The sequence below is a fragment of the Anarrhichthys ocellatus genome, unplaced genomic scaffold, assembly GCF_004355925.1.
Source record: "Anarrhichthys ocellatus isolate YVR2014 unplaced genomic scaffold, GSC_Weel_1.0 scaffold2, whole genome shotgun sequence".
NCBI lineage: Eukaryota > Metazoa > Chordata > Actinopteri > Perciformes > Anarhichadidae > Anarrhichthys > Anarrhichthys ocellatus.
Window position 1 is genome coordinate 11316689 of NW_022280032.1, and position 144179 is coordinate 11460867.

General features: G+C 42.0%; 4 protein-coding genes across 8 annotated transcripts in view; 1 reads left to right on the forward strand and 3 right to left on the reverse strand.

The window, feature by feature from the left end:
- Nucleotides 1-12896: 12896 nt before the first annotated feature.
- Nucleotides 12897-44200, reverse strand: mctp2a (multiple C2 domains, transmembrane 2a). Its single transcript, XM_031862816.1, has 23 exons — nucleotides 44093-44200; nucleotides 42461-43474; nucleotides 41456-41512; nucleotides 41263-41368; nucleotides 38814-38956; nucleotides 38626-38702; nucleotides 38402-38516; nucleotides 38276-38299; nucleotides 35738-35914; nucleotides 34915-35045; nucleotides 34622-34808; nucleotides 34332-34425; nucleotides 34127-34229; nucleotides 33937-34039; nucleotides 33728-33829; nucleotides 33539-33613; nucleotides 33131-33250; nucleotides 23349-23468; nucleotides 22236-22277; nucleotides 17391-17500; nucleotides 17182-17291; nucleotides 15910-16007; nucleotides 12897-13763 (listed from the first exon to the last, which is right to left on the reverse strand). Exons 2-23 carry the CDS (start codon nucleotides 43460-43462, stop codon nucleotides 13704-13706), a joined length of 3156 nt encoding a protein of 1051 aa, XP_031718676.1. The 5' UTR covers nucleotides 43463-43474; nucleotides 44093-44200; the 3' UTR covers nucleotides 12897-13703.
- A 2515-nt stretch (nucleotides 44201-46715) lies between these two features.
- mef2aa (myocyte enhancer factor 2aa) lies at nucleotides 46716-106890 on the reverse strand. 5 transcript variants are annotated; one of them, XM_031856576.1, is made up of 10 exons: nucleotides 103469-103614; nucleotides 86160-86362; nucleotides 78658-78861; nucleotides 62657-62791; nucleotides 61080-61293; nucleotides 53819-54003; nucleotides 52397-52420; nucleotides 50837-50966; nucleotides 50567-50690; nucleotides 46716-50374 (listed from the first exon to the last, which is right to left on the reverse strand). In XM_031856576.1, exons 2-10 carry the CDS (start codon nucleotides 86211-86213, stop codon nucleotides 50038-50040), a joined length of 1407 nt encoding a protein of 468 aa, XP_031712436.1. In that variant the 5' UTR covers nucleotides 86214-86362; nucleotides 103469-103614; the 3' UTR covers nucleotides 46716-50037. The 5 variants fall into 5 exon arrangements, with proteins under 5 accessions (XP_031712436.1, XP_031712462.1, XP_031712470.1 ...); XM_031856585.1 differs by lacking the exon at nucleotides 103469-103614 and adding an exon at nucleotides 106713-106890 and having other exon boundaries at nucleotides 50038-50374; XM_031856593.1 differs by lacking the exon at nucleotides 62657-62791 and adding an exon at nucleotides 62860-62991 and having other exon boundaries at nucleotides 50038-50374.
- Nucleotides 106891-130571: 23681 nt separating this feature from the next.
- On the forward strand, nucleotides 130572-140525 carry ttc23 (tetratricopeptide repeat domain 23). Its single transcript, XM_031867741.1, has 11 exons — nucleotides 130572-130880; nucleotides 131130-131304; nucleotides 132321-132444; nucleotides 132747-132903; nucleotides 133002-133127; nucleotides 136653-136824; nucleotides 136975-137080; nucleotides 137388-137515; nucleotides 137780-137929; nucleotides 139589-139671; nucleotides 139844-140525. The coding sequence occupies exons 1-11, from the start codon at nucleotides 130822-130824 to the stop codon at nucleotides 139956-139958; spliced, it is 1395 nt and encodes a 464-aa protein (XP_031723601.1). The 5' UTR covers nucleotides 130572-130821; the 3' UTR covers nucleotides 139959-140525.
- The window catches only part of synm (synemin, intermediate filament protein), an 8414-nt gene continuing 3876 nt past the window's right edge, over nucleotides 139642-144179 (reverse strand). The window contains exons 3-4 of the mRNA XM_031867727.1: nucleotides 144163-144179; nucleotides 139642-143960 (exon numbers count right to left, since the gene is read on the reverse strand). The exon at nucleotides 144163-144179 is cut by the window's right edge and continues 63 nt beyond it. Of these exons, the coding sequence (XP_031723587.1) occupies nucleotides 141922-143960; nucleotides 144163-144179 (2056 nt within the window). The 3' untranslated portion in view covers nucleotides 139642-141921. The remainder of the gene's footprint in view (nucleotides 143961-144162) is intronic.

Genomic DNA, 144179 nt, shown 5'->3' on the forward strand with positions numbered 1-144179 from the left:
GTTATACTGAGTGAAACAAGACTGTCTTGTGTCTTGATATCATTATGACTTTATCAAATATGAGTATTTCTGTCTTTTTGAATAAATACTGTTTCTATCGGTCTTTGTTTGAGTAGCATGGGTCTTCAGCCAAGAGGACACCTCAAAACTTTTTCAAAAATACTTTCTCTATCCATGGAAAGAAAAGTCTCTGCCCTCTCTTTTGTGTATTTTAACAGTTGGCCTGTGATTCTGACAGCACTACCTGCTTTAATGGTTGCCTCTAGGAGGTGTGAAACAAGGCCTTAACACTTGGCTTTGCACTATGAATGTGTGGTTCTTTCTGTGCTCACAGTTAAAGTTACAATTGGACCATAAAGCGTTTTTCCCCAACAGACTGTAAAGAAATGGATGGGAGGCAGCTGAGAAATGAACATGTGAGTATCTGTTTCTGTCTAATTAAATCCGCAGAACAGCCTCAAGCCTTCCTCTGCCAAGACCGGATTCAGACAACTTGCAGATACTGTGGCCGCCTTCTGTGGTAGCACACTGCCACCTATTGTTCAAGGTCCTCACGTCTTCCTCTGAAACCTTTGTCTGTCTTCTCTCTTGATTGCTGAGAAGACAAGTTAGCTGGTAACAGATAACTGATGATGGTGACATCAGTCATATGCTGGGATAAAACACTCTTTTAAGATCACATATCTCTTTTGAAGGCTTCTTTATTACTATTTGTACAACACATAGGCTACCTCTAATGGCACAAATCATCTGAGCAGGAGAGTAATGTAACCCCAGCTCTTATGTGTTATCATTGTGAAATGTGTTTTCTTAGTGTGGTATTCTGCAAAGGCCCATTTGTTGTTGTTGCTCTTGAGAACAAAGCAAAAGAAGAAGTGGCAGCTGGAGGAGCAATTTTTGTCCATCAAGGGCTATTGAGGGTTCAATTATTTATCTTGTGAAGTGTTCCAAGGATGTGGTCAGCTCATCAGGGTTATAATGCATGTAGTGAGAGGACATGTGCATGGAACACAGGGAGGAGGATGTTGTTGTAGTCTGAAAAAAGTCAGCCAAAGCTTGTTTCCAGATACTAGCTCTCCCACGCTCTCTGCAGCTGATGAGGAGGTCTTTAGAAACGGACATTGTTCATATATCTGCTGGTGAGGAGGACAAAACTGTGAATGCTCAACACTCAATGAACTTAAACTGACAATAACAAGCAGAGTTGGGAGAGAACAAGTTCATTCCTCTTTTAAAAATATGTATTTGCTGCAAGTGTAAAAAGTGAAACTCAAGGTCAAGTCTGCTGGCCACTCACACAGAAACTTCCAAAAAATTCAGTGGGAGTCTTAATGGTAATACACAGTTCATAAAGTGTCCGGAGTTGACGTTTGAATGAAAGCGAATCAACAAAATTAACATAAATATGAAAATTATATTTTAGGATTCTAAATGGATTTTATGGCAAAAGAGACTGTGATGGTGTTTGAAATTGTATATTGTACATTTTTAAATAGTTATATTAGATCATGGATAGTGGACTCAAAGACAATGTCTTACGAAGTTTATGGACATACTGTGCTTAACATCATGCACTGTATTGACAGCCCTGCAGCCATGTAGTGTGATAACAAGTACAAAGTAACAAAATAAACTGGAAATTGTTTTGCACTGTTTTTTTTTTTATAATTTTGACAATTTATACACTATATAGTCTAAAGGGGAATACTGAATGAGTAGCACGAGAAGAAAATCCCTGCTAGCAGTCCCCAGAGATCATCTTCCTTACACACTACGTGACCAAAATGTTTGAAACCATCCAGCAAATGTTTCCATTGTTTGACATGCTTGATCTGACCGGCCGGACCAAAGCGAATATATTTTTATCCTGAGGTTACAACTACTGTATGCCAAATCTTCATTCAAACATTGGTTGAGTGGCGGAAGAAATGCTGAACTCATCACAGGAGATTTTATCATCTACGCTTAAAGCCAAGGACCCTTCGGCCATATCTTTTCTCGCAAAGATACATAACAACAGTTAATGGAGGAAGGTTGGCAGATGGAAACAAAAAATGCATTATGTCCATAAAGAACGTCAAAGTGCTGTATGACATCATTGACTGTTTTTGGTCTATCTGTAGCAATAACTAAAGAATAGCATAACAAGTATAGCATATATCATGAATATGATTTTTATTGTTTCTATGTGCGATCAATTATTGGTGAAAATGCCGCCACTATACTACACCTCCATCTTTCACAGAAAGACCTTCACTCTGAGTTCTGATTGAACGAACGGTCTCTCACAAAGCTTACAATTCACCAGCATTTCAAATGAAAGGTGCTCTAATGTTCATTGGCCAGGCTCATCGATGCACCAGATCTTCTGGCCCTTCACATCAAGGAAAGACAAAGGCAGCTTCAACCCGTTGAGCCCAACCCCCTGCTATATTCTTTTTCAACATATCGGACTTGCATAAATACTTTAAAAAGTGTACAAATCTGACGTTACCACAATGCATTTGACAAAAGACAGTAGAAGTGAGATCCAGTGAATTTCAAGCGACTGTTAAAACAGCACCTGAGGCAAAATCCATCACTAGTTTATCCTCTTAAAAAAATGGATCACTTTCAGAATTCCTGCTAATGTCCATCCATTTCTCCCAGTCAAATGGACTCTGGAGAAGTGACTGATTTTACACTGAACTCAATAATCCAAAGCCTGTGCAGCGTAAGTCATGGAGCTTCACTGTGCGTATGTTAACACCATTAAATCACCTCAAATGTCTACATGATTCAATCTTTTTCACAGTGGACGACAACTGAATTGAATTTCCCCAAAGTGGCTGTCCATTTCCTGTCTGTGTGTGACGAGTGGCTATGGTTGCTGGGGAATTCAGAAACACTCTCCCATTCACTTAACTTCCATATCACATTTAGCACAAAGCAAGAGGCTGCCCATTTTTCAAAAAACATTACATGAAAATCTAACAAAATCTACAAGGTAAACATATCCTGGTTTTCTTTGTTTTATTAAACATTTATTCATTTTCTACAGTGAGTAAATATTCGGGACGGATTAATTCTGTTTTATTTCTGCAAGGATATCTTTTCTATATACGTATGTCTCAACAGTGGACCATATTCAGTGCCTAAATTCTGGCATTGCAGCCAGATGAGGCCCTGGCCTTGTACGAGCCTGTCAGTGGGACTCTATAGCACAGCGGCTCTTAGTGGCCGTGACTCCATGACCTGCTTTCCCGCTTCGTTGTGAATAGCTGCTGGCACATCTCTCCAGCCTGTCTACAAGATGAGGAGCAAGTTTAAAGGGATACAGCGTGTTTTATTCACAACCATTACGTTTTTGCCTTGATTATGTTATTAAACTATATGCTATGTCTGAACGGTTCAGCACAGTTTGACAATGCCCTCCAGGTCAGGTATGAGAATAACAAAAAAAGGAGTCCCCTTCTGTGTTCCTCAAAGAATCTTTGTATAGTTGCACAACACTCCATGGAAATGCTCAGCAGCAATTAAGAAATACAGAGAAAATGTAGGGACAGTGTTTGGCATTAGAACCAAGGAGTTTATTTGGCGTTTCCCAACAAACCTAACTTAACAACCATTGTAGCTGGCAAACACACTAAATATGAAAGAAAAAAAATGAATTTGTACTACTATTTGACATCCATATTCCCAGTAGCTTTCATCAAAAGTCAGAGACGTTTTGCAATGTTTATATTTCCGTGTAACAATTGCGCTTCTGAAGTATGAGCTCTCTAATAAATTGTAAGATAAAACCTTCCACCGTGAGTGCCGCTGCATACGGGCTGAGACAGACGATGTACTCGTAGGCTGGGGAACACTGATTCCCTCAGACAGACTGGGCCTGTTTGCTACCTGCTTAATCCCCAGCATTTTAAAACTGTGTTTGGAATAAACGGACAAAAGGGAATAGAGCACCTAAGAGCTCAAGAAATGGAGAGCTCTGCCGGCTTGATTGGCAGGTCTTGTCAGTAAGTCTCTTCCAGTAAGAGGCACCTGCCTCAGCCCTAGTGGGATCCGCACTCCAAAGTGAAGCGCAAAGGCATTGTCTTAATTATCCCCCTCCCCAACCCGCCCCCCACCTCCCCCCACCACATCTCAAGAAGAAGAAGAGGAAGAAAAAAAAACACAATTAACGGTAAGCGTTTAGGGGAGAGAGATTATTTACTGGGGCCCATCCAGTGGAGACAGACGCTCACTGGTCCTGAGAGACAAGCATGTCCATCAGCTTGTGGAAGCCAAGCAATCCAATTAAAGTAGAGATCTTTCAGGCGGTCGGTGCTAACCAGTAGTGTTCATCCTCCAATAGTATTTCTTTCATTCCAGTCGTTTTTAATCTTTTAAGGGTAACACTGTAAAATATGCACGATCATCAGTTGTTTGTATCAAGAACATCCTTAAAATGGTCCAAATCACTTTGATTACACTTGTTAATTAATTAATTCATAGGTGGTATAGAAGAATAGCTGTGGTGATGTTACAGTATGCATGTAGCCAAACCAGTCGTCATGGAGGGTTGACCACTCCGCGATGAACAAGAGGATTCTTACTAAGACAACAGAAGACATGCGAGGATGTGACAGTAAGATTCCAGTACTTACTATAGTATGCAGACTTGACTACAGACCCTCCAGGCTGGGCAAAAAAAAAATAAGAAGAAAAAGATTGCTGTAATTCAAAGAAGAGGACTTTACTTTGAGAAAGGCAAACCAAATGAGAGTCTGGGCCTCAGGTCCCCGGGTCAGCTAGCAGGTGGGAATGAGATGAAGCAGAGCGGGTGGGGGTGGGGGGGACAGGATGGCGGAGTGGGGACGTCACATCTGGGCTGAATTAGGAAAGTAATACGGCGGGCCCAGGAAAGTGTTTGAGGATCTGGGAGGCAGATCTCCTTTCCTTAGGAACAGCAGGTTAGTATGTCAGCAGGGAGTCCAGATGTGAATGATTAGAGGTGGCCTTTGAGGAGCAGGTGCCTCTTCTACCTCTGCTGCTTATCGCACTGAATTGGCCGTCATTAATCTTACACTGTCATAAGGCATTTAAGCAGATGATACTTTATGAGCTTGTCAAAATCCACCTTGTATGTGGTTTGTTTCAAATGGAGAATTTTTTGCATATGGGCCATTATGGCGCAGCGCTTCATTGCGGTCAACAAGCCTTGAAGTTGGAACTGGAATCTGCTGGTACAGGAAGAAAAAAGAAAACGGGGCCTCTTAATCATTGTAAGTGGATTACCTCACCTTTACATTACATCACGGTGGAATTTGTGAACGCGTTATTTGACAATATCACAAAATAAAGTCATGTGGCCAGCAAATTTAACATCGCCCGACCAGTTGCTACCAACTATTAAACTGAAGATACATCCACTGACAAAATCCTGTAAGAAGCCGAGAGTAACAACAGTGTCTTCTTAATAGTCTCGTAATTCCCCCTATGGCTCTATCATCCTCACTGTCTCCCTCCGCTCCCCCAACCCGCCTGCTCTGTATAGCAGGGACAGACACATTTGAGAATTGATTCAGCGCTACATTAAGTAATCTAGTAATCATTTACACCAACTGTTTTCTTTTGGAGAAACAGAAGCATATTAAGCAGGCATTAATGTCACTATGAGGAGAATGGAGCGGTTTGGGTGCGATGTGAGTGCTATCTGACTTGGACGGCCCACGTTGGGGTTTCGCTCTCAGTTACCTCCTCGAGCGGCACAATGAAGTGGAAGATCTCCTTTTTCACGCCACCGTTTCCACCCAGTTTCTTTGGATTTCATTGTTATCCCTATCTCCAAAACAATTCAGTCAGTCATGAGACCGAAAAGAGCAAAGAATGCATCTGCTCGCAGGCGAGTGGGAAGAGCAGCTGTGGACACAGACCACTGCATGAGAACTACAGTGTAGGTGTTTGTCAACATAAAAGGCTCTAGACAGACAGAGATGCTCTTTTACAATTCCAGATCCGCAGTGGAGCACTCTTTTGTTATTCATTCCACCTCATGATTGTATGCATTTCCAGTACATTCTGCTCCACTTAAGCATTGCTGTACTGATACAAGTAGTGATGTAGGGGGCATAGATTATGTTTTCTTTCTTAGTTTGACGAGCTGTCCGTGAAATATCTTTTGTTAATTTTTGCAAAAAATGATTTTTAAAACACACCTTTCTGTTTTGTCTATGAAAGCTGAAGTGCTTTAATAAGACTTGTATGTTCTGTAGCTGTGAGCTATCTTAAACCTTAAACCTTGGACAAAGACAAGGAGATGGAAAAGAAATCTGAGCCAAAGGCAGTCTAGTTTGAACAGCTTTGCAGACTTGCCTCAAGTGCGTTGTGCAGATTTTGGGGTGCAAAAGAAGGAAAATGGTTATTCTCACCTGACAATGATCTTTGGTTAAAAGAGAAGAAGGGTTGTGTTTTTGTAGAATGCTTCGAGTAAAAGAGATTTGAGATGGTTGTTTTCATTCTATGAGAAAAAAGTGACGTCTGAGGAGACAAAATATCTACTATTGAATGTTAAAAGGTTCAAAAAATGTTTGCATGATTTACAAACATGAATAAAGCGAACATAACAAATATGTACGCTGAAATAATACATTTAAAATTTGGATACCTGCAAAACAATGGAGACAATTATGAACATTAGTCTATAAAGTTGACCACACACATTTTTTTTTTGGTTGATTTGGTGAGATGAGAAATAAACTTTTGAAATGATATTCATCTGCTTCAGCTGCTCAAAACTTTGGCCTGAGTGAAGTGCAGTCTCATCTTCTCGCCTCAGTTTAGGTGTGGGTGTGGGTGGCTGCAGATCAGTAATGATTTACAAATAATAAGTAGTGGAATGAACAAATCAATAAATCAGTAGATCTCTGGATATTTGTGAGGCAACCTTATTTCTTTATTTATCTGGTTGTTTTATTTGTTTTCAGCTCTCCAAGGCAGGAGCAGGAATCCCAAATTATCCAGGGGGTTAGGGGGCGCAGTGCCCCTGAGCCCCGAGCCCCATAGTGGAGGTAACGTATTCAATGGCCTGGGGCGAGTGGAGGAGAAGAGCGGCCCTGCTGCATACTGATGGCAGGGAGAGAAGCCAGTAATTGGAGCTGCAGAGGAGAGGGGAGAGGAGGGCAAGCACTGGGAGATGATGGCTTTGTTTTCTCTCTTCCTGTCTGTACCGCTCAAACTCCTCCCCCCAGACCTCTCTCTCCCTCACACTCACTAAGTAGAGATATGGAGAAATTGAATAGAGATACTTGCTAATTGGTCTCTTGCTGCTTGCTTAAAGGACCATAGACATTTCTTTTTCATTTGCCTATTGAAACTAATAAACTGTCTGTCCGTGTTTGTGTGTGTGTGTATGTGTGTGTGTGTGTGTGTGTGTGAGTGAGTGTGTGTATCGTAATTCAAGGATTACATGAAGCACTGCGTACTTCTAATGGAGAAAAGAAGAAGGTGTGAAGGACTGCTATGACAGTGGTTTTAAGAACAGTGGTTATTGTTATCAAGACTGAAAAAGAAGCTGCTTGCTAAAATGAGCATGTCCTCTAAAAGAGAGTATTTATAATACCATATCAAAGCTGGACTAGATCATTTAGTGCTTTACTTCTCTCTCTTGTGGTAAAACATATGCATTACGTCCATGGAAGCCAATATAAACCCAGTGCTACCTGATATGATGTAAATTGGTAAATACTATTCTAATCAGAGCACATCGAAGTTAATTAAGAAAATTACTTTGACAAACGGTTTGAAGCTGGCGTAAGAGCTCAAGCCAACATTGCAATCAGGCTCATTCCTTATGGTGGTGCTCCCTCATGTGGGTAAGGAATGCTGAATAGGCTGTTACATACATTACAGAGCATCACTATCAAATCAGCCAGGAGAAAGAGGCGTGGAACTGAATCTGTAGCCTAAACACTTCCAAAGCATGGCGCATTATCCCCGGTGTACTCTGTTGACACAGTTAAATGGTATGAAATATACTGGCAAATGGCCTGAAAGAAGGAGGGAGGTCGTGGTGGCATGTTGGAGTCGCCGCTGTTGGCCAGTCTGCCCTTCACAGGTTGAAGCCCACGGGTCACTCAAAGGACATAAGCAAGAGCAGCTTTCATTTCCTGTCAAAGAGGAGCAGCGAGAAGGTTTTCTAAGGCATCAGTCGCAGGCTAATTGGGCCCCGGTGGGTGACACTGCAGCAGCATAAATAAAACAAACACAGTTGTGGTGTTTCTGCCACTGGACTCTTTAAACCTTCATCATAGAGCAAGCGGTTCCGATGAAACACCCAGCCTAATTACTCTGGTACGGGGCTGTTATCTATTCTGCCTCGCAGTAATTGATCCTCTTTTTCTGCACGCATTTATGTTTTTAATCAGAAATGAGAGCATGCATTGCCTGGGAGCTTGAAGACCTTGTAGGAGCCGATAATTAGCCGCTCTGGTTAATGGGCCTAACTGTGCTCGTGTGCTACATGACTCTCTTGTGTCATAATGTGGCAGAGCTTGGAGGAGACGGTGCTCAGGGGTGAAACACATGTGATTAGTCTCCTCACTTCACCACAGCCCACTTCACACCTTAGCTTTGCAGTCAGCACCACAAACCTCTGGTGTAGAAAATGACATACCCTAAACCGCACTCACTAATCAGATCAGCTCTTTGTGAACCTCTGACTGATCCATGACCAGTGTTAGGGTTTAATCATTTTTTTTTCTTTTTCATTCTCTTGACAGAAACAGAGATGCTGGAACACACAAGTAGTGTCAATGTGTTTTCCAAGTATGAGGAGTAATGCTTCAAGTGTACCAGATGAAAGAAATGTGGCCTCTTTATGTGCTGCATTTGTCTGTTTGTATACCGGCATTTATGCTAATTTGGCTAAATATACAACTTGCCCTTGGCCATGAATTATAATAATAATAATAATACACATAAGAGTCTGCTGCTTCTTTTAAATTCACATTGGATCAAAATACCCCAATTGTCATGGCGTGCATTCTTTATTCACTTTGTTATGCAGCTAGTGGCTCCTTCCTTGGGAGCATATATCCATATTCATTCAGAACCTATAGAATGTGTCAAATAGAGGTGTCCTAATTGTGTCTTTGATGAAAGGCTATTAATATTGAACACTTTCACATTCACCCATGTGCCAGCACAGAGGAAATGTGTTTTCCCCTTCTTTCAGCGAGACAAAAAGCAGATCTGTTCATATCTCTAATGATACCTGATTCCCCAGGGGTTAGTGGCGAGACTTGCGGTGGCTTTAGCAGATTCATCAAACAAAATATGGTGCTCTTTCCTCAGGAGGCTGAGAGTCACATTGCGTTCTATCACTGTTAATTAGAATGCAATATGCAGTTCAATTATTCTTTGTATTGGTTCCTGACATATGTGCTTGTGCTAACTATAGAGCACTGATGTAACACCAAATGTTAGAAAGCTTAACACTTTATTTCCTCTCCTTTCTTCAAAGCCTCAGTGCAGTTATTTTCTCCAACAGTTTATCCGTCTTTTAACATAACAAAGTAAGCTCATACCATGCAGTGGCCATAGAAAATAAAGCATTTAAGAGTTTGAAGGTTCTTGTAGTTCTCATAAGTACTGAGTACTGTCTCAGTACTGTCATGATTGTGGCAGTAGCTGACCTGATTGGCTGGGTGGCCGGGTGTCTGTTCCCATGTGACATTGTTTTTCAGTCAGGCAGTAGCTGTCCTGTTGCCGGTGTCAGCATCCAACAACCTCTGATCCGGGAACAGCAACTGTCAGGCCTGCACCTGTAACACTGAGACCTTCTGCCCCCCCCCCATCCACAACGCTGGGTTGAGCTCAGACATGCTTTGCATCTCAGAGGCACTCATTGGCCCAAGCAATACTCACGAGACTGGGCATGATCCCAGCTGTTGTCTTCATTTTAATGCACTCTGAATAATATTAAAGCAGAATCAGTTGAATTTATTAATGCAACTTGGCCCTTGGAGAGATGCTTTTAAAGGCCAATGATTTAATTTCAGCTCTTAAAGGCCATCTTCTATTCTTGATGCTATAAAGAATTATGGCTTTTGCCATGTCTTAACACCAGTGTGTACTGTGGGCCACAAAATAAATTATTAGTAAACTGGAGCTCCTGTAAACAGCTGCTATTAGCGACCATTTTTCTCTCGGTTGTTATAGCAGTCATATTCCCTCCCTTATTCCCAGAGACAACATCCATCCTGGTTACCATGATTTATACATTCTATCATCGGGAGAGACTAAAGCAATGTGCCGAATGGTTAAGTTACAATCTGGAACGAACAGCAAATGCAGGCAACCGCATCATTTTAAAAGCTCCCCATGCAGCCTCCTCAGGTAGCTGTGCTCATATAGGCAGAACAATCTAACTGTAGCAAACTCAGTCTGTTCTGCCATTTGGACTGCGTTTTCCACCAAGATGATGCCCTGGCAGATCCTGCTCTTTATTGGTGTCAGAGTTCTGTCTAGAGGCAGACCGTAACCTCTGCACCTTTAATTTAGGCCAGTTGGGACTTGGAGTGCAGCCACTGATCTCCATGACCTGCTTCTCAGGTGGTACAAGCAGACCAAATAACACAAGCATAAGAGCTTTAACACATGTAAGTCAACGATGAGTCGTGCTTTTCTTACTTTGTCCTACTGTGCACATTATGTCCCTCAGAGAGGAGGTCAGAGAACCTTAACAGCATTGCACATGTAACAATTACTAAGGAGGTGCTGAGAATAGTGGCTTATTCAAATGAGGTTTCTTTTTTTTTTTTTTTTTTTTTTTGCTATGCATCTCCTTCTAAAGCAGCGCAGAACTGCGACAGAGAGAAAGGGTGCAGTGTTCTCTCTCTCTCTCTCTCTCTCTCTGCACTTGGTAGTTTGACGCCCGCTCCGGGGCTGAACATCAGAGGAGCGGCTGCTGAAAAAACAGGTTGTATGGGTCCTTGCACACAGCCAGCCTGTGGTGCCGCCTGAAGGACTGCCATGGAAACAAGGAGTGTGACAGGCTCTGGGGGGATCCGCCACAGCTGCAGGCACTTCCTTTTTGACAGCCTGATGAAGACATCACTGCCACACCATGCACAACAACAACAACTAGTCGGGGGGAAAAAAATGCGATCAGACAATGTTAACTGCCGTGTGGCTCAAATGTTCATTAGCAAGCTTGTAGAACAACCAGGGATTTTCCCCACTGCATTCGGGGACCATATTGCACAGTGACTTCCTCTGCTGAGATTCGTACCCTCTCCCAGGAGAAAAAGCATTGACGAATAATTCCTTAAATATGATTACGCCTCTTTGAAGAGGAGCGTGTGTGCGCACCATATGTGTGTATGAGTAGGTAGCATGAGTGCGCATTGTTGCATGCAGAGCCGAATCAACAATTGTTGTAACCCTGTCACACTCTTCTGTATGATCCATTGAATATGAATGATACAGAGAACATCCAAGTCCATGACCCCAGTGCCACAGATCCAACGATTTGACAGCTTGGAGGCAGGCAACCGTACTCCCATACGACTTCTCGTAATGTCACTGGCAGCATTTGCCTCAATGATATATCTGCCACATCCGACACACTTATTTCAACTTAAAAATCGCTTTTCATCAAAGTCAGTATTTTTTCAAAGTTAAATTTGGCTCCATGTGGCCAGTAAATCTCAGGCCCTCCTTTTTATGGGTTCTGTCGGAGATTTAGATGTCCCGGTGCTGCAATTTGAATGTTTGCTGAAATGTCGATTAGAAGTGGACCCTGGGAATATTGCTTAATTGGTTTCACCTCTTGGGGACATTTCGTCGGGTCTTCCCAGTGATCTCCTTGTACACTCCACACCTCCCTCCCTGGCTCTGCCCTCCTCCCAGCACAGCTAAAGCCAGCCCCCCAGCCCCAATGGAGCCAAAAATGTAGGAGGGTTTCAGCCAGTGTGTGGGATTTAGCTCGTCAGAAGCTCAGGGTCACCTCCACACCCTCTCACTTTGAAATGGACCCCTGGTGGCAGATCCTGGGAGAGCCCAGTGATGTCTCTATCAGCCTGTCAAAAGAGATAGCCCGGGGCTCCACCAGGTCCCCCTGAGCCAATCAAACTCTTCACAAAGCACAGATGGATGCTCTTTCACCAGCGTGCTACTGCTGAAGAGGGGGGAACCCGGCCGCGATGCTCAGTCCCCCAATCAGTTAGAACAAACTCCCAGTGGTGGGGTCCAAGGCTCAGTTCAGCCCAACTTCGGTTCTTACTCTGAATACTTTAAAAGAGTGTTTGCCATTTGTCTACTATCAGAGAGACAGAGAGAAGGTAAAGGAGGAAACACATGGTGAACTGCCTCTTATGTAGACTACTGCAGCTAATATAAATAAATTTTCCCCTTTCTCAGTAGGGCACTCATGTGACAAACAGAAATGGCCAGAAGTGTCTATAATATATGTTTTGTATGTAAACTAAATATGGATGAGAACATTTATAGAGGATATACTACACCCTCTTCTTGGAAATCGTATTGTGTGGAGACGGATGGAAAAAAAAAAACAGTATGTGTGTGTGTGTGTAACCATTAGATAGACCAGGTGATTTTAGTGGAAATGTAAAGCACTAAGTGCTGAGGATGGAGAGAGTACTCTCTGTGAGATGAGCTCTTTCTCTCTCTCATCTGGACCCTGTTATTGTGAGAAGGCAACAAAGCAATGCATTAGGAAGCACACTGGAGCTACACAGCTTTGATGTGAGCTCGGTAACCAAGGCACAGCGGTGGCCGGTGTGTGAGCTCTGTTCCAATGGCTGTGTTGTGTAATCAGATGTGTTTACTGTGTATTCAAGTAAAGAAGTGGTGTAATCCATCCTCACTAGAGTGCAGTTATTGAAAAAACACGGGCAAAAAACAAGAGCTCAAACTGATCAAGATTCTTTACTCAGGACTCCTGCAAATTCTCCATTTGATGAAGCAGACAAGATACCGAGTAAAAATAAAACTCAAATTAATACAGTGACATAAAAAGTCAGCTGGAAATAAAGCACATGCAGTACATAAATATATATTTGTTGCCGACATAAAACTAAGAAAGCTGAGAGAATTATATTATATACATTAAATCCTTACCACAAAAACAATAGCATTCAGTACTCTGTCCTAATATGTTAAATGTGCGAGAAAACATATTTTGATTGGAACATAAAAATCTATTGCGAGATATATGACCTTTTGATCTTTAATTATATTAACACATGAATAAAGAAAAACATTTCCATGTTCGGTTGAAGTTGTATTAACTTGACCGGAAGGCAAATTTCTTAGTTTCAAAGTAAATAAAAGAGAATTTAAAAAGAAGCAAAACATTAGAGGTCTAAGGTAAGCCAAACCCGACGATTTTCATTCCTTTTCTAAATGATATCCAAAGATGAAGGCTGAGCCTTGCAGCGCTCTCTTTTCTTTACCTCCAGGCTTGTGATTGACAGCGCCATGTGCTGCCCTTCTAGCTGCTACAGTTCACAGCCTCTGTCTGGGGGGGGGTGGCACATACGCACAAGCCAGAGAGCGGCTGGCTGCCCCTCAGCAGCAGGGGGCAGAGTTAGGATGGTATGGTGGGGGGGGGGGGGGGGCACATGGGTCAGGGGCCTCTGCTGGCACTGGAGCATTGTTGTCAGGTGGACTGCATCGTAGCGTATTCAAAAGGAGACCAGCCTTTCATCCAGCAACGCTTACCTCTTCTTCCGCGGCTGGTTCTGGCTGGTGGGCGCTCTCAGCGCGCTGTGCTGCACCTGTAAAAACAAACAGGAGTTTGGTCAGAGGCAGGTAATCCGAGCTCAGTGGAGCGCACGGTAATGGCTCCCCTGAGGAGAGCTGGTGCAGGGGAAAGCGAGGCGGGCTCGCCTGTAATGAATCATTTTTTAAACACAGGAGCAGAGGGGATTAATCACAGGGAGGAAGGATTTGAAGAGTCAAGGGTTCCGTACCAGTGTACGCCCCCCTCATTCTGCACCACAATCACAATATTAGAAACAGAAATCAACTGTTGGGATGACCTGCCAGGCCAGTGAGGGAGTTGCAAACTGCATAATCACTGAAAGTTATGTCCCCTCAAGGAAACTTTGTTGATGCCTGAGACTGTAGAACTGTATGAAGCGAGTGTTGTTTGAGTAATCAGTTGATGTGTAACTTTCTTCGTGGCTTTACAGCCCCTTGGTGTGACTTTGATTTCTTCACAGAAAAACAACACCTGCACTGTGACATTTAGACTTTTTTTTTCAGCTAGTTACATGTATGGAATTAAGCTGTAGATAGATTGGCGAATGTCTTAGTATTTATTTTTCCAGAAATGCCTTGATGTTCAAATGGATTTGCAAAATAAATGTATGTTGTAGAATCATGTTCTCTTTGACATTAAAAAATGTGATTCAATTGTCCATTTTCCTTTAAAACTGCCTACATAATCCAAAGAGGACTGATGATAGGTTAAACTGAAAAGGAGAAGAGCTGGAATTTGAAAAGTTGCTTTTGAAGCATGCTTGCTGAGCTCCAACAACACGGTAAATCTGTTGAATAAAGGTAAGAGCTATATGCTAATTAGCTGCTCTCCATTATTAGAATGGGAGATGGAATGTGGGAACAAAGTGACTGCCTCCTGCATCAGAACATGAAACTGTCCTCAGAACTGACAGATGCTTCTTATTTCAGGACAGACACAGTGTTGTCAGAAGTCCCCGTTTGAGGCAGACTTTGTAGATGTGCACAGGCACTAATTGCCAAGTCACATTTGCAAGAAAGACAGGAGTCAATTTTCAGCCTTTGTGGTGTTTTTGTGTCCACACCTATCAGAGGTTTGAAGTTCCAAGTCAACAACAACAAAATATGTGGTCTATTGTTTTGGGTCTCCTGTGTATATGATGTTAAGGTTATTTTTCACAGGACATAATGAAACGTACTTATGATGAATCTTAAGGGTGTTTTGTTTTTTATGATTGGAGCTATTTTCAAGATGTACTTTCTCATTTAAACCAGGCTAAAAAGTATTGTTTCCATGAGATTTGAAAGTGAGTCACTTTCAAAGCTCAAACATTGTATCCCAATGGGGAAGAAGACATACAAAGGATTCCGAATCAAAATGTATTCACCACCTTGTTTTGCCAACTCAGTCAGCCAAATCTCAAACAACACAGGCTCCCTCCAACATCACAGAGGAGTCAGCAATGGCTTGCTGCAGGAGGACATCAAGGGTGCCGCAGAGAAACAGACTGGGGTGAGAGTGTCTTTCCAGATCCAGACTGTCAGGCTTTCTCGCTGAATTCAGTCTGGCGAGTTACCTGGGAGATGAAGGCACTGTGTGGCACTTCATTTCCTGGCTGAGCAAAATTCTAAGTCAGAGAACGGCGAGCACCCAGCACCACTTACAAGACCCTGACAGCTCTCCTCAGCTCTGTGATGTAAATGCAAATGACATATCAGCCATGGCTAATATGTAATCACATATGGCACCCAGCAAGACGACTGGGGCTCACGACTACATTAATTGACTCTGCCGCCCTGAAGTGACTGAGGCCACATCAGAGTTTCTGCGCTGACACAACAGTCGGCGACGTCAGGAGCCCTCTGCCAGCCCTCGGCCAATCACCAACTTTAATGTCACAGCGCTTCAATCAGACGGACAAAATTGCTAATAACGGACGAGGCTGCAGCAATATGGCTGAGGACAGATCTGAGCATCTCCTCACGCAGGCAATACGGCGAGTACATGGAGCTGCGCTGAGGAATAATTGGGCCAGGGCTGCTTTAAAGGCGAGAGTCCATTAATAATCAAACAAAGCCAGAGGATATATTTCCGCAACACTTGGGAATTCTGGTACAGCAAATAATGCAGACGTCTTCAGGGAATTCCTTCCCTATCTGTATGCAAAATTGGACCCTTACCTTTTGAACATCAGAAGGCACCCTCTTGAGGAAATCCAGTATATCATTATTGTCAACAGTATATGGGTTGCGCAGCTTCTTGGTAAATTTGTTAACACCTGTGAAAACAAGAACACATTAATAAATAAAGGTGTCACACCAACCAGCATTCTTTACAGTGTCCAAAATAAATAAAAAGAGTTGTGTAACTCTATCTATGTTCTCTATAGAGTTCCCACCGGTGTGTCAGCAACTGCGTTATATGATGCGGTTTCAATTGATTCATTTTAGACAAACTGAATTCAAGACGGACCAATACAATGAAGACGAGGTAACGCAATACGTAATCAATTAAAGCAGATGAATAATGATAACAGCGATTTCAAAATAAGACGCAGGCATTTATGAAAACTTTTCCTCACTTCTGTTTGCTTCAACATAATCATTTCTAGCATATCTATATTTACTTTGCACATAGCTGCATACCAGAGAGAGAGAAAAAACACTATCTTCAGGGTCCTGTAATGGGACCATTATATTCTCAGCTTGGTACCGCCTGTACCTCAACATGCAGACAAAGAACCTAAGGACTTAAATATGTGCAAGCAACTTGAAAGGCTTGCCTTGCAACCACAGAGATGGGGGTTAACTGGGGAGGCAGAGGAGTGTCTCAGGCTGTGTGTTTTTTGTTTGATATGATGGTTTTTTGGTATTGATTGTGTTGAAGGCAGTGTGGAAGTACAGTGGTTGTGGGCTTTCAGCTGGAGGAGGAGAGCCCGTTAAGGGCAGCATATCTCCCTGACCACTGAGATGACTGTCTATTCTGTATGACTACAGCGGATAATGAGAGGCTAGACCAGGAGCCTACAGACTGCCCAAGGACATCATGTATTATATGCAGCTTGCTACTCTATCTCTGCTTTGTTTCCACACAAACCTTAGGCCTCGCCTCTGCTGCATCAGCCCACACTGAGCGGAACAAACCTCTGCAGCTGTCTGATCTCTGTGCATCTGCAGAGGTGTAGGCATGGCAGAGTTCTTAAATTACTGTACTTTATTAAATCATGGATTTGCAGTTAGGAAGCTTGAATAAGAGTTTTGTTTTACAACAATGGCATGGGCATTGATTTATATGCTTGTCAGTGTGTTTTGGTCACAGTAATGATGGATCTAAATAGTGGGAGTTTGTCAGCTTTAGGTATTCACAGAATAAAGTTTTGATTGCACAAATGTTTTTTTTTTTTTTTTTACAATTTTACGAATTAAACAGTGTTTGTTAGATGTAGAACTTACCCCATATCAGCACAATATATCGCAGAGGGATGAAATACAACAGCGCAGTTGCCACAAACAGCATCATGCAGGCCAGGCATGACAAGAAGGGGACAGACCAGTTGAATATGCTATAAAAGAAATAGTGTGTCAGATTCATTTGAAGATCTATTAAAACATTTTTTTACATAAAGATATTTTGTAGGATAAATATAAAACGGTCAAATTACTTCTTGATTCGCTCTCCGATGTTTGCGATTTCCTCCAAAACGTTCTGGACAGCCAGCACTACTTCCTGCACCATATGTATCTTCTCCATCAAACCCTTTTTTCCGGATTCCTAAAAAGGAAACAAACAAAAAAGAAAATGCAGAGAGACTGATGAGGTACACTGTATGTCAGTTGTTGGGCAGGGTAGACAAAGAGCAGTTTATCTCTGCTGTGCTATTATGTGTGATTTATCTATTGAATGGCCCATAATGAGCAAACACTGTACATCTTCAGACTATGCTTTAGAAGACGAGACAGACTCAGTGCTCTGAAGCGGTTATGTGGATGGCTGAGAGATTTCAGCTTTTGTCCGCCACACACAATAGAGCCGTTGCACAAGTGCAGCACAATCAAGACTCTCTGCTAGATGAAAAGTACACAAAATGGCCATCCGCAATCAGCCAGACGAGACGACTAGAAGAGCAGGGGCTTCACAACTTAGGAAAGATTCCTTTCCAGCAGCCTGCACGGGACAAGTTTGAACATGTTTTTAGAAATCTGTCAGGCTTTCTAACCTACCCGAACACTTTCTACGCGTGAGGAAAACACTTCACCATGCTTAAAACACCAGTTGGATGTTTTCACTGGCATGATTCTTGTCTACGTGTCAACTAACACTGCCCATAAAGTACTATGCGCTTTTAATGCACTGATAGAATAATGACTGAGCCAGGCAAAGAAATAAATCAACACGTAAGGGGGGGTTGGAGTGGTCTCAAAATAAAAAAATAAATGTGATCCCATCAAGGCTAGAAATAACAACGGGTGTGAAGCCTTCCAGAGGCAGAGGACTGACTAGAGATAACACAAGTAACACAAGCTAAAGAGAGCTGAGAAGCCTCACATCAAAAGGAGGAAATAATGACAGGAATGATGACAGAGGGCGGGAGAGGAAGAATGAGAGGGAATAAGGGGAATGAGAGTGATGGGGGAGGGCGCTCTGATGAACCCTAGCAGGAGGCTTGGGGATGTCTATATGTTTATGTTACAAGTCAGCCGGAGCTGCGGCCTGTGTGCATTGACAGGGTCCAGACAGAATGCCTTTATCAGCGCTTCATGAGGCAGCCCCTGGGAACACACGGCCTGCCAGCACATAGAGACTCCCCACCGTCAGGCCCACTCTTCTCAACGAAAGGCGCAGGAAGAGAGCAATTCCCACACTAGCAGAGCCTCCCCCCCACTAGGCTGGAGTCTGGACCGACACTGGAGGCTCAGCACTGTCCAAAAAAGGGAAAACTATCACAAATATGCTTTCTTTGAGATCAACATCTCATGGTCTCATCATGGGGAAAGAGGACTGTCTGTGTTCATGCGTCATCTTACTCCATTCCACTGCGTTGGGTGGGGTGGGGGGGGGGGGGGGGGCTGAGCAAACCTTCCTGCGTGTCCTTTACTTCACATCAGGTGTTAATTGAGCTCTCTGTCCTCGGTTTATTTTAAAAGCGGAGAGCACTGTTAGAGTCTGCTGAAAGCCATTACAATCTGTGCCGTGAGCAGCTGATGGACGCAGAGAGCCTAGCATTGACAAATGATAGCTCTCTGGATATTAAGCCTCATCAGTTCGTCTCACATTCCTTTTCATTTTCCCATTTACATTTGTTTAAGCGACCCAATTACGCAATTTAGAATTCCTACCTAATAAGAGATATGAAGCATTATTTAACTGCACTTCAGACACTTGCAAGGTAAATTCAGCCAGAAATACAGCTCCGGCAAGAAAAAAAAAGAGACACCATATTGTCTTTCATTTCTTAAAGGAAAAACAGACAAATAGACTCTGAAGTATGCATCGACAGGCAAAGCTCTCGTGATTATCATTATTCATGCGCTTTAAGATTCTTTAAGTCCTCCATCTCCTTAGCGACCAAAACTGAAGTCCTTCCTACGTTAATCATTTGGATAATATTCTTTATCTTTGTTCATTTTTCTTTCAGCGTGTACACGAGTGCAGAGAAAACAAAAAATAGTAAAAAGATCTCCTTCTGAAATGGAAAAGGATGGGTAAACTGGGGATGGTCTAAATGAATCCTAAATGTCTACTGATTGGAAAACCTGTGTGAAATCATAATCTCATTTCAGATAAAATTGTAAAAGCTTGCTTTTAAGGTGCGGTAATGGAGAACCAATTTGATCTCCTGCACAAAGGTAAACATACTCTCACAGACATGTGGGGTGTTATCAAAGGCTGGAAAAAGCTCATTTAGCATCATTCTAATTCGAATAAACTGTGCCAAATTTGAATTCTGAGACCGAATATCATTCTAGTGACTTTTTTTTGACAAAGATAAGAAGTGCATCTAAATGAAAAACACCTGTTCCAGGAAAATGATCTCACATGGAGATGAGATATGCTAACAAACAATTTGCCAGGATAAAACAGAAAAAAAAGCTCTCAGAGGCTCTAATGTGTTGGTGGGTCCGTGTGCGGTAGCTCTAGTAATGGACGCCACAGATCGTGACACCAGCAGTCTGTCTGACTGGTGTGCTCAAGGAGACCCAGCGGTGACTGTGGACTATCGGGTGAGCGATGGAGTAACCCCATAGTCCAGTCTAGCACCCCCACAATCACCTCCTCCCCCTCCCCCCAAACTCCCCCGGGCAAGGCACTGGGAGCAAGTCAACCCCAGACCAGCACTGCCAGCCGGGGGGCAATGAAAGGGCCGTTTCATCTTCCCTTTTCATTTCTATTGGAGATCTATGGACTTGTTTTGCCTCTCTGTTTCTTTATGTTATGATTAAATATGGTCTATCTGCACAATTGATACCTAAGGCCAAAGGGAAGTCACTTTGCCCACACATAATTTGTAAGCTGTCTCTTTCCCTGAGGACAGATTTGTTCACAGTCAGAGAATCTGTTCTGTATTATCCTGCTGTAACACTGCCGTGCCTTTCGTTTCTCTTTAACGTCATGCCTTCACATTCTTGCTGCTCTGTCTGAGGTTTAAATATTTCCTTCCTCAAGGGGGAAAAAGGGGGATAAAAAACATATTTGAGTGGTAATCATAACCTTCTCAGAGGGAAAAGCCTTTATTCGCATGTGAGAGGAAAGACTAGGGGGGGGGGAAAGCAAAGGCTTTGAAGTCATCAAATTTAACACTGATCACTCTTTAACCCCAAATATTTTTAAAGAAGACTTTGATAGGAGGTGTAAAGCTACACTGCTTGATCTAACTGCATGATATCACATTCAAGTGACAGCAAGACCATAACAAGACTTTCAAAAAAGCCACTTTAAATTAAAGCTGACAGCTTAAAACAAACATGGGTGACTGCTTAATTAGTAAATGAAAGGAGATATTTCATTTCCTCTGAGTGTGAAAGGGCTTAGGGAGGCTCATGGAAAACCTTTCAAAAAGCTTTAAGAGTTCGCAAACACATGCAGCTTATTGAGAGAATCTTTAACCTGTCTGAAGACACTGCTTTTTTTAATAAAATAAATGGTCAACATTCCTCTATTATATATTGAGGTTTCAAGGTAAAGATAAATGTAATAATCATTCTATATAGCTATTAAATTCAGTGTGTAACGGTAATCCTGTCCGATTCAATATTCATAAATACACAGAATTTCCGGTGTCACTGCTGTTTGTTTAAGCACCAGTTTGCCTGTTCCTAGCAATGAAAGCAAGTGCGGCTTCCCACTTTGTGTGTGCAGACATATCATGCGAGTTTCATCTGGGAATTAGCCCATCCTTTCAGACAGGATTTGGTGGATGTGCCTGCGTTTTTAAAAGAAGCTGGCTTTTTTCATAGCCTCAGGTCATCACAGCAGAATATATTGAGCGCATTATGGATATGAATCCTGGGCCTAGACACGCAGCACAAGGGTCATTGCTTGGAGGCTTTGCGTTAGCTCCACACTTCATTGCCATAAAGCAATAATACACATCCCTGTTAACTCTCCTTTCTTTACAGAAAACAGTGGGATGAGTGTAATTGAATATTATGTGCTGTGGGGAAGTATAATTTTCAGGCTACTTAAAGATTTCCTGTTTTGTTTTTCAAGAGACACGAGAGAGACACATTAATAAAAATTATCATTCATGATTTCTCACAAATGAAGAAGTGAAAATGACTGATAACCTTCAGGGCAAAGTAAAGTTTACTGCTGTGTTATTCTACTTTGTTCATTTGTTCTGGTTGTAAAAGGTCATTCTCAACACTACTAACCCATTAAGAAAATGATGGTACAAAAAAAAAATAAAAAAATCGACCGACTGAACCCCAACAGCTGTGAAAAATCTATTGACGGTACTGTTTAAATTTGATTTATAGATTTTCAAAGGGCTGCAGTATCTCGGCGGAGTGCATTTGTAGAGTGACACTGAATTACCAGAGGAACAGAATAAAGATCTACATGCTGCAACTGTTTCAGAGATGTTGTCCTCATTTGGGGATGCATGAAAATATTTCTATTTATAGTCAGAAAATACATAGTAGAACCTGTATGGCTCTTTGGTCAAATATGATCCATTTTCTAAGAAGCAAGTGTTTATTTGTATAAGAATAACAGCCATTTGCTGTATCGGGAATTTGTACCCAGCCGAGGCAATGCAGACATTGTCATGCGTTTGATTTAACCTTGGTTATTCAGAAAGAAATATTAGCAGGGTTCACGCTTTCTGATGAGTTCCAAAATGATTTTTACACAAGCCATTGAGCAATGTCACTGTGTAATGTTAAAACTGTTTGTTTTCATGGTTTATCCTAAAAGATGTATTTATGTTTATTCTGCAAAATGAAAAGCTACAACATTCCACCAAAACATATTATCCCGTAAAATGTTAGGAGACAAGATAAAATACCTTCTCGTCTTCCTCTTCGTCGTCACCCATGCTCGTGTTCACCTAAGAGAAAATAAAGGGTAGAGGGTGATTTCAAACGAACGGGACATGTGGGCACTGGAGCATTTTTAACAAACACCTAGTAATGAAATTTTCTTTGAGTACATTCACCCCTATTGGGAGAGGCTTGTTTCCATAGAGACTGCATCACAGGGGTGACCTCACACAAAAGGAGAGGTGAAAGAGGGCCTTCCTCACAAGAGCACTGTCACACCAAAGCAATCTCATTTCTCCACAACATAAGCACACAGAAAAACAGAAAGAGAAAAAAAAAAAAAAACACATTTAATTTGGATGCTGTTGCCTAGATCACTTTATATCAAGTCATCCCTGACCCCAATGTGTTGCACACTGTGACATTGCCTCGGAACAGAGTTGTGTCATTGCCGGCCAGAGGGTCACAGAGGGGTGGCAGTGTCTCAACACTGGATATGAGGGTGAGCCTGGACTTTAACATTGCCCAGGGACAGCATCTTTGCCAGCAGCCATAAACACAATCACCGGGCCGGGGATGTGGCTTTGGGGAGGGTGTGTGAGCAGGCCAGGCCTTCGGCTGGCCGGTGAGAAGGCTTACAACACAGTGAAATTGGGGGGCAGTCGGAAGTGTGAACAGCATTAACCTTCACAGACATGTGTAGGGCAAACATCATTTCCATAACAGTAGAAAGAGAGGAGATATTGGCGTGTTGTGGAGAGAACTATAGTCCTGCATTTACAGATGGGACAATACGAAATCAACAGACTATAGGCAATACACACATTTACAGTGATTTGATTCCTACTGCTTGGTGTTTCATTGGGCCTCTTGAGAAAATGTAGAAACTAATTCAAGCAGCTATAAATGGGGAATGCTGCTACAACTGGCTGTACTGTGAGGTGCATTTTATAGATCATGTCTTGTACTATACAGTCTACATGCAAGTGCAAGAGTTGTTAATTGACACTACTTTAAAACTGCAATCTGTCCACTGTGTGCCAAAAGGATTTCATTCCAACAGGGTTTGACCAGAGTTGACATGCATCTACAGCTGTGTATGGATGAGCGCTGGAGAGTTGGGAGTCCACGTCACTCACCGGGTCCTGGTTGGAGCTGGCCTTCCCTGTAGAGAGCTGGAAGTAGTGCCAGCCAATGAGCAGAAGCAGGAAGAGGGGCAGCATGAAGAGTTCCCAGTGCCACACCGTCACAAGGAAGATCTGAGAAGACAGGACATGACAGTGGAACGCAAATCCCATCACACTGTAGCAGGGACCTAGCTTTCAAATCTCAGCAAGCCTGTTCCCAAAACAAAATATATAATGGATTTAACCACGTCCTAAATCTCATGAAAAGCACTACAGCCCGTAAAGCCTCTGAGATTTACAGCCGATGGCAACAGATTTTACTCTTAGTGGTTTGAAAGTAACAGACATTCAGGGACAACTTTTAATATCTTGAAATCCTATTTATATACACCAATAACACTGTACTGGCAGAGTGCCTAACTGCGGAACAGAAAGTATGACATGGATAGGCATGGTATGCTGTCTTTTAACTAGCACATCAAATCCTCTTAGATTCGGAAGCAGCGAGGCTCTCTGACGAGGCGCATATGGCAACTGGAGAAGTATTTGCAACATTTACCCCCTCCATGGCGATGATACTGAGAAAAGCCAAGACCCCTGGTAGAAATAAGATGGATCACACTGAATGAGTAATCCCTCATAATTCTGTAAAGGAGTGGTGCTAAGCACGTTGCACAACACCCACTGCATTTCACAGCAGAGCACTAATTGGACGGCTGCATTTAAACCCATTTAGTGACAGCCTAATTAGTCTGTCTCCAACTGAAATTATCAGGAATGTGTGAGGAGGATCACACCAGCCGGTTGACTGGGATGAAATAAAAATGTCCCCCACAGTAAGTTGAATCTTAAAATCTATTAGAGTGTGATTATGTGCCAATACATCCAACATATGGTCCACATATTTGCCGCAGACATCTTTCACAATGTAAATTTTTCCTCATGCTTTATATACAACGTTTTCTATAATTAATGCATCCTTTTGCAGTTATATTACTTCTACTTTCTTTTTTTACAAAGTTTATTTCAAAACAGTAGAACTGCTAAGCTGAACCCACACGATGATAGCACTGTGCGGTCTAGGCTCCAAGTGCTTGAGGGTGCTTAGACTATGAACAATATGTTCGAGTTAAGCCCGAGACAGGATGTGAACCACTGGGGCCTTCAGGCCTCAATAGCAGGTCTGTAAACAGCAGACTGCTCCTGTCATAGCAACAGCACAGAGTCTGTGTATGGTGCTCTGGGGGCCGGTCTACCTACTGCCACACCAGGCCTAGGTTCAAACAGCCACCAGGGAAACGTGAACCGTGAGTAATGCAGACAACACTGTGGCCCAACTGCCCTAGGCGTCACCACTGTACTGCTTATTATCCCTCAATACAACCTGGGAGATAGTGGGTGAGTCAAAGCATAATGCAGAAACACAGCAGGATGACCAAGGTATAAATAAATGAACATTAGGAACAATATGTTATTCTTAGAGCTCATTTAAATTACGTATGCAGCAACTAACCAGAGCTTGTGGCGGATAAAAAAAAGGTAAACAATGAATATGCATGATGTGCAGAGGTAGCTGCAGCACATCTCATCTCTGTTATGAATAACCTACGTCCTGTGTTGTCACCTCAGTTCCCATGAGGCGACTCTAAAGCGACACTCCCCTCACCCCAGAGGAATTCAGCTGGCTGGTGGACAGGTAGCTTGTCATATTCACAGTATTCTCATAAAAAAGGAGAAAGAGAAGGGGGGGAAATGTGCCTGGAAACTGACATGAGCCCAGCAGGAATGTTGAACCTCCTTGCCCTCCCTGCAAAAGCTGCTACATTAACCACTAAAGTCTAATTGCTTGGTCTCTGTCTTCCTGTGCAAGTCAACAGAGGGAGCCAATTCATTTCCGCCCAGGGAGCCGGCAGAGAGAATCTGTCACAGGTATTCATAATCGCCCACTAATGCAAATTTCTGCTCACCGCGTTCTGGCTCAGTGGACAAGATAAAAGCCTACAGAAATACAATGCCTAGTGTCTAAACTGAGTGCTTAAATTAGGGTATAAACCAAAACTGTCAGAAATATCTTCTCAATTCCTCCCTCATGGTATGTCAGCCCATGTGTTCAGAATTTACATGCTTTTTTTTTTTTTTTAACACTAATAAAAACGATGGAGAGAAACATCTGGGAAAAGCTCTTGGATTCCTTCACTCAGGTGCACAGACTGAGACTTTGCCGTCAGACATCCCGCAGTAATGAGCAGAGGCAGGACTAAACCTTTCCCTTGTCTCCCCACATTCTCCAGAGTTTCTGTGAAACGGAGACAGAACTAATTCCCCACTAAGTGGTTTATGTTTTATTAGCAAGCAGCTGAGTGATTAAAGGACATGTTGGACAAAGTGCAACCTCTCAGGCGTAAGTGTAAATTCATATAAAAAAAGAATCCACATTTTAATTGCCATCAAAGAGGCTCCATTTCAGTCTTAAGGGCCTGACTGCGTATTTTTTTCGTCCGTCAACAAATTACGCATGACAAGTAAAACCTTGAACTTTATAAACACGACAATGCTAATATGCTGCGGTATGAGTGGTGAAAAAGAATAATTATTTAACCAAAAAGGCCATAAAGCAACAAACAAAAGCAAGGGAGGTAATAATTAATGACACACCTGAGCATTTAGGTTTACACACAGCAGAATTGGATAACAAACGACTTGTAATTGAACAAGTGTTAGTATGTATGTCTGGGAGAAGTGTCTCTAATGTAGGAAAACTCCCTTGACAAACACCATTTAGCTGAAAAATGTCTGTATGATTATGCACAGGGTGCCTAGGGAGGGAAAAAAAGAATGAATTAATAAAACTATTAGCACACGGTGGAGTAGATGATGGAGATGCACTCTCCTTAGCCACCTGTAAGCGCTTGGAGAAGGGGGCAACCCTGGGCAGAGCAATTCTGCCAGCAGGGTTAAGAACAGCCTGACAGATTTGTTTTATAGTGCCATTAATATGATTCCTCTAAATGCATTCTGCGCCTTCTCATGCAGATCCCCTGGCCAGCAGAATCCAGTACCTAATAATAAAGCACTCAGCGATTAAAAGTGTGAATAAAATAACTTAAAGCTGAGCAGGCATGGCAGGTCCCACCACCCACACTCTCCCAGGAGAGGGAGAAGAGATCGCAGCAGGAACAAAGGGACAAAGACACCCTCTACAAGAGTTTCTACCATCCTGTAAATTGATTAACAGTGGAGGGGGTTGCCCAGTCTACCAACCCAAACTACTGACTGGCAGACGTACCACCAGACTGCAAGGCTGCCAAATGCTCTCCTTATACACTACAGCAGATAACGGGCTATAAATATAGGCGTCACATCAGTGTATTACACACATAATACTGTTGAAAAGACAATTCAGTGTAATGTCACAGCATGAGGCTACACAATATCATTATGAAAACAGCCAACTAAAAACAACCGTTTGTTTAACGTGGTACATTCCAAAATACCCTTATTCTTAAGACCACGTACTATCCAAAAGCACGGAAGATTTAATCGTGGCTGTATCTTCATTACTCTCTTCAGTTTCACTCCACTTGGAAAGCTAAACAAAGCGAGGAGAGCGCCAGCCAGCATTATGAGGGTCAGTCATGGAGGCTGTGGCCGGATGCCAGATTACGTGAACATATACTGAAAGAGTTTTACAAGACTGACTAACAGGCTGCAGGGTTTGTGTACGTATGTGTATGGTTGCTTCTGCATTTTTTGTGTGTATGTAATGGACAGAGAAAAGCGAATATCTGTGTGTGTGTGTGTGTGTGTGTGTGTGTGTGTGTGTGTGTGTGACAATGTGCAAATATGGTATATAGAATGTATTACAATGATTATTATTTTAAAAAACAAATAAATAGGAACCTCTAAAAAACCTTGAATAGTCTTTACTCTGATAGAGATGGGGTTTTTTCTGGGTGAAATCAAGGGCAGTACAATTAATCTGCATTACTTCCTCAATTAAAATACAAAAAAGAGATTAATAATGAATCAAAGGCACAAGTAGCAGCTCAGCTCACGCAGGTCTTTTTTTTTCCAGCCCAGCTGAAACAGAGTCTGGCTGAGGGCTTATGTTGGGGACAGGAGCGGCAGGCTTTAAAGTAGCTGTAAACGCAGAGCAATGAGACATGTAATTTGTGTTGAGCTCGGGCCAGTGTGGGGACAGGCTTTCAGGGGGTGTCGTAGGCAGAGGAAGCACAGATAAGATTTCTCTTCGGGGCAGGTAGAGTGTGTGGGCAGCCATGGTGCTCTGAGCTAACGCTGAATAAATATTTCACATACGCTCAGCTCATGTCTTATCGACTGGGGAGAGAGAGATAGAGAGGAAGAGAGAGAGAGAAAAAGAGAGGCTACATACGAGTAAGAGCAATACAATGGGGAATCTCGTGTCCCTCTTCAGCGGGGTGAAATCCGCTCTAACAGTCCTGGAGAGGATTACATTTCACAATTCAGTTTTTATATAAAATATGGTATCATATAACATTTATATTTACTGTAATACATTTTGCTCAATAAAAGCTGAACAAAAAACAAAAACATATTTTAGTAATAACACCATAGTTAAATAGCAAACTATTCCTTATCCTAAAAATAAATTGTAAAAAAAAAAGTGTTATATAGGCTAGTCTATTTTCCCTTGATTCAATGTTCACTATATTTTTTACAATTTGAAAACAAAAGGCAAGCTAATGATAAACAAATGCCGGTTTATGAGGACGCGTGCACGGTGCAGTGCAAACGTGATAGCAGCTCTTTATCAAAGCACTGAGGAAGAGCAGCCGTGCGAGGTGAAGCATTAGCGCTTGCTCACAGGGCCAGCTCCGGCCGTTGTCTCCCCGCCTGTCTGACACATGCCAGGGCCAGAGTAGCGCCGGTGCGAGGCTGGAGCAGGGCAGTCGGCGGGGGCCCCGTGGTGCCTGTCAGTGGTGGCTACGCTGACCCTGCACTCCAGCACTGGCCACTAGTGTTTAATCCGTGTCGGGAGCGTTAACACTGAGCGACCTCCTGGGTGACAGATCTGCCATGCGAGCCGTTTCCCCCTGAGGAGGTGGGGAGGGAGTGGCATTGACTCTCGCTCCCTGTCAGCTCGGCTCACGCGCACGTTAACGCGTCGGGGCCAAGACCGGCCCCGAAACACCCACACTCAGGGGCGGACAGGTCACCGCCTCAGCCGCCTGGGGAGAAGTGTCCTCTGTGACCAGGAAGGTGGCGAGTATGCTAAAGGCAGTCATTATTATATGGCACACACAATGGGGTTAAACACAAAGCATACATAAAGATTGCGTAATAGAAAGCGAAGTACAAGCGATGCACAGAAAATACCTGTTGTATTCAGTATGCAGCCAGCTATTATAAATCTGAGCACTACTTGTTTGTACTGTCTGATAATACAAAATAATAATGAAGAATTTGGTCAGTTTGAATTGAATCAAATGTGTTCTCAAAACTGAAATGCATGTTTTAAAACATATGAAAATAGAAACAATTTCACAGCTCTAATGAAGTGAATATTAACAGAGAAAGCTTATTAAACCCACTAATAAGGGGACATGTTTCAAGGTTACACGCTGCATTCAGCCAGAGCTGTCAACTGACACATAGCCAGGGCAGCTAAATAATAACACTGTTAAATCGGGAGGCACTGCTGAGCAGTTTGCAAGTAGTCATAGCCTATCATTTAATAATTAATAGATCTCAGACTCAAAAGCGTGAATACACACCATCGCCATCACTGTCATCTTTTCTCGACTAGACACATTCCCACTACACAGTCTGTGAGAACTCCCACAGCCGTGGAGATGGAGAGCATAACCCCATGAGACTGAAGAAACCCACTCCTGAAGGGCCTCCAACTTTTTCAAACAGAGAGAAAACAGATGCAGAGCAGAAACAAGGAGACAACTCACAGGCGTGCACGGTCTTGCTGTTCTCACAAGCGCTCGGCCACACTGCAATGCAGTAAACCACAAACAGGCAGATCCTAGACTCACAGAGCATCTCACTTTCAGGGACAGCGTTAACAAGAACAATTACCAAAAGTCTGATTAGGGCTTTGATCATAGCCAGGCTGGTGTTCTGGTTAACGGCCCCGACTGCTGTGGCTCTACACAGGTGGTCTCCTGGGACCTCTGGAGCCAGATCTGACCCAGTCCTGCCCTCATCTGGGGGAAGACGATGATTCTATCAAACCCCCAAAAAAGTCCCAGTTGCAGCTGCCAAGTGTGTTTACAGCTGCATCGCATCAAACATTCATCAAATGCCATCTTTACAGTGTGTGATGTGAAGCAATCAGCATTTCACAGGCTGTCAAATGATGTCTAAAGCGGTTGCTACCTGGCAATGACAGAAAGAAAACGGTTCAAATACTCACATAAGGTGTACAGGTTTCTTTCTAGTCTAACTCCTGACAGATGAGGTACCTCATATGTTAAAATATTAATTCTACTTAAATACTTAAAGCGCTCTAATGACAGCAAAGCTCAAAATCAGCTTTCAAATGTAAATTATCCTTTTTCTTTCATCCATTTCATCTAAATCAAAATTGTTCTCAACTTTAAACTTCTGAAACAGATTAATTTGGCTGTCTAATACGCGCTCCTTTAGCTTCTCTTTTTTTCTTCTTTTTTGGTGTGGACGAAACTTGTGCTTCTTGGTGTAATGCACAGAGTGGAGGATTTCACTCCCAAGTTGTTCCCACGAATGTTGAGCAAAGTAACCGATCTCCTCAGTGCCTCCGTTCAGGTTTCCAGCAGTGCTGTAGCTCCATCTACAGGTCCTGTTCTTGTGTGCAGCGAAGAACTCTGGGTGACCCCTCTGCAGTCACTGCTGATGTATAGCACATTCATCTCGCTCGGTCTTAGTGAAAAGCACATCTAAAGGCCGTTATTTTATGAAGATTTTTAGCTGTCACATTTCTTCTCTCTCAGAAAAGGAACATGCTGTTGTCAAACTTATGAAAAGCGCAGATCCTAGGCTCATTACTGTAGCATAAACAAGAGGGGGAAAAAAATCCAAATTTCTTGTTTGTATTTCCGTTCACTGATGAAAATGTTTATGAGGATTTGCCAGAACTTTGTTTAAATGAGTAAGAGATGTATTTCTTTTCTTGTTTCTTTTTTTTTTTGTTACATTACCTAATTAGAGAGATTCTGTTTTAAAACTGCTACACATTGGTGGGAAATCGAAGGCGATTTCAAACAGTATGGACATTCAAAACAAGCAACCTCCTGCACTCACAAACAGTGACACTACTGCAAGTATTTCCATTCCTCACACGATAGCACGGAAACGAAATAAACAATAAATCTGTAAATGTAGACGTTCCTGAATCTGCAGCTTTCTGCCACTCATGAGAGAAAAGTTATCTTGATTTCAACAAAGAAGACTATTCCCCCGCCAACCCCCCTCCCCCCCAAAAAAAGAACTTCACATTCCCATTCACTTAGTTAACATGAACCAGAGCAGTGATCCCTCATGCAAAATTTGAATACCACCAACAACCACCTCATAATGCATACAAGAATCTACATAAACAGGATACAAATGTAGACTGCATGCTGTGTGGAGGTCAGAGAATTGGCCTGTGGGACTGAGTGATATAATGGCTGAGTATTCCTGGTAAAGCACTACGCGAGCATCCCGCAGTCCCAGTAGAAACCACAGCAGCGGTAATGCATTACAGGATGTATATGGTGTAAAAGGGTACCGGTCTGCCTGCTTGATAAATAATGTATTGTAATGTATATTAAAGCTAGACCCACCACTGCAGTGTTTCCTACCAGCACACCCTGAGAAGCCCTGCGCTGCCTGCCGCTGTGGAAAAGAGCAGACACTAGTGGGATAATTATGCACATCTGAGATGCAAGCAGAGGCCATCTGTCAATGTCTGAATCAGTTACCTTATTACCACTGCCTAAAGATATAAAGATAGGAGTGGGAGCTGCTTTCATTAAGGCACATGGTGGCATGCTGCTTTAGACAGCTCCCAACACTAACTTAATTGCAAATGATGACTTGGAGGAGGAGGAGGAGGAGGAGTGGCTGCACAGTAGCTACTCTTGGAGTGGGCAGAGGCACTTGTGTGGAAGGCGGCATGGGACTAGGCGTGTAATGACAGTCGGTCAAGACCTTGTCGTTGCTCTCACTGAAAGAAGTTCTGAATTTGTTTCTCCCGGTTACTATCAATTGCGTTTAATATTTACATGTGATTTGCATGTTTCCCTGTGCTTGTTACTTGATGAGAATATAACTTACTGCAAAAAAAAAGAACTTTTCCCTCGCTGAACTCTCAGCATGCTGATGAGTGGGTGATGAAAACACCGTGGCAGATTCACTCGGTTTGGGCAATTCTCGCCATTACCCCTTTGACACTTATCATTTTTGAATCGCAGACAAAGGCGTACTCTGACTACACTGTTACTGTCTGCTTTTACAAATAGCATGTGTTTGAGTCTTAAAAGAGCAATTGTTTCATTTAAAAAAAAGGACAAAGCAGCTACAGTCAATTTCACAAGAATTATCGTACTCACTGACGGGGAGCAGATGACACACAGCTGACAAATATTACATTGGGAAGCACCCCACTACAATAGCAATGATGATCCTGATGAAAGTAGTGAGCATGCGAGTCTTTTTTCCTTCATTCTAAGATCTCTATTTGTGTGCTGCACTCCTAAACAGCAGGTGGAGTAGAAGTGGAAATGAAAGATTAGAGTGTGCCACCACACACTCCCATTGCCTGCGGAGGATCTAATTATAGGTGGAGGAAGATGGCCCCATCCCGCTGACCTGTCACCTGTCAGCCTGCCTATCCTCCTGCTCTCCTGCCTCCAAGTCTCTCGCTATCTGGTAGACCGCACCCTTACTCTTTCTGTTCTCCAACTTTCTTTCCCAGATAGTAGCCTGCCTCCCACTCTACCCTTATACAATCGCCTGCATTGTTCTCCGTCTTCCTGTCTGTGTGTCCGCCTGCCTGCCTGTCTGTGTGCCTTGCTGTTCTAAGGGCTGTGATACATTGAGCCTGGCCATTGCCTGGGGGGATTTGCACCTCAGGATCAGTGAGAAGGGCTTACAGAATACACCAGGTATGAATTGCATGTCATTCTGAGACAGAGCAGACAGAAGAAAGGCAGTGAAAGGAGAGTTCTTCACACACCCTGTCTGTGACCGCTTCCTCACCCTGACACGGTGCTGGCAGGGCTTTCATGGCAAGTGTACACTCTTAATCATGACATTACATGTGCTGTACTGAGGGGGATTCACGGGGTGATTTAAGATTATTTAAGCTTAGGACCTTAGATCATATACCCTCATTAAAAACAGCTAAACAGAGACATTTAAACAAGGTTCAAATCTCGGAGGCAGACTGTCACTCCTCCACCCAAAGAAGCTGAGACTGTGATCCTCCTTACACCGTCCCCCGGGCTAGGAGGCTTTGCTAAGAAGTCAGATGTACAAACGCACAAACCCCACCCCTTCAAATGCACTCTAATGTCATCAGAACTGAAGGAAAGCCAAGTGGGGTTTGATTTAAAGGATAGAGCACATCCATCACATACGCATGGGATAGAAACAGAAGGCAGCCATTGTTTTTCATGGGAAAAAGACTAGCGAGAGAGAAAACGACTAAACCAAAGATTCTCCCCAACATCTAATTCACATCAAATGAAAGAGTTAAAATCTGGGCTGCAGTGAAATGGGACAAAACTTGTTCGCCCCAAGGCTTAAAGAGAGTTCATTAACGTGAGGCAATGACTTACCAGAAAGGCTATTAGACTCCGTTGCGTGCTCTCCCATTGAAAACAGCTTTTAATGTACTGTAACGTGTACAGAACTGCTGTGCTGATTTTTCGAACCCGACATATATTCCGGGCAAGAACCTAATGGGAAATAATTGGAACAAAACAACAGTTAGTATCATTTGATACTGGACATAATGTTTATGACTTTGCAATGAGGTTCAATGAGCTTTACAATCCCTTATTTGCTACTTGTGAAGTCAGATGTTTAAAGCCAATTAAACAAATGAGTTTGACTATGTCCAATCCAAACTGCGACTGTGTGTTGCTTTGTAGTGGATACTTTACTATTGGGATGTGAGGAGAACATACTGGCAAGCCTTTTTGTTCCATCTGCTAAATTCTGCTAAAAACATCAATAGAGATGACCTTTTTGGAGAACTTCAGGTTTTCCTCCGTTAATTTGGTCTCCTTTGGTTTGAAGGTCCTGATGCCAGCTCTGACCTGGGACAAACGAAGGAAGCAATAAACACTGCAGTTTAACACACTTCCCGCTATATGATATGAAATATAATAACCTTTCTAAAGGGGTTTGAACATATTTAGTTAGATCCTTACTTTGTTGTAGATCACATCCAGCACCAGTGTGATGGTTCCTTTTGATGCATTTCCCATGTCTTCTTTCTTCAAGAACAGGCATATCTCCTGTCCATTCTGAACCTTTTAGAAATTAAAAAATGTGTATTTTGTAAATCAGATATTAATATGTAAGACCAACTTAATCCTGTCACAGTAGTAATGTGGTGGCTGGTCATAAACAAACTTACTGTCAGTAATGGAATGGCCACTTTCCCTAAAAAGTCTGGGGCTTTTTCTCCATTTTCATCAAGGAGAGTCAACTGTATCACATCATGAATGTCCTTTATTGGGCTGTAACATGAGAGTTAAGAAACACTTTATTCATGTAAAATATACAACACAAAATAAGGACGTTTTATTTCCAGATGTCCTACTTACAATGTAAAGGCTTTGTTCCACTCCGGATTGAGGGTCTTGTAGATTGTGTGAGTTTGAAGTTTGCTGTTGCCGAGCTCCACAACACAAAAAGCGTTGCTTTTCCCTGCAAATGACAAAGAGCAGTTGTTATTTATTGTTTAATTAAAAAAAAAAAAAGCCATGACCATGATGATAGAAAACAAAAGTGAGTAGTTCTAACAATTACCTTTGAGGTCTGTGGCAGGAACATCATTTGCCTTTACAACTTTGACCTGAAGGATGCCAACCTCCCCCACACACTTGTGTGAGTTCTTTAAGCTCTGGAAAAAATATATATATATATTAAAAACGTGTTATTCTAAACTCTTTTTATGAGCATGATTAATAAAAGTACCACATCAAATTTCACTCTAAACAGAATTAGATTAATGTCAATGAAACACCAGCACTCTGGACTAGGATCGTATCCCAATAATGTCACAGAAAACTAAAAACTAAAACTAGAATAGAACTTACAAATTTCTCCAATACCACTTCTCTCTCATCAGGCTTCTCCAAGGCAGCTGTTTCGATGTCAGAGATGGAGACTCCCCAGCAGGGTCTAAGGGTGACCAGAAACACCAGCTTGCCCTTTCCTGGGTCCAGCACATGAGTGTAGAGCTGCCTCTCATTAAGTGGAAGTCTCAATAGGTCAATCTCAAACCTGAGACACAAAAGGAAAATAGTTCCATTGAAACACACGAGGCAAACTGGTTCTGTGGAGGAGCAAATGTGAGCAAAACTTGCACTTCCCACCAGGAAATACTCACATCCCCCATGATTCCTCACCCTTCCTCCCTCTCTTGCAGTACACCTCCACCTGCAGAGGTTCCTGGTTATCTTCAAACTGATTGAAGTCAAACTGCTCTCTCCACTGTGGATTGGCCTGGACGCAAATGTTCTGAGGGCAGTTCAGACACAGATTCAGCACATACAGTAACATGGAAACACATACACACTTTGACACAACATCAGGTTTAATGCATTATCAGACTGAGCAGCTCCTGCATGACAGGTGAATTAAGTCTTCATTCAGTCCAGCCAGAACAAGGCAGGAGAGGAGAAGGAGAGGTGTGTTGTGTGTATGCGCCTCTATTTGTGTGTGCTTGTATGTGTACACCTCAGTATCCACTCTGGGATTGTAAACACTGACAGCTTCCAATTAGAATCAGCTTTGTCCAACAAACAAACAAGCAGAGAGGAAAGCAGAGAGGTTTACAAAGAAATGACACGACAACACAAGACAAGTGCACCATAGAATCATCAGGGGGGAGGCCAACAAGTACAGGTAGATGAACAGGGCATGCTGGGTATGCAAATGAAGGCAATGAAGCCCAGCACCCGAGGCACAGGGAGAAGTGAGTGGCAGCCTTGCCCAGTCTAATGAGCTGCCTCTGCCATGGCCCAGTGAGCCAAGGTGGAGGTGAGTCACTGACAGGCACCTGCTGAGCGAGAGAAGCGGGGAAGTAAGAGATAGGGGCAGGGAAGAAAGACGTGAAGTATAAAGAGCAGACATTAAAAAGACACGGGAGCATGAGAAAAGGGAGTGTAGGAGAAGTAGGAAAAGAGAAAGACTTAAGAAAAAAATCCAACCTTGCTCTTGTACTTCTGATCACCGTGGCGAAAGCGGACGTAAATGTCCCCGTCGCCATGCTGAGGCAGGTCCTGTCCCTCCACCAAGGTGATACCAAGCATCCCAGTCCACATCTGGTTCTTCAGCTGATTTCTTTGCGTCTCAGCTGGTCGCGGGGATACTGCGGCCTGGTTCTGCTGCAGGTCAAAGGGTACACAGTAGAAGTTTTTGTTTTTTTAAAGCTCAATGTGTGTGCAAGCTCTGCGCTTTCCCCTAGGTTTACTTGCTCCTGCCTCAGCCTGGCACCTCATCATGTTCACAGAGTGTATGAAAGTAGGACAAAAGGTCCACACTATGCAGCACATCTCTGTTGGAGCACATTACCACATCTCTACTGACAGGTAAGCCACACCATGGAGGCTCCTGGAGAGCAAGGAAGAGAGGAACGTCAGTGAGCAGCCAGATGTCTCTGGCTGTGACAGTCCCACTCATCACTGGCTCCCAGACTGAGTGTGGGGAGGCAGGACACTTGGCATACTGCACAAGAGACAGCAGGCAGCAGTGAGTAATGATGCAAACCGCACAGCTCTCTCATCAGCAAATTATGCATACATGCAGTATGTATGGCCAGCATCACAGTTTACTGCGTGTTGGCAAATTCATCCAATATTTATCTAACCGGGAAAATAACAAATCGTTTCAACTAAATCTGTCGTGAATCTACAAAACTAAAAGAAGATGTTGGGCATTTGAGGATTTTTTTTGGAAATCAAGGACAAGCCCAGCAAAAAATCCACTTCTCCTGCCGTGTGTCACAGAGGGAGTGAGAGAGAGAGGCCTTGATATGTTTCCATGTTAGAGTTCCCGTGAGGCCATGCGGTGATAGGCCAGGGCTGTAAAAACAAACAGCAGAGAGGTTGTGTCGGGCTGACTGTAATTAAAGAGCAGGACCGTAATCTGCTCCAGCCTCTTTGATTGCCCAGCTCCTTCGACTGCCCCAGCGACGCCGCTTCAAACAGCCCCACTACAACTCCCCTGCCACTCCGGCCCCTCCTCCTCACTGCGGGGTCACAACCCACATTGCCACCCAATCCGGAGGGGATCAAAGCACATCTCAGGGACCTGAATTAACATGGAATACCACAGGCACAGCCCTATAAATATCAGCCCCCTTCAAAAGAAGAGGAACAGAGGGAGTGGAGGAGCGATATAAAACAGGCCTCAGCCAAGTCATCCCAAGTGTTTATCTTGGACACATTTCTATCTCAGCGGCCAATAAAACAATTCCACTTAACTGTAAGTGGCCCCTAAAGAGAATCTATTCCTGGTCCTAAAAGGGCTGTGCGATTGCTTCCATATGGTGGGACAGCATGGGGACAAGCACGATGAGCTCAGACCCAGGTCCATTTGGCGAGCACCTCAGCACTGTCCATCCACAGCTGTGATATTACATCCTAACATCTGGGTTATTGCCCGCTATGCCTGGGAATTATCAGCAGTGCCGATCTTAGGCATCCCACACTGGCAACATGCCTCGAACAGCAGAGCCCCCCCCACACACACACACACACTTCTCCCATACGCCCCCCTCCTGTTTGAAACACTATCACACAGCAGAGTTTTACTTAGGCACTTGCCATTCCCTGTCTCTGTGGTGGTAACACAGAGGGAGAAAACGATGTTCACAAAGAGGGGGAGTGGAGCTGTAAGAGCTGGGTATTCAGCACTTCCAGGATAGGTGTTAAATGCAATAAGATATTGTACATTTGTCAAAAATGAAATGGGAAAAAAAATGGCATTGTTACATTGTTAAATTAGCACTGTGATTTAGGCAGCCGAACATTGTGAAGAGTCCCATCACACATTTCTGTCTCCCTTTGAGTATCTTTAACCATCTGTAGTGGATAACCTACAATGTGGATGAAAATGGCTTCATTCCTTTGTCATCTAATTTCAAATTGAGATTGTCTTCTGGACCATCAAGAGACTGAACAGTGGCAGATGTAGTGACTACATAGGTGTGAATATAAACCCACTCGCTGCAGTGTGAGTCCCAAACAGCAACCATCCTATTTCACTCTGAATCTAATTACAGCTGCAATATATTGAAAACCACTTGAGAGGATACGGAACTTTGTTTACTGCAAAACCAAATACTGCTTCATAAGATCCATCTAAGGGCTCTTTCACGACAACATATTCAGTCAATATTATTATTTCGGTTTTGATCAGAATGTAATATTGCATCACTTTTTTTTTTTCCACAGCATATGATACCACTGAAAATAATATGCATTGCAAAAAAGGTTCACTATGAAACCACAAAAGAAATAGGCTGTGCTGAAACCAAGGTTACACACAAAAGCCTGAGTCCTGAGCGTACGCCTCATTCTTTGTTGCTCCATAGTACAGTGAGCTACTGCCCCCTAGTGCTTTAGATCAGGGGAACCGGGAGCGCGGCCGTGCAAACTGTAACACTGGAAACAGGGTGGCATTCTGGATACGACTTGGAAATGATTAAAGTTAAGTTCAAAAAGTAATGATATACAAATCCATACCTTATTCTTCCTTACTGGCCATCTCTATGGGAAAATAAAATACATGAATCAGAACAAACAATTCAGGTAATACTGGGGACAGAGAACTGCATCAACAAATACTGCCTTTATGAGAAACACTCTTACTGGGCTTCTTTTGATGGTGGCGTCTCTAAACATTAAGCAGACTTCCACAGCGATCAGTCCCATGTCATCTTCTTTACTTTTTGGATCATCAAGCTGCAACTCCATTTCGTAGGTTCTGTGAAGAGACAGAAAGGATGCGAAGATTGAAAATGATGACCACTTATGGATATCCTTACAATGAGCGTATTCCTTATTAAAATAGAATATTAGGATAAATTCCTCACTTGTAAAATTCAAGATTGTTCAGAACAATAGTGCTGGAGCCCATGAACTCATCAGTGGTCCGCTTTTTATTGTAGACCTGCAACAATATTACAAATATCATGAAGTAAATCAACAGAAATTGTATGCGCTGGTACAAGATCACTCTTGAATTGTTAGATGCACTTCCATTCAAACAAACAACGCCTACCCGAACGTCCACGGCATGGTCTCTGTCTCGAAGAGGATGGGAGAAGGACTCGTTCCACCGTGGGTTCAGGGTTTTATAAACCACTTTGCTTTTATAGAACTGCTTTCCTTCAAGTTTGAACTTCACATAAGGATCACTGGTCCCTTAGAATTAAACACAAAAAAAATGGCAAATTAGCCAGATAATGTTGTGTGACACAAGTGGTGATTACCTCAACCACAGTGCACAAACACTGATTTACATACAAATATATGGCAACAGTGAATTATTAAAAGCAAACTATCTTTACTTCGTGTGGAACATATTGTCACTTTAAAAATGTACACTGTATATGAACACACACACACACACACACACCCTTCCCCCATAATGGTTGTGTGAGAGACTGAAATATGTGAGGAGGGGGTGCACCCCACACATGGCAAAAGCATAGGGATGTAACTGTTTAATTGTGAAAGAGTAGAAACACTCGCCAGCATGAGGCAACCAGAAACCAAAATCTAGAAGCAACCAGTGTTAATCTCCCAAGCCTGTTAAGAAAGTCTGTCTGCGAGTGGGGTGGGGGTATGGGACTTCTTTGTTTCTGCAATTGCATGCAGATTGGCCAAAAAATGAAAGCCAGTCCCATGCCTTCATTTGTATAGGGGAATAAAGGGGGTGCTTGAGAGAGCCTGCAGGGAGGCTTGAATCACATGACAAAGGCCCTGTGGGGATGGGCTGTCAGGCCTGTCAGCTCCCCACTCCAAATGAACATCTCGCAAAGGCAGGCAGGACCCACAGCAGCTCCACCCTGCCAGCCTGTGACAGGGAAACCTCCAGGCAACTTGACAGGAGGAGAATGTGGCAGCTAGCAAGGAGAAAAGCTCTGGCATGACTGAGAACGGTGACGATGGAAATTAATGGGAAAAAAAGGGGAGAACAAAAACCGAGGAGGGGGGGGGGCTGGTGGCGTGGTTCCTTTCAGAATATGTAATGACAGTGTATGCCACTGGTGAGCCTTTGGCACGGTGTTGATTGTTGGGCAAACAGTGGAGAGACAGGGGGCGTGTGGGGATTGCATCATCATGGTGCCATCTTGTCAGGGAAAGTAAGGTCTCAACTAGCAGGGAGGAGGGCACTGGGCTGGGAGGGTCCTCTGCCACCAAGCGGGGGAAACAACGTTAAGCATCATTCCAAGAAGGAAGTCCTTTCACCGGGTGGCTGTACAGTGATATCCCAAAGCTATTCTTTTTTACATGATGTGACACTAATTATGCAAGTCTCAAAAATAGCCACTCTTACAGTTTTTAAGATCAACCATGAACACCTTCTAAAACACCTCACTTCTATCCAACAGACAACTGTCAGCTTTAAAGGTTTCTGTCTAAACCTTACTTCACTCCGTTTTGCTCTTTGATAACCTGCACATGATGAATTTGCACAACATTATAGTCCAATGCTAACCTCATTTTATTCAATTTCAAACAAAACAATGTGCACACTTATGTCTTATGTATATAGTATGCTTTCCTATATTTAAAATGAATTCTTGTCATGTAGTTTGGTATATTTATAGTTTATTCTACTATATTCTGTATGATGTACATCTCTAGTGCTGCTATGTATATTCACTGTGTATTTACTGTTGTTGTGGATAACCTGCTACTGTAACACAACATTTCCTATTTTTGGATTAATAGAGTACATGTATCCATCTATGAATTTTCTCCTGTTGTCGTTCAGCTTCTGACCACCTGAGGTCGCTGCTTTCCCAAAGTAAACTCTCCTGAGCCTCAGAGAGGTCAAGATTAGCTAATATTTGAAGATCACACTTTGTTTCTCCGTCTCTCTCTCACTGATCAAAATCACGTACATGGATAATCAATTCCCAACAAATCATCCAGTTATTAAAATCAATATATTAATAAAATAAGTTGCAAAAGTTGTTGTTCCATGTACAGATCATGACACAACGTAATTATGCTTTAGTTCAGTGTGTCTTTTGTCATACTGGTCTGACTGCATACCTCGTGTTTTTGTTTTTCTTTGTACACACACACACACACACACACACACACACACACACACACACCACCTGAGAAGTCATCCTCACAAGTTGCAACACGTGCGTTAACTGAACACAGTCCGTCTCCTTTATGCACAATAACACATTTCCCATATACAACTGTCCGGTTGGCTCATAAACACAAGATTAACGAGGTGTATGTACCAGCTGCGTTTCATCCAACGCTCCCCCCTTTAGCTGTAGCCACAAGCCAACCAACAAATAACTGCACAGGAAGTAAAATAAACCTGATCTGGTATCTCTTGATCTGTAATGATCCACCCAACAGTTTGATGTTAGCTTGTAAAGGGTTAGTAATTATCTTCTCAAGATCTAAGCGAGGCAGCTTCTTAGTAGGTTGTGAGACACCAGGACTTATGGACCACCTGTATGGTTTTGACCTACCGGAGCGCTTGTCCCGGATGACCAGGTTCTTTCCCTGCTTCAGGTTGATGTTCAGGAGGTATCTCTGACTCGGGGGTGCTTGGACGTCAGGCCCTGGTGAGGGAGCCTGCGTCGGAGAACAATTCACACTTATACAGTTTCTTATACTTGAATGCTTGGTTCACTTCAAAGGGGCAGTCCAGTAATTACTCACAGGGTTGTCCAGAGGATCTTGATTTTCATCAAAGAAATCAAACGGCTCACTGGACATCTACATGGAAAAATGATGTAAAGACATTTTATAAATCATGAGGACACAAACACTTAATAAAAGTAGTCGAGCTGAGATGTCTATAGTAGGTGTGTGTGTACATCTTCAATCTTAATCAGAATCAGAATCAGCTTTATTGGCCATGTATGCGTACTCATGACTATGGAGAATGTATTTTAGGGAGACAACCAATGTTACTACAGAATGTACTGCCAACAGCAGTAGGAAGTAAGATATTATCAGACCCTTTGAGTACTTTTAGTAGACCACTCCCTGCCCATTGTGTCTCTAACTAGTACTACAGGTTTTCAACTGGTATCTAAGAGGCATCTAGATAAAAGAGGACACAAAAGTCAGCTATACCCAATGGCTGTACAAAGTCAAATCCCATGTGGTCCCTTTACATTTAACACCAACCATCTGCGGAGGATGTAGCACCAGCAGACTGAATAGTTACTGTCACAACAGGTTTATAAAGGGTGTCTCTGTGTCAGTGCTACAGGGATAAAGTGTAATAAAAGTCTAAGCTTAGGTTTGGAAAAGGAATGTGGCATTCATGCCATTCGTCATGTTAGAGGCTGAGTCCCGCTCTTATAACATAACAGCTGAAGTGGGTGAAAAACCAAACCACACTATTTGAAAGTGAAATAAAAGTCTGCCGCTATAACGACTTTGAGAATACATTACATGCTGTTGACTAGAGCACTAGAGCTTGCATACTTGTATCTAATTCCTATGAGATTATCACTTCCACGTACATTTCTACAAGAGTAGGGGCTCTAAAGGTTAGTGTACATGCACAGGACCGGATTACCATTCGTTTGATTTATCACTGTAAAAAGGAAATCACAAGTTTGACATGACTGGATACAAATTATAAATAGCAGTCTACATTACATGCAGACTTCATCTGAGATGTAATGTAAATACACTGGAAATAAAACTGACCTCTGCCGTTTCTTCCAGGGCCTCCTCAGCCTGGGCTTGTTCCAGCAGAGCCTCTTCGGCAGTAAACTCTCTCATGGAAAAGGGAGAGTAGAGTTCTCGGTCCTGTTCCTCCGAGTCCGTCGTCCAGGGCATGTTGACTCGCTCCTCGGTGGGACTGCCACCGGCAGAGTCCAAAGAGGTGCCGTCTGCACTCTCCGCAGGAGTACACAGGGTGTCTAACATCTGAGACGTAGCTGCGCGAGCATTTACTCGGATTGCTGGCGGAGTTCCCTTTTCAGACGATGACTTTCTAGGCTCAAATGATGTGGTCTTCTTGTCTGTGTACGGGTTAACTTGGTCGCCCATTGAGCTTGCTCTGGCTAATGATGCAGCGACAGCACCTGAACACACTCTGTCTACTGGGGCGTCTTCCCCAAAGAGACTCTGTCTCTCTACGTGGTCTGGTCTTGGTGAAGATGCTTGGGGAAAAACAGATCTTGGTGCAGCAATAGGGTCAAAACGAAATCTAGGTGCATTCTCCTTGGGTCTTTTGTCTACTTGTGCATACAGACCTTCTTGAGTAAAGGCCACCTTGTTCTGTGAGCGTGAATTAATCACACCATCAATTTCCTCGTAACTGCTTAATCCCACTGGTGCACTTATTCTATTCAAAGCAGCATTTGTGCGACCTGTGGGAACTCTGAGTCTATAGTCTGGGACTGGATTGTTCGGTTTGTCTGTGTAAAGTGGTTCATCAGCGATGGAGCCACTCGCCACAGAATCAGTATCACTCCGACTAGGGGAGTTGCCGAAGAAGATGGCATCAGAGGGAATGGGCGCCAAGTAGCTGTCTGAAGGAAATGCTTCACCTGGAATAAACCGTAGGTCTGGTACAGAAATGCTGCGCCGATGGGCCAGCTTCCTGCCCTGCTTGGGGATGGCCTTCTTCCCCGGCTTCTTCAGGTTCACAAACTTAGTTTTCAGACGAAGGTTCTCCAAGAAGGTCTTTTTCTTGACTTCCATCTTGAATGATAACTTTCAGAAGAAAAAAAAAAGAACAGTGAGATCAAGATCCCTTGTTTTATACAGGCCTAAGGAAAATGCAGCAAGGTGTCCTGTGAGCACTTAGTTAAAGTGATATTTGTCTGAACAGTCAAATGTATGTGTGTGACCACTGATTAAGGTGGTAAACACATCTTCAAAAATATATTTTCCTATTATGTCCTACGTTACATTTCCTGCCTGACTCATTAAATAGCATTTGATAAAAGGCACTGTACGTGGTGTACAGTAGTTAAATAAGTAGCAACACAGGATTCGCCACTATACACAGACAATAGCAAAGACGTCTCGGTTGTTTGTCTGCCATCTGAATCTGTACTGAGGCCAATGATCTCAATGATCTGCTGTCACCTATTGTAATAAAACACAAACAATGCCTACGCATAACTTCATTAACTCAGCTAAACCAAAAGTAGGTGGCAGGCTACATCAAATAGAATAATCCTGGAATAATCTTACCATTAGCGGGACAGGCAAATATCTGATCTCACAAACATTTCGGAATAAACTACTTCACCTAAATCATTCTACATGGCATTACCTCCTGGATTATTCCAGTAGAATTCAGATAACGAAAGCACGATACTATACCTGTCAAGTCGACCTCGGCCAAACGCCTGACGAAGCCACACACTGAGTCAGTCTCCACCGAGAGGCAGCTCAACCATCCTAACTATGAAGTCAAAGAAAACTCAGTTTAGCACAACATGCAGTTTCCTGCTTCCTGGCGGCGAGACTGGGTGAAACTGGCCATTCCAGTCTCACAAGGTGTGTTTCAACGACTCTAAGAATGCCACAGATAAGTGTTGGGTCCAACCCAAGTTATTTTTTGTGATGGGTTGAGCTACATACAGTCTGACTTCAGTTGTGAATCCGACGACAAATATTGAATATATATATAAAAGACACAGTGGCTGGAGATTAAATGCACAGTGAGGCACCAACACCGTGATGAAACAGTTCAGCCCACAGTTTGCTTATCGCCTGCAGTCTGTTTATTGTTGATTTGAATATTTATTTGCATTTGTGAGGCTATTTGTCTGTTTTAAGACTCGCATGCACGACACTTCCTCTAATATGTGTTCTCTTATAGCTCCAAGTATTTGAGAAAAATACTTAATTCCATAATCTACCCTAATTCTACAATACAACTGTCCTTCTTATCTGTCCAAAACGGTCCCAGAATACGACTGATGGATTCTACAACATGACTGAGGCATATGAAATGTTGGCTATCTGTTCGTCTTATCTCATCTCTGATCTTCAGCACGAATCTGGCAGTCGGCGGTTGCCTTGTCGTACCAAAACTCCATTTCTCTCACACAGCCCCATGTTTGTTTACAGAGGAACATGGTTTAGCCTAAGCTCTTCAAAAGTGAGCATTGGTGTTTGCAAAGTATAAACTATAGCTTTCTGTCCACACATCGAAGCTAATGCAACAGACCCACTGGTGTTCACTCTCTCTCTTTCTCCTTGCCTGTGCCCAACAGTGGAGACTATATGACAACAGATGTGTTTGAGTCTGGACTGAGTCTTGTTCAATATTTGCTGGTGTCTTAAGGAGATCAGGCCCACATGAAAGAACCCCAACTTGGCTCCCAGTTGAAAGGCAGAGCTGGAGGATCTGAACAGGGCAAGCCCCTGTGGCAGGTGGCCTGTCACCCTCCTCCTCACACAACTCAAACAGCCCCAAAACCCAGCTTGGTTACTCTACACATGCACACTGGACCTGATCCAGACTGCAGCACAGCTGGTTTGATGGACAGGAAGCCAAGTACATGCACTTGGGGACAAATCTACTGAGTGATGCACATGCAAGGCCTTCACACTGAAAGCAGCCGTGAAAGATTGAGGTTGTCAATTACACAGCTGACCCCTGATTGTCTGGCAGGGTTTTTCTACTCAAATTATTTTAGTAAAAATGCTAATTAAGTAGTGAAATGAACTTTTACACCTAAAGTAAAAGTGCTTTAACTGCTTTGGATACCTTTAACTCGGCAAAGTTACTGTTTGGGAGTTTTCAGTTAGCGATGCATGATATTTCATGAGGGTTCACGATGTTTCTCACCTTTGAATTAAAGCACATTTTACAGTTGAAAGTCCCCTTGAATTGTGAAATGGTTGTTCTTGAAATGCTGAAACTTTCCCTTATCTTTTCTTTTTGTAAAGACGGGTTCAACCAAAAACAAGCTAGGTTAACACCAGCTACCTGTAGTTTTGGCTCGTGTTCCAGTAACTCCAGCTGTTTGAACTTACCTTTAGTTAACTCAGTTTAGCACGATGTATCCATCCACCTGCAGCTCTGTGTCATGCATTGTACTACAGTGCCTCCTGCTGGCGATACTGTAGAAATACACGAGGTCGTCTTGCAAAACTGTTCTAAAATGAAATATCACTAGATGTCACCTGCGAAAACACTTTAGTTTCACTTGTATGTTTCTCGCATTTAATCTGGACCAGTCTCTTTATTATGTGCAATACAAAAATAAGCTAAATAAACAAACAAATAAGCTAATTTCACTAACTTCAAATTAACAAAGTAGGTGTATTTGTAACTTTGAAGTTAATGAATGTTTTAGTGCTGCTGTCGGCATGGGTGGAAAGTAACTACGTACATGTATTCAAACATTGTAGTTAAGTGGAATTTTAAGGTATTCTACAAAAATAAAAGTAAAATGTTATGGTATTAATATTCAAAACATCTGAAACTACCCACCCATATAGGCTCTTGTATAAATCAATTAAAATTAGCTCTATCAAATCCAGTTTGAACATCAGCACGCTGCTTACATGTGAAACCATAGTATAATAATCCAATAATATCATTGTTGTGACAATATATTACATTTATAATTAGAACTCTTTCTTTTTTACATTTTGATAATACAATTTTACTTTAGCTTGTAATGAAATATTCAACACTGTAGCAGTGTTACTTGAGCACTTCTCCCACCACTGGCTGCCACACTGCATGGAGCCATAAATCCAGCATGTGTAAAATTACAATTACAGTAAGTTAAGCAGCACTATTTTAATAAATAAACATGATTTGATTATTTCATTGAAAGAGTATGTCAAAGAATGTTCTTACATAAAGTCATTAAGATGAAGATCTTCACTGTCACAATGGCAGTGGCCTCAGTGCACTAGCTGATGCAGGCAATGAAGAGAAATGCAATTTCAAGGCAACATTCAAAGATGAACAGACATTGAGTTCAGATTGAGCATACACTGAGGTGTTTAATAAAGTTGACAGTTTCTACTGTTTGGGACTTCACAGGAGAACAAATTCTATGCAAGAGTTGTTTACTTCATTTTATACAGAATAAGAGAGATAACCTAAATTACACATTAAAAGCCAATATTTGTACTTTTGTGAAGAATACAAATTTTGTACAACAATATCTAGCATAGTATCTTAATTGTTTAATAAAAAGTTCACTTGAATATTTATTGTATGATGAAAATAAAACAACACATTCAAGGGAAAGAAAATGTTAACTTAAAATTTCTTTCAATTTTGAAACAAATAATTTCAATATTGGCAACAAAGTCCAGCTTGTGCCGCCAAACGGTCTGAGCAATCAAACCGAAAACAGCTTCTTTAGTTTAAGTGAACTATCAACTACAAACACTTACCAAACACATAGTTCTGTTTATAAAAGCCAATAAGCAAAGCGGTGTACTTTTACACAGCAAAGTGAAGAAAGTCCTCTACAGGTGCATTGATTACCCTTTCCTTTCACATTCATCAGTTGTGCACAAATTTGGACATGGACCAAAAGAGCAAAGTGAACTGTATCGCCGTGCATTCACCGTGCATTTCCTTATGTGGCTCTTTTCTGAGAAGAGGCAGGTCTGGTTAAGTTTGAGTGATATCTGCATTGTTTTGTTTTTTTAAACAAGAGAAAATTAAATATAAATGGTAAATGTAATTTTTCTTTGGGATAAGGCATTTCCTAACTGTGCATATAGATCGACAAACTACAAAACTCCCTGATATGTTATCAAGTGCTAAAGTATGTGCTCAACTATGAGGTGGAGCTGCCAAAACAGGCAGACTATTTTTGTTGTAGTCATTTATTATTGCTATTTTCACCTGCTTCGTTAAACTGGATTGCATTATGGATTACTACATATTATGTAAAGTATGTCTACCAATGTATATGAACATGAAGAGATTGCCCCGGGGGTATCCAAATCAATCATTTGATAAAATGCATTATATGTAACTTGTAGTCCAGCAACCTCCAGATGTGGCACTTCAGGATAAGAGGCTAACAGTCAATCCTCAGATGCTCTTCTTCCTGATGCTTTGTGGCCTAAACGTGACCTGTAATGACATCATGTTCTGCATATGTGCTGTGAATTGGGGCTAAAACTGCATAGATCCTTACGGTTGTATATTGAGAACTACCATGGAGCTGACGATGGGGCGGAAAAACCTCAGAAGCACACACAAGATATGTCCCGGTGAATGCAGAGCGATACCTTTCGCGTACAGCAAACTTCTCATACAAATGTGTGCAATCCAGCAGTGAGATTGGAGTCGATGACATTGGGTTTCTGATTTAGCTGCTGAATTATTTGCTCCTGTGGTGATGAAGAAGAAAACAAGTCACAGCACCTTTCTTCCCTCTCTGTCTCTGCACGGTGTGATAAAAGCGTCGCGACACCTTCTGCGTACATGACTTCAAAGCCTTCAGATTTTCACGTTTCCGGCTCCTAAAGCCTATAGTAGTCTTACTAGTAATAGGGCATTGATATAAGATACAATTTCTGGGGCCAATTAAGGAAACACATGAGTATTTCTGTACATAATTATGACTGACTGTGATATTTACAACCACATAAGTGTATTAGCACAGGCGTGATCAGTTTTGTGTGAAGGTCAGCGGCCACTTCTGCCACGTTTTGTCTTTTGCTTTAATTCAGTGAACCAATACCAGGATAGTGGAACGGGCTTGAGAGATGACATGTCTTTCAGTTGAGCTACATGCAATAACAATCTATTATTCTTCAGTGTGGGGCTGGGACCTTGGGTTTGAATGTTGGCAGTGCATTCAGCAGCTGCTGGTATACAACTACACTAGGAGGGAAGAAACCCTATTTCCCCTATGAGCCTTGTGATCATCCTTCACAAGTTAGAAAATAGTGGAACTTCAACCTCACAGCATTGCTTTTACAATGTATTCAGGACAAACAGTCATCACTAATAAAGAGAGGGAAAAAACTAATTGACCATCTGGAACTAAAAACACATGGGAGTTTATGTTGATAATCCAATTTAGAAGAGATTACAGTAAAATGAACAAAATAGCAAATATTGACCAGTGAAAGATCTACTTTTTAAGGGTCTACTCTTGTAAACTTGGCTGAAATCCACAAAAATATACTTTTCTTGAAAACGGTGTTGGTACAGTACATTCAGTATGTACTCACACCCTGGTGATATATATTAAAGTCGCTATATACACAACAAAAGAAAATGTTTGGCTCAAATGATCAATTATACAAACAGAACAGCAAATGTTCATGGCTTTAGATATCGATTCAAGATCTGTTTTATACGACTTTACACTGTTTGCAATAAAGCACAAAAACCCCTAAAACTGATGACAGAAATGGTGCTTTGAGTAACATGTTAGGAAACGGTAGCAACTGTACAAAACAACACAAAAGAACAGCTTTGGCTTATATTACTGATGAACTGTTACACAAATGTGAACATGTTGATTTTTCTCACCAGCTCAACTGGACAGGTTCGCATTATCTTAATTGCACATTTATATATCCTACTCTTTTAAATTATAAAATGAATAGTATGTCATTATTGCAATAAATTCGGTTGCTATTTTGTTTTTTACCTCGAGTAAAAACTGTATTTGTTTTCATTTGTTCACTAAAGTAGTCTCAACTGTTATTATTTACTGTGTGATCCAAATTCCCGTATAGTCTTAATTAACTCGGCGTCCTCTGTATCTGAATCAATAACTTACAAGAGGCCACTTGAGATAAAGGTCTTGTGTGGTTACAGCATGATTTTAAAAGATAGTTCTTGCAGTGAACATCATATGTAAGGGTCCTCAGCCTGAAAGCAACACAACTCTCTCTGATTGATTGCAACTTGCGAGCACAACAGCAATACAGCAACTACATGTAAGTGTCTGACTAGACCAGTGACTACAATAATCTACCGCCTATCGTTTAACAATTTCCTTTGAACATCTCTCTTCAGCAAATGTCATCTGAATTGCACCAAGTACCTGATACCACCTGCTTGTGTATATCATTCAGTCCAGCTAACTGAGATTTTATTTTTTTTATCTTACCGTATCAGTTTGAGAATTTACTTTAGATATGTTCTGACACGTCTTGTAACATTTGCCACTCAAGTCATCTTACAAATTGAAATGGAGTTGAATAATAGTATCATAATGATAGCTTTAAGGACCCTTGCTCTTTCTTTTATCTCCATGTCTAACCCCTCCCCCTCTCTCCGACTGGCTGGTGACTGGAGGCTTCAGCGGGGCTCTTTATGTCACCCATGTGTCCATGCGCAAGCGCTTGACCGAGGGGCTCTCCCTGTCCTCAGAGCCAGCAGGGGGCCTGCCCAGCCCCAGCGGGGAGTGGAAGTCTGGCCGGTGGTCCTCGCGATCGCTGCCATCGTAAGAGCTACAGGAGGAGCTGAGGCTGTCAGCAGGTGACCGTCCCAGGACTTCCTGTCGGCCGGACCCTTGCTGCAGATGCTGATGGGGGAAGCCAGATGGGGTGACACGCTCCCGTGGCGGCGAAATGGGCTCGGACTTGATGTTTATGCTCTGGCTGGTGTTGATGGAGAGGTTGGAGCCCTGAGGTAGGTGACCTCCACCACTGCAGAGAAGATAAGCATGACATTTTGTGCTCAGTCTGATAAAATGAGACATCAAATGTGAAGCGCAGCAACGTGAGAAGCCAGGAATATGTAGATGTGTGATTCAGCATGATATCACAGAGCACAGTGGGTGTTGCATTTATGCGAGGGCGTCTGGAGAGTGTGCCTTTGTTTGGAAGTGTGTTACTCACACCAAAGAATTAAGAGCTGCCTGGCCCAGTTGATGCTGTTGCCATGCCGACATGGAGCCCAGTGAGAGCCCGGGAGAGCTGAAGCCCTGTAGGGAAGAGATCTCTGCACTGCTCAGGGAGAACTCTGTAAAAACAAAAACAGCCAAACACAGTGGGAACTTATTTCAGCTACAGCACCATGTGTCACTGAGAAAAGAGCAAGAAACAACAGTGTGTAGTACGGCTGAGGCGGTTGTTTTCAGTGTGAGGGGAGAGGAAGGCCAGACTCACCAGCTGGGTTGTAGGAGGTGGGCATGCCTGAGTAGACCAGGCCCTGTGGGGGTAGGCTGGGGGTGGTGACAGACACTACTGGAGTGCCCAGTGGCTGGCTGGACTGGGAGATGCTTATCCTCTGGGTGTTCTGCAAAACACAAAAAAACAACAAAGAAAAGGCATAAACACAAAATATAACACACTCTAATCCTCAGCGATGGTCACATTGACATTTCATTTAGAGGCACGTTTTGAATTTGCATATACTATGCAGTATATATTGTGGTAATCCGGGTTATCAATGTAATAATGAAGGCTGCCACTAGGTGGTGGTGGAGCTTCATGGAAGTCAATATTCTGATCGCCACGTTTGTGTTTCTACAAATATGTCAAAACGAAGATAACAACACTGGAAGAGACATGAAATAACTGATGTGCTTTTTATGGGATTTTATGAAATCATCCAGATATATTTTACTAAATACATGTGTATGTATAAAACAAACTGCAGACATACTTGTGAATTCATCCCAAAAAAGAATTACCACGGGCTTTAAAAGATTTCAGTCATCACAATAACTATATATTTTAAGTAGACAACAGACAGATGTAGTCATCACAAAACCGACATGCAGCAACAGGCACAACAAATTATTAATCAGATTCACTACACTCTGCTTAATGAGTTTTAATTTGTTAGACATAAAAAAGAACGCAGTTATCGGGATAGTGTGGGCGAGGAACCCACAGGATCAGAGTGAGTCCAGTGATCACTTTTACAATCAAATCAACAACTCTTTGGTGCAAAGGGTGCAAAGGGATAATCCCAGAGTGACGCAGATTAAAGCGCCAGTGGTCTTTAGTGCAGTGGCCGGCATGCAGTCCACACAAACGCACACCTACACGGCATGTGGTGTGGTCATGCCGCAAACTGCGGTGTGAGCTACAAACGCACACACTCCCAACTCCACTAACCAAATGCAGTCATAGTTCAGAACAATACTGTAACAAATCCTCAGAATACAATGTAATAAACGTATGTGCAGCTGCCAGCGGTTACATTTGAAGCAGCATTGCATCATGATCTAGCTGATGGCTTCCTTGCATTGTTCTCCAGCCAGATGACTTCACCAAACCCCAAGTATCTCACAGCATGATGTCATTTAGGATGATGTAATGTTCTCTTCCTAAGAAAAAACTATGAATAATTTCGATTTTTACCCAACACTTTTTAAATTCAGATTGTGACTACAATAGTTAAAAAAATGTAAATTTTTCTATTTAGCACGTAGCTTTCTCGCTCTCTAACTCTCTCTTACACACACACACACACACACTCCTATTGGTATATGACTAATGTGGACGTGTTGGGAACGGAGGAGCCAATTTAGCAGGCTGAGTCAATTTTCACAGGCCAAACCCAAAACATGCAGTGACAAAACATTTGTTTTAATGTATTATTGCTGGCAGTTCTGAGAGCCAATCTCCGGTTCGAGCCCTGCCTTTAGTCTTGCATGTGTGATTACCGGAAGCATGTTCACATTTCAGCCATTTGCCCAGGCATTTATCAAAACTCACCAAATCCATTTCCTCCTCCTCCGACTGCCCTCAACAGAAGAGAAGAAGAGAGGCAGAGTTACAGAAAAGAAGCAGAGCGACTGTAAATCGCTCTGGAAAATCGTGCCAGCTGTCTGGATTTTACAGTAAAAGGGGCGTTAAGGAATATAAAAGTGTGGATGACTTCTCCAGTCATTTTGAAATCGAACATTGTATGTCTATAGTCCGTTGACATCGTGAACAATTTTGTCCAAAGCATAGGCACCCGATTAACTTGTCTTTATCATGTAAATGATGAAGAAGAAGAAGCAGTGGATATTGATAACACTGATCTGATCCTGGATGTGAGATTGCACTCATCTCCTAGCCAAAAATTACATATGAATTTTCTCCGCTGGTACCAACAATGGCCGCAGGGTACTTAGTAGAGGAGAGTATTTCAAATCCTCCCTGTGCTGAAAGAGGACCCACAGCCCATCTTCCATCTTCCCTGTGCTGTGGGACATACTGCGACCAGGCCAGGGCTGTCTTAATACCCACACTCAATCAATAGCGGCAGGAAGACACGACAAGGGCGACAAGATATTATCTGGCTCACACCCTGGGCCCCTGATTAAGTCTTCATCTACACTCTGTCACACTGAGATGTGATTAATTTAATACCATTATGGCCTAATGACAGGCTGTCTGCAGACCTGCCACAGCCAGCGCCCTCCACAGCCTCTACCACTCCAAAAGTACCCACAGTACCTCTCTGCCTAACCTGTTTCAGACCTCTTACAACACAACTCTACTGATTCCACATGCCGCCATGCTAATACACAATGTTTAGAAATGGCTCCAGGCTACTTGAAGCTCTGCAAAGGAGGGGCACCCACAGTAACCTGGGGTTTATTTACCAAACACAATCATTTTCCTGGAGTGGCTCCTGTTGCTGACAACACCAGGAACATGCAAAGTTGGAAATGGTTTATTTGCTGGCCGCTTTTTTCCCCCCGAATGCTGATTTATGACCAAGAGAGTCTAGTTCAGCCTCAGTGGTTCGCTGTGGTCAGAGTGCTCTGCACCTTCATTATTATAGTTGGAGAAAGCCTCTCATTTAAATGTGAGTAATTGAGTGTGACTTATGACACCCGGGCTGCAGATTCTTGGCTCTGCCCACATGTTAATGGAGGTGATAGAAGAAGAATGCAGCACAAGAAGAACGCTGCTCAGGTGTGGCCTGCACACCCTGTGAGTGAGTCCCACTTGGCAGACAAACAGTCCTTCGCATGCTACGTCGATGTGATAATATCAAAAAACGGTTGTGGCAAAATGTTGGAAAACATTCTGCTATGAAAGTCTAGATGACACTGAACAAAGCTCTGGTCCGCCCTGCAGCAGAGGTACTTAAAGGTCCTTTAGCTGGGGATACTTGTGTGCAGTGGAGTGCTCTGTACTCACCAGTGGGGGCATCATCCCTTTGCTAGATGGAGGGATAACAACCCTTAGGTCTGGCTTGCGGCCTCCCATTCCCATGTTCCCTCCAGGTGGTGGTGGAGACTTGGTGGGCATGACTTTACCCAGGCCGTTGCCACTGGGTGAGCTGAGGACGCCTGGAGAGCCCCTGGGGTTAACAAAACCGTTTCCTGCAGAGGTACACAGCGACAGAAACACATCATCAAACTACGGACTGTGACTGACAACACTCACAGTCATCAAGCAAACCTCTCACACAGCATTGTTTTCCAGCTTGCTGCAGCACGCAGCGTTAAGTGTTTCCAACCCTCTGGGAAGTTTTAATAGACTTGGATAATTATCCTGCACATTTACAAAAATAAAATGTCCATTTCAAAATTGATGAGCCTTTTATTTTTATTGTGAATGATTACATCAAAGTCAATTCTTTGCATCTTGGGATGAGGAGCAGTTCACTGACAAATGTACTGTGACTGCTTAAAAGAAATAGCTGCCATTACAGTTGAATAAAAAAAACAATAAAAGATCTCTTGGTGTTGTTTTTACACTGTGCACGCAAACAATGGCAAAGTGCAAGACACTTCCTTACACATTCACACCATAATGTTCATGTCATCGTCATCAGTCATTTCCTTTCTTAGCAAAGCGATGAGTCCCCTCTAATTTATTTTAGGAACTCCCATCCACCTCACTCCCACTCTATCGCTGGACAACTATCTCTTGCAAAGGGTGAATATTATCCGTGGGTGTGGACAGAGAATGATTTTCTTTGAGACATACTTCAAGAAATGATCATTTTCACAGTGAAACATATAGATGTTTGTCTGTAACACTTACAGTACATGTCTGCATAGATTCATGTAGCAGTTTTTAGATACTGTACCATATTGTATAAAATACTGTAATATGTTATGTACCTTAAAATAATTAATACAAATAATACATTATACTAGCACCAAGAAATGCAAGTGCTCCTGTATTAATGGGGGATCCCTTACAGATTGTTAGATCGCTGGAAACTCTTCACTTAGTATTTTGATTGATTTTTTTAAAACACAGGATTCAGGAAAATATGACTTCTTCATGTTGTTGTCGACCTACAGTAGCTGTTTTTTTAATTGAAAGATACTGTGAGTCCGTCTGAACAAGGCGGGATGCTGCGGATTCCACAAAAATCCACCGTAATAAAAATGGAGCTGTGAATTGTTATGAAAAAGATAAGCAAACAAAAGCAATTTTTTCAAGTGCGGATGAATTTAGAATTGAATTCAAGTTATGTAAGTCTAAGTAAAAACTATACTGTTGCAATATATAAGTACATGTTGAAATCTTGAAAATAAAGGGTAAAAAAGTATGAATTGCGTCTAGCGCTGCATCAACAGATCAGTAACACTTCAACAAGTTGCCGACTTCTCCATTGTGTTCAGTGTATACCAGTGAAACACAAAGTGTGTGCACAATGAGTAGGCTCTTGCATAGGAACATAATGGAACAATAGCCGCTCTGACTACAGATAAGGACACCAACAATTCACGGTCAAATAAACAGTTATGAAGCAGACAATAGTATCTCACAGCTGAATCAACAGTATATACAAGCAGATATCGCCGTCAGTTCTAGCTTTGATCGTACGAGACTTGGCTGCTGCAAGAATAAAATGTTTACAGAATTAGCAGAGTAAATGTCCAAGGCCCTAAAAATAGCAAACCTGATTAAAAGCAGTGAAGATGTCATTCAGTGGGAATGAGATGTTAGTGCAAATAGACTGTCATGTAAAGGAATTGTCTGAAGCTTCGCAATACGGCAAGTTAAGACTTTCCGATAACAAATCAGTGAGCGCTGATATTGTACTTTAACAGAGACTTAGCTTCACTGAGAAACTGAGAAACAGAGCTTCACAAGCAGTGATCAACAGCTGCAATAGAGACTCCTGGGCTCTGATTGGTTGTTTTCCTTCGGCACGGTGGAATCTTTAAAATGCCATTAGGAGCACTAAGAGGAGGCAGAGGAACATGATTTATTTTTCACAGATTATCTGTCTCATGCACTACTGTCAGGATAAAGTAACAGTTTGACGTTTGTTTCTTTTAAAAAAAGTTACCAACTGAACCTTTAGAGGGTTATTTTCCAAACCTTGACCCTGGTTTCCCCCTGTTTAAGCGTCTCAGCGACTAATGGGGACAACAGTTTTTGAAACTGGTCCAGTATTGAGCCAGAGTGCTGCAGGCTGTAATGGCTCGGGGTAAATGCTCTCCGTCATTTTACGTCCACTAAGAGGGCTTATTTTGGCCACTGACAGGCTCATATTGTCCATATACCATTATGGAAAGGAGCCAACAGAGAAATAAAAAGGTTTTCTTACCCTTCGCGTTCTGTTTGTGAATGTGTCATGTGATTTGTTGCCAGAAGACAACGGTGACAACGTGAGTGAAAGTTGAAGAGATGTGTGTCGATGTTGAGGGTTTGTTGTGTTGGAGCACAGAAAGAATAGCTTAGCATTATCTAAAAGATTTTCAATATCATGTCTGAATAGTTAGCTGATTTCGACAATAATGTGGATGCTACGTTCAGAGCGAGACTAAGAAAGCTAAGAAAAACGTGTTATTTCTCTGTCCTTTCCATGATGTTGTCAGACACTTATAATAACCACCTGAGTCTTGTCAGTAGCACAAACAAGCACTTTTTGTGGACGTTCACTGACGGTGAGGAAACGCCCCGAGCGATTACATTGCAGCCCGTTTAGCGGCTGCCACCTGCAGTGCTCTGGCTCAATACTGTACCAATTGAAAAGATTGCTGTCCCCATTAGTCACTAAAACACAAGTTGAAGGTTGAAAAATACCAAAGTCACGCTTGAAGTTGGTTAGTTTCAGTCACTCTGTGTCACAAGACACATCTGTTTATCAAACATCAAAAATACAACACATAAATGATTACATTATATGTATATATACCTTCATGTAATATATATTTTAATGCAAAAGAATAGCTGTAGGCCTGAAGTTTATCCTGAAAAAGAGCTTTTTCTCTCATCGCTGTTTTTGAGCACCATGTACACAATCTTCTTTCTGGCTATTTAATTATTCTATTAAATACTACTGTGTCCATAGCCGACCTTCATTGTTCACTGTTCTTTATAGAGATTTTGACAAAAAGAAAATGTAACTTTAACAGAGCCTAAACATCTAATTGTCCTTTTTTTTGCATTATACAACATGACTGAAAACAGAATGTATATGTGTATATGTTTCTATAAACATTTCAGTAATTTTCCTTGTTCACTTCTGAACCAACATACATTGGGCTGATAACCAGTGCTAGTGCTTCACAGGGTGATGACAGACAGAAATCAGTGCTGTATGCACTAGCTAATTTAGACTGGGATTAACCCACCTGACTCACATATCTTTGGAATCTGCCTCTGATTATGTCTTCAGATGTCTGACGATACATAAATCCCACTTCTTTCAAATACTTGCCAAGAAGGGAATACATGTCTGAACAAATACTCGGACCACAAAGTTAATTTTGAGCCAAGGTAACAGCCACAAGTTAAGACCCAGACTTTCAGCGGGAACGTTTCAGTGGACTGTTCTGATGTCTGCCCTCATTCCATATTCAGACTTCACTAACGGCTCGGTAGTGCCAATAAATCCTCTCTGACTGAAACCAGCCCGTGTTGAAAGCTGTTTGGTTTCTGTTCATTGTCCTGAATTATTAACACGGTCTGGGAAGGGGCATTACATAAGGGCTGTGTTTACAACTGAAATGTTTAGTTTTCATTTTAAGGTTGAGGGAAAGAATATCCCACGTGCGTCATGTTCAGGCAAAAAGAGAAAATGCCTTGATGAATGACAAGAAATAATAGATATACGAATCAAGGCCTCCAAAACAGTTTTCTAATAATAGATGCCATGCACAGTCCTATTGTTGTGTCTCAGAAAACTACAACCAGACAGGATGTGCAGAAGGTGATTTGTTAAGACTAAAGGCACATGGCAAAAGGTTAATAATTGTTCTTGTTGTTTTTGTATTCAGCAAGGGTGTAATCACCATCATCATCACCCTCCAACTTTGAATACATGTTTCACATTCAATCCACCTACAATAAAAGAGGACAATTTTCTGAAAGTCAAAATTTGCACAAACTATTTATTTCATTACCTGATCTGCAGAACATACAAACATGCTTTGTGTTTCAAAAGCCCATAATGCCCATAATATTGTTGAAAGAGATATCACGCTCTTCAATCCTACAAGTCCACCACAACGTTATTTCTGAATGCATACCAGTCAAGGACCAGCATGCAATTAGGTGTAGTTGTATAAGCTGTTGAAAGAAAAGATCTATAATAGAACTGCTCACCAGAGTAACAGTATGAAATCAGACACAAAGAGATTTCTTTTTATATATTTTAAATAGAAGATGTGGAAAATAATCCACTTCTTCTATTTAAAATAAATAAATTAAAAAAAATAATAATATATATATATATATATATATATATATACACAACTTGGTGACACCAATGAACAGTAAATATGTCACACGGCACATCTTCCATCTGGCCACTTTGAAAAGTTTCTCTGTGGTCAAAGCTGCAACTTGTGAAAAATCAGAGCTATGTCAGGAATGGTCATCTGACAGCAGTGCTGGAGAGGTTCCTCCTCCCTCTCTGCTGTTCTACACACTTGGAACAAACAACAGCTGCAGCATGCTCACACTGTGCCAAATGTTGACGCCCCCTGGCAGAGGATCCTAAATCTACCCCGACCCGGTACCACACCCTAAACTTAAAACGTATCCAGCACTCTCTTTAAATGTTGTAAACCGCTCCGAGGTGCTCTTTATACTTTCTAATGCCTAACCAAATATCTCATTGTAAGCCTACATTCTTGTGGTCGTCCACAAGCTATGCACATTTAATATCGTACCATTTTGTAACACCATACTGCATTTTGTCGGAAATGCTATATGGAGTGCAGCGGGCTAAGTGACAAGGAAAGAGTTAAAGTCCACCTGCCTTCGCCTCTCTCACAGCACATTGCAGCCATGACAGGCTGTCCGGTCATTGTGTACTGAGGACTTAGTGGGATGTCATGGCCCGAATACCTAAAGGGTTATGCTGGTCTAGGCATCTTACAGACCTTCTCCAGCCTTATAAGGGCTGCCAGAGTAGTGGGGGGGAAAACAGATGCACCTGTCAATAGTGGGAAGGAAACAGGATGAGGGAGGGCTACATAGAGGTGACAAGTTGAAAGGAAACGCTGTGTTTATTTATCCGTTAAAGTCAGTTGGACAGCTAATTGCCACGCCTGGTTATACTCGAGTTGGTTTCAAGCATAAACACCACACTTTGTGAATGCTGCTGATCCATTCCCAATCTCTCACACATGCATTTAACAAGCATATAATACATTTCCTCTGTGGAGAGAAGCAACACTTGTATTCCCTACGCATGCAGTGGAAATATAGTCAGGCATAGATAGTGACAACTGTCTTGGACCAATCACAGATGGGTACGCAACTATCCAGCTCGCATGCTAAGCAGGAGGCCTATTGGGCAGAGCTACAGAGAGCTAATAAATCTCTCCGGGAGGACTTACCCGCTGGGCTGGAGCCCATACCACTTGGCACTGAAAGGTCTGTGTTATCCAGCATGCCACCTAATGAGATGCACAGAGTGATACGATTAACCATCTGCATCCTTCTGCAAGCTAGCAGAGCATGTGATGGAGATGCCAGACAAGACATGGAAATGTCATGTCGATCTAACTTCACATCGCACGAAAGGGAGGCATGTGCTCTCGCCAGTGTCCCCATGATGGGAACATTTTCAATACACTGTATGACTAAAGAGAGCTACATCAAGCTGTGTTCAGAATGGTGTTTTGTCGGAGATGGTGACTGCAGAATTCCATTATGAGGACGCACCTGCAACAAACAATTATTCTCCACTTAGAAATCATCTACTGTATCCTCTCTTAACAGTCAAATGAAAACCCTACCAAGTAGAGATACACTTAAATCAAGCACAATGCAAGTTTGCCGCATGAGCCCGGGCATGTTGTTAGCTTTAGAAATACGCTGATCCAGTAAGAACCGATACAGATACAGCAGTGAATAATCAAGAGAGAGGCGTTATTGTGAAAAACAGCCATGAAGTAAACCCCCCTGCATTTTGGGAGGTGTTAGACAATTTTTTTTTACATGTGTTTAATTTTGAATGAAGCATTTCACAACTTGTTGCCTGTACTTCCATCATATGCAGTGTAGCTGAATCTCCAAAAGCCATGTGGACTGACTGAGTCAGAACAGTCCAAACAAGTACTACCGTAGACTGACATTATCTTTCCACAATGCAGGTACAGTAAACAGTGGGATGATAAGGTGTGAAAAAAGATATCACACAAACATGAACTCAAATGTGTTATGACATGACTGCTTGACCGTAGGCCGTTTACATCCAAAGCCACCTAGAATTTTTTTTATAAATCTCTATAAGCATCAGAGACAACCAAAAAACCCTTGAAGTTACCATAGCAAAACTTTAAACATATGCTTGTTTACTTACTTGCAGATAGTTAGATAATGAGATTGATATCAAACCCATGTCTATGCGCTAAGTATGAAGCTAGAGCCAAGAAACAATTAGCCTAGCTTAGCATAACAAATGTAAGCTTTAGGAAACAGCTAGCCGAGCAACACTGCTAAAGCATTGTAGTTTTACGGGGGTTATGTGCCACAACTATATCATGGTTGGATGGAGTAAGTGTTTTTTTCGTCAATGTGAAGTAGCCAAGCAACCAGCGTAGACTCTGAGAGAAATGCTAGGCAAACATTAGTTCATCCAAAAAAATAGTTAAGAGTAATACAGCTTGTAACTCCCTAAAAGCCACACATTATTCAGTTCTGTTATTAAACAAAGAAGATATAATGTGGTAATGAGCGTCAGAGGAGTAAGTTAGTTTAAGTATTGGAGAGAACCAGGCTAGCTTTACCCCCCTGCTTCTATGCTATGCTAAGCTAATGTCTTCCTGGATGACAACCATCGGTTCTCACCAGAATTGTCAAATTATTCCACAAAAAAAACAGTTTATGCTGTCAGAATTACTAGAAAGACGATATAATCACATATGAAAACACAGAAAGGGTGTTTAATCAATTACGTAAATAAATCCTGCTGAGTGGTTTGGAGCGTCCTCTGTACACCACTTTGACAAAACAGGGGTTGTTGTCTACTAACCTGCACTGGTGGGCCTCTGGGGTCCTCCACTTGAGCCCACATTCCTGTGCAGAGAGGCCTGTGGAGGGGACAGCATCCCAATGTCACTAAGGGAGGCCGCGGCTGCTGCCAGGGCCTGGCTGCCCAGAGTCCCTCCTGGCTGGTACATGGCGTTAGGATTGGATACAGGCACTGCCACATGCATGGAGAAGTTCTGCTGAGGCAATGCTGTGGGCTACAAGAGGGAGACAAACACACACAGAGGTTTACACACAAACCCACTCAAAACCCAAGGTCTAATGATGAATCTGACGGGTCAGTGGTTGTCATGGCATCATTAACAGAGAGCTTCCCTTGAGGGTTTGCTTTATTAAACAAGGACACACTGCACTGCACATTTAAAACTCGGCTGTTGCTTTATAACAAAACATTTTAAGAAACATTTCTGCCACCTTCAAAACAGTTTATTAACATCTCGTTAACATCAGACACAAAGAATACACACAAATCCTCGGTGTTACAGCAACACACAGAAAACTAAAAAACATGCATTCAGGTGATCACTTTGGCATTGCAGCAGTCAGCACTACAAATGTACTTTTTGCCTTTTGAAACACCTTTGTGTTTCTGAGTGCAGCAGAGAGGGGTGGTGGGGATTCGCAACTACAAGAATCTTGACTCACTTGCATTTACCTACAAAGTACTGACTGTGCAAAGCATAAGTGAGAATGACAGGTGGCAGTGAGAACGTTTCATCATAGCATTATCCAGTGAGCCAGTCAGGTGTTATCATTAGTTTGTTAATGGCAAAGTGATGCTCTTCATGTCAGGAACATAGAGAAAACGACTGCTTAGTAAGCACTACGTTCTTGCAAAATTCTAATATTGTCACGCATGATAAGATCACAAAAGATTTGTGGTATTTTAGAGGGTGAGCCATTGTGGTACTTGATGAAGGAGAGTGAAGATGCTAAATGATAGTGTAGTGTTAGTGTGCTCTGGGAACACTTCAATGCTGGAGCTGTTCAGGAGTAAGAGATATTTTATGCTAGAATGCATTGAGAGAGAGGTAACAGAAAGATTCAAAAAGGAGAATTTTTACATTTTACATTACCAAGGAACTGTGTTTTTTTTATGTTAAGAGATGAAAATCAGGTTTGAGATGGAAAAAAAAAAAAAAACAGAATCACAGAACCTGCAGATCTTTAGGATAAACTATCACGATATGTGAGTAAGTATTTACTGCACATTCCTGATGTGTTTAAATAGCGACTGCTGTTTGATTTATGATAACATGACCATGACACTAGGGTGTAATCCTTCCAGCAGAAGCATGCAACATTTCACCTGTTCACATGAAATGTGATCTTATCAGGGTGTGCCAAAATATCAGTTGCAGAACAAATCAACATAAGAAACAAATGCACACCCAGTGAAGGGAGCATTAATCTTAAGCTAGAGAAGCTCTGAAAGAAGTTGACAGAGGCTCTGAGGGGGGGGGGGGGGAACAAAAAGAGGAAAAAGTTAAATGAAAAAAAAAGAGTGAAAATCCTTTGTGCCACAAAGCCAAGCAAAAACGTTGCATTGACAGTACTTACGATTTTATGATTTCTCATCATATTATCAAACTCCTCATTAATTTTTTTATACTTTTCTTCTGTGTGAGGAGTGAGGACATATGAGGCATCGGGGTCCGGGCTATCACAACCTCTGTGTTCTTTCTTGTTTAGCGCCTGTAGTGAACATCAACATAAAGACAGGAATCAACACAAAACAGCAGGAGACAAAAGGAAGTACTTACACCACAGCGCTTGTACATTAAATCACTCTCTTCGTTTAGTTTGCCGAAATGGTCGTCCATGAGGGGGCTGTGCCCAAAACAGTCTTCAGGATCAGGACTAGCACAGTCATTATGGCCTTTGTTTCTCAATTTCTGAAAGGAAATTGCACAATTGAAGAGAAACAATATAGCAGTATCCCAGTACCCAATATATAAAATATAAATCAAACATGTTTTCAAATCATTATCTGTCCTCCAATTTCTTTATTTTGTTGCAGTACAACATGAACAGCTGCTACACCAATGCTAGGCTGAACTGAATTTCAAAACAAGGCTCTGCACCAACTGACATGTCACTCTATATCCTTTCACCCTTCAGAAGTGTTCAGAGAAACTAAATATTGTCCTCCTCCCTTTTCCTCTTTTTCTTCTCCCCCCCTTCCCTTACACCATCCCTCTGTGTTCTTCCTACTCTTGCTGCAAGTGTGTCTTTGCATTTTTCATTATGTTTCAGTTGTCGTAAGGCAACCAGCTGGAAGAAACCGCTGCATATGAAGATCCTACAGTAGAGCCCTTTAAAACAGTCCCAGTATGTAATTCAGTATAGTTGGCACTTGTCAAATCATCAATGTTAATGCATGTGGAGGGAAAAAAATGGATAATCAAATGTGGTCAAAGATGCTTATTTGAGCATGAAATTGAGCAATTATTGTAAAAGCAAAGCACTCATAAGTACATACGGTGGTTTGACGTAATAAATGGCCTATTCTAACTTCAAGAAAAAAAAAAAGAGAAAGAAAAGATGTCATACAAGTTAAATGCAACGCAGTGCTCTTTTGCTCACTTTCTTACAGGCTGTTCTCTGCTCCTCATTACAGCTCTGAATAGCGGTGTTAACAAGACTTGCTGACAGCATGTGACAGCATGTGATATCAAGGCAGTGTACATCAAAACATGATTTATGTGTGGCTCTCAAGGTTCCTCTATCAGACTACTGCAGGTCCACAGCAGCGCCCTGCCCTGTCTGTGGGCTGCCTCGGAGGCCTCGCGTCTACAGGAAGGTCACTGACTCCTGTGGATGCAGGGGTCAGAGTGTGAGCCAGACGAGAGGAACCTACATGCACTAATGAGACCGCACTCTCTGTTTCTGGTCTTCATCACCCAAGAAAGTGGAAAATGTGTGTGTGTGTGTGTGTGTGTGTGTGTGTGTGTGTGTGTGTGTGTGTGTGTGTGTGTGAAAGAGGGAGAAAGAGAAACTATATGAGTAGGAGTGTGTGCGGCAAGTGTGTGTGTGTGTGTTTGTGTGTGTTTGTGTGTGTGGGGGGGGGGGGGTTTCTACAGCTGCTACATCCTCTGACAGCGATATGACAGTACGTTTAGGCCTGTGCAGACAATGCGGCTAACCCAGCGCTACTCACCACAACCTCAGTTACATTTCCTAAAACCTGTGCCATGGCTTTATGAGAGTCCCGCATAATATCGTTGCTCATTAAACCCAGATGATTCTAAATCCCTCGCTGCTCACTTCGTCCCCGTGCATTCACATGCAGACATTTTCGAAGCGATGTACGTTTTGGGGCCACAGGAATGTTAATCTACAGAACCGTGACGCTGTGCACATAAATACAGAAGTTCAGTCAGACACCCACATCTCTTCAAACATAGGAAGTGTTGACAATGCCCAGAGGAGAGAGAGAGAGAGAGAGAGACAGAGAGATAGAGAGACAGAGAGACAGAGAGAGGGAGACGTCCTCTAGATAATGAATGGCCAGCATTGTAACACAGATGCATTACTGTTTGGTGCGGTACAGAGCAGTGGCATTCTTCTCATTCTAAGAAAACGCCTTGCTGGTTCATTTCCTGTTTACTGAATGAACCCTCTTTAGTTAGGGTCCTGAAAGGCCTGTGTTTACTGTGGTTAAACTATGCACTTTCTCCACCAGTGAGCCACAGATCTGATCTCAACCTGCAAATTTAGGTTCCAACCTACTCATTATGGGAACATGTTGGTCGGACTGGTCGGGCACGGCTGTGTGAGATGGGCAGGGCTGCTCTACTTTCACAACAAGCCTGGCCAGCCTTCGGTTCGCCGCACCCACCAGCCCAAGCCATTTAGGGAGGGGTTGCAGCAGCACAGTGGGTGAGCGGGAACCAGATAGCAGCAGACAAGGGCAGGCAGCAACCAGATCTGTTCCATGAAACATTACAGGAATCACCAATACATATTCTCCTCACAAAGATGCATTGAAGGTGCTGTGTATGGATAACATTCGGTGTGCAAGAGTTAATCGTCGCTGTGGCGTTCTGAGGCATAAAACATTGAAGGCCTGGCAGAGCATGGCCGTAATTCTTTGTTAAATGACTTGGCATGTTTTGGGCGTCCCACAGACACCACCCATAGCTGCTAGTGAATGGATCACTGGACCAGCACATGGCCAAACAGGTGTCCCTTTTCCAAACACCTGTCAAGACGTGGATCCCCACGCTGGCCAATCAGAGGCAGCGGCGCAGAGATATGGCCGTAGAAGGGACCACATGGAGCCCTGAAGGCCACCCGACCCCAGATCAGCTTTGCTCTTACATGTCAATGCTGCAGACTGCTCAAGACACTACAGTGGTCCGACCTAAAAAGGAGTCAAACTTACCGAACAGTTAGATAGGTAACCTCTTTTTGCATAATGAATCGTTGGATAAAAAGCCATTTCAAAATGCCTCTCAAATGTTGAATCAAGTTGTGGCGTTTCAGCTTTGGAAAGTAAAGTTGGCTGGATGTGAATACAGCAGAGGTTGGGATTTTCACAGCAGAGATATGGGCTGTTTGTTGCGGGAGGGGGGCTGGAGAGAGTATGGACAAGGGAACTTGTGTAATCTATTCACAAGGTCCTGAGAGGCTCACAAAGATGAGTGGGAACAAGGCCAGCTGCTATTTTCTCACAGCAGTCCAAACCTGTATTGATAGAAATGTGGCTCTTCAAATAAAAATGAGACTCTGTGTGGATGACGTTAAACCAACTGGGCACCATTGTCTTTGCGTGCATGTATGTGTGTCCATCCGTTTGCTTGTGTGATACTTGAACTTCTCTTAAAAAAAAACATGTTCCATTGCAGGAGGCTTTGAGGCTTCCTTATCCTGAAGGAAACATCTATTCGTCATCTCCTCCTGAGCCCTGACTGTCAACCTACAGTAGCTGTAACCATAGGGAACATTCAGCACAGTAAGTGCCTCTGCAGATTTGCAGTATATGTTCAGCACAAAAGGCTATAGAGCAGCGAAGCCCAACCTTGCAAACCACTTTGATTTTATATATAAATGTGATTCTTTTTTCCAGAAATCTAATCTGTCCAATGAGTACTTTAAGAACTGCTATGCATATACAGTATATATATATATATATATATATATATATATATATAAACATTCCTTAGACAGGTCAATTCAAGACCTTAGATTTACTTTTAAGCCTTGTATTCACATTTTTTTATGGCAAAATTGAAGCAAACACTATCCCATGGATTAAAAATAAAACTCAAACCATTGCATAAGCCACCTACATCACCTGTTTCTTGAGGAGTACACTCAGTGAAATGGGCCCGAGCAACGTGCAATGCTGCTGTGAGTCTTGGAAAACAATTTCACTCTGATGTTCTCCCTCTCTTGTGTCAAGAGAGCTTTCTGCATTTAACTTATTCATGTACTGTACAAACTGTACGTGAACAGAAGGCAGGGTGAAAGGAGATAGATAGTGGTTTGGTATAAAAGCTGAACTTCAAAATGGTGGGGGAGATGGCTGAAAGGAAGGCACGAAGAGGCTGTTTCTTCCATTGTGCCTGAATCACATCGGCTTTTACTGACAGTAGCTTCCACTGTTGGTAGAGCACCACCTGACCTTTGACTGGTGCACCACTGCTCTGATTCCAGGACCCTCAACAGCAAGATGGCGAACCAACTGGAAATTACACAGAATGTTCCAAAAGTGGAATGTTTAATGCATTATTCCCGCCTTCCCTAAAGTACATAAAAGCTATATTTTAACCGATTGTTGTGCTGCGGCCTCCCCTCACCTCATTTCAGCCGGGTCTCCTCGCACTGCAGTTGCTGCGAATTAGCCCTTGTGCCTGCCGCTACACTAAGCGAGGTAGCGTGCTAATCCTCATGACATCACCATTGTGTCCAGGCCGTTCCATCTAATGTGCTTATCAAAGGGCTTCTTTGAGTGTGAACGCACTAGGAAATCAGCGCGGGGAGGCGGCTGATAGGAAAGCTTTTATCTGCGAAGGAATATTTCTGCTCTTATATAACATCTTAAGAGACTTTCACTACCATCATGTTCTCTTTCCCCTGTGGTGCTGTAGTCTTCACTTGAGGGGAATAAAAGCCTCTTTTGGTTGGTCTTTGGTGGGCACTGTATGCCTTGGCCCAGCTATAGGTTACTGTAGTCTCTCTCTCTCTCTCTCTCTCTCTCTCTCTCTCTCTCTCTCTCTCTCACACCACATATTGTGAGTTGAAAGTGAGGGGCAATTAGATAAGGAGACCTCTGTAATTCCCAGACATATCTTGTTTAATCTCATGAACATTGCACATTACTGACTGATATGAGGATATGAGGCTGGATTCATGTCCTTCCTGTGGCTCATGCCATTGTCTAGTTACACAGTGGACAGGAAGAGCAGTGGGACGGGGCAACTCGACCGTCTGCATTTTATTTTGATATTATTTTCTTGTAGCTGTATATGCATAGTGAGATTCAATCCCACCAGACAGAATGGCAACGGACAGACCACAATGAACTCGGATTGTAGTGAGATATTAATCCGAAGTGAGTCATGCTCATACAATCTAAACCAGCGATAGATAAATACATGGACAAACTAATCATATTCTATATTGTATACTGCAAAGGATTACCTGCATTTGACCAACTAAATTGCCAATTAAAAATAGCTCATCCATCTTACTGAATAAAAGGAAATTGCTGTGCAGTGAGCAGTCCCTTTGGAGCGTTCTGCTCTGAGACTGTGGTGAATGACTGATGTGACAAAGCTATTAGCCGCCATAGTCAGAGGGAACAGTCTCAATCAGCAGACTGCATATTTTCAGTATAGACAAGAGGGAATTCAACTACAAATTGAGGATAAAGGCAAACCAATGTCATCATTATCTACAGATTAAAAAGAATGAGAACACACTCACTGTTCCCACTCCACATAAAGAAAAGGTGGCACACATTAAAAACTGATCAGACTGAATTACACTCCAGCAAAAAAACATTAACATATAGATTATTGAAAATCTTTCTAACTGTTTCTACTCCCTGTCTCTCTGTCTCCCGCTCTCTCTCTGTCTGGTCATCGAGTCGATCATTAGCTGTCAGGGCCCTTGAAACTATACCCCCAACCCTGAACTCCCATTCCTGCTCGCCTCTAAAATATTCATAAGGACAATTAGGAGTTCCGATAAGGCGAGTACGGAGGGCTGGGGGGCGAGCGGCAGAGACGGCAGGATGTGCCAGCAGGACGTCTGTTCTGCAACACTCTATACCCAGACCACAGACCTGTCCTCATCAATCTGAGACACAGCAGCCTCCCTCTTTGCCCCCAGTCAGGCCAGGCAGTCAGAGGAAGGTGGCACAGTGCCAGCTAACCCCCCCCCCCCCCCCCCATCTCCAATCCCAGCAGGCTTTGCTCCGTCCTCGCCCCTGGGGAGGAGGGGTTGGCCGCACAGCACGCAGAGTGGGAGGAGGGGGGCACAAGGGCAAGCTGATTGTTGCACAAGCTAACTCACAGAAGCCGCTGTCCACGAAAGCAAGGTCTCATTTCAGACGCTCAGCCCGCAAGGTCATTGAAGAACGCAGAGGGTGGACTCGTGGCTTGTGGGTCTGGTGATCTCTAACGTAGCTAGCATCACTGTTGCTCTGTAACTAGATCAAACTAAATTAGGCAAGGTCAATGTCTGACCTATTTCATGTTCTTACCACAGTTTATGACAGGTAAGTGGTTTGAGCTCAGTTTGAGGAACTAATGCATTGTTGCATGCCATCCAAAATATTGTCACTGCAGAAGGGCAACAAATCATGTTTCCATTACTTTTCTTACTAGCAATAAGTGAATTAGCAGTTACAGTACCCATTACAGTGCATTACTTTTGTGCACCCTGTCTATCAGAGAAATACTGAAGAGTAAACCTAAGTAAACACTATTTGTGAGAATAATGAAAAAAATCGTCATTTCAGAAATTTTAAGAAGTTTTGAATTTGATGCCATTGTTTGACAAATTTGACAAGTATTATGACTATGAAGAAATTAAATAAATTAAAGAAAACATTTTTATAAAGTATTTCAACATACTTGTCAGCAAAAATAACAACATACAATGTAAACTAGATAGTGTATAATTAGGTTGCACAAGCCTAAAATGTCAAAACAAAGAAAAATATATCAACAACAATTGGATAACATAGAGAATAATCATGTCTAATTTATGTAAAAGTCAATATAAAATGAATGCCAACATTAACATAACAGCTTGCAAAGTATTAACTACAAAATACTGAAAAGATGCTTTAATCTGTTCTATCTGTTAACATAACTGCAGACGAGTGATGCATCCGACTTTCATTTCTGTGGAAGCTGAAATAAAGGAGAAGAAGTCCATTCTATTCTGACTGAAGCGCCTGTGCATACAGAAGCAGACATTTCTTTGGGGCATTTAAACAGATAAAATAATAAGTAAAAACTGAGAACAGGATAAAACTCTATCCAACTTAACAACTCCTACATCTTTTTCTCTTTGCTGAATAAACTGTACTGTTGTTAAGCTCCAGATTTTAGCATAGTAAATGTTTGACCTTCACGTATTAACTCATTAGCGTCAATGGAAACTAGTAATTAGAAGGCAGCAGCATGGCTTGTGGTCTTTTGTTGTTTGTGTCTTCTTCTATTATATGCTCTCTAAGAGACCTTCGATTTGAAAAGACACATACGTAGTTGAGAGGGTGGAAAGTAAGCTCTGACGTCGGTGAAGTGACACATGCTAAAAGCTCAAATCTCTTTGCTGTAACCTGGTAACAAGCATCACACACCGGAGACAATATAAAACAGTGAGATGTAATACATGATGGGTTTGAAATGCACAATTCAAAGGATAACTGTTGAATAGCCACACATTACAAAATCCCATATAAAGAGCAGGGCTAGTGCTGATTATGGCACGTTTAGTTCCAATAATCAAGCTACATTTTCACAAATCAAAGGCCATTAGTCTGCCATCAGGTGGCAATTACTTTGTATCTGTTCCAGCAGAGGACACCTATTACAGAACAGCATGTGATATACTCGCATGAACATTACCACAACTGTTTCATTACACTCAGAAAACTACAAAAGAGGACTGGTGACCCTTTTTCACTGAAAGCCCAGAGGAAAAGGAGTCCTTGTCCTACAAAAAGGGGCACTTTGAAACCCAGCGTGTTGCTCGAAACAGAACCATTAATACTGCTCCACTCACTGTGGCAAGAGGAGACTTTTCAGACTCACCAGAGTCAGATTACTCCATAAGAGATATCAATGTAGATGCAATGTTGTACATCAAGAGGAGAGTGGTAATAAATTGAAGGAACTGGAGAATTTACAACACGTTCCTAACTTTATAAAAGATGACGTAATAAAGTATTACATATACAGAATGAATAAAACCCAGAGGGTGCATTTTGCTCACAGGTGCAAATTGAAACCGCATACTATAACTGTAAGTAACCCATCGCTCTTGTTTTCTTGATAATATTTGAGAGATATTTATTTTCAACTTGTCCTACTGCACTAGTCTGGAAATAGATGCTGGTGTTGTATGGAAAACCGGTGTGTTTGTTTTGACTATAGCAACACAAGTTAACTCTGGAGCTGGCCCCGAGGTGAAATGACTGCTCTGAGGTATACAAAACCCTCTGTGCGCACGGGAAATAGAAAGTCAATCATGTGTTTATATGAGCCCCAAATGAAGAGGCGGTAATAGAATTTCAGAAACACTCGTTAATGACTGCCCATGCTGTTAATGTACCATCCCCTCCAGAGACAACAGATTGACTGACAGGTTTAGAATTTATGTGGCAACATACAGAAGATGCTTGAGAAAAAACCTCATCACGGAGAATGTACATATCTATTTATTAAAATAAAATACCCATACTTAAGGTACAGTAATACCATCATACTTAATATAATCTGCAATACTCTGTGTGACCTACAGTCAAAATAAAAATATAGAAAATCATTTTAATATCACTCCAATAAATCACCGGAGACCAAAAGTGCACATACTTTTTTTTTTCTGTAATATTAAAAATGGGCTGGCGGAAAATTTCACATATATTGAAAAGTCCTGAAAAATCAACATCAACCCAATAAGTCTATGTCAACAGCAATGACATTTGATTTAGCTTAAAAAGGATTTCTCATCAGTGCTGCTGTGAGCCCGAAGGTGAAATATCAAAAAGAGGAATAAAGTAATATGATGATGGCCTAGTGGTGACTGAGGACTGAAGTAGATAAATAATGACCAACAGCTGGATATGAAGTGTAATCAAGACTTAAATCATTGAACAATACATTAAATTGATAAAACTTCTGTCCGTCTGTATGTTCTTCGCATATCTTGTGAACTGTTCATCTGATCTACTTCACACTTGGCGGGGGGGTATTGCTGGAAACCAAAAGGGAAGTGCCTTTGGACTTGAGCATGTTGCGCGGCGTCCGCAGCGGGCAGACCGAGGCTTATTAACTGCAGTTCACCTAACAACCAAACTCTTCTTCACTTCCCTAGAGTCAAAAAACGAGTGAACAGCCAACTGGAAGCAGATGCCATTCAAAATGTATTTCACCGGTGAGACAATGAGTAAGCCGCAACTTGGCTGTGTTTTTTCCCCTGTGAGTAAGACAGTATTCCCAGGTGTGAGACACAATACTAACTCATAACACTAATACCATTATCGCCAGCAAAACACCTCTGCTGATTAAACCCATGCTCTTATTTATAACATCAGTGGTTTTGTCAAAACAAGCGACTAATACACCCGATTGGAAATGACATCCGCTCAGTGTATTTCAGCGATGTTTCTGATGGCAAGTAACCACGACTTGGGTGAGTTTTTCAAGGGTGGATTTAAGGCAAACACTATCTTGCTTTACTTTTCATGCTTTCTCCAACTGGAATGTTGGTAATGGCAGTGGCAGAATAAGAAGGCAACTCAAAACTTTCCTGATGTAAAACTATTGAGTACCAATAGTACTTGAAGTATGGTATGGTATAAGCACAATGTACATACATTTACTTAACATCCATTCTCAAAAAATATGATGCTGGATGATTTAATGAATAATAATGCATTGTATATTAATTGATTCATTTTGTGAGCCAAATTGTTTGTATGAGCGTTTCTTGAGAAGGCTGCAAGCAGCAACACCACAGGCCAAGCGTTTGTTTTGAACAGGCATGTTTTCAACGGACACTGCACTAGTTTGATCAAAATAAAAACAATTAAAAAAGATCTAAAATCATACTTTGTTGTTTCATTAAAACAGCTGCTTTCCCTTTCTGTGCCACTGGTAATAGACCGGCAATGATAGATAATGATGTAGATAATTATATGCAAAGATCGAGCACCAGTCAGACAACAAGAAATTATGGATTTTTCGAACCAGAAGTGCAATCATCTCAAGATATAAAATGTCTAATTTGACTTTGTATTCTGTTTCTATAAATGGTAGCTCACACATTTATCACCACAAAGAAAGGTGGCACCAACAGCAGGTACTGAGTTTGGTCTTTCCAGAGAAAAAGGCACTGATGCAAAGGAAGTGATGTGGTTTACGTTTTGGTCAACAGCAACATCAGTTCCTTCAGAATAACCAGATGAAGACATCAGAAAATAGCATCAGATGCAGCAGAGATGAAAATACAAAAAAACAAAAACCAGTGTCTGCACAGATGGAACCAAGATAAAAGATCTTCTGAAATACATGAAACCACATTAACACTTCCAACGTATAATTATGCAAACTACGGCTCAAACCCAACAACAATAGTAGGAGTGTAATGCCGATATTTATTCAGTCAATATTATGGACATAGACACCAAATTGTGAAAATGTAAAATGTGTACTGGTGACCTCATCCAATCTAATATTATTTAAACAAGCTTTAAAATCGAAAAACGGATACTATTTTATGATATCTCTTTCAAATAAAATATTTATGTGTTTTAGCCCACCAACTACATATTACTGTATGTATACTACTGCCAACTATTTTCCAAAGCATGCTGTAGGATTTTAGTTTTATGAAGAAAATGTGTAAATAATATGACTACACTTACTTTCATCAGTTGCATTATTTTGTGTGCTTTTTTTGGGGGACTTTTGTTTTTTTAAGATCAATCTTTAAAACAGTACATGAAAAGATAAATGAGTCACCTATATAAGTTACAGAATACATTTGATGTAGAACTGAGTATCATTTTGAATAAGCACTGGCAGGTATAGTGGAGGTTCTACTCTGCTCCAGTCTAATAGTTTACAAAAATGGAAAGAAAACTAAAATCAGGTGCACAGACGCACCTGATTATTTTTGCAAATCTTGATATCTTTGGTGTCCTTGGCAGGTTTGCTAGTATGAAACTGGACATAGGACGTGCATTTACTTTGTTGTTTGAAGTTGACTGAATAATTTATTATCTTCAGTTATTACGTCTCATTACCAACAGCTACAATATACGATGTGTTAGTATAAAAAACAGCTTCATGTGTCTATTATGATCAATTAACTAAATAAATAAACCTTTTACTAGTTGACTTAAACGTCCAAATCAGTTTTGACAGATATTGTTATTTTATTATTTATATACCATAATACAAAACTACAAAAAGACTCATTATTATAGTTTACTATCATAGAAAGTTTTACACAAAAAATTCTCTGCTGCCTTCACGGCTACACTAGCTATAAGGCTGCTGTAATACTCTCTATTGCATTAGAGAACATGGTGGTAGCGAGCGACAGTTTCCCTGTAAGAGCCTCATTTGACCGTCCTGTTATGTTTCTGTGCCACAATTATAAATACACACAGAAGACAGTATGCCTCTGCTACTCAGATAAGTCTCACCAGTGTGCTTTGATATTCAAGGATTTGTGCTTACTGTTAAAACAAACACAAACAAGCTGCGCACCACACTATCCTCGACAGACTTCAGAGTTGAAAGAGTACCGATCTACTGAATATTTGCATGGCTGAAGCTCATTTCTCACAGGAATATTTGATCAGGAAATCTGCTGATGGAGAATCAGACGCATTATTTAAAATGCAAATTGAGTTTTTGCTCATGTAAAGTTGATGTATCACAATGGAAATGCAATACAAAAAAACAACAAATGAAGTAGAAAAAAAGTCATGATTACACATTCAGAGCCACATGACCTATTAAAAACTTTGTTGCAATAATACACTGAATGTATTTCTCTGTTTTAATCTGAGGAATATCGCCTTCTGATTTCTAACCTGCCCGCTTTTATGTGCCAAACTGGATTCGTGTCTTTGTCAAAAGAGTAAAAAAAACAACGATAAAATTACGTCTTTTTCAATTTTACTCATCTCGTCTATTTTCAAGAACTGTGTGTTAAAGAGAGAGGCCTCTTTGAGTAAAATTAAATTCCATTATTCTTGACTCTAATCAAATAAAGCATCTGATTCATTCATTTTTGGACAGTTTTCTGTTCATTTTTTCTTCTCATGCTCTTTTATCTCTCTTCCTACCCCCACCTCTCTCGTTCCCCAGCCTCCATTTCCAGTGAGCCACCAGCAGGAGGATAATTGATCAATCATGCTAATTGACGAGTCTGGACAGCTAGCCCACCATAGCAGATGTGCCAATTTGCATTCATTAAGATAGAAATGAGTCTTAATCACCGCTCAGCCTTTGATTGACAACATAAACACCCCCTGTCGGAAACTCATGTTGCACGTTCAGCCCAAAGCACTGTATAGGGTTCATTCCATAACTGGCAATAAAATCTGTCTTTTTAAGCTGTACGTCGCTGAAAATGCACTTTGAAGCACAGCGGAATAATCCATTGATTGTCTTCATTGGTCAAAGTAAATCAACTACAGAATATGGCACACGATGACAAATTGAACTCTTAGTTGTGATGATTGTGTTGCTTTAGTCGATGTAAAATCGGCAAAGGGCAGTCTTGAAAACAAAATAGATTCAGTTGAAAACACAGGGCTTGACATTCAGTAATGGTCAAAATTTACATATCTTACTGAATGATTAATACAGCTCCCTTCATAACAACAGCTGATAGAGATCATGAGATAAAACCTAATGGAAATTAGCTGATCATTTTTGTCTCATTTCCTCTCACTGTAGTGGTCTTGTGAGAGGGGGCGTTCCTTCATAAATAGAGAGAGGATTGTCTGTTTTTTCCCAAGTCACATTAACAATGGCCGCCCCTCTTTATTATGCGGAAGATAAGCAGAATTTCCCTATGAATGTTGTTTACTCTCACAAATCATCAGGGTAAAAGACATAAAAAGAGCAGTGAAAAGTCAATGCTTTGCATATGGTGCTGCCCAGTTATTTACAATTACGCGGCATTGGTATTTCACTAAAACTGCATTCTCAAACTGGGTTAAAGCCTATTCACAGCCCTGATGTTATAAGATTACAATTAAGTGTTGACTTAATGCCTGCAAACCTGATTATTATATGCCATATACCTTAATTGTGTTGAATTGCTCAAAGAAACGACAGATAAATGCCAAACGATGCATGTGAAGTAAAAATCTGATCTCAAGGGTTCTTCCACAGACACAGTGATCGCTCTGTGTGCTGGAGAACGGTGTGAGGTTAGGCAGAGCATGAGCAAAATCTCATTAGCTCCACTAGCGGAGAGTGGAGGAAGAGTAAATATTATTAGATTAATCTAATGACCAACGGCAGCATTTGGATTTGTGGCACAGAATTCAATAAGAAACACAATAGGAACAACACCATCAAACCTTCTGGCATGAATAGCCTACTCTCCTTGGTTCACAACAACACAACCATAATAAATACCACATTTATTTCCAGAGAAATTATAGTATGTTGATAAGTATGATCTTGAGACAGGAGTGTGTTGCTCTTCTGCATTACAAACGAATAAAGATACAGAAATGTGTATTTTTTACAAAGTACATTCGAACATGTATTGGTGTTATACCTTGTCTGTACATGTGTGCGTCTATCTGTGTTGAGGGGTTTGTATGTACTGTTCAATATGATGAAAAGACAACGAATACAGTCACAAAAACTCAAACAATAATATTTCACCTTCATACTGTTAAGAAGTACACACAGGTGAATGCATAAGAGGAGAGATTTCATACAACAGTTCACCTGTCGCCTGGAGTGTTGGTAAGGTTAACGCTGTCAACACATGCGGACGCAGACAAACGCACACACCAACATACACATAGAAGAGAAACCTGGGCCGACTGCTCTGCTTTGGACTACGAGCCAAGTTTGAGACAAAGTCCATAGCCCTCCACTGAGTTATCAAACTGTGGCCCAGGCATGCATCCATCTGTGGAAAACATGGAGACTGTTCTCCCACACTGCACAGATCAGCCTTTATCTACAGATGGTACTACTGAGCAGGAATGTGACCTTTGATTTAGTTTCTCACACCGAACGAGCTTCCCAATGAAAAGCGGGAGAGGGTTTTTCTGGCCTCCCGTACCGGACAAATGAGCACATGATTGTTTGCATGGCATAGGATGGGTTTAACACAATTAAAACATTTAGATAAGTGTCCAGTGTAAGTGTCCTCATGTGAGACCCATTTCAGGAGATAAATGGAGGAGGGCTGGATTCTTGCCATAAATAAGGCATCAGCTCCTCCGTGTAGTGCACAAGGATCTGTGCAGCTGTAGAGAAGCTCAAAGGCTGAAAAGAAGTCTTTGCCAAAAGAGGCAGTCGGGGAAAACAGTTCAGATCAGAATTTCTCTTAAATTATGTTAAAATCTCTTAGATTACGAACCCCCACCGACAACGGCTATGTGAGGGTTGTGTGGTGATGCTGCGAGTTGGACTGGGTTGGTTACTTCTGCTCTGCTTCCTCACTTCTGAACCTTGACCACATAGCCAGCAGGCAGAGGGACATTTGTGCATATGTGCAAAGATGCTGGCCGAGCGAGCGGGGACAAAAGCGGCTTGATCTCGCCTTTTGTGCACCGGGGCAGCTTCCTTGAGAGTAGCCAGAAGGGCTAAGTGGGAGATCAGCATGGGACCACTGGTGCTACTTTATGTACAATGTACATTCCAATTACACCACACTGTCAACATAAACATACATTGGTAGACCACAGATTCATGTTACATATGTGAAATAAGTGGAAAGACCAAACTGATAGGCAGTGACAAACCCCTATGAAGACTCAAGAGTATAAGATGCTGTTGCGTTTGCTTCTTTAAAGTAAGACAGCTTTCAGAGCCACGGCAAAAAGACGAAAATGTGTGGTCACTGTTACGTAAGTAAGGAATGTATCCATGTATTTTTTATGCAGGTGAGCCCCTGCTCTGCTCCGAGGGCCCCTGATGGAGGAGTGACTGCATGAGTCTACTGGATGCCAAAGCACTCTTCTGCAGCTCTGCCAAGCAGGTAATTCACAAGCAGCAGCAGCATGAATAAAAGATAATGGGCCACAGCTGACTCCTTTATGCCGCATGTAATTTCACTAATTCCTCCAAGTGAAAGTCTTTTCCAAAGCTAGGATTCTTGAAATGTTTCAATCTCACCCATCTTAATCCTTTAACGTCTCTTAATTGAGTATCAGTAAAAAAAAAAATGCAGTTTGTTTTAGGTGGCAGTAAAGACACCGGAGAATTGCGATGCAGCAGGCTGCATTGTCTAATAAAACGTATCCTAGTGCAGAGAAAGCTAATCTTATTTTAAATAAGTGCTATTAAAATGAATGGGCAACTACATATTAGCAGTATCAGGCTTTTATCAATAGGCATTAACATACATTGTATATGCTTCCATTTAGTCAGAATGGAGATACCAGCCTCTTAAAGCACATCTTGAATAAGCCGAGAAACCACACAAGTGTGTGCCAATGAAAGATGTTTGGAACAGGATGCATCCCTAATCATTCTCATTTACTTTGGCTTCTACACTTTTGGCTGACAGTTTTGTATGCTGGCATAACAAGTGGTTTACTCTTCCGCTAGTCGCCGGGCACGCAGGAGCTGCCAGAAAACCCAAGTGCTTGTTGAGTTTTACAGAGCAGTATGGAATGTACTAAACACTGTATTTTCACTGCAGCTATAGCCAAGCTGACGGTCTGTGATGAGGAGTAGCCAGAGAACTGAGCCCTACAGGTACAATATCTATGGGAAACAGTGGTGGTCAGCAGCTACTGTGGCATGCATGCGCAGAGATAGGTTCTCCACATCAGTTGATGGCCACACGAGAGCAGCTGAACTTATCAGAGACTGCAGACCTCCTGTGCCCTATCTGAATGGTGACTAAGAGGGAAACTGTTACTTGTTCCTCACTCTTGTTTGTCTAAAACATTACACCCGTGGAGCATTTACAGAGCTGTACAGTCACAGAAGAAATATATCTTATAGTCTTAATCCAGCACTAAAATAATTAATTTAGTCTAAATCTGTTAAATCTGAATGTAAGTTTTGTATGTCAAATCGTAATGAAGAGAAAAATAGGAAAAGGAATGATGTGAAAGAGGTTTTTCCCCACAAAGCAAGAAGGCGACGCTCACTCACCTCTACAATGTCAGAGTTGGTTCGGCTCTCATGGGGCTCGTTGTACTCTGTGTATTTCAGCAACACTTTGTCCATGTCTGTGCTGGCATACTGGAACAGTTTGTTAGTGCTGTTGAAAATGATGAGGGCTATCTCACAGTCACATAGTACGCTCAGCTCATAGGCCTTTTTCATCAGGCCAAACTTCCTCTTTGTGAAGGTAACCTGAGGAGCACACAGAAAACACAAGCATCCATTACAGAGGGAAACTGTTTCTCAAAATTAAAAAGGAGATCAAAGTCAAGTGAACAAAACATACATTTGTTAACGCAATTTTCACAAGTGTAAATGTTAATCTAGGATTCTTATTGCAACAGAAGGAAGTAGTTTATTCATTTCCAAATCCATGTTCATTGCACAATTATCAGTAGTGGAAGAAGCATTCACATATTTTACTTTACTGTAAGTGACAATACCATAGATTAACAATACTCCCGCAAAAAAATGTAGTACTTCACTCAAAGTTAGTGGAGTAGAAGTAAGTAAAAAATACCATAAAATGGAAATACTGCAATTACAGGTACTTAAAAATTGTACTATGTGCAGTAAATGTACATACACAGCTGATACTTGTGGTGGCAACTTGCTCTAAGAAAAAATGTGGAGCTGCTTTAGGCTGAAATTTAACTTTTTAAAATTAGCATAAGTTAAGACGCTTAACTTAAGTCCTAAATAACAATATTAACAGTGTCATTATACTACAACAATTATGCTAACCAAGGTGACAGATACCAAGATCATTCCTCCTTTAGGAATGATTGCAATGACATAGTACAAGTCTGAAATGTCTAGTTATCAGAACAGAGGTCAGGGTTAGAGGCACGAGTCAGCGAGCTGAGTCAGAGCTTTGGCAACAACAGGGGTCCATACATTACTGTAGCCCCTGACTCCATATACGGAAAGCTATCTCTGTAGTGCAGCATAAGCCTTGTAACATGAGCCCTCAGATGGGACTTTGGGTCATACATCACTCCAGTGGTAACGCAACCCTCTCTGCATAGTGACTTTATGTCCTGTATCTCTGCAGCTCTGTCTCTGTGGTCGCTTCAGACCCACACACACACACACACACGTCATCATGTGACACCACCTCTTTACAGTATGCTACAGTCGTTTCTCAAGCTAAAAATGCATGTATCTTGTCAAATGTGTACTATACAGTGTGGCTTGTGAATGTGAAAAGCTGTGCTCGGAGCCACAGAGGAGTGCATGTGTCTGTATTCTCCATCAGTTTCACTGACCTACTAAGAGAGGAGTTGAGCAGATGAGCTGGCTTTGTTCAACTTTAATTGGACACAGCTTGCGGCTATACCCTCATTTTAACTGGTATAATGCAGTATAATCCTATGTGTTGCATAGTGTCTATGTAACGCTCAGACAGTGGGGTCATTCCAACTGTGATAAATGAATTTCAAATCGTACACACTACAGGTAATTACACAGGACTATTATCCCCACTCTAGACATGGAGGAGCCTGTCCTCGTGTCATTTTCTATTCGATGCACCGATGTTAGCCGAGCTCGTATGACAAACCAGATTCTGAAATGACATTTCGTAAAATGACGAGGTTTAAATACGAGCTCAATCAAGTGACATGTTTCCTTGCAAATGGCAGACACATAAAGCCTTTGAGTGAGTTCGGTGGAACAGAAAAAACATGGGAGGGTTTTGTCTTTCTGATGATTTCCTCAAGGTGGTTCACTGCATGGAGGAAGATAAGGGGATATGATGTGACCAGAATCAGGGCCGTTTCTACCCACCTAGAGCACCTGCAGTTCTAACCAGCTGACACTAGTTTCCCCTGACTAAACACCAGGGCTGCCCACCCGCTCATTTGCCTGCTTGCATATTTGTTTTGTCCGCCTAACCAACTGGAAAGCAGGGACTGTCATGTGGGAAAATGATTAACAAATTGTATGCTCTTTAGTAGATGAATGTGGCTGTTAAGCCATGGAGATGTCACCTTTCAGCAGGAAGCCCAGGATGAGACGCTGAGCGAGGACTTTGTTCCACCTGGATGCGTGGCAGAGTGCTGAGTGCAGCGCTGCTGACCCAGGCACCGCTTCATTTCAACCTCAGCAGCAGCATGGAGACTTGGTCCTTGCCCCAGCCCCAAACACAGTACCTCTACAAAAGCCAGCTACTGCTCACACCGCCATTAAAGGTGGCGACCACATTGCTCTTCTGTACTCATACAGTTACCTTTAACAGTGAACGAAGGAGGCTATTTTATACAGTTTTGCCTCCTTTTGTTAGAGTATGGCCAGTCATGACACAAAACAGCTCTAAACATAAAGACCAACGTACACAAATATAACCTCCATCCACCCACATCTTCTCTGGGGTGACTGGTGAGACGGTGGAAAACCACAGAGATCCTTGAGGTCAAGTGGGAGGTTCACTGGCGGAGCTATCCTATGGTTCACCAAGTCAAAGACACCCACAAAGACACTCAATGTGGTTTTAAAAATTTGAGTTGCTTCTATAGTAAGATGTGGTACACGGGCCGTCAGAGTGGCAAGAGGCTAGCTCCCTGACTAATTCATGTAATTCACAAAGACAGGATTAGCCTGAGTGTTGTAAAGCTGTGTTGTATCGCTGTACCGGTGCATCTTACACATGTTCTGAGAAATCAAATGTCAAGGCAAAAGAGAAGGGAGGCCACATTTAAACTTCCAATAAACTGGAGTGATTCCAACTTTCTCTGCTTTTAATAAGGTCGTTACAACAGCTCACTCAATACCAGACAGATCAGTGACTATGCTAGCATTTCATTTAGACTGTGCAAGACTCAAAGCCCTGACCTTTAAGAAGCTCTCACAATGTCAAGATGAGGTGGTAATTCTGCTCTCAATTCACACTTTCTGCTTTTCCAACTTCTTCCCAAGTGCCCTACCACCATGACCTGTTTTACTGAGCTTTAATTGAGCTTGGTAATTCATTTCTCATATGTATATTTTATATACTTTGGGTAGCAGTTTTTCATGTTTTACATTCAAGACTCTAAAAAAAAATATGTTATGGTGCACGATGCAAATGTTTGTGTAGAAATCTGCAATCATATCAGTAAATATCACAGAGCGGTGCTACAGCAGAGAAAAGCATACCATAAGAGACTCGCCCTATTTGCCTAAATACAAGTTTGGAATGTTTACTGATGGAAATTCTACTGTGATTTACAGGAATTGACGAAATGAAGATCAAGGGGAAAACTACAAAAAATTGCCAATTTGCAAATTTGCCTTCTGGAGAAACTGTGCTTACTAGTTTTAGTTGCTTTTTGAAATAAAATGATTACATTTTGTTTCCGACAGCTGGGCATGCCATATTTAACCATCTATGTGTAATATTCTTGAGACAAATGCATCTAAAATCTAAAGCACGAGCATACAGTATGTGCCTGCCACACGTGCTTTTACTTCTACATTTATTGTTTCCATCCTCCACAAGACAGTCTGCCACATGAAACGGTATGGTATATAAGAACATATGCTACAACAAACCTCAACACACATGTTCAAACACAGTTGATGTGTCAATCAAAAGGTCTATCAATGTCTGTCTTCAGGCAGAGGTGCCAAGATGACAAACAAGACATCTGGGACTCAGAGTGCAGCTGTGACTGGGGTACGGCAGGAGATGCCTGACTCACTAACACCTTCAGAGGGGTGACGAGCTAGCGGCCTTATAAGAACCTCATGTCACCTCTGACGGCGCCCATGGCAGACATGAGAGCGGGCTTGAGAGTCAGAGAGGTCTGGCACCAGCTGGCAGAGTGACCCGGGCCCTGTGGCTGCTGCCCTGGCTACGCGATGCCAGAGTGTGCGGGCCTGGGAGACAGGCCAGGGCCACCACGACTGTCTGCATGGATCAGCTCTGGCTGGGAGAGAGGACAGCCCCAGGATCCCCATGTGGACAAATGAGACCGCAAAGGCCTCCTCTACTTGGGTGGGCCTGACCTTGAAACCTAGAGTAGCCGTGACTGATCCTGTTTAGTGGAGAGGATGACATGCTGGTTAAGTAAACGTAAGTAGGTTTCTTAGAAATATCATAATCAATAACCAGAATGATCCAGTTTAAAGACAATTGGCTTGTTTAATTTGTTGAAAACTGAAATTGTAATAAGAGGCCATGTGCTATTTTGATAAAATTGCAAATAATTCCGCATCATCCGTGAGCATTGTAGTGATACAAGGTGCACCCTCGGCAGTCAAATTACAAGCACCTGACTTCATGTTTTGCTGCTTCAGCGCAGTTTTATGGAAACTACACATCATCTTGAACAATGATAATATATACGGTGGCTGTCACATTTAACAGTGTTCCTCTGTTCTGTCCATGGTCTATTAACAAGCTCTTTACCTGTCAAAATAATAATGATGAGCGCTCAGAACCACAGGAATGGGTGAAGGCTGAAAAGTGGGAGGTATGCGCTGTGTTGCTCCCTGGGGAGAAAGTGAGAGAGATAGAGCTGCTCGGCGCCTACAGGCATCTGAAGTGCCAGAGCACAATCCAAAATGAGCCACAGCAAGGGCAGGCAACCCTCCACCCAGCAGCAAATCATCAAACTTTTAATGACTTGGGCAATTACCCCCAGCCTGCTTAATGACATCCATAAGACGTCACTCGACACTGCTCACACCAGCCTCTTCCCTACACTAACTTTCAAGACTAATGTGTGCCCTCCCTTCTCCACCATCGTCCCCCCCTGCAGATCCAGGGGAAGTAGGTGAAAGACACGAAAAAATGCTCATTAAGTGCCACTGTTATGATGTGCGGTTTATGAGTTCCCAACCTGCCATGTCAAAACACAATACTTTTCTCTTTTTGAGGGGCCACATTTCACTGGTCCATATTATTCCACTGTTAGGCATTGTTTGTGCGGGAATGATAGTAAAACAGAGAGTGAAGATGAAAACATGAATGTTAGATAATAGTGTATAATAAATGCGTGCAAGTCTGTGAGTCAAACTGTATTAATTGCTGTGACTACTGTAAATGAGGAGAACCAACCAGGGTGGTGCTGTTGAATGGTTGTTATCTATAGCATTTATTTACAATCAGCGTGTCAGTCTGGCTGATGGACTGTGTCGCTGTGTTGTAGAACCATCACTTATGAAGGAAATGGCTCAGTATTTGGGTCTTTACCGTCCTACGGTATGCATGAAAGGACCTCTGCTGCCTTCATGTTTCATTTTATTCAACGCTGCAGGGCTACACAGCAGTGTGTCAACACAAAGCTGCACAAAAAGGTCTCACTTACACATGACTAAATGTAATTATCTTATCTTACTTGTCATTTGTGCACAATACACTTCATTACTCTGAATTATGAAAACGTGTTGTCATTATACAGCGTAGGTAATGACTTGAAGCAAAATATCAGCTAAGTTCACTGCCTGTCTCCACTCTGCGCTCACAATTCCTGATAGATTGTGCAATTACAGACCTTCTCAGCCTTTGCCACAGTCCGTGTTATAAATCCTGAAAGGTTAACAGCCCTCCGAAAGCACTTGCAGTGATAATGCAAGGGGGCCCCCGTTGTCCCCACATAACATCCTGTGTATGGCAATACTATCTAATTAGCCCACTTAGGGACTTCTTTCATTTTAACGCTAAGAGTATGGATAGCTAGCAGCAGAGCGGCGTAGATAAAGATTCAAATTGTCTCACGACAATGGGGACCGTATGCTAATGAGTATTCCCCCTTGTTTAGGAGCACGCCCCAGGGATATGGCATTCGCTTCATGGCCCATGGGAAAAAAAAAAAAAAGAGAGAAAGACACACACGCATACATCACTTTATACCGAAGCTGTATTTTGCAGGGCAGCCTATTGTTACAGCAATTTCTCTGCTGAGCCAGCTAAAACAAACTAAATGCAAGCTGAAATGCCTGCGTTCTGCTGATAAACTTTCTCACAAATTATACAGTGAGACATTTAAAATCTGATGCAAACACTCGAGTTTGGGAGACACTTTAATAATAAGCAACGTTTCTCTCTGTAGGTGCACTTCTCTGTGAAACAATACAGCTAAATGTCTTCCCTCACTCCCTTCATACGTGCATGCTCTCGCGAACAGTTGACAACCGTTCTTCATGTAATTTCCTCTCTTTTTTCCCCCTGATGTCACAGGTCATTGCATACAGTGTAGATACCAGCAATGAATCCTTCCAACTGTCCTGCTTGGGTCCAACCCAGAGCCAGGTGTTATACTGATAATTGGCCCACAGTATGGATTGTTCGTCTGCACTTGGCTGACCTGCTAGTCTCACAGTAACAGACACAGACACGGTCAGGGTACCGATTGGCTAGTACCGTATCATGTTACTGTAATACCCTCAGGAGAGGTAGCACCACTGTAGCTCTGTAATATTTCTGTGTGCACAGCAAAATAGTTGTTCCACCTGTGAAGAATGCAAATTATATTTTGAGGGGGTGTTAACAAGATGTGTTCTATTTGGCTATGGGAAACCTACGCATCTTCAATAATTGGTGTAATTTGTCAAAAAGTGCGCTCACGCTTCCTCAACTTAGCTCTTAAATCAAAGAGAGCGTAGCTAAAAAAGAAATGGACCCAGCCTTCTTGCTATAGATATCAAAGCCTGTTATTCTTGATTCAAACAGGCCTCGGCTGTTTTGTACAGTGTTTTGCTGTTTGGGAGTTTATATTTAACATGAGCAGACAGACTGAATTCCAGCTCTCTCCCTCTCTGCGGCTAGCTGGGACCAGTGTAGCCGAGGCAGAGAAGGGTGCTGTGTGTCCTGCTGACCCACCCTGCAAATGAGAGGGTGCTGTGGTGCAGTGGCTGCTTCTAATTGCTACCAAACAGCTGCAAACACATAGTGTTACAGCAAAGGGGCCCAGCCATACTGCCGGGCCAGGGTACAAGCCCTACAGTGTGGGGAGGCCACAGGCGGCCCGCTGTGCTCCTCGCTGCCCTCAGTTCACTCCCACGCCACGAGGCCCCCGCTGCAGCCCAGTGCTCCTGCTGCCTCATCAACTTCTCGGGCTGAAATTGCAGGGTGGCAGGGGAATCATGTCTGTAAATATGACCACACTGACAAAGAAATGTCATGGTCCCTGTTCAGCTGGCTGGGACTTTGGGGAGGGAGGTATGTCTTTTTAGATCCATGCACACCATGACAGCTGCTGAACTCTGGTCCAAGGCAGAAAGGGAAATAGAAGACGACTGTAACCTTCAAACAGGTACAAAGCAGACGGTTTTCTGAGACACAAAAGGAAGGACATGGTAGCATTTTGTCAGATAAACTAAGAAAGAAGTTATTAACATTAAAATATTTATATTATTCATACGTAAACCATATTTGAACCTTTAAAAAAGTGCCCCAGATAAGATATATATATATATATATATACAGTATATAGATCGATGGATAGATTGATAGAGTGATGATGTCGATAGATGGATTGATGTAGGTAGAAAATTCTGACACTCACCTGCCTGTTCCTCTCATCCATGATCCTGGTGATCTGTATCTTCTTCCGCCCCATGGCTGCGTCCTTTCTGGTCTCTCTGACGCCTCAACAATATCAGAAAAACAACACGATTTCTTCCCGCACTCTCCTAGCACATTGTGCAACAGTCTCTCTTCTTGTATACACTCTTTTCTTCTTCGCAATATGCTTTTCAACACCACAATCTGCAAGAGGACAGAAAGAGAAAGAGAGGGAGGGGGGGGGGCAGAAAGTTAACTTGACACTCAACAATGTCTCCTTAAGCACTTCAAAGCAGCGGAGGGCTCTGCTTTCTGTTCTCAAGCACATTCAGAAAGTATGACACCCACATGGTGTACCCTTATCTGCTCTGCTGCTGCACTTGAACCACAGCTGAAGTCAATGAAAGACGGCTTTACACTGACAGGGCAGCAGCTACACCAGGCTCACTGAACAGGTGTTTTGCACCGTTCGATGAAAAGATTGATACCACTATCTGTCAGTTAAATACCAGGCTAAAGAAAGCAGCAAGTTAGCTTAGCAGAAAGGGAAACCAGCTAGCCTGGCTCTCTCCAACAGTAACAAAATATGTTTTCCTTTTGTTTCCCGTCTTTGCGCTAAGACAAGCTAACGGGCTGCTGGCTGTAGCTTCATTTTCCCCATAGAGATGTTTCTCTTTATGCACTGCATATAGATTAACGTCTATATTTTCTTTATAGCATTTTACAAAGCGATGTTCACCTTAATTGAAATAATTTGTCTACATTTCCCTTCCTGCAGAAAAAGAAGAGCAACATTTCATTGCTCTTCTCGAGCAGACCCGCCCTGATGCCAGCTTTGCTCTTAAGATGATTAAGAGAGCACCCAGTCTGGGTTTGACAGTAGTTGAAATCTCCTGGCTGGAGGAAAAGCCAGCGGGGATAAGGAGGGTGGGGTTTATATTCCCACATGAGCTTGTAACCTGGCCAGTGGTTCAGATCGCACTGTTCCCCAGGGAACATCTTACTCTGTCCTGTCTCTGCTTCTCTGCAGGAAGAGATATAGTCCCCTCCCTGGAGGCGCATCCATCACTTACACCCAGCGAATAAAAAATGTCTAAACAACTACATTTCCCATATGAGTACAAATGTAGAAAGGTTAACAACTCAGGCCATTAGATGCAGTCAGCAGTTGTGAGGCGAGGACGCCAGGGGCCGAATTGGCAGCGAAAACGAAAATGACCGGTTCCAGTGGCACACAGTCATTATGGGTTACAGATGGACTGGCATTATGGTGTCTGGCTGTCTGAATCGGGGCTCCACTGTAGGCAAACTTGACTGAGATCACCTCGCTAACTACCCACGCACGGCTGTCTGCGCCAGGAAAGTCTCCGCCTGAACCCTCACTAAGAATTTCCCAAACCACATCACAACAGGCCAGGGCCAGAATGACGACGTTCTTGTTCATTCCCCATTTCATTCACACACACACACACACACACGCACACACGCACACACACACACGCACACACGCACACACACACACACACACACACACACACAGAAACATTGACAGAGTGGTGTTTGAAGAAGAGGGAAATCGGGGGTGTTCAGCTCCCCCAAAGAGATACCTGAGCCACCCTGAAAGCAATAGCAGCGCAAGTTGCAGAAAGTGATGAGTTCATAATATTTCATTGTGTTTGTATAATATTTAAACCTTCAGTGATTTAACTGGAAATAACAGGTTTGCTGGTGAATTCTTTGTGTATTTAAAAAGTAAATGCAATGACAGGAAACAACATTTCTCAAGGAATCTTGATTCTCTCTTTTCTTTTAGGTAATGGAGATTCACTACTTCAGATCACATGACAGTGCCAAGACACTTTTTGTTCACTGCTTTTTGCCGAGCAGCAATGGATGAACTCGACAGACAACTGACCACTGTGGTGATTATACTCTGCAAGAGATAATCTCTTTCTCTGTTTGTATGCAGTAGTATGTGATCTGTGGTAATAGGGGTTTGTACCGTTTGCTTTTTATAGGTGGTTGTAAATAAAGTTGTATTTGTTATCTTTGAATTTTGATGCACTACTTGACAGTTTTCTTCAGTTTTGTCCTTGCGCGCAAGTGTGAACTTGGTGTTGGGTTAGAGGAGCTTATCTGAGGTGGACTAATCTGTAATCATCTGCTGAGACTGGTCTGAATATACAGTACCTACCGCAAGCTGCGTTTGTGAATGTGTTCATCAATGTTACCTGAGCATGAAACTGTACTTCAGAAAGAATCAAGACACTCTCACACATCCTTTCCTCTCTTTATGCAAACGAGCTGTCACAGCAGGACAGTTCAAGTCTAGAGGCATAATAGACTGTGTCATTACATTTCTCAAACACAGATACGAAATGACAAGCTGAGAGGGCCTTCAGACTGCAGGTGTGCCGCACTCCTAGTGTTGTGACTTAGTGTTAGTTGAAAGCTAAAACATTTAGCTGAGAAAACCTAATTTTCAGGATTTTAATTATCACTCCATCTAATGCTGCCATTGCTCATATCCCAACATACTTCATATTACTTTAAATAACGCAATTTTGATCTCCAGAACTAATTGGGAAATGTTCAGCTGGCACCGGTACCCATGATAGACATGTCAGAAGATGGTCAGATTACAAAGGAGAACAATGTCCGCACTGTAGCAGAGTACATGTTTGTGTGTGACACTCTGACTTCTCTTGAGTGTTAGGAGGGGACAGAGTATCTGTTTGTGGCCTAAATCATGTGCTCTGTGTGTGTGTGTGTGTGTGTGTGTCTGTGTGTGTGTGTGAGTGAGAGAGAGAAACGGAGACAAAGAGATAAACATAACTAGAATTACCGCCCTGTGGTTTTATGCCTCTGCCAACCAGTCAAGTTGCAGTTTACATCCATGTCTGTCCAGACTGATATAGTTTATGTAGACTTGGAAAGTAATTTATTAAAAGGAATTAAAGGAGCAGGGTGTAAGATTTTGTGGCATCTAGTGGTGAGGTTGCAGATTGTATCCAACTGAATACCCTTCTGTCACTCCTCCCTTTCCATAGGGAGAACTACGCAGGCCTTCAGAGTTTGTCTGTTCTGGGCTACCGTAGAAACATGGCGGTGCAAAATGGCGGACTCAGTGAAGAGAACCCGCTTCATATATAGATATAAAAAGATCATGCTGAGCTAGCAAAAAAAGATACTTAGTTTTAGGTCATTATACACCAATGAAAAGATAATTATGAATATCACAATCAATCGTTTCCAATAAATCCTGCTAAATCCTTTACACTGTAACTTTAAGTGTATTTTTTGGCAAATTTGAAGTTATCACTACATTGACAGAGAGGAACATGCCGTCTTCACATAGGGACTATTTTTAGAGGAGAGTACAGAGGACCGATAGAGAGCTTCATCACATGTGCAACGACAATCACCTGAAGCTCAATATCAGCGAAAGCATTCGAGCTACCAAAGGAACAGCCTGTCCTGGTTGTCATCCAGGGAGAGTAAGTGAAGAGGGTGATCTCATACTAGTACCTTGGCTCCAAATGTGTTAACATGCTTGGCCAATAAAGCCGATTCTAATTGAACACAAAGTTGTAGCCATGATAGCGGACAATGCTTCAAATATGGATGGTGCTGCAAAGAAGCTTTAAATTCTAAAACGTGGATCCTTCTCTCACATCTTCAACCCAACAGCACTGAAGCTCTATACATTCCCCACAGTTTTAAGCTTAGTGTCATCAATTCAGTATCCAGCCAAATGCGAAATATGGCCACAATCGCTCCTTCTGTTCCTGAGTTATGGCGTTGAATAATGACCATAAAGGTATTTAGCTTCATGTAGCTTTATGATGTCACATTGAATTTGATCTTTGACCTTTTGGATAGAAAATGCCATCCCTTCACCATTGTATCCGATTAGACTATTTGTGTGAAATGTTGTCATGATTAGCATACTCATTCTTGAGTGATGGCCAAAAACCCCCAAAATGTCATCAATTCCCCCTCGAGTTCCAGGTGAATGTTTGAAGAGATGGCCGAAGCATTCTTGAGATATCGCGTACACGACAATGGGACGGACAACCCAAAATCGTAATGCCTCTGGCCACTGCTGTTGGTCATTAAAAGTATAGCCTACAGTGTTCTGTTTCACTCCATTGATTTACAGCAGTAAGCTAACTTGCTCTTTTGTTGTTTTTAACTCTGTGCTGTTTTGTTTTAAGTTTGTGGTTTGCACTTTTATGTGAAACTTCTTTTGCTACCGTTTTGGCCAGGACGCTCTCGAGAAAGAGATATTAAATCTTAACGGTAATAACCTGGTGAAATAAATAAAAACAATTTAGGCATTAGAGCTACTGCTGATACTTCGCTACTTTCTGTCTGTGCTGAACTACAGATGTACTTTAAAGTGAAGGCAGCTGTCAGCCCTTTCTGTGAAACTAGAAGTTTACATGGTTTGCTAACGTTTGAAAATATTTACTCCACAGTTTTTCTAACGGTAGATTTAGACATTTTCTGGCCTTTTCGTTTGGGAGGTCATTTTGCATCTTTGCATGGATGATTTACTTTTTTGTTTACATGTTTACTGAAGCTCGAAAAGCTCAAAAAACATGGACTGACCTTACAGCGAACGTTTAGAAACTGAAATTAAAAAACGGATGAGCTACATTGTCTGACAGGTCAGTTTTGGTCAGGTAAACCAGACGGAGCACCATGTAATCATACCAAGAGGGGCCCTTTCAATGTGGACGCACAGAGGACAACAAGTGCAGCATCAGGTGTGAACATCTCTGCTCACAGCAGCTCAGAGCTATTTGTAATGTCTGTATTCACAACACCAGCAATCCTAAAGCACAAACTGTGTGTACAACATCCATAGACACAACTTGATGGTCTGTCTGTTGTTTTGAGGTTGATAAATTGTATGTGGATCCCTAATTTGTACACACAAAGCAGCACATTGTATAACCGCATCTCCTCACATACTCTTTTAAAAGCCCTTGATATATTACACCTGGTCTGCTTTGATATAAACCAGTCCAGCACTTCTGAAAGTTGCTTATCAGACATTTTTAAGTAACACATATATCGATGTGCAGAGAATATGTCGCCAAAGGAACGACGACATCAGCTTGACAGAGAGCCAATATGACGTGTCCGCACTGGGAGTCCGCGTTGTACTGTACCTTCTGTTAAATAGACTGTCACGCTGTATCCATGGAAGTACCTAAGCATTACAATCATTTCTGACCAGAGCCGATTTGATTCTCCATGACGAGGTGTGAGACTGGTCAAGTGACAGGTGGGTCAGTCCGCCTGCTTCTCCCTTAAGACAGGCCATGGAGAGAGACTGGGAGGCTTGGTGACAGGCCTGGCCCTTTCACAATCAATAAAACATGCTCAATTCCCAGTGTAATTACTGGATCCGGCACATCCTCCTCCCTCTCTGCGTTCAAGCCTGTGCTCACTCCACACAAAGTTGAGGCATTTCTCCCTCAACCGTTGTCCTATATAAATGGCAACGTAAAATGACAGAGTAGATTTATGTTTTCCTAACGAACAAAAACAATGAGGCCTGTGTTATTCCGTATGTTCGTAACAACACTGCATCAACTACACCACACCAGCTCTTTTCCAGTCTACTCATCTCATATAAATATATTAAAAGGTTATCCGAGAATTCATTCTATCTGACTTGTGTCAAAGAAGCAAGCGAGCCGTCACTTCTCTGAAGGTGATGGACAGCAGCCAAAGTCTTGAGCATAGCCGTGACAGTTGCTCTTCCTGTGTGAGGCACTGTTGGCCTCAGTATCCTACCGCAGGCCGTGGGCAGACAAGACTCAACTTCCTGCCCCTCCACTTCCTGTTATTCACGACCCTTTTACTTACCCCTCTGCGGGGGAGTCAGTGGGAGCCTGGTAGGAGATGGAGAGGAGGAAGAAAGGGAGGGACCACCTTGGGGACACCCTTCCCCTCTGATCCTTCCCCTTATTATCGTCCCGACTGAGTCCGAGACTAAACAACAACAGAGGCTCATCTCCTGTGGCTTCACTCTGTGTGCTTATTATGTTTACTGGAAGGATCATTATGCAGGCTGGACGACGTGCACATGCTGCTCTCAGCCGCTCACTTTACAATTAGTAGGCAGAGACCTTTCCTTGTTATTTAAACACTCCACCGGTTGCATAAGAATGAATCACAGCTCTCACAATACTAGTAAATATGCATTGAAACAACACGATTATGAGAGAAGTACATTTCTGATAGGAAGCTGTAATCCGACGTGCATTGATATGGGGATTCTGTGAAGTAATCCATGAAAACGTATTTAAGTGTATCGAACTCAAAGTGTCAACACTGTGGCTCAGTTTCTGATTAGCTTCTGGCAGACTGGAGACATAAAGCGGAGCAGCCTAAATCCACAGTTTTACCGATTTGTTTCAATGGAGCCTTGACACCAGCGCGGTCGGAAATGAAGATCCCCCTCTTTGTTCTCGCTTTCATCAGGAGGTGCTGTACCTGTAAATGGGGCTGTTGGCCTGAGGGGAGTGGAGGCAAGCCAGCCCTCTCACGCTTTCTCTCTCTCGTCTCCTTTTGTGAGAGCGCGCTTATCTCCCTCTCCAGCAGTGAAAAGCAGGATTGTGGCCCCGGCAGCATCACTAGTGTTAATGTCTCCTGATGTTAATCTGACACAAGGCTGATCCCTCAACAACCACTTTCTCCATCCCCTCTTTTCAACCCCCCCCCCCCCCCCCTTCTTTCTTTCTTGCGTTTTCTCATGATTTCTCGCTTTCTTCTTCTTTCTCTCCTTCTTTGAACTCATGTTATACATTCCCTCACCTCAGTTTCCACGGCAACTAATGAGATATAATTAATAAGAGCTATCGCAAGGGCATGCGAACAAAAAAGTGAAAAAAAAGGAGGCTTTGAGAAATGTAAAGAGCGAGGTGGGGCGGTCTGCAAGACATGGACTTGCAGCACTTCCCCTTCCTCTGCAAAGCGTTGCTTGGGGTGACATTTCTCGCACTGGAGAATGATTTTAATAACATTTAAAGGAGAGGGTGAAATGATATGACATGAGTTCCCTGAAGGTGTCGAAAGAAAATCAAAACACATATACCTGGTTTATGGTCAAATTGAAGACAATCGTTTCATAAATTGCTTACAGATTTAAAGCCAATCCATGTCAGAAGGTCGTCAAACATCTTTCTTGTCTTATTTCATGAGGCAATATGTTTCCTCAGAATATTTAATCGGTCTGAACCTAACTCAATCGAGTAAGATGTAAAAATGCATTGTTCAAAGGGAGACGGTGACCTGCACAGTAGGGACAGTGACAAAGACATGCAGTGGGGGCCTGCACTGAAATGGCAGTCGAGCAGACAGCGAGTGGTTAATCTGCCCTGATGACTGGTAGCTCAGTCCAACTCTCCAATGACCCAGCTGTAATCCCACATTGGATCGATGCAAGTTCAAACAATCCTCCATGCTGCTAGCACCTTGCTCGGGCTGGGGGATGGGTGCTGTAAGACAGGGACCCGCAGACGGAAAGCTACTTATCACCTCCGAAATGACATCAAAAGGAAAGAAAACCCCACAGGATGAACCTGCTCTCGCTGAGAAAATGTTTCACTACGATACACAGCCGACTGAATGGAAACGATGTCACTCTTCAGATGAATACCAGACATCTATCCAATCTAAAAAAAATAAAAAATCTGAATGGCGATGAGTGGATATATAACAACCAATAATAAAGGGCATCATGTGCTGACAGCACTACCAGACAGACATCCTCCATCTCACTCTCACAGTACTGTCAGGAGGACTACGCAAGGTGACTTTGACTAAGTGCCTTTGGGGTTTCACGAGAAAACACCATTGACATTACATTAATTTCGTGTCTCTTTTTTAACTGACTTAGTGCCACAGAGCCCTGGATACCACGGAAAAAAAACCCGAAACAGAACATTTTTGCTTCAGCTTCGAGGCAGCTGAGCTCTAGAGGCCAGAAAGACAACAGTGACAAATTGGTGACATGATCAGCTACCAACTTTTTCCTCACTTTATGAGTCGTTTAACAGGGAGGAGACATTCGCTCAGCAGAGCAGGATAAACGTTAGTCAGAAACTTTCCACTGCTCCTCATGTGTGTTTAGGTTTGATAGCAGGTGTGTGTATGGAAAAGAGACAGACAGAAAACAAGAGAGGAAGGGAGGGAGGGTCAGACAGAGAGAGTGGGAGAGAGCGACCAGTATGACTGTGTTAACTATGTGGAAAGATGTAAGGGAAACAAGACTAAAAGAAGCAACCCGCGCCCATCCCATCCCACCTCAGTGGTAGTGTGCGGCAGCGGCGTTGTAACATAATTACTGCTGGGACACTTCTATTCCCAATGATCCATTTGCGTCAGTCAGGTTCTCGAGCTCAGCCAATGAATGGATTCTCAGTTTCTCAAGGATAAAGAGATGACCCTCTCCTAACAGTTATATCCATTTCATGTTGAAAAGCTGCTCTTCTCCTCAAGGTAAATCCCTTGAAAACTTTTTTGAACAAAGAAAATGATAATAACTACCCTGATGCAAGAATAGGGTGATGAATTATGTTTGATAAAAAAAGGAATGCGCTTGATAACTGAGAGATTATAGACATTAAGGTACAGTTGCTATAATGTCCTACTAGCCCTAGTTTGTGCCTCTGGCATTAACATCTGAGCCACAGAGCTAAGCATCCAAGTTTGGGAAAATGAACTACGCAGCAATCTTTGACAAACTAAAAGATTGTTTAACACTTAATGCCGTTCTGAACGTATTATCTCTTATCTCTTTCTTCTAACCCAAGCAAAGGTGGTAGCTGGAAATGACATTATATTTGTAATTAATAATGGTACAGTATATACTAGAGATGTTCCGATACTATTTTTTCCAATAACTGACCTTGCGTATCGGCCAATACCCATCACGAATCCATTACCAGTAGGTTAAAAGCAAAAAAACCAACACATATTATTATTATTCTAACATTGCTATCATGGCTGTATGGCCTGCCTCAGGTTAAACCCTTAGCAAAAGAGGAACAAATAAACACAGTACAGAGCCGGTACTGCGCATGTGCAACTCTAAAAAAGAAAAAGAGACAAAGAAAAAGAAGCGAGATGGTTCACTCGTTAGCTACTTCCATCATCAGCTCCGGAGAAATACAACCGGCGTGTCGGAAGTCGATGCTGGAAGCAGCTAACGAGTGAGCCCTCTCGCTTCTCTCTCATATCTGTTGAGAGTGGCACATGCGATCAGGCGGGGTGTATGGATCGGGTAAAAAGTGACACGTATTGTTGTTGTTCCTATGTAAAAGGAAATGAGCTGATAAATTATACGTGATATCGGATCAATGCATAGACTCCCATACTCACCAATACTTGATACAGCATTTTAGGCTGTATCGCAGGCATTGCCGATACTGGTATCAGAACAACTCTAGCAGCCTATATTCTCCATACTTTTTACCCTTAGAAGTAAATATTAATAAGCCAATCTACAGTATGCCATCTGTAAAATGCAATTGACAGACTGATATCTAACTACTCACTTTATATTAATGCCATCAGTTTAACAAACTATGTCTCTGAGCAAAAGCCCTCCATCACCAACATTCCTTATGACAGTATGTCAGTTTAACAAGCCAAAGTCTTGACATGGCACTTCCTGTGTCACACGTTGCTTGTTACACATCTGAAATCTCGCAGTCCACTATTTCATTACTTTTTGCTGTAAATTGGTGCAGCAGATATCGACAAGAAAGTTCAGTTTTTCTAACACTCACACAAACACACACAAACACACACACACATGGATATATAAAACTAATGAAAGCCTGGTCCTAGAGGTTTATAAATGTGCGCAGCATTAGTGTGGTGCTGTGTGGTCTGATGTGGTGCGATGGCATGTGTCCATTTGCATGGTTGTCTATCATCAGATGGTCTTCTCGCCAGGGAACAATAGTAATGCCAACACCATAGGGAGCTTCAGTCCCCCACCCTCCAAGGATCCCTGCGAGCTGTGTTAAGTGCCATGGCAGCCTTTTGATGTTGCACAGACCGCAAACTCAGAAATGGTAAACAGCGAGGATGAACTGAGATCTTCCTCCAGGGGGAATCCACACTGTAAGGATATTAGGGACGTCATGCATAATGTGTCTCAGCAGCAGCGCATTTACTCGATCTCAACACATCTTTGGAAACACTGTGGATCCAGATTAGACACTGAGATTCCAGATATTCAACTCTCCCCCAGTGTTTGATGATTTAACCAAACAAATACTGAGCGCTGGGGAAAGACAACATTTCTTGGTACACGTAGATGTAGTCCATATGTTTGGGATTATATTTACTATCTGCCTTCAGAGAATTGTCTGCTTTTAATGGGAAAAAAAAATTAAAAAGCTCAGAATAAATATTTGATTTTCTCTCCACATTTTTTATCTTCCACTCGATGCCTCTTTCCCACAGTGTTCCATTACATAAAAGGTTTATGCAATCTGAGCAGTGAGGATGGCCATGAGTCATAACAACAGTGAAAAAAGGCTAGCTGAAGTAGCATTGATTTTTTTCTTACAATTTCATGTTATAGAATTAGGCCGTAATGATCTCACACAGGACTGTTTATTCACACATTTTGTTTCATGTAAAACAATTTACCAATAAAGCAATTACTCATCCATTTCTGAAGATACAGTGTGACACATTCAGGCTTGAAATGTAGAAAAGCTGCATTTGTAAATGTTTGTCATGAGGTTTTTTTCACCTTACTAGGTTTCTGTACGGTCACACTGAGAAGACAGTTTTCATTTTGAATAATGAGGTTCTGCTTTGTGAATGAGGTGTTTAACAGTAATAACAGAGTATCCCTGAAAGCTCTATTTTCAAATGGCGGATGGGATACATGATGTAGACGGCATATCGTAAACTGACTTTAATCTGAAAGATTTTTGTATCTCTATTGACATCAATAAACGGCATTCACTGAGCAAAATAGAAATCTCTGCAGCTACGGCCTACGGTTTCTCCAAAATCAGATGATGTGTGCGAGCTGTCACATGAACACTGAGCGCAAACAGTGTGATAGAGAGAGAGAGGGAGTCCGACAGAGAAAGGGTAAAGAGAGGGAGAGACCCCCACAGGGGCTGCTGCTGCTCGCCTCTCCAGGAATCTTTTCAGTCAAACTGTTTGCTGATAGCCTCTGGTCCTGAACTCAGTTCTGAACACCTCTGTTTGTTGGACCAGTGACAGAGGTTGAGGGGCGGGGGTGGGGGGGGGATCAACAACAACAACAGAGTCTGACATGAATACAGGCTGGCAACAGCTCACTGGTGGAAACACTACGCCGTTCTCAACTAGATCTGCTGCCCACAGTCCGCAGATGGAAAGTGGACTGGGAGAAATGGAGAGGACAGATGGGCAGACGCACAAACAGCGGGCAGACTCAACACCTCACTCACAATCGCAGTCACACTATGGAGAGCTGGGATCTGGAGACTGGAGATGCAATGGCAATACTTTCTGAATCGTCCTTGATTTTAAAAACGCTAATTTTGACTGAATTAGAAACTTTGCGAGAGATTTCAAAACCGTGTCCACTTAAAGAGGGAGGAGGAGCAATGTTGACCCTTTAGGATGCCGTCTTAACTGCACAAGCCTGTAGAAGATACCATGGCTTGTAAAAGTGATACTTGACTAGGCTTACACTTCCCCTAAAGTGGACATGGTGTTATCACCCAGAATCAACACACACACACACACACACACACACACACAACATAAACACAACACACTGTACCTCGGTCGCATGTATAACAGCTTTGATGCTGGTGCTCTGGCTAAAAAAAGAACACGCATGGAGGGTTGCAGTGTTGCCGCTGCTCGAGCTAAGCCCTGCCAGCAGAGAGAGGAAGACAACTTTGAACTACAAGTCAGAGCCCCTGTTGTTGCTGGGGCAGCTTCCAGAGAGCAAAGGGTGCTGCGGGAGATTCTACTTTTCCTCTCAGCAGCTGCTGGGCTTTTAGTCATCGTGCGGAGATGTGACACCGAGGTCTCACAGCTGTATTTACTACACCAGCCACTGGTTAACACTTCTCCGTGGACTCTACTTTTTTGCTAATCTTGCGTAACATAATAGGAGGCTCAATTAAATGGTTCAAATCACTTACTTTAGTGCTTGGTTAGAACGGCGTAAATATCTTCATCTCACAGAGCTTACCAGATTTTGCAGAAAGTTTACTTTGCACATAATTCAATTGTTTGTTCCTGATGCTTCCACTTCCACTTTGATACAAAGCTAGAGAAGATAAATCTCCAGTGAGAGATGATTTTTAAGATCTACTGTAGAACATCAGGCATTCAATACAGTGGGGTATATTAGCAATCATGGGAGATCTTTTGATCTAGTAAATTAGATTATAATATATTCCTTTGATTTATGTTTTTTTTTTTTTTTTCCAGAGTCTCATTAAAATTCACATAAAATGCAACTCAGCAAAGAGATGTCTTTCTTAACTTCCTTTTCAACTATCAGTTTTGCTCTATAGATGATTCAACTTAATATAACCACAGTATTGAGTCACAACATAGTCACTCGCTATTGTTACATCTCCGTGTAGGCAAACGTCTAGTTTCATGGAACAACAACAATCAGAAAACAAGCTTAAAAACAATGACTAACCAAACAACAGGACACACACGTTTTGTTTGTATGCCCTGTAAATGTGGCCAACTCACTCTCGAGATGATGCACAGTGTGATTGCTGTGGTTTTTTTCTTGCACTCCAGAGAGCCAAAACGAGGATGAGGCATCTTACGAGGGTGCTAAATGACTTGACTTCTCTAAGTCACCCCCTTTGCTCCAATGCATGCTTTCACAGTCTTAACCTCCCAAACCACATAGTGTGCATGTGCTATTCTGTCCGCCCGTTACAGAATGTGGCCTGTCAAAACTTAACACAGTTACCAGCAAATGATGGAAGTCAAAAGTAATGGTATGGTGCTTTACAAACAGACGCTAAAAACGCTATAATTAGAGAATACAAGAAAGCAACTACGGTGTTATTTTAGGACGCTACTGTTGCTACGCTGGCTTTGTGACACCATGCCTTTTCTGTACTTGTATTTAGTCACAGTCAGTGTCCAGTATGGATGTGGAGTGAGAGACAGACTAGGGGTCATAGCGGCGAAAGCAGATCAACGGCAGAGTTTAGAGTGCGGCTCCGCTTGAGGATCTTCCTGCTGCTTCTCCTGCGTGTGGTCCCGGTGGAGGAGGTGAAGAGACCTCCGATCGGCCTCGTTTTGGAAGAGCAGGGGGCAACAGGAAAAGACGGTGTGGCCTTAAGCTGCTCTGCCCTGCTCAGCAGCACATGTGCTGAGTGAGCCAAACAGGGTGGCTTAACCACCAGAGGTCTCAGTCAAGGGCAGGACAGTTGAAAGGTCACTGCGAGCAGTCTTGCTATACAAACAGTGCCTCAGCGAGTAACACATTTACCCTCTGAGCTCACCCCGGGCTATTAGAGGGCTTAAACAATACTGAAGACGACCAACAGCCACTAATATTGAGTTATTTAATGTTTTTATTGCAGCATCTATGGCATTTATTTATAGATATTTGGAAAGTAAAAGACTTATTTTGTAAGTATTAACCTGAGTATGAGCTCTTTTGAATTGACTCAATTATATTTAAAGCTGTATTCAAATGTAAACACTGTATTTTAATGGTTAAGTGAACAGTTCCTTAACGTAGAATCAACCACCCCATGTAAAACGGTAAGTAGTATTTAGCAAGTTGATGTTGTCTGACACCCAGTGCTAGTTCTCAAGCAGACCCACGGCTCATGATCACAGCACATGAAGATGTTGTTTAACACAGGCAGCACATGCAAACACAGGAGCTAAAGCCAGGACCTCTTGGCAGTGAGGTACTCGTGATAACCAAGGCCCACAGTGACCTATATAACATTAAGCAAACACAGAGAGGAAAAAAGGTTTTATTAAAAATGTGTCTCTGGACTTGAAAGTGATCTGAAGTTTTCTGCTTTAAATGTACAGTTGAGGGCTGATTAATAGTTTTCTGTACACCAACTGCCTGCTATCTGTTCACAAAAGTCTTTTCCCTTTAGTCTACAGGGGGACAGTCTACAGTTAACTGCGGTCAAAAACATTATCTGCCAGGCTCAAGATTCTGCATCCAACCTCCAGGTCTCACAGGAAAACGCTGGAATCTCCATATTGATGATAGAGCTCCAATAAACACTTAATCATGTTACTAAGATGCTGAGTGATCCTAATTTTCTTTTTTTACAAAACACCAGTTTTTAAAGTAAGTGCACAAAGAAAAATGAAAAAAAAAATTATTTATTTAAGAGTCTCCAAACACCTCAGTAGTGCCTTTGAACTCATGCAACCTTTCTGATGTTTCAGCTCCTGAAAAGATCTGGATCATCTACCCAGAGACTATTTAATGTTCACATTCTTCACCAGAAAAGTCAACAGCACACAATGCTCACTTTAAGATAACAATCCATAGTATTTAAATGAAGCCAAAAGATTCACAATCATGTTAAAGTTATAAAGAAAACAATGGTTTTATCCATAATCGCTAGATTAGAGCAACATTTGCAGTATAAAAGAACATCTTGGCTCACCAAACAATGACAGAAACACTATCCTCTTTATTGGACCAAGAATGTTCGGCTTCTATTTCTTATTTGTCACTTGATACATCCTTGGCTTTCAGCTTTCTGGTGTTTTTGTCCTCCTTGGAAAAATGTCCTGGGAGGAGGAGAGTGGAGGAGATAGACTATCACTCAGTGATTCAGAGGCATCGTGTAAACGCCAGCATTCTCTTTCTGACAACCAGCGTTAATTGCAGATCCGACTCGCCCACACACTCCACATTTCTCCTGGAAGGAGAAGCTGAGACACCGAGATTGAAGTGGGATGAGGAGTGCAGTAAAAGATGCTGCAGCTGCCCGTTCCTCACACCGTAGCCACCTCTCATTTCTCCCTTTCCACCGAGAACTTGTGCTGAGACGCTAACGCGCACTTACTCACATTTACAGAGACATGCCGGGGCACACAAACATAACATGTAACAAGGCTAAAGCATTTAATAAACAGTGGTAGTCATCGTGTAAGATCCTCCGTCCATTTCACTTAATCGCCACGTCGTTGATTAAATGATACAGGGTGGAATCTAATAGATGTTTTATCAAACCTTTGTGTGTGTGTGTGTGTGTTTGCGTAATGGCAAAGGTAGAACATTTGGGCTCTCTGAGGTTAGAGCAACAGTTCACTGAGAGACATTTGTGATGGCTCTCCCTGCGCCTGCCTTCACACGCATCATATTCAGTCCTTTGACTAATACACAACATAAATTGGTCAAATGATATTCATTTCAGCAGCGCTGATAGAATCCCTCATCCACACATTAGACATAAGAGCTCACGTGATGTGGATCATGAGCAACAAGGCCCATTACTGGCGGGGCCAGGGGCAGTACAGAAGCTAATGACTGCAGATTGAAGGGTGTTATACTGCTTTGCTTTAGAAATCAAAGGCAACCAGCTGGTATGGTAATGTACACGCCGTCAGAACAGCGGTAACAGTAAATGGACAGTGAAAGATACAAGCATCCTTTAATAGTGCTGCAAAAACTCATGTCCCTGGAGAATTACTTTCACGATAAAATGTGTCACTGGATCGCCCTGGTAACTGTGGGATATATAGTAAAATATTTACTACTGGGGTAAAAGGCAAAGACATCATTTTTATATTATAATAATAAGAATAAACAATAGACTGGATATACAGCTTCTATGGATGCTGATTGCAGTTTGGATTTACCGATCTACAAAATATACTGTATTTCATCTGTACAGGAACACCAAACACACTTTACGAGTTGACACATGTCAGACAACCAAACAATTTCCAAAGTAAGAATTAACTTGTAAAGGAGAAGTGAATAGAGCACAATTTCAGGTTATGATAGCTGTATTTTCTGCTACAACTGAATATAGTGTTCTACTTCGGTACAATATTAATGAGATGTGCACAGTGTACGCATACACTAGAAAACATTTGAGAAGGTCGGGTTACTGATGGCCACTGCCCACTCTGGCGAGGGGTTAAGGTCACAAGAGTCCCACAGATTCAAAGATCCTCTCTCACAAGCTCTGTGACCAGGCTGACCGTACAGCTTATCTGAAATGTACTGTCCCACAGTCTGTCACTTTAAAAATAAAAATAAGTCTATCAATACAATAATAAGCTCCAAAATATGTCACATGTATTCACCCGAGTAGGAACATTTCAGCTGAGCTTATTTTAACCCTCATCATCTCTTCAATAAACTAATGACTGAGAGGTTTACCTTATAATCAGGAACTATACTATCAGGTATAAGCGCCTGATTCACTGTGTATCATGGTAAATTGCCAGAATAAAATGAATTTAGGCTTGATGTCATGCAGCTAATTGTGCTGATACAGACACCACCGGTAACAACATGTTTGGCAATAAGCAAGTGTAGCGATGTCACCGCGCACCATCTAGATTTCAGTACAAATAATGTCAAGCAATGATCAAAGCTGACAAAGCGCCAACATTCTAAAACTCTAAATATAATACAAAATATGTGCTACATTTGAAGTATGTTGGCAACGTTTACGTTTTTAGAAGTTTCAATTCAGACTTCAACTTCTACTACTGTGAACCGTAGCCTGCTCTCGTTGTGATGGATCAACGGTGTTATTATAGACACATTGATTACTATTTTATCCAAACGACGCGCATGTTTTACAAAGTTACAGTTTGACAATCCGCACTTTCGATCCCAGGATTACACGCGAGGCAGTTGTAAGACTCATACCTCCCGACTGGACCATCTTTAAGGATCGACAGTTAGGCTTATCACCGGCGTATTACTGTTGACAATGATTCCTGTAAAAGTTTCTCGCAATTGACTGATATCAACAGCGCGCGCGCGCGTCTGACTGCGCCCTTTACGCACACACACACACACACACACACACACACACACACACACACACACTTGGACGTATTACGTTTAACCTAACTGATAATTCAACATGACTGATGTTAAGTGCGACGGAATTGAAATCTGTAGCCTGTCTCACATTCCCCTCGTTCCCCGGAGAAGACAGATAACGTCTCCGTCTCCCAAATCCTCTCTACGTCTCCCTCTTGCGCTCCTCTACTCTCACTCACTGTAGCGCTGCCACACTCAGCAACATTGTTTCTATTTCCGTTACTCACCTTTACTCCAAACTCAGTCGCCGTGTATAGACACTCTATATCGGTGGCTCCAGTGGATAAACGTAATTTCAGTTCACATTTACACGCTGCCTGCTATTTTGGGGGGAGCTGACAAACTCAGAAAAAGCCAGTCTCCCTCTTGTGAGCGAGAGACTCCTCCCCTTACATGACGAACTGCGTCTCTCTCTCTCTCTCTCTCTCTCTCTCTCTCTCTCTCTCTCTCTCTCTCAAACCACCGTCAAAACATTAGAATAAGTAGTACAAATGTAAATAAAAACGTAAAAAAACGCAAATAAAGTGAAAATGAATCTGAGCCATGTCAGTTTACTGTTTATAGCATTTATAATATAGATGCTACATTGTTTTTTAATGCATTGCTGTTGTTTGACTCGTGTCATAATACTTATAACAACAACTTTGTTCCAGACAGCCTCGAGGACGAGTCAGTTACAACATAAAACAGGCTCAACTTTGACCAAAAGAACTAACGAAAACCAAATACACAATTAAATCAAACACAATAATTACTGAAGTAAAATATGTTTTCTTTAAGACTGACTTAACATTAGGACAACTACTTTCCCAAATTACTCGGCTTGGACTCATCACATTAGACACATTTGACGTCACATCTCTAAGACAACAGCAATGGAATTTGGTTTAAAGGGCACGTCCCATAGCCAATAAGAATCTTCGGCATCTGTTGAGCAGCCAATTAGAGGAGTGAGGCGGGACCTGGATGACTCGCACATGAGCATCTCACGTGTACGTGCAGGATAAGAGGAAGTGGAGTGCTTGGCTCACTGGACTGTTTACGCTGGCGTTTGGAAGCAGGTGCGATAGAAATTGAGCACAATTATCATCCTCTGCTTCAGTTATGTATTTAATATGAATGGGAGGCACGTGTGGCCAGGTTTAGATAGAGTAACTACATGCACATGGACACATTTTATAAATACATTTGGCAGTTCAAAGCCATGTCAAGTTAATAGGGCTACCCCTTTCACATAGGTACATTTATTACAGTTTATTCGAGTATTATTCATTTTCTGCTACTTTACACTTCTACTCCACTAAATTTTACAAGTACATTTTGTACTTTTATCTGATATCATAGTTACTGTAGTTTAAGATTGTATGTATATAAAACCAGAATCATTTTTGTACAAATCTCTATAACAAACACAAATGTGGTAATTTTACCTCCATAATGAGGATTTTTCCTCTTGATAGTTTAAGTAGCCTTCATGTTGCATACAATTTTTATGTTCATTCAACTAAAATTCTAATTACAGGGCTTTAACTTATAATGCAGTATCTTCACTTTGGGATATTGCTACTTTTACTTGAACAAAGGATCTGAATCCTCTGCTTCCACACCTGCTATCACATGGGAGTCAGATGAATTACACATGTTGCACAAATGTTTAACTCATCATCTCAAAGGCATGTCATGTTGCTTTTGAATGACAGCTTCCATATCATACGACTTCTCTTTCTATGATTTAGAAATAGCAGCCAAAGCAATCTGGTGTCCCTGAAACCAGAATCAGGGACTTGATGGCACCATTGCCCTGGCAGAGGAGTAAAACAGTGTGTGATTATTTTAGCATCCTCCTCTAATGGCATCCTGTTATATTACACTGCATACTCACTAATGAAGGGAAGGAGTTTTCACAAAGCATGGCTCCTGCTGTATGGAGCTCATTTGTATTAGTCTAGTATAGCTTGGTCCCTGGTGTATTGTGCTACCTTTTTCACCAGTTAGTCCCAGTCCCATAGGAAAAGTCTTCCTCCTCTTCAGGGCTCAAGGCCAAGGAGTCAGAACTGTCCTTAATGGATTTTAATACCTGTCCAACACAGTTCCTGCATTCCTTTACCACGTGTGTATGTGTGCGTGTGTTAAATTCACAATTCACAAATCAGAAGCTGGAGTTTAAAAATCGATTGCTTGAAGTTTATTAAATGTAATCTGCATAATCCTGCTCCTGGCTTTTAGTCATGCACCGGTTCACGTTAAACGAGGGCATGCTTTATTGCCACATGAGGCGATGTGGGCTGACTCTTCCTGCAGTTTACGCGAGCCTTGGACCACTTTTGCTTTTCCGTGCAAACACAGGCTCCAAAAGCAAAACTACCACCTGGCAGAATTTTTAACAGGCCAGTGGAGATATAAGAGTCTACTCGTCCATTACAATCTCTGCCAGTTGAGGATAATTGCATATTACATGTAATCACACATGCATGCCCATTCAAAGTAAAAGAATCGAGACTTATGCTAAACCAGAAGGGCACCGTTATTGTTCCCATGGTGGCCACAGTGATGCTTGATTAGTAGTACTCCCTTCTGCTTCTCACACCCACATCAGCTACATTGTATTACAATACACTACTTTTTAATTGTTTGTTGGGCAGCTTTTTTGTTGTTGAAATTCCCATCACACCTTGACAGCATTTATTGAATCAAATGCTCTGACAAACAAAGAAAATAAAATCCAGCCTTTGTTGCTGTCGCAGGACTGTAAAAGCTCGTACAATAATTTCATTTGGCCCAAATGTAATGATTGGACAGGCTTCATACCCGTCTACCTACCTGCCTAAAATCTGTAAATTGTTTCCCGTCTTCTTAAAGTATTTAGTCCAAAAGTGAAAGCCTGTTAGCAATATTGCATTATTTAAGAACACAAAATATTTTTAATTTTTTATAAAAAATATTTTGACAGCATGTTGCTCACATTTTATCGTCATGCATGGTATTCTGCACTTTCCTCTGCATTGTGAGCAACAATAGTCACAACAACAAAGAATTAGCCGGCCCCAGCTGTTTTCTTGGAGTGTTTTCAATCAGTAAAGTTTCTGCTGTGCGGTGGTTCTTAGTGAGTTCACGCTGATGCCAACTGACAGTGTGGATCCAAATTGCTCTCAGCATCTCCTTCAGCAGCAGTTTTGTTTCAACATACACCCCTGCCTCCCATCTTCCCAAAATGATGCCAGCAACAAAGACGTGATGAGAGCAAAAAATACAAACAACACTAAGGTAGTGATTTACATGATCAGCTCATTAAGTTCCACCTCAACATGACTCTTACAGTATATGTGGTGGGATAATTTCTCAAATCCACATAATCACACAAAGGATACTATCTTGTAGATTCACTATAAACAAGAATGACAGTAGAGTTAATTGGCATCACAGTTCCATGATGTGCAAGGTGTCAAGACCTGTCCTGACACCTAGTCTCACCTGTTTGCCGTTGTTGTTCACAGAACCTGCTGTTTCAATCAAGAAACAACAAGTTTCTGTCTCTCTTCCTTTCTTTCTGTCTACAACACTTCCTCTTCTTTCGGCTGCCTTTGTTTCAGTCTGTCCATTGATTTACCTCAAAGCCAGACCAGCTGGCTTTGGATGCTTCCCTCAGAGACCTAAGAGGCCCGTCTAAACACGCTGTTCCTCCGCTTGTCCCTTGGTCTCTCTGTAGGCGGAGAGCAAGAGGGGGGGGGCAGTGGTTTGAAAGGTAGGACCCCAGATGGACATAGATATGTCGGGCATGCGTTGTGTGGCGGGGCTTGGCTCGGCGCTCTCTGGACCAGCCACAGCTGTCAGTCATAACTCCAGAAAGTGTTGAATATTTTTCCTTCCTCCCACAGAAAGCTGGCAGTAAAAGGAATTTGTGTTGGTTCATAGTAAAATAAATCTTCATAATGGAAGGTATTATCATGTAGATTACACTGTTTTTAAACTTTATCAAATGTCCATGTGAGGTAGATTGTCTTTTTTTTTAAATTATAGGTGAAAATGTGTTGTGTATGACATAGTAAGTGATGCATTTCAACAAGTTACATGCCAAATAACCGTTTGTTCCAGCAGGGCTTTGATGCACGACAGCTGGCATTTCCAACATTGCACCAGACCACAAATAGACCCAGACACTCTTTCTCTCCAATTAAAAAAGGGACTAAAACAGTCGTCTCATGCAACGAGCTTTATTAGGCTATATAAGTCAAGTTTGATCTACAATACGATAGCGGGGAAAGAAATAGATGTTTATTTTGTAAATGAGTAAAGCACAAACAGATCACTGAGTCACACAACTTTCTGAGACAGCAGTCTGACCACCGAGCTCCGAAATAACAATTCATTATCTGAAGCTCATTAAAACAGCCTTTCTGAAAAGCCCTCAACACTTCTCACCAATCCCTGCTCCTCCACCCGCTGCACACTACACATCCAGTCTTGGGACAAACACTGCCAACAAATGCCATACTGCGGTCTCAGTGACTTTTCAGATCACGACTCTGAAATATAAAGTTACCCATTACATACTCTGCAGTGTGAGTTCCCTACATAAGCACCAGTTTATTTAACAAATCTGCAAGTAGTGGTTAAAATACATTAATACAAAAGTATTACAAATCTAGAAGGGTACAGTAAAGTACTTAAAAATGTGTTAAATAATTTAATTGATGGTTTTAAAGTGCTAAAACTCTCTGTCCACAGTCATTATAATCATATTGATGGCACAAAACTTTTCCAACAAAGTCATATCTGAGGAGAACTCAGCAATATGTTGGATAATCAAGATCGAGATCTAATAATACTCCATGTCTCACAGTTTGGATCTCTTCTCTCTTTACCCACTGTAATTAAAAGTAACCGATAGCACAGAATAGCGTTCAACTGTTAATGTGAGCGAATGACACTTGAAATGAAAACCCTCATGATGTCAGTTTGCAGATAACACAGAGCTATGAGATCTCCAGTGAATGTGGGCCAGAAGAGAAACGTCCAGTTAGCTTTTGTGGTCAACTGCAGACAAATGTTCTTTGCAAATCGAGGCAATGCAGTTGCAGTGTATTTGTTATTCAGGTTTAATGATAGACACGACTCCTCAAATGTTCTGTGGTGTTTTTCATCTTGTTTATATCTCACTTCTGTACAACTTTGACACGCTGCAGTAGGTTTTGTTGAGCGTCTGCGCTCTTCCTGAGGCAGAGAACGACAGCACAAAGGTCCTTATGATGAGTTGATGATCTCTCTTGAGATTACCAGTCTCTTGGGTTGCTTAAAGTATTCTTCTCTGTTTATCACACTGCTGAATGCTCATCAACTGCAAGGTGGAGCAGTTTGCTTGATGAGCCCCCTGCTTTTCCTGCAGATGTACAGAGATCCGCTCTTTAATTATCTCCAATATTCACATGAGCCTATAGCTCCATTTATACAATTTAGTCTCCGCCGTACTGAGCTCATTAAAAATTCAACAAGGTCAGGAATGAAACTGCTCTTACCATTATTCATTTTGTCCCTAATTTCAAGTATTATTTAATTAATCACCTGAAATTACTCAAATAATTCACAATGTCAGAAGTTGCTGGGAGATATTAGAGTTTTTCATACTTACAAACACACATTGCTTTTGTGAGAAAAATGGAACAAGACACTTTCTCTAATTTCCTCCTTTTTTTTAAGTAAGAGCCATCTGTAAATGTCTGTGATTACACTTATTAAAAAAGAAAAAGAACATCCATGATGCCTTTTCTGTCTTTTAAGGGATAAAACGTTGATGTTCTATGAGGCATAAGGATCATTATGCATTTCACTGTTGGCTAATTTCACAGATTTTCTGACAATGATTGCATCATAGGCAAAAACCTTGTTTTGTGTGTGTGTGTGTGTGCGTGTGTGTGCGTGTGTGTGTGTGCTCGTGTGTGGGATTTTCTGACATCCCCAAAGCCAGTCAGCAGGTGCCATCACTTCTCATTCCCACCATTTACAGTGTAAAGACATGTTGAGGATGAGCAGGATCAAGGGAGACTGCCAAAGGGAATGTGTGGGAGAAACCACTCTATAATTTCTGTCTTTCAGCCAGTTGTTCTTGGCATTTTAGCAACAATTTCACATCAAGCTAATGCTACTGTAATTCAGTTTGTCAGACTATATATCATGAAAGCTAAATGTATCTGAATATACTGTTACTGTTCACCTGTAGGCAGTATTTACAAAAAACAAGGTGTTTTTCACTGTAATCCAAATAATGCTTTTCTTTTTTTTCACGTTAGATCTTTTTATCCGATAGGTGGCACACTGATGAGGCCTAATAGAAAATACAGTAGTTCCAACTTTCTTCGAAACACCTCATCCAAACTTTTGTTTTTGCTGTCATGTTCTCTGAATGGCTTCTATGCCGCTGCCGTTGAAGACAAGCACAATATTAAATGCATATTCCCTCACAATGCTCCATCACTGCCCGGTTGATTTCTAAAAACCTACCATATCACACAATTGTAGGTAGTAGGTGCCCATTTCTCACTAAGCGTTATGATTCATACCAGCGCATAGAGCAGCTATCCAAGTCTAATCCACGAGAGATAATTTGGTATTCATGTTTTACAAATGTGCTTGAGAAAAATCCCTAAATCTTTTTGGCAAGTGCAGTCGAGAAAGTCGTGCAAGCATGTCATCCGCCATGAAAAGGCAACGGGATGGTTGAGTAAAGCGGGGCTTTGTCTCCTGACTTCAGCCTGAAAGACACTGCCATCATCAGCTTTCTTTGTAGCAGACTTTGTCTTTCCAGTATTTCACTGGTTTCTCAAAGGTAAATAGAGGCTTGACTCAGTGGGGCACATGCAGTTTTCCTACAACAGGTAATAAATTTGCGTGTCAGGTCTGCGCGTCACAGATTAAACATGCTTTGTTTGGGATGATTTATGAGTGCGATGTCGTGCTGGGTGCACTTGGCTGTGAGGTGCTGAGGGTTTGATGGTGGTGAGGGGGTAGAAGGTGGGGCGGCGGGTTGGTGAGTGTCAGATTTGACTTACAGGAAGACTGATCTGTAGCTGCTCCGAGGGTGCCCACTGCAACACACACCTCTGTCATTAATCACACACAGACTCGGAGTACAGAGCGCTTTGTCTTCTCCTCCTCTCACACCAGTGCTACAGGCTGTCACCATCCTGAGAAAAGCTTCAGGACAACTATCACGAAGTAAGAGAAACTGCTGGTGCCTCTCTGAAACTACAGGGTATGTATGTATTCCCACAGAGAAGTTGCAACACAAAACCAGGACGCGTCACTCATTTTCCTCTATGGTAGCTCTGGCATGCCAGTATCGCTGCAGTCACGGGAGGAAAAAAGCTATAAAAACCAAAAGATCCTAAACCTGCGTATGAGTAGCTGCATAGATGGGTTGTGGTTTTTATCTAGACATTGTCTGACTATAATAGGCGCAACTCTTGTTCTCTTCCTCCTTCAGAGAAGGTTACCTGGATATACAGGATTAAGATCATTCACTATCCTTACTAAGAAACGGCTGATTCAGCAAGCAGTGCAGCTAAAAGCATGTTGACTTATAATCCAAATACAGCTGACCGCTGATGCCCCACTTTCTACTGATCTCACACACTCCTTCTAGCTGGAGCTTGAGGTAATTAATCACAGCAGTAGCATTAAATTAGAGATTGTATTTCAGTGTGATTAGGTGACTCTTGACTTATAGCTGAACTTTAACAAACTAGAATTACCGACTCCTGGTTGTTTGCCTCCGCCAACCAGTCATGTTGCAGTTTACATCCATGTCTGTCTGAAATGTCATCACTTCATTAGTTCATCCTATTAGTCATGAAGAATTGACCGGACGGACGGACAGATAACCCGAAAACATAATGCCTCTGGCCACAACTGTCGCCGGCAAGGAGGCATCAAAACATTATTGCCATTAGATTGCATTCATTTGGCTGATGCTTTAGCCCAAAGAAACATACAATATGTGCATTTAACCTCCATGGGAACAATGGGTATGCAGCCCTTCCAAACAAACAACTAAATGTTTGTCCCTACATGATCTCAAATATTGTTGACCTGTAGCAAAAGTTCATCAAGTCCTTGTCTAATACAAAAAAAATCCCTGGTTTTCATGGACTTAATAGGAATAACTAGCAATACTGTGGCAAGAGGAAAATACTTTTTATGAGACCAGAGAGGTCAAATAAAGGTAATACACAAAGGAGATAAACCTGTTATTGTGTACAGTAATGGCGAGGGCACAGAAAGAGCACAAATAGTAGAGGCAAAAAGGACATACAGGCTCCTAAGTCCTAATAAAAAAATGTATTCAGAAAAGAGGCAAAGCAGAAAGCAAAGTAAAGCATGAAACAACAACCTACAAGTTATGCAGTACATACTCTGATCTAAAGCGTCTGCATGAACCCGTTTTCTCTGTGCATGTCAATGTAACCTCTGCTCCCTGAAACTGTGAATTTGTTTACATCAAAATATATATTTTCCTCACACTAAAATATGGGCTAAAATGTGCCGTCTACCCTAGGCATCTCATAAACAGTTCATTTCTAAATGTAAACCTAGGTGGTCAGGAAGGGGAATAACGATCTGTCAAAATAGAGCTCAGGTCCACAAAGCCTGCTTTCAGTGTGCAGGGCCAGATATGTGAAGTATATAATTGCATGCACTGTTTAACATTTATTACATTCAGTACACCATTGCGGTTTGTTTATCGTAACATGCCAGGCAAACAGAGTTAATGTGTGCCAAAGCAAATATTTGCAGCACTATATCAAATTCAGCCAACAAATTAAGGATATCAGAGAGGCCAAATAGGGTCGTGTTTGAAATAACAGAGTTGTTAGGCCATCCGCTGTTCCATACACAGATTGCCCTATCACGCGATTTGCTGAAGTGTTTGCACACAGAGCTTTGCCGCCTGCGGGCTTATATATCACACTGTGCCTTATTAAGAGCTTTAACAAAATCTGGCTCTCACTAGCCCCCCTTCGTCACCAGTCTGAGGGCAGCCGTCTTCAGGACCTCGGTTTGTACACAGTCCCGTCTGAACGCCTGGACGCCTAGTCCCCCCTAAACAGTTTGGGGCAGTGTACATGTGCTCGACAGATAAAAGGCGAGAATGGAGATATTATGGCGGCGCTGTATAAACTCATAGCAGAATTGGTCTGAAGTGATTACGTTTTTTCCTGTAACTGGTGTAGGAGATCAGACACATTCAGCTTTATCGGATGTCATGCCTCGACATGATTCAATTTTATCTTTCAACATATTGTACTGCCGATTTAGATGTGCAACACAAAATCCTTCACATTATTCCAATAAAATTCAAAACGCTATTTTTTCCCCTCTGAAAATGTAATTTACAACCACACATTACTTTTGAACAAGTTCTGATAACCATGAAGAGAGCATGGTAATGGACTCATGGCACAAGTTCAGCTGTCAGACAGACTAGCCATTTACTTTCATGCAAAAGTAATGAGCAATGAACCCACGCATTGATCATCTCCAGCTGCATGCTGACCCGCTGAAATGACTTCACTGTAATCGTTGAATGTTATGATGTATTCTGGGTGTAGCCTAGCTGTGTCCTATTCCTTCAGTCACCAAAATAGAGGACTCCATTTTATTATAGCATGCTGGGAATTCCCCTCCATTTCCTCAAGCTCTTGACCTCCCACTCTCCATTGTATGTGTGAAGAGAGGGTCTGGAGCTCTACCAGGCTGACAGATCGGCTCGTTGTGCCCTCTGCTGCTCCGTCTGCACTGCGGCTCCATTGTTCTGCCCACTCAGGCCGAGCCGCGGGGCAACTCCTCACCATTGTGTCTGACAGACCTGCAACCCGATACCATGGCAGCAGGCGCCTGCCTCCGTCCCTTTGGGACACTGATGCAGAATGTGCATGTGTGCGCGAGTACAAGTTTTGATCAAATGTACTCAAACAACATTTGTGGTTATAACATAACGATAAGGAAAGTGTAAATAACGTAAATATGTTAACTATAATGAGGGGCTTTTATCAATCAGAACAATGCAAGTAGTTCACTGTCACACGAGAGAAAATAACATGATCCAAGGTGCCGCAGGCAGAGGCGCAAACCTGGGACTATGTAGGAAGTATGTTTAAAAAGGCCCAATGCTCCCATTTAGTAGCAAACTATATACTCGCAGTCACATCTTTAGTGCAACAAGAGGAAGACTGACATCTTATCTCACCTCCGCAGAGAAATGGAAAAACTGAGCCTGAAGAAGCCTATAGCACAGACACAACACAACAGCCTATGCACATCAAAGCAAGCCCCAACCAAGCTGAGCATGCCGTTGTGTGTCACTGAGGAATAGTCCTCTTTTTATGTAACACACAGATGATTAAAGAGTTCAACACAGCAAGCAGACTAATGACTCCACTGGGTTGCAGGGGAACTCAGGAGAGGAGAAGCCAGGGCCTCTGGAGAATACTTGCTGAAACAGGGATAGGTTCTAAAATATACAAATTTATTCATCAGAAAGCAGTCTTTTTATGTCATCGATGTGTGCAAGTGTGAGTGTGTGCAGGTGGCAGAGAGTGAATGTGAGCAAGGAAGGCGGAGGGGGAGAGAGAGAGATGAGAGGGAAAAAGAGATAGGAAGTCTGATAGTATCAGCCCCTTTGAGCTAAAACATATCAAGCAACCGGTAACAACCACCCTGAAAAAAACTGCAAACCCTGCCATAATGTTGGCTTCACTTTCTGCATCTTCGCATTTTCTCTAATAGTATAATGGATATTTTAAATATCATTTATACCTTATCTTGAACCACTTGAACAGGTCTCTGTGGGGTTTCTTGCTTACTTTGTCATACATGGTCACGGGTGTTAGTATACGTACAGACAGTAAAGTCCGATTTGTTTTATTCCACTGGACAAATGGACACCATTGAGTCCCTCGTGAGAGGTGACAACGTGATGAATGGTTGTGCCGTCTCTGGGACAAAGTGCAGGAATTATTGTCAGTCACTATAGGAGCAATAATTAATGACCACTATCTCGTGGCAAAGGGTAATCATACGAGATTAAGAAAAAAATACATCTTCAGGCATAGAAGGTGCAACGTTTGACCCTGTAATCAGGAGCATGAAGATAAAACTTACATATCAGAAGCCATTCTGGCTTATGTCTCAATAAAACATTGAGAAAATAGGGTTTCATGACATATTCATTAAACAATCGTGTAAACAGCCATTAAAATGACTCAACACTTGAGTGTGCTCTCTTTGAAAGTATAGCCTTCTTTTTCCATGATGTCTGTTAGCCCAGGTACTAAACTATACAATGTTACAAAATATATTATTATTATTATTATTATTAACTATATTATTAACTTGAAGCTACAACAATTATTTTGTCTGAGGTCACAAACCGGCCCTGGTGCAACCAACAAGGTCATTGCGTTGATTCCTCGAAGCCCAGAGGTCCTGTGTTCATACGAGTTAACATTGTTTGAAGTGGCAGATAGTTATGTTTCGATCATTGGCATATATGGTATTGATACAGCTGAATGCTGATCGGATTCTCTGTCTGTGTCTCTCTCTGTCACCCATCCATTTCCTATACCTTCTCATCAGAGTAGTGGGGAGATTGATAAGTGACCCACACATTGGACGAATTGGGAGAGTCATTGTTACCTTGTTTGATTGATAGGATGTTTGTATCATTCCTCTATGCAGTCAATACATACGTGTCTTTGTTATATACTGTAGAAAATAAAAATGTTTGTTTTGAACAACAGTGCACCTTGAATTTTGGAGCGATTCCATTTCCTCTCTTGTTGACATAATTCTGAGGCTGTTGCACACCATTCGCTCTGAGGGGAAACATATTCCGTCCTTAGATTGAGGTGCTATTTTTACAGGTAGCCAACAGACTTGTGTGGAGATTCAGAGTGATAAGTTAAATAAGACTTTACTAGAACACAACACAAACCATTTAGTAAAATTGCACCAATTACAAAAAGTAATACCAGGTCACAGTGATGAATATTGTATATCAGGACATGGCAAGTTATAGAACAATACTTATATTATCTGATGGTAATACTGATGCTTTAATTCTACTTCGAAGTAGATTTAATTATATATGAACATGTATTAAATATACAATCAATTTTCTATTTAGCGTAACCAAAACTCAGAGAGAGAATTTGAGCTATGACCACTTTTAAAAGCAAATCTTTTTACTCAAGTGTATTTGAGATTGCATCCCATCTGATTCCATTAAAATAAATTCAATTCAATCTAGATATTGATTCATTTCAGTTTCATATCCACATCCACAAGAGCTTTGCTCCCCCTTCTCTTTAGTTCAAGGCCTCTTTTAGAAATAGAACATAATACCCAGAACATACATCCTTTTAGCGGAGGAGATCCTCATCCCTGGATATGGCATTGAAATAGTAAATTCAAATCCACTCAAACGGTGCGATCCAGCGGGGATGACAACATAAACAATGGTGCAGATAGTTGTTCAAACCAGCTGCACATTGCTATTGTTAGGATTAGCATGGTAATCTCAGGGCTGGAAAAGCTCACTGTAGAGACACCTGATCAGACAGAGTGGATAAGTATTTGTTCCTTTTTCATTTCAGACAATTATTACACAGAGCGTACCTCCATAATATGATGGACATGTGGGTTGATATTGCAGGAAGTTGAAAATGGAGAACAAAATGTAAGAGAAGTGTTAGCCAGATAGAAATTACGAGAGAGACAATGTAGAGGAGGATTATAACCAAGCAAAGAGACAGAGGAAGGAAAGGGAAGAGAAAAGAGTGCAAAATGAGAGCTTGTGTTCGTCTGGATGGGCAGAAGGCCTGCAGAGCTTGGCAGGAGTCTTGCTTCTGACAGCAGCTGTGGCCTGAGTTTTATATCTTAAGGTGGTGCCTTGACTCCGCACCAGCCTTTCTATCTCAAGCTCTCATGTTTTCAATCAGAGGGGACCATAAATTATTGTCAGCAGTAATCACAGCTGTCCAAAGTGGGCCTGCTGAGGGGTACCAACCTGTCCTGGTGCATCAAGTCACACTGGATCATGGCACCTCTGATATGGGCAGTGGGAGAGCCCTGGGAGCGGGCTAAGACACAACACAAAAGTTTAAAAGAGGTTCTGTTTATCGAAGAACCTGAAGCAAATGAAAACGATCTGCTGGATGAGACGATTGAAGTCTGACTTAAAGGAATAGTTCACCTGGAAATGACAATTCAGTTATGAATAAGTTCCTATGGATGCTAATTTATAGTTCTGCCATCAGCCTTCACCTTTTTTCAGCTCCATAAAACATCGCAAAAATCATAAACCTTGTCATTAGATATGTAAACCCAATAGGCAAATTTAAGGTATTGGACTTTTGAGTCCTTGTTCTCTTTAATGGTTTAGGAGAAAGCTCATTTATGTTCATTTTTTTTGTTCCAACTTCAGTTTTGATGATAAGAGGGCGAGTTGTTAACGACTGAATATTAAATTTAATGAACAATTAATTTTATTCTGTAAGGTTGGAAAGCAACACAAAATGACAGACTGTACATCTGTGATCAAACACGATCATTCATTGTAGCATTTGTTAAAAAAAAAAAGAAAAAAAAAGAAGATGCGTTTTAATTTCATTCTAACCCTGAATGAAATGGGAGATTTTTCACTAAATGCTGGCACAGCTCTCCTCCCTAAAGTCGCAAAGCAGACAAAGTGGGTTTCCCCTCTTTCTTCCGTCCGCAAAATTCATCTGGCTCCTTTGGCAGGCTGCCCGGGTAATCGTGGCACGGCCTGTGTTTTTCACGACAGCACTGTTATTTTGCTGTGAAAACTCTCAGCATGGGGTGGCACACCCACCTCTGGCAAGACACTGCTGTCAGAGCTGATCAGCAGAGAGCAGCCTTCCCTTTCAATTAGCCTTGTCTGTCGAAGAACAGGGCCAGGAGCACCAGCACAGCCACACAGGCACCCAGTGAAGGAACAGCAAGGAGAGCAGGTGGGAGGAGAGGGGAGAGCTGGAGAAGTAAGCCCCAAAACTCCAAACGGGGACTGAAATACCCTCCACTGCTGTGTTCTAAGTCCCTCTGTACCAGAAAGGGCTCTGCCATGGCACGTCACGGTAAACATAGGCAGGCTCCATGGAAACACGGCCATTTGGCAGAAAGGCATTGGATGAGATATGGTACCAATGAGGCAGATAATTCCCTGAATAACTATATCTTCCCCCTCATGTGCTATCACAACGATGAAGACCGTGCATGTGTGTGAAAGAGAGAGAGAAAAGAGAGCATGCAGTGAAACAGCCATGTCACACGTTAGAGTTACTTGGGAAACAACACACCGCAATTGATATGGCACTAATCAAGACACAAATTAGAGGTTGTGTGGGGAGCTTACGAACAGTGTTGAAGGGGCTTGAGGAGGAGCGCCAGGGCCCGGGAGTGAAAAGAGAAAGGGTGGTAGCCATGCCCCTAGGTTGTTTGTCACAAATGCCACATTCAGGTGGGATTTGCAGAGTTGCACCCTAGCCAGCGTCTTTCTCTCAGTGGAAAGAGCCTGAGGTGGAGAATGGTAAACATGGACAGCTGTAACACAAGCACAAATGTCCCCATGGGCTCGGCTGGGGATTTTCAATGGACAAATTGCTAGGAGGAGGTACCGTATTGATAACCTTATCAAGTCTGTGGACATTCTGAGCATTGAGAAGACTTCTTACAGGTTCCATTCTGCAAATTTCAAAACACCATACTACCAACGCAGTGTAGGCAAAGTAGATCCGACCTCTGACTGGATGGAAAACTTACTTCAAAAGCCTGTTTCTGGTTAAAACAGAATGCAATCTCAACACCTTGAGCCTTTTCTTCCTGTTCTAGTATTTAGTTCACCAAAGCCTAGTGTGCTGAATAAAAGCAGGAGGTCACAGAGAAGAGAAGGACTATGTGATATGTTGCTCCAATTTTCCAAGCTTCATTTTTCCGTAAGAGTTGAAGAGATGCTCTACTTTAATGAGTATCACGTGTTTAAAGCTGTTTTAGAGGGGCCATTGTACCTTTAAAACCAGCAGCTCTGTCACCAGCAGACTGGAATCTGGAAAACCCATCACTGACTAGAACTTGTAAAACTTCAATGAGAGTACAATGAAGTTGTTACACGTCTGTCATTATTTTTCATGCCACCCCTCATTATAGAACACAAATTACAGCAACATCTTGTTGTTGACTAAATATTCTCACAACAAGGGCAAGCTCCATTTAGTTGTTCTGGACCTGTCAATTCTATTACATGATATTCATCAGCGGATGGAATTTGCAGAGTTTTACACTTACACTGAAAAGAAGTGCTGACCAAAAAAAGATTGAACCATCTATAGATGAAAAATTATCTGCCGATAAAGATGCAAAAGATGATTAAAAAAAGCTCCAGAGTGGCTGTTTTGTCAACAGTTGTTCCCAGGGCAATAATGAGCCTTTGAGCCGTCTCAAACGTCTTGTTTGAATGAGAGAGAGAGTTGTAGCACTAGTGTGGCCTCTAAATGAAACATGCACCGTAACAAATCCAGGCTTAAACCATCTGTTTCAGTGTTTAAATATTGCTACGCATGCTTGTACATTTTTGTATTTCATACCAGAGCTATACTGCAGGGAACAAGACAAGGCATTGTTGTGTTGTGCTATTGATGACGATAGGAGACACTTCAGTCAATGTAATGCTATTAGCAGTCTGAATGTAATTATATTAGTAGTGCAATGTAATACCACTGCTCTAATAAGTTATTATCAATATCACAGCACAAACGCAGTGTTAACTTTTTGAAGTGGCATGAATGACTGTACATTTTCTTTTTCATTATGGGCTGGACTCGATCTCTCAGTACACTTTCAAGCATTGCCAAACTCTAAAATCCAGCTGGTTTCTCATATCTCTTGTTCCATATGCATCCTGTTCATCCATATATAACTGAGGATATGACTCCGTCTCTTTGTTCTTTTGCCATTCACAAAGAATCAATATACAACATTTGGGGGATATTTATTTCATCCTTATGTGGACAAAGTCATCATGATGATATGGTTTGACTTTTACTGTTGGAGACTAACAACAGTTGTGATTCACATGTTGACTATTTAGAATACAGAACAAACATCTAAATCGATGTGTCTGTATGTGAAAAGACCAGTTTATGGACATCACCTATCTGTTGTGCAGATACCAAATTGTGTCATGAGAGTTAAGATATAGAATCGAAGCTCTATATATTGTCCAGCTGAAAAGTGTGTTGATTAGATCATTTGTTCTTTATAAAAACAGCAAATGTCATGAGTACCAAGTTATTTGAATTTATGGTTGACATTTTGCTGTTGCAGCTATACATGTCGTACTTTCAGGAAATTAAAAGGATATTGAGAGAAGAGGCACATCTAAAAGACAATATAAATATGTTGAAAAGGAAGAGCAGCAGGACTCTAAGTAGAGAACGAAGGACAACATCTTTTCTCGCCTTTCCAGCTGATGTGTGGGATGGGGGGCCCCTTTGGTGAGCGCTGTTGTCAGCCGAGACAAACTGCAGCTCCTGGGACTGCCCCAGATCTGACAGAAACCTCCCCCTCCATCAGTCACGTCATCTGAGTCAGTGAAGGAGTCTGCGCCCTGCTCGCGGTCACACTAACCAGGAGACACAAGCTGTTCCTCTCCAGGTGCTCATTAATGCACTTGTCCTTGATACCTCCGCCATACAACAACACAAAGACAAACACATGCCTGCCGTGTTCCAATTACACTTGTGCGCGCACACTTGCAGGGATGTGCATCACGCATTTTATTAAGAGACTTGTAAATGTCAAACTACGGCGGACGCCCCTTTACTTCCCCCTCCTGCTGTTGCTGCTCTTGTCTTTTTAAAAATTTTGGAAGGGGGGGGGGGGGGAAACACACCGATAGGGACTGTTGTTGTGAAGCAGAAAGACACAGAGTGAAAGTAATGCTATGTAAAGATGGTTTGAGCCTTTGAAGTGGGGGACGTTGGGGACGGCTGATAAGAGAGAGCCAACCCAGGAGTGGAGAGCCGGGCTGAAGGAATTCATCAAGCTTCCTCAACAATTAGCATATGGGCCTAATTATCATATGAAACCAATCCTCCATAACCAGTCTACAATGTGACTTCCTATCCCTCTACATTACCACCCATCCCACTGAAAAATGGTGAGCATGGATGACCCCAGTATTGTCTTATACTTCTCCTCTCCAAGGCCTGCTTGAATAACTACCATACCTCCAATGTTCCTTTTTTTCCATTATGCAGTTAAGCCAGACAGTTAATTATCCAGGAGCAGGGAGGCCGGGTCTCTTTGCTGGCTGTGAAAATGATATGCTTTGCTGGGCAGAGAATGAAGAGGGCCAGCCCACAGGGACCCGTGCTGATGTCAGGCAATCTTTCAAAAAAGGCCCAGGCAATTAGATGCACCAGTGCTACCAGGGATGACTAGTGTTATTGAGGATACTGGCTAGCTTCTCTAATGGGGGTATTTAGGGCAATTATGATAAAGATGTCAGGGCGACCTCCCCACGACTGCTGCTTTTACAAGGGGTGCCTCTAAGTGCAAGATCACAGAGCAGAAATAAGGAGTGACTAAAGATGTGGCCAGTCCCGTGTGGAAGTCTTGCCACCAGCAGAACTGCACTTAAGACTCGTCTCATGTGGAAAATGCTGTCTAGAGGTGTTAAATGGGCTAATCTGCCCTCACAGTTGAGTTTTATGGGAATTTTGGAGTCTATTATGACAGTCTCAAGAAAATAAACACTCCAGTGCTCAATTAAAGAGTAAAGCCTGGCTGATTTGTTTCCATTTAGCATCATAGATTCAGCACATCTGGGCCGGTGAGAGTTCAGAGCACGGTTATTATTTAATGGACGAGGGAAGCTGACCATCTGTAAGGTAGCAGAGCCCCACAAAGGGGCCTTTCATGTGGCTACTGCTGTACACTGCTTGCTTCTGAATTGTTTCCATGCACACGTTTACCTCAGGCATCAACCTTTCAACCACTGGCATCCATACCTCACATCAAAGTTACACCTCAGGGACATAACCAAGAGCTACTGGTCACCGCACACACCTTTAACCATGCCAGCCCAATTGCATTGTTAGCATATGCCATCCACATGGCTGGCATGACACTAAACACACACTGACTAATGTTTGAAGTAAGTTCAAAGCAGAGGAAAAGTGCAACGTGGAAGCAGCATGTATCCTCTTTCCTCCCTAAGAACAGCCAAACAGCTGGCCATGTTCTTTGCAAAGTGCTCAGTACATTTCCATGATTGTTATTGTACGATGTCTGTGGATAATGCACCGTGATATCCCTCTCTCTCTCTCTGTGTAATAACCTCTCTGGATAGATACTAGATAGTCAGGAAAGAGCAATCCCACTATCCAGATGGAGAAAAGCTCTTCAGTGAAGCACATTCCAGAAGTAAGTGTTTCTTTCTGTTGTAGTTCATGGAACCGAGCCATACACTATTTAGGAGAGACTGGAGGGATTAGATATGAAGTTTAATGCATGAGCCTCTCATTATAATACTGTAATGAAGGAGTGCTGTCTTAGAAAAAAATTAAGCAGACAAAAGGAAAGCTTAATAAACCAAAAATCATGTTTTTTAGCCAAGTTAGCGGCATGGCTCTAAGGATGGAAATGTTGGCCGGTCGGTCCACCACTTTGGTCCAGACTGAAGTATCTCAACAACTATGACATGGACTGCCATGTGCAGACATTCATGGTCCCCAGAAGATGAATCTTACTGACTTTGGTGATTACCTGAAATACTTTGTAGGGCCACCAGCAGGTTGACTTTTGTTGTTTTAGTGAATCATCTCAACAATTTTTGGATGGATTGCTATGCAATTTAGTGCAGACATTGATATTTCTTTCAGTAACTTTGATACCTTGATAACTTTTCATCTTGCGCCATCATCAGGTCAAAATTTCAATTTGTCCAATACTTTGATTGATGTCAAAATACCTGCAAAAATAACAGAATAACATTAATTTACCATGTGAAAGTGACTGACGTGAGTTAAAGTGCCAAAACTATTTGTTAAAACGATTCCTGTGAACTTAAATCTATCATAATAACACCGTATTCACAATTTAACAGCACTCGCAGCTAAAACAATACCATTATGATCTTCTCCCATGACTGGATTGTCCCTTTTTGCTAATTCACACCCTATAATTTTACATCTTATTGGACATTGGTTGCTTTTCATCATATGTCTTCACTCCTTCTACAAAATGCTACCAAAGCATTCCAGCATCATAAGCAAATGGGCATGGGGCCTTTCTGAAATACTAGCCAATCAATCAGGCCAGGTTTGCCCTTCTGGAGCAACAAGCTCCCATCCTACCCAGCCATCAGTCATGCCCCACCTCTGGCTGTCCTCCTGCCTATTTTCACACCATCTCTTTCACTTCACACAGCTAACACAATGACTTATTATGTTTTCCAACTTGATTCCCCTTGATGTTTGCTCTCCAACTCTCGAGCTGCCTGTGAGTTACAATCCCGCCTGTCGATTTTCCATCACGATAGCTGGAGAATTAACTCCAAATGTTTGGCAATAGCAAGCGGAGGAAAAGAGATCGCTTTGAATTTTGATATTTTTTCTGCTTATTCACCTTCATCAGTGATATTTATTGCAAAAATGAATATATGTTTATATTTAATACCTCCAGAGAGGTTTCTGATGAGGGCGTAATGTCGTGCAATCACTACATTATCTGCACTTGGCAAGTTAAAAGTTTCCATGCACTATTCTGCACAAGGTCAGTTAAAACAAGGGGAGGATGTTAAAAAGCTCTCTATGGCAAATTGGCACTTGTGCAAATAACATTTAGAATGCCAGTAATGCTCGTGGAGGTGTATTGTCTTCTTGACACTGAAGCTTTCACCCCAGTTTAAAAAAAAAAATGAAACAAAAGTTAAAGCTTTTCCCAACAGGGCGCAACATATGCCTGTACTGTACTGTAGAAGGTCACCTTTAAGGGTGATCGTGTTTACACAGCTCAGAGGTAGATTTAGCTGAGCATCAACTAAGTTTCACTGTCGTACTGATTATGTGTTGTTTTTTCTTTTCATGTATATTGTAGATTGGTGAGGTGAGTTTGCGGAGAGCTTCTTTACCCTTCACATATTGTCACAGGTGTAGAGAGATGAGATCGTCGAGGTCTAATTGTGAACAAATCATCCTAAAAAAATTGTTGAAAAAGTTCATCAATCAAAGCCTTGCAAATAGCAATTCCATCAAAGCATAACCTTGCAAATTGCAGCGTATGAGTCATTTAGTTCCATTAGAGAGGGTGTGTTTCTCATAATGCAAATGGATAATCAAGAGCTCTGCATCAGGTCTGGACAGAGGACCAGCATGACCTGCTGTGTGTACATAAACCACAGCTGTAGTGATGGATGGCTGGCTTGACAGAGTGTTGTTCTGTGATGTAGTGGAAGAAGGATCACACTGTGACTCCCATCCACCATCATGCACACAAACCTCTCAAAACACCACATGTATCATTGTCTGCAGAAGCTGAAATGAGGATGTGGGACAAAGGAATACTGTATGTTTGAAAGAGTAGGTGTAACGAAAAGGGTAAAAAGCTCACTTCACAGAAACAACAGGAGTGAAAATCACTCACCTTTGCTACACAAGCTCTACTGCTCTGTTGTTTTCTACTCCATCTGTGGTCAACAAAAGAAAAAGCAGAGATAGAGAGCGAGAACAAGACACCACCATCCTTCCAGGAAGGACCCGGAATGGTTTGGAGCCCTGAAAAATAAGGCTAATTTGAAGGTCATTTAAAGAGCGCCAGGCGGTGCAGCTCGGGAGGGGGGGCCTCTGAACAAGTGCAGGGGGAGCGGCTCGGGTTGCAACGCTGTGAGGTAGGCGCTCCGACGCTCTCCCTGGTGCTCTTCATCAATCTCTCCCATCCACCGAGAGCCTCCTCTGACCCACATAGCAGCCAGAGGGAGGGGGTTGCCTTTCTTCCATTATTAATACCACTGCATCACACAACCTGCACTTACCTGAACCAAGTCAGCAGACGAGCCACAAAGGTCAAAGAACCACAGGAAGACATTTTGCCTCTCATTCACATTCATAGTCAAAGGTAAGTGACAAAACCCCGCTTTTGATATTCGTATTCCCATGGCTTCCATTGGTTTTGGAAGTGTATGCATAGGGGTAGGGGTTACATGTGCGGTTTGGCCAAGTCTCAAATGTGAGTGATTCATTTCAGCTTTAAGCAGAAAGCATCAATTTTCTGCTCAAAGTGACCACACAAAAGTGCCATATTCACCAAGTTTTCTCATCATGATATCAGAAAAAGTCCTTTGAAATATTACTGGTTGAATAATTGGACATTTAATGTGCATCACAGATTATATGTTACGATGAGATGGAAAAACAACCTAAAGTTCATACACATAACTGCAAAAGCTGACAGAGTGGTTCTTGGTTTCTCTTTTTTCCTGGACAAAAAAATGTACATTTTACACATATAGTTAAAGAAGCAGGTGGAAGGTGCTTATGCTGGACCCCCCTGTAGCACAATTAACTGTGATTTGCAGCACCGAGTGAGCGAATGGGCAACTTGCAGACGTTTCCCCTGGTTGCCTACAAGGTGATACAAGGGGGTACAAGGCTGGACTACAGTGTACCAAAGACAAGGAGCTGCACCATTCTCTCATCATTTGGAGGGATGTCCTTGGCAGCGCTATCTTTGTGTTTGAGTGTTTGAGGGGCCAGAGTTACAGACAAACCCCTCTACATCATTTTGAAAATGTCTGGCAAACAGTTGCTGATCCATGTTTTAGCAGCTAAAGCTTGATTGCAGGGCCATTGGAAGAAGATGAAACTCCCCCATACACATATCTCCCTGTCACAGTGCTGCTAAAACTGCAATTATGAAAGGACGTACACACTGTCAGCACACAAAACACAGTTATTGGTTTAGTGTGCCATTGTCTAAACAAAGAATGGCAATATATCACCTCCAAAGCTCTCCGTAATCTTTGATTTTGACATTGAATAGAAAGGAGAGAAGAAGATTTAGTGGTGAAACAATAGTAGATTTGTTTTCTGCATATGCTTCAAATTAGGCCAAGGTTTGGGTAAGGATAAACACAAGTTTAAGCCATTCTAAGTCTCTGCCGTAGCAGAGAAGAATTCACATTCGAATTCAAAACTATTGTTAAACAAAGCACTGGCATGGAGCGATGCTGCTGCATGGAAAGAGAGCTTATCTCATCGCACTGTGACTATCATGTCTTTGCCGTGGACAGCTTCAGTCAGTTCAAAGGAAGGGGTGCCTGGCTTAAGTGCCTGGCTTTGTTTCTTCTTCTTCTTCTTTACAGCGGCATTACTTGCACAAATACTTTGATTACGGCACTGAAACACATTTCTTATTCTTTGTGCAAATAACATGCTTTATCTGAAGTGCAGCAGCTGTGAAGACATTGGCGTAGTAGCTGTGAGTCAGACTCGGATAACTTTGTTAAAGTGGTAAACCACTCGTACAATTTTACAGCTATAGAAATGTGCCTGTTTTCACCAAATTTGGAATTTCATTTGAAAATAAATGCACTGTGTTGAACTCAAAGATAAAGCAGGAATATCTGAAAGTGTTATACAGTTAGTGGTGTACTTTATGAACTCCAGAATTGCTATAATAGCTGGGATAAAGAGCAATTACATTTTTTTTCTTCAATTATCTAAAAGACTATAGAAAACATATCACATTAAATACTGTCTACTCTGTCAGTTCCTAGTCTAAACACTATTTGTTATGACAGGGGCTGATGTTCAATCCAGAGTGGTGGGTGTCTGTGGGTTAACTAACACAGGAAGTGGGGACAGCTGTATAAAAAAGGTAGGTGCTACTATGTGGTACTAACAAATAACTGTGACATATCTGACGAGCACAAACGACTCCAAACAGGGCAGAGTTTGTGTGTTTATCTGAGAAGTGGATCCATAAATTGCTTTCTTGCTCTTCATGTTAAGAGGTAAAGCACTTAGCTGGGTGGAGTTGTTCGTCAAGACATAATGATAACTGGTCTCAATTGCCTTGTTAGACCATTACTACGTGGGAACAATCAAACAACAAATGCTGTCTTTAAGAAACTGATACAATAGCTCCAACAAGAGTTTTGCAAATGTATGACATTTTCTATTATTTTATCGAGACTCATATCAAACTACAACATTATGAAACACACATTTTGTGCCTTCAAACCCATAATGATGCATGAGTATTCAATCATCATGCACGGTAGGAGTCGTGCTGCATGTCGATCACACTGTTCCTGCACAAGCTGGCGGTGTGGTTTGTTACCTAGCCCGTCTGTGACCGCGCAGTTATGTGGCAAAAGTTCAGGGCACAGCTTGAGGGAATTCCCCCCAAACTCTCTGTGCAATTAGTTGTATCATGTTATTATTTTCTATTAAATCGAGCAGCTGTTTTCCTTCCTGTAACTTTAGAGCTTCTGCTGGTGCTGCCTTCCAACAGACAAAGAGGTTTTCTCTTTTCATCTTAAGCTTTGGTTTTACAAGTGAAGTTGACAAGGTTACCACGAGCCTCTTAAACTGTGAACAGGAAGGGCAAGTGATGAAGTGCTCAAGGGCAGATTTCGATGGTCGAGTGTCTTGACGGATGAAAATGGAGTAATTGCAAGCACAGACTCGGGCAGTGGGCGCTCTAAGCTCCCAAACAAAGAATTAAAAGCTCATTTTACCATCACACTGTATTGTTTTTTTAAGAGCCAACACTTCGGTGTCATTTCAAATCAGGCCTGTCGTTTTAAAAAGAAAACGTTTTTTCAGAATAAACTATTCAGAGCCATTGAATGACCACAAAAAAAGTTTACTGGAACCACTTCTCCTGTTTCTTTCACCGAAAATGCTTCAATAAAGTTATTCACCGTTAATGTTTGTTGGAACAGGTCCATGGAAAATGGAGAACTTTGAAAGTCTGAGGTGAATAGGGTAAACATACATTAAAAACATGTTTTTCTTCCGCTGCCTGCATGGTTTGCAGCTAAACCTATGTATACATAGAGTTGAATCAGGAAGCTCTGTAGCTCTCATGTAAAAGGGTTTCCTTACAGATCCAGTAAGCACGTACAGAGGCTGAACAGAAATAATTTGCAGTGAGCAATAAATACATCCGCTCAAAATCAGATGATTAAAACTCAAAATGTTCACTGAGGTGTCATGGCTTTTAGGTGTCATAGTTTTTAAGTAATATCTGATGGTCTGGATTCTCTGAAGCTCTTCTACAGAATGTACGCAAGTTAAACAGAGGATACACACCAGCCAAAAGAAAAAACAGTCAAAAAACTATTCATGTGTCACCATGTATGCGTTTGCCCACTCTTGTTAAAAAGTCCAAAGATTTAAAAACCCTGCAACGCAAAGGTTCTTCGAACAAATGGCATTATGGTATTTATAAAGTATGCCTTATTAGAAAACTGTTTCAAAAGTAATAGATGTGACTGCAGGTCTGTAGAGAGGATATTTAAAAACAGCGCGTGCAACACCAGCTAGCGTGACCAACTGCTGCTGCTGCTGCTGCTTTTCCACTTTAATGTTTCATTGAGAGAAGGTAACAGTTGGGCTTAAAATAACCAAAAACATCACGTTACATGATACGCTAATGGTGCCTAAATTGCAACTTTAAAAGCATGTCACTTACAGATGCTAGCCTCCTTTAGCCAGACTCTGAAAACTGCAGACAGTGTGTAAAACACCATTAGATAGTAACTTAAGATGAAAAATGCATCATATTTCAATAAAATCTCCATTTGCACTGTACACCATACCTTGCAGCCTCACAGTGTCATTGGAATAAAACAGAAGAATGATTAGAAGGGTTTGGCAAGGGTGAGAAATTTTAAGTGCTCACCCTCCACCTCTCATCATCCACCCCCACACGCTCCCTTGAACGTTCACACATACACGCAAACATACAGATGTCAGCGAGGTCTGAGTGACTCTACCCCTGTCACTGGGTCCCTGCTGTGAAAACAGCAGGCACACACACACACACACACACACACTCACACACACACACACACACACCCCCCCTCCTCTCCTCACCCCCCTCCCCTCTCTCCCTCTTCTCTGGACGCCAGCCTGACATACCAGACCTTGTTCGTTAGCACATATTTTTACCCACCGTTACTAAATTAGGAAGCCAGAGGGAGCAAATGGAGTGTGGCTGCCAAGGCAGAAGAAGAAGGGTCTGATCAGGCCTGCGTTTGCTGAGGGCCCATGCCAACCCTACGAGCTTCATTAAGAGCCACTTGGGTTTCAGAAATAGAAGCTCAACAGGGACCGGGGCCAAACAGAGCCCTGAACGACCAGCCAAAAACTCACGGGACAAACAAACAAATAAACTGGTTTTCTCATGGCCTGCCAGAATCAACCGGCAGCAGCCATCCCAAGGAGCCATAAGAAGTTATCTTAGGCAGTCTTGCACACAAAATGTGCCCTGCCCCGAGTTTAAAAGTGGTGACAGTAAACATACTCCCAGCCCGATACAGAATAAATTAACCTAGAAAGCTCTCTCCAGAGACCAATTTCTCAAAGCAGCCACAGAGACGTTACTTCTTGTTTATTTGGCAAGGATTTTGGGAGCTGATGTAAGAAAGGATATTTTCACACGGAAATGTACATTTCCTCTTCTTGCTAAATTGGCACATATAGCATTTAGGTCTATGAAAGTACAGAACGATGTGGAACAAGTATTCCTTATCTGTATTTTTTAGACAATATTTTCTTTCAATCCTGAAAAGCTTTCTATTTCTTCATCCTCATCTATAGTTCAGATCTATACTTAATTACTAAATTGTATATGCACATTATAAAATGAATGAACATTGTGCAGCACTGAAATAAATCATAAACTCCTTGTTATATAAGAAGTAATTAAAGAGAGGGGAAAGCATGTTGCCATGTAGAAGATTTAATCGGTTTCATTTGAAGCGGATTTGGATAAAATACTTTTTTTTGGTGTAGATTCAGGAAACCACAGCCAATTAGAAAGCACTGTAGGAAAATGTGCCGTTTTACTAAAGGTTACAAAACTTCTTCTTGACGCTTCCAGGTTCATTGTTTACCATTTTGAGTGACACCTCTAAACCGGGTGCACTTCAATAACTTCAGTCCAATTAGCACCCACCCATTAAAACTAATGAGCTATTAGCAGCTAACGCTGTACAACCGGTCATTGTTACAGTCATCTATGGTTTTGATTCTCCGACAATGTTGCATGTTTTTCTTCTATTCGTGATGATGCTTTGGATTTGGCATCATAACATTTTTTACAAGAAAAATTACATTGAAGCTTTATTATTTTGTAGACGGCTGGCATGAGTAGGTGACAACAGGAAGGTCTGAGAAAACATAAACTAAATGGTCTGATGAGCACAGAGGACACAGTTTGGATAACACTGAAGAAAAAAAGAACAGCGGCCCTGGGGTTTTCATATTGCCAGTTGAAACACTTTGAAGTGTGCCCTAAGGAGAGGCCAACATCCCAGCCATCACTTCTTAAAAGAGCAAAACAATATTATAATCCCTCAAAATGATAAACTCCCTTGAGCACAACATTAAAAACTACAGTATATCTGGGACTGGGACTCTTGTATTACTCTACTGACATCTTGTGGACATATAAGAATACTACAATTCATATGTTCAAAACGGGAAGTGTCCTCACATGAATTTGAACAATACCAGGAAAAAGTCTGACTTAATGAGGTTTCTACCTTGTTTTAAATACTTTAGATTTCATGACGTTTCAGTAATGAAAGTCAACCAGCTTGGGGGCCTGGGGCCATATTAAGATAAGCCACTGTTAACCCACCATTAACCCCCTCCTCTGTGTATTATGAACTGTTGTTTCTATGCAGGAGTACTACCTGGCCCAGGTAGCTTATTGTGTATTAACTCGATTAGCACACATTAATTAAGGAATTTGCAACATATACCAACAAAACCTTAAAATGAAGCTTTTGAAACTAGATTTTTACACAGTGGCCCCTTTAAAGACAGGACCTAAACATCAGGCAGTAAAGCCCTGCCATAAGGCCCTCATCATGCCATTTGTTGTGCTTCACTGCTGCAAAGTCAATTAAAGCGTTAATTGTACTTTTTAAGAACATCGTGGCTCTTGAATGCACCCCACTTTCTTCTTTACGCAGCGTAAATGTACGTTACCTTATGGAAAGGCATTTCTGCAGATGGAAACTCTTCCGCAACGATACCACAGTCCACAACAGTGTCGAAGAGACTAGCTCCTGTAGGTGAAATACTTCGAGTCACATTTCACGTACCATAAGCTAAGGTACGGTAGTATTTTCGGTAAAACAGACAGAAAGCGTCGCTGACTGTGGGCACGTAAATTACGCTCCGCGTACGCTAGATAGAGTAGCACGCGAGGAGTAACCACAACAAAAACGGAGAGAACACAAAGTCATTGATTGTCAGAGATTGTTAGAATGGCTGATGTTCACTCAAAGACCAGAACACGAGCCAGTTCCTCCGAGTGTACGGCCGAGTGAGTGATTTCTTCTTTCTAACATTCTGTTTAATCCGCTGACCAGTGAAGGTAGATGTTGATGGTACTAACCCACTGAACAGAAGATGAAGACAAAAATAGTATTATAACTGTATTAATTGGGTCCCGATCTGTATCTATCTTTGTTGGTTTTCAGGAGCTTCACAGATACAAAAAAAAAGTGTTTTCCTCAAATACGTCCACCTTTTCAAAAATGCACTGACCTACCTTGTTTGATTGAACTTGTAGATCCCCTGAAAGCATGGGAAGCACCAGCAGAGGCGTGAATGCATCTCCTCCATGTTACTCAGTGTTGAGTTCCCCTCAGACAGGATATGCTCAGAGGGAATTTATTATGATGGCACCTGAAGAAAAGCTCAAATACTTTGACTGCCGAGCTCAGACCCGTGAGGACAACCAAGAGGTGGGTACAGTCACAAATTCATTTTGGAGGTATTTGTGCAGATGCATATTCATGAAGATGAATGCACTAATAAGGATGCAATTAATAACTAGAAAATGCATTTCCTGCAGAAAATGTGTTGGAATGCTGAAAGCTGTAATGAATCGCAAAACAATTGCTGAAAATACAGAAATGGGAGACTACCTGTCTGAAAAATGTTGAAGGCTAAAAGCATTAAACTGCACTGCTGAAAATTAAAAAAAAAATGTAATTGAATCAACTTTAAAAATGTAATTTGAATCAATTTAACAAATTGTAAATAAACTATGTAAACATGTAAATAAAAAATAAAAAAACTTAGAAAATGTAAGAAATTGAATTGAATCAACTTAAACATTTGAATTGAATCAACTTAAATTGATAAAATTAAATTGTATCAACTTAAAAAACAAAATTGAATCAACTTTGAAAAATAGTTAATTAATAAAAAAAAAATTGAATCAACATAAAACATTTAAGTTTTCTAGTTCATTGATTTTTTTCAATAAAATATCAGTGAATAGTAAAAAAAATATTGTCATATATGTCATAATTTCCATTAGACAAAAAATATTTCTCCAGGTAGCTTGTTTTTTGTCTGGCCAACATGCCAAAACCCAAATATATTCAGTTCATAATGATATAAGAAAAGTAAATCCTCAAAACTCAAGAAGCTGGAACCGGTGATTGCTGTCTATTTCTACATGATAAACAATCAATTGATAATCACATTTATAGGCAATTCGTTTTCCGTTGGTCGACTAATCAATAAATTGACTTATCGTTTCAGCTGTAAACACTCAAATTAACCCGTCTTCAAACATACAGTTTTCACTAAGGTCGACACCCAGGCAGGTGAATGATTGACATTAGTTTCTAAATGCTAATGTAAGCTCTAAAGTGTAACACAGATGTGTTATTGATATGGGTTTTGATACATGGCACAGTGGGTTAATCAAGAGAAGTGATCCTGAAAGTTATTTACTGTGTCTGCTCAGTTTGATGCCTGCATTCAGGACCTGGTGCGTTGTGCGGCTCTGTGTAGGCTGGTATATGGAGACGGACATCTGAAACTGGCCCAGGCCCATGCCAGACTGGCTAAAGCATATCTCCAGTTCAAAGGTAATGTTAAAAAGATAATACTGTGAGCACATTGTAAAACTGCATATTATGAAATGCGGGAACCTGTTGTTACTAAACTAAAAAGTTTAAGACAATTTTATTAAAAACTGACACACACTTCAGCCTAGTATGATAAATCCATGTAGCTGTAGTATGTGTTATAGAGATTAAGCTTCTATTTGTAATTGTACATGTAGTTTTACTTTGCTCTTTGCTTCAGTATGGCCCAGCTAAAATGAAAGGATTGTTACTGTTAAGATGCGGTTTAATTTACACACAATCATGGTTCTTTGTTCCCTGAGGCTGGAGACTGCAGGCCCAGGAGCACTCAGCTCTGGCCAGAGAGCTGCTGCCTTTCTGCTCCTCCATCTCCTCCTGCAGAGGTGAAAAGCTCGAGGTTCTTATGTGTCTCCTGAACGTACACCTCACCCAGGGAGGCGCTTCACTGCTTACAGCCAAATATCCTTGTCATGATATGTTTTACAGTAATGTATGTGATTTTAATAGAAGTATTTACTCAAATAACCAAGCTGAAAAGTTCCTTGACTCTTTTCTACTCTTGAGGAGGCAGAATCCTCTTTTCTGGAAGCAGAAGAAGTTCTTGAGGAGCTTCATCAACTCAGTGGCATCAACCAGGAAGAGAAGATGAAGACTGAGCTGGAAATCTCCGCTGGTCTATCCAGGTTCAGTTGGGGAAACATTTTTTTAGAAATGTCTTAGTAGCAGCACACAGCAGATCTGTTGTCAAAATAAGGCTTTAATGCAGCATTTGTAGCCTATAGTATGTAATACCTGAGCCAACCTTGGTGCTTTTGCCAATTAAAAGTTAACAAGGCAGGTCTTTCCAGAGTACAGCATGGAGGGCATTACGTTTGTTTTGAAGTTGTTAACGGATTTGTTTTTCTCAAACCCTTTTAATTTCAAATGCAGTGCCTTACATTTAAGTTTGGCCACAAGATGGTGACATATTCACGTCAATTGGCATGAAATCAACCTTTCACAACTTGGTTATGCTATTAAAAATACCAGTATCCTATCTTCTCTTACAACGACTTAAAAAAAATCTGGATTTTCCCCTGTTGTTGTCCAGTCAGCAGTCAGCGTGGGTGTGTTGTAATGATGCTTACAGACCTGCTGGGTTTCATTCGGCACAGATGGAAGAGAGGTATTTTTCCTCTCATTATTGATCTGTGTCTACCATTTTACAATATGCATTTGTAACCTGGTGGTGGTATTGACAACAGTGGTCCCAAGTGCAGTATTTACATGCTCAGGAAAAGATTAAAGACTAAGTGGATCATGGTGGAGACACCAAGCACAGACATCACACCTAGGAGAGTCTGTTAAAGGAACTGTGTGGCCCGGCAACATAAAAATAGCAGCTACTTGTCATAGTTTAGATTACTGTGGGTGAAGTTAGCAGCATAACCGGTAAATAAAGTATAGTCTTACCTGGGTTGAGATCAGCCCGCTAATGTCTAAAAGCAAAAACAACAACAAAAAATACAGGCCGGTCTCCCTCAAAGCATTTGACAACCTCACAAAGTTTAAATTGAATATCTTAGTTTTAGTTCGAAAAAACATTTACAGTCGTATAAAGGAGTATGCAAGCAAAGACAGTAGTAGGGTGGCAGTATATTAACAGGGGACCCCATCTTACAGCCGAGCTTATGTATGACCCATTGTTTTGAAAATCCTGTTGCTAGGTAAATTGAAACAATAATAGCGAGCCTTGTCAGTGGCTGAGGTTAGCTACACCGATAGGAATTTGTAAATGATGCCATCTTGGTCTGTTTCAGAGAGTCAGAGTTTGTTGACATGATGTGTGTAATTGAAAAAATGTGCAGACTCTGGCTGGTGTGTAAGCTTGCTAAATCTCTTTTGTTATGCGATGACTACGGATTTGGCGTGCTTCTAAAGCTCTGTCAGTGAACACTGTTGTGATGGAGGGTAATGTTCCCACCAAAGCCCGCAACAATAAAGTACGCTCAGCTCTCCATTAGATCCCGGTCCAAACATTCTGCTCGGCTCTAGATTCACACTCAAGGTGTGCACTGCTGATCAGCCAGATGGGATATTTATTGTTAGGTTTAAATCTGTGTGTTCTCATATTCTCAGACTTGGCCATGGCTGCTAAGATCATTTATTTTCTTTACTTCTTTATAACAGCTGCCGTAAATCTACATCTTAGTCAACAGATTTTATTTAACGAAACATTTTTAGAATGATTAATTATTTCAGAATGATAAATTAATTGAAAATCTTCCATATCCTCTCCACCCTTAATTATCATGTTCAACATATCGATTGAATTGCACTCTGTGTTCACCAACTTTGTGCTGTTGTTGTAATCAGATGCCCTGTCCCCCTTTCCTTGTGTATACGTATGTTGTTGACTTGATCCACAGTCACAGTATAAACACACAGCATAATACTGTGGCAGGGATTTAGTTGTAAATGGCCATGAGATCACTACCCAAGACTGATCAGGTAGTTCAGTGTTTTTCTCCATAGTGTTTTACCGACATCTTCCTGAGGCACTCAATAAAAAGCCTCATCGATCAGAATGCCATCAGTTTAAAGCACCACGCAGATTTGCCGGAGAAGGCTGTTATGTTTCTGTCCCTCTGTTTTCACTTATAGGCTTGGCCTACTGTGTCATTTTCCGAACTCTGGAAATGCTTACAAAAGAGGGCTGTGTGGCTCGCATTTGGCAACACATCTACAAATCCTTAATTATATTAATTCCCTGCCCTGTGGACTCTTGGTATATTCCAGTGGGATGTGGCATATTTACCGTCCTGCCTGGAAGTGCGTAGGGATGCAGAGTGAATGAGAGGATAGAGCGGTATTGTCTCTGTTTGTCCATGCAGGCAGAATGGCAGGACTCGAGACATGCTGGAATGTAGCTCTGCTTCAGCCATCGCTGCTGCCCTAAAAGGACCTGAAGTGCCCGCCTGATGAACAATTATGGGCGGGGCACTCCTTCTATCCATCACAGCATGTTAGGATCATCTTGGTTTCATGGGAAAAAGTGTTTTTGTAACCTGTGCTGCTGGCCTTTAACCGCGGAGCCATGAATTTCCAAATCCATGTGGTCCTGGGATGTAAGCATGACATACAACTGTGAAGCCCAGACTTTAGCTTCCCACACAGGCTGCCCCTGCTAAAACCTGTACTCATGTTACTGGAAGGCACAATGGATAAAACCTTAAATCAAATGCCATGCCGTTACAGATTGACCTCAGTGTGGATTCTGTATGTAAGTGAATTGTTGTTCCGATAACACATACTCTGCTCAGTGTGGATGTGGGAGACTGTGAGAAGGGGTTTCCTGTGACAACAATGTACAGCCAGAGGTTGTATAGCAGTGAGTGGCGAGTCCTCTGAGAAAGGCCACTTTCTGACTGGAGAGCTGAATTAAATTTAGAGTCCATTAGATGGTTTCAAGCTGTTAGCAGAGAAGCCTGATGGGATCCAGAGTCCTTGCTGTGGTTATTGCAGCCATCGTCTCATCCTCTCTCCCCCACGCACCCACCCTGTTGCTCTGTAAGCAACAGGGTGGGTGCGTGTAGGCCCAAGCAACCCAATAGTGCAGTACGAAAGGAAGTGACCGTCTTTTAAAAGAGCAAAGACACATGGTAGCAACAACACATCTAGAGATGGGTGACAAATTGAGTTTTATTGTAGTTGATGTGACGTTGCAGTGTAACCTTCAGTCCCAGAGGAGACAGTTAAGAGACTAGTGAAAGGATGCAACCCAAAACATTTAAAAAGGGCAATGTGCAAGCGCTCCCTAATATAGTCTGCAGGCCTCAACTGCAGCCATTAGCCAAAAGCCTTCACCACTCTGCAGGATCTGGGTTTGGCTAGAGACCAAGCAGTTACTTCTGTAATGTAGAACAGGCTCATGGTAATGAAGTAACAGGCTTATGGGTATATACTGTACTCAAGTGATGCTCTAAATACAGAATGTTATTAGATATCATTTTTTAATTATAACATCTTGAATGGTTATAGAGTATTAATCAAGTACACTTTGGCAGAGCAAATGTTTTTCAACACAGGGATGCAGACAATCTACTTGAAGGGTACACTTTGTAACCATTACTGTTACTGCTGCCTCCTATAGTGGGCTGACCTGGACTTTATTCTTGTCTTTCCGTCTCTGACACTCTCTCCAATGATATGTCCTTTCTGCTCTATAGGATCTATAGGAGACAGAACAGACCAGAGGAGGCCTTAAACCAGTGTGAGAAGTCCCTGCAGCGGCTGAAGGACTGTGGCGAGCCAGAGAAGACGTGCTCGCTCTATCGGGACATGGCCGCCATCGAACAGGACAAAGGTCATTTGGACCGAGCCATAGAGCATCTCACCAAGGCAAGGGGCACGTCACTCACACAGCACAACACGCTGTATACACATGAGGGCTTCTTGAGATGGTGCCAGGCTTTGTTGTTAGGTAACGTTCCCACAGCTCTTATTTGGTGATATGTGATCTGCCTTATTTCACGTGGGTGTTTCTGCTAGGCCCATGCCATTGCTATGAGTCACAGCCCAGAGGAGCTAGAGGGGGCTCAGATCTCCCACAGCCTGGCCCTCGTCCTTTCTGCTGCTGCAGAGCCACATCACAATGGTGAGTTTATTCTCAGGCACAGACTAGGCCTGTGCGAGATGCATCAAAGGGTTAATTAGGATTTTTCTATATGTGAAATTCTATAAGATGGCGTTATGGAAACCAGACTAGTCTCATTGAAGACATGTTGAGGTTCAGTCATGTCAGTATGATTCACCCATGTCAACTGTCTCAATACAAATGTATGCTTCATGGTGGCTTTGTAAAACATCACATCTGGAAAGGAACTAAATCTCAAAATCATATTGCCGTTTATATTATACACGTTAACCTGCATATTTTGTGTGTTTTTCCCATGCTGGTGTAGAATCTGCAGGTTGCTACTTTGAGGAGAGTCTCAGTGCATATAAAAACTCTGCAGGTTCACAGGATCCAGCCTTTCTCGTGGCCCAGGATGATTTCTGCCGTTTCCTCCTCCTCAGTGGCCAACAAGAGGTTACAAACACACACACACACACACACACACTTACAGACAATGCCACTACAGTCATTTCCTCCAGGCAAAGAGTCTCATATTTTTGCTCATGTAATTTTGAAACCCAAAGCAGATTTTCAGACTTTTTGTTTAGAGAGCTGCACCATGGAAACACCCTCAGAGTTTGTGATTGTCAGGGCATTTTATTTCACCTGATTAACGAGATGTGGCTCCCACCACTGATGGAGAGAGATGACTTATCTATTTTCAATATAACGTTTCAGAGATGTGTGGAGATCCAGAAAGCTTCTCTCGCTACAAAGAGATCTACCTTTGGTGACCTGAGTGCTGAGGTAGCAGACACCCTTCAGCTTCTAGGAAGCATGGAGATGAGTGAGGGCAGACTGACGCCGGCCCACAGGACCATGAGAAAGGTATCACAAGTTACAGAACACAAACAGCACAACTAATGTTCGTCTTGGCTACAACTTGTAAATGCATATTAGAAATGATGGAGATGACATTGTCCCTGTCAATGTGCTGCATTTGGGAGGGTTTATTAAAAGGGCAGGAGTCAGCGGGTGTGTCCATCTACACCAGTGAGAGGCCAGTTCAAAATAAACACACAAAGAGTCCCTTTCAGATTGAGGTGAGCTATTTCAACCCGCGTCCCTAAAGATCAGAGTCGCATGCTAATCTTGGAAGGGTGCAGAGTGTAAAATATCACACACGGTGACTTTGTGTTTCCTCAGTCTGGATGGAGCCCGACAGATGGACAACAACAATTTGCTAACTACTGTCAATTAAAGGGACACTGACCCCAATTAGTGATGCATGCCATTATGTCCTTTGAAACAAAAGTGACGTTCTTAGTCTTTCAGCACACATGCATTGATTGAGAAGCAGCCTTTTAGTTAATTTGACCATGTTCCTCTTCTGCTACTGTTTTACTTTATTCCTTATGGAATGTGTTTTTGTTCACATACAGTATGACTGCACATGTTTGCCCGTATGAGCTCAGTTCTGCAGCCCATCACACATACTAAAATACACCAGTAAATGGGGGTTTCTTCATACAAGTAAAAACATGCCTGTAAGTAAAGGAGCCCGGTTGCTATGTTGTTTTGTTATGACATTTAAGAGCGTTGAGGGTACCACTGACAGAGTGCATCAGGGCTCACTCTCTCCACACCATGTCCAACTAGTAACCTTTCTGAAGTACCCTGACACTGAGCCTGTCAGGACATCTTTTTCCTGTCATCCTGACACCATCTGCACAATTACTGAATAACTTTTGTTTTTCCAAAGGAAACCTGACTCATACAAAAGATACAGAACTTCAGATATACTAAAAAAACATGGAGAACAATGGCGCACACACACAGCCATACACTTGACATTTCCCCCTTCCACTGTAGTGCTGCTGAGAAAAAGGCCTTCCATTACATCAACCTTAGCAACAGTGAAAACATCCAGGAGGCCAAATGGATCTGTTCCAGATTACAGTGTGTTTTACTTTCCCTTGCAAGGAGGAAACGTTTGGCTCACTCTTTCCCTACTTTTAACAAAGTTCTCTTCACATCTTGTTATTTATGACGATTGCAGAATTGGCAGCCTTTTATCATGCCTGTTGCGCAACTGTATGCTTACACTGTGTTACCAAATACATGTGTTTATGGATAAAAGTTGTCTGGATTATGTTAAAATTAGGCAATATTTTCTCATGTCATAGAGCGAAGCCATTTGCTCATTCCTCTCATTTGATAGGACCAAACTAACTGTAGGGGGGGAAATGGCTCAGGCTGCATCTTACATTTTTTAACTACCTCTGATTTCTGGGCTGTTGATTTGGAGTCCTCGTAATAAATCTAGTGTGTCGGGTCTCTCTTGTTGACCTGACACTCCCGAGTGGTCAGCACAGGTGTTCTCTAAACCTTGGGCTGCAACAGAGGTTATTTTGGGATGTTTAGTGCCTTCACATGTTGCTCGGAAGTGTTTATTCCCCTCTGAGTATGAGTTGCACCTCTCGTCTTCCACTGACCACTCACTCTGCTGTCATTATGTTTTATTTTTAATATTATTTTCTATTTTAGTGCCTGGAGATCCAGAGTTTGTTGTACGGTCCTCAGCACAAGAAGACGAAAGCTACACAGAAAGCGGTGGACATGCTGGCGCGGTAATTCTGCTGAACTATAATGAAACTGTACTTTATATTATATTAAGACATTTTATTCTCCTGGTGATGAATTCTCAATCAACTAGTTGTATTTCACAGTAATAGAATGATTTGAAAAATAACAAACGAGTACATGTTTCAGTAATGCGACCATGTAATGTATGTTTTGTAGGGCACCAGAGGTGGCTGAGAGACAACACAGGCAAGGGAGAAGGAAAACAAAACGTCACACACTTTCAGCTGAACCCTGCAGTGGCAATGATGGAAACTCAATGTCGGACTCTTGAAATGTTCTTTTTTTTATTTTGCCAGTACAATAATCTTGCAAGTTTTGACCAATAATTGCTGGCATTCATTTTTGAATGCCAGCAACAGTCTGTTAGATGATGCACTGCTGAAAATCATCTTCATTTGCACTAATTATGTCCACTGGCATTTGTACATGATCTTGTGTCATTTTGTACATCAAGTAACATAAGTCAGCTTTAAAGAAATACTCGTACTCAGAAAACTTACCAACAATGTGTTTTAATTGTCATTTTAAGATATTAATCAATTTCCAAAGAAGGGCTGGATTTGTTTTTCACAAAAGCATCATACCATGTGTTCAACAAAAAACATGTTAATAAAAGCAATGATGTTGGCCTATCCATGGTGACCAATATTTATTGAACCTTTGACTCATTACAAAATCTTTATACTTTCTGGATGTTGCACATTATCTAGATTACACTCTGTACATACATATCCAGTAAAGTAAGATTTGTTATTAAGCCACAATTGAAGTGCATTGATGTAATAGGGTTTTTGTTTAAATTACTGCAGTTTGCAGATGAGAACGTATGGAAATATGCTGTATCTGGGCACTTTATTTTAGGTTTAACTTAGTAGATTTCTAACAGTTAACACATTTATAAAAGCATGACATGAATGTTCAACATTACATTTCTTTAACGTGAAAGTGCCAAGTAAATACATTACTCGATGGTTACACATTGTACATGTTGCAACCACTTAGACTAAATGTGCAAGACATGTAACCACCCTGTAAGCATAGTGGACCATTTCTGCCTCTGCAACTAGTGCACAACACAACAAACCCTAATGGACAGTCAACGCCACTAAGCTGATGATCCAAAAATAGTCACGGTCATGGACACCATGTTCCAGTAAAGGTGAATGCTTCCAGCCAACAATGTGATAACAGCAACAGGGCATCTAGACAAGACATACTGTACATCAAAACCAGGTGTGACTTATATTTCACTGAATCCTTTCAGTTCCTTAAGATTCCACTACTGCTGTTCACTCTTTCATCTCACTATTGGTTTTGTAATTGAAAAGCCTTGTTTGATGTTCTAAATGGTATAATTCACCATTTTCAATTATGTTCAAAATCGAAATTTTACTCGTCGGAAGAAATTAGAAATGTGTGGTATTGACACATACCATTTACAGATACATATTTTACAAACACGTTTCACATCGATTACATTGATAACCCGGTTATTTAAAAACCACTTTAAGTGCCACATTTACTGCACTACACTTTGATTTCAGTATTTAAAACTTTCTTAAGACAAATTACCATCTTTTTTTCCCCATCCTGACTATACTGTCCTCAGCTACAAGCTTCACTATATTCTGCTGCTGCTACAGGACACAGTAAATGCTAAAGCTATGTATATTTGGCAGCAGTGCCCAAGTCAAAAGAAAAATGAAAGCCCCGATCTTGAACGGTGCACAGCACATCATGACTCCAACTGTCATATGTTGGCTTGTAACACGTGATGTGATGATTAAAAATAGAGAAATCTAGAGAGAATAAACAAACCTCTTTTAAGATAAACTGCAAGCTGTAAAAAGGTTACACACATTCCAGCGCAATCCTAACATAAAATATCCCATTTTTAGTTTGCACTCTGTTCTAATAGCAGTCCTGCCACAATTAATACCACAACAAAGTGTTAATCTGGTTATTTTAACTGAATAACTCAATTTAGCTTGCCTCATGTTAGGTACGCCAAGTTTTAGGTGACACACTTTAAGTAGGTTCAGCAAAAGAGTGCACCAAAATCAATTAGATATACAATGTTTTACTGCTGACAGCATTAGTAGTGTCTGAAAACCGTGTGTGTGTGTGTGTGTGTGTGTGGACTGCTGCGTCAGAACAACTTCTGTAATGTGAAACTTTAACAAGTAACCTTGGCAAGCACTTGGCCGTGAAAATATTTCGGACCGAATTATTTTTTAATCAGCTGTTGGACTGTCAAGGTAAACCGTTGCAATTCTTTTCTCTTGAGAAATCTTAACTGGGGTTTCCAAGGTGTGAGGCTGCAGCTCTAGCTGTGGGGGCTCAGCATGGCTGCCATGTACGTCCATCTGAAAGGTGAAGCACTTCTCTGATGGCCCCAGTTGTATCTGCCTCTCAGTGATTTCAGATGCAGACCCTTCTTCTTTGGTGAAGCCTTCAAACTCTTCACCTTGCACAACATCCTCTTCTTTGGAGACTCTGAAGCTGTATCCTCCTCCTGCCCCGCCCTGGAAGGCTTTCTCAGAGGATCTGAGCGCTGCCATGATCTGCTCTTCAGATAGATCATCTCCTGCCTCCAGCAGCCCTGAGTCTTCCAGACTTTGAGACGTGTTCAGCTCTGCAACTATAGTCATGGTGCCGCTGTCACTCGACTGCTGCACTTTTGTGACATTGAAAGCCTGTGAACCATCACTATTCACTTTTGTGAGGAAGGCCAACTCCTCCCTCAGTGGACCCGACACTGAGCCTTGTAGCTTCTCTAAAGCTCCCTTCAGTTGCTCTTTGGGCTCCAAAGAGTCCTCTCTCAGGAACTCGAGCATCGACTCCTGCACTACAGGGGAGACGCAAACCTCCTCTTCAATGATGCACTCTGGGAAACTCTCCTTGACGAACGAGTGATCACCTGACTTGTACTCTTCACTTTCCTCTACAATCACCCCTTTCGAGAGAAGACCTTCATCTTGATAATACCGCTCATCTGACAGGTCATCGACGATACCATAATGGCCATATGAGGTGATGCCACCACCCTCCTCGGTTTCAGAAAGATGATCATCTGGTGTGGAGACGAAATACTCGTCAGGCCCTTGGTCATGGGAGACATATGAAGATTCACTCTCTCTAGAAACCTCTTGGACTTGTACAGATCCACCCTTGCGATGGTCTGTATCTGTCATGGAGGTTTTCATGGCATCACCATCACTCCTCTGAACTTGAGCACCATGAGGGATATTTTCTAGCTCCTCGATTTGGTAATGTGTTGAGGACGGCTCGTAAAAAACAGATCTGGATTTCCGCTCAAGCTCAAACTCTTCATCAATGTAAGACTCCATCGGTTCCTCGATGATTTCCACATTGACAGACTTATTTTCCAGGTTCTCGCTTACCTGGAGGTCACTTAGCAGGTTCTTGATCATGCTTCCTGTTGCTGTGTACTTGATGTCTTCCAGTGACATCTTCTTAACCCCATGGCTCAGTAGTTCTTCCAGTGCAGGGTCCTCAAAATCCAGCTCTTCCTCCATTTTGGACTCCAACACGATCTGCGTCTTAGTCGTTCCATCCTCTTCCTCAGTTTTCTCCACATGATACCTTACCTTTGAATCCCCCGAGGAGCAAACCATAGCTTCCGAACCTGCTGGTCTCATCGCTTTCTGGAAGATCTCCTCTAGAGACACAGAATCGAATATCTTTTTCTCACTTGTGCCCATCGTAGGCTCTGTTTTTCGTTCATCTTTGAACTCCCCAACGTAAACATTATCTTTCTCTTGTTCATCTGACACTTGCCTTTTGCTCTCTGTCTCAGTTTTCCTGCTCAGTCTCATCATTGGTGGTGACACCACTTTCACTGATCTGGTCTCAGTAGCGGATGACTTGATGGGACTGACTTGGTTCTCTACCCGAGAGGCCTGTTTGATTTTCACAGTTTTCTCCTCTGCTGCTGTTTTCTGAACATGTTGTCTGGTTTGGTATTCACTCTGGCCTGTTTGTTTATCTTTGGCAGTGGTGGCAGCAGGGTCAGAGGTGGCAGCCCGAGCTTTGGTGAATGAGATCATGTCCCTTCTGGATGCAGGACTCTGATGCCGATCTCTGGCTGCGACTGAAATAGGAATGATCCTAGAGGGACTTATGGACCCAGAGGGAGGCACAGGGGATCTTCTCAGGTGTGAAGCCGGCGGCGTGTACCTGATATCCATATGTTGTCTGGTGGTTAAGGTGGAAGCTCTTGGAGTGTAGGGCTTGGCAGGCATCCTTATATCTGAGACAGATAATTAATAATTAGGTAGATACTTAAATGAATAGTTCGACATTTTGGGAAATGAGCTTATTAGCTTTCTTGGCAAGAGATGGAAACATCGTATCGATCTTCTCATCTGACTATCTGCTAAATATCAAACTGTAAAACTAGTTTTACAATTTACACTTCATGGTACAACAATGAATGATTTAAAATACAGTACCTATTATTCCTTCTCTT

Bases quoted from the DNA above. Each gene is read 5' to 3' on its own strand.
- mctp2a (XM_031862816.1), bottom strand. From the start codon at position 43,462: ATGGAAGTCAAGAAAAAGACCTTCTTGGAGAACCTTCGTCTGAAAACT. The intron at 33,614-33,727 runs GTAAGGATCTAA...CGTTTGTCCCAG, and splicing joins TGGATGTGATCTACAACAAA to GTCAGAGCTGGCATCAGGAC. The intron at 13,764-15,909 runs GTAAGGGTCCAA...TTGTTTTTACAG, and splicing joins TGCCTTCTGATGTTCAAAAG to GTGCAGCACAGCGCGCTGAG.
- mef2aa (XM_031856576.1), bottom strand. From the start codon at position 86,213: ATGGGGCGGAAGAAGATACAGATCACCAGGATCATGGATGAGAGGAAC. The intron at 78,862-86,159 runs GTGAGTGTCAGA...TGTGCTCCTCAG, and splicing joins TGGATGAGAGGAACAGGCAG to GTTACCTTCACAAAGAGGAA. The intron at 54,004-61,079 runs GTTAGTAGACAA...GTACCTCTGCAG, and splicing joins CCAGAGGCCCACCAGTGCAG to GAAACGGTTTTGTTAACCCC.
- ttc23 (XM_031867741.1), top strand. From the start codon at position 130,822: ATGGCTGATGTTCACTCAAAGACCAGAACACGAGCCAGTTCCTCCGAG. The intron at 131,305-132,320 runs GTGGGTACAGTC...GTGTCTGCTCAG, and splicing joins CCCGTGAGGACAACCAAGAG to TTTGATGCCTGCATTCAGGA. The intron at 137,930-139,588 runs GTATCACAAGTT...TTTCTATTTTAG, and splicing joins CCCACAGGACCATGAGAAAG to TGCCTGGAGATCCAGAGTTT.